Below are 125516 nucleotides of genomic sequence, written 5' to 3'. Positions count from 1 at the left end.
TAAAATTCATAAAAACAAAATACATGAAACTTAACATTAAATTGTGATACATATTTTTAATTTATGTTAGAGCCTTGAAATATAGTCCATATATGTACAATAACAATTAAAAGTATATTGATTAATTTTGTTTACATAATAAATAAAAACTATAAATTAAAATATTATCCATATGACAAATAAACATTAGCTCGTGGGCACAAGCGCCTATGTCTCACTTCCTCTACTTTCCTATAAAAGTAGAGGAAACACACATCTTCCTCTATACAAGAGGACACCCAACATCGTTGCCACAATAGAGAGGATGTCCTTTTAAAGAAGAGATGGGTTACACTGCCTTCAAGCTCTATTATCCGTATATAATTACAATTTTTAAACCCAACTATATGCCTCAACATTTTCATAGTACATTTTATAATTGATGGTGCTTAAATGGTTACAACGTAGAAAAACCCGGAAATAAAAGAACTCACCAATATGGCTTGGAACTTTACCGTCCCACTTCCAACCCGAACTCATGGCGTCGTCTCACAAATTCCTGAAAAGCAATAACTAAGAAATGATGATTCAAAATTCATAACCCTAATAAACAATCAACTTAAAACCCTTATTCAATTCTATAATAAAGTCAAAATTTAAACCCTAATTAAAAACAATCATAAAAGGACTAATATTATTGCGTAGGGTTTTGGTGGTTCTTATGAGCAATGTTATCATGGATAGTTATTTTCTCCGCTTTTTTTAAAACGGGCCAATAAAATAATATTGAACGACTGTTGTAACGAAAGCGTCCTATTACGCAATAATAAAACGAAGGACAAACGGTCTTGAGGCCGACCAAATCTGAGCAAACTCCTTGATCTTCAAAGAGAAGAAAGTCAATAACAAGAGCCTCAACAAACTGAGTTTCTTCGTCGGAATGAAAAGGTCACAAATAAAGCCTCTTTATTGAATAAGTTTGGGTCTATATATAATTTTATTGCATCCAAAATAAAATAAAATAAAATATCTAAACTAATAAAGAAATAAGTTAATATAAAATTAATTTCCTAATCACAACAACAGTCACATAAACTTTACTTTAGTTTCCTAAAATAGGAAAGTGGAGCGACCCGCTTAGTTTCCTATTGAGCTTAGTTTCCTTGCTATGACTTGACTTGCCATGTTGTCCAGCCAACAATGGTACACTGTCCATTACAATATATATCGCAGTTGGTCTTGCTTATGACGGGTACTATCCGTCACAAGCTGAAAATGGATAGTGTTCCTCTCACAATAATGCAAGTCGGAGGGCGGGTGGAAGGAAATGAAGCATCTTATGGATAGTGCCACTTGTATATTATGAGAGGGACACTATCTTCAGTTCGAATAATGTCCGTCTTCAATGAGATTTTGTGTCGAACGTCATATTGTGTTTCCTAATATGAGTAAACTACTCGTACTTTCCTATTATCACTATCCACACATTTTGTTTATGTCTTCTCTAAAAAAGTGGTAGGTATTTCAATTTGAGCTATTTGGGAGGTTATACCGGACAACATTTCTTTTTCTCCTGGTTTTACTGTCACGTGTTCGAGGTCATTTAAGCTGTTAACTTATTGTTGTGCGGATACGATATGATGTCATAAAATCTTTCTTTCAAACTTGTAAAAGAGCATATATTTTTAAAATAAAAACTTGATTCTAACAATTAATTTAAAAGGAAAATAAAATATAAATTCAAACCAAGATCAAAATTATTCTTAAAACATAAAATAAAAATAAGTCGTAAAATTGTAAAAGAAAAGTATTAAGCCATATTACGTAGAGTAGAGGTGAATAAATTGATGATTGTGAGTTTGTATATGAAATATTTATACAACATATATAATAATACCACGTTTTAATCAAATTTTTATATTAATTTTGGGCGTTATATATTCGCTACCGCATCCGCGAAAAAATTGATTCCCCCTTGCTCTTGCTCGGGATAGGTAAAACAGGCCAACTGCAAAAGAAACATAAAAATAAATAAATAAATTAGATAAGAATAAAAGAAAAAACAAAAACTTGAATAAATATACTTGTAATATTTATGAATAGTAATTACACCAAAAATTTCATACTTGTTAGGAATAGGTGGGGTGAACCTTTGAACATGTAACACTCTAGCTTTTGCACTTCCATCTTGCACATTGTTTACGATGAGCTAAATCCAAAAAAAAAAAAAAACAATTGTCAAACATCGATAAAAAAAATGTCATTTATGACGGCACTATTCTATAACCTTTCAGAAGAAATAAGTGAGAGGGGTTGTAAGCATGTGATCGTTACAAGCAAGACGATCTGCTCTAACTAACCAACAAACAAAATTTTAACACACCTCAACTTCTAGAGCCTCTCTCCTTTCAGCAGTAATCAAATTTCCTTGCTTATCTTCGACTAATTTGAATAGCACCCCTGCAAACTGTAATAAAATAATAAAATCAACACATGTAATTTGTGGTGACATTAAATAATTAAAAATAAGTGTAGAACGTATATAATTACAAAATGTCGGTTACCAAAAACAATTTGAATTGTATTTAAATCACATCAATCACATTATATTAAGTGTTATAGTGTCACGTATGCTTATACGAATTTGGTAGGTAAAAAGTATAGACGTACTCGTATATAAGTACACAGAGCCAGTTGTAATTACTAGAAAACCAATTATTCTTAATTGCATTTTAAATGATCAAGCAAATTCGGAAATTAAAAGTATTAACTCATCATAAAAGATAGTCACCTCAGCTGGTGAATTGATAGAAATCTTATTGCATGATGTTATAACATTACCAACGCAAATTCCCGCCATATCTGTAGGAGATCCTTTAATCACCTGAAAACAACGAAATTTAACAAGAGCCTCCAATCCGTAGCAAGAGAAAAAAAAAACGAGTTGTAGCTAAAAAATACCCATCCTGCTAAAAAATATACCAAGTGTGAGTTTGACATGACTTTTAAAAGTATTTTTGGACCTAAAAACACTTTTTCACCAAACACATTACTCCCTCCTATTCATTTTAACTCTCACCCTTTCCTTTTTCATCTATTCATATAACTCTCCCCCTTTCCTTATTTAGTAAAATTTTATACTTATTTTAATCACCTTACCCCACAACAATACCCCACAATACTCATACTTTATCTTATTTTAATCATTTTACCCCACAACAAAAATTTTATTTTAATCATTTTACCCCACAATAAAAAATAAACGAATTGTAGCTAAAAAATACCCATCCCGCTAAAAAATATACTAAGTGTGTGTTTGTGTCCTTGACTTTTAAAACCACTTTTTGGACCTAAAACCACTTTTTGGCCAAACACAATATTATGTAAAAGCTCAACAAGAATTTCTCAAAAGTAAAAAATCATCTTTTTGCCAATAAAAATAGAAGCAGCAATTTGGTGCTTCTCTTTTAGAAAAACACATTTAAAAAATTAATGTTGAAAAACAAAAACTCATTTTCAACAAGTTAGGTCAAACATGCTCTAATTCTCAAACCTCTTTGACGACAATTCCATCAAAAGATTGGAATTTTCGATAAATGGCTTCCGTCTCTTGAATGTCGACTTCATCAATACTTCTTGTTCTGAGGCCAAGCCATGGACGGCTTACATCTCTATAAAATAATTTTACAACATATGTGATATTATTAATTCATATATATTTGATTTTAAATTACATAAGACAAGTTAAAACTTACCCAGTTTCTATCAAATGTTTCACACATTTTATAAGAATGTTACTCGGCATAAATGGTGTGTAGCCTTTCGTACAAAAAAAATTCATCCCAATAACAGTTCCCGTTGATCTCTCAACCAAGGCTCCGCCAATGCCCCACTGAAATAATCAAAATGTGACTCACACGTAGTTAAATACAAAACATACAAAAGAAAAAGGGATAAAAATACATGGTAACCTCGTATTTTTTTATTTTCTACATGGTAATTTTTTTTCACCAAAAATGCTTTTGATTGGCCATAACTCCCAGCCACGAGTTCCGAAGCGATGATTTCAAAGATATCATTAACGCTGTCAATTTAAATTAAAAAAATGTCGCATTCAGAACACGTTACAAAGAGATACGGTCAGTCAAAGTTTAAAGTTTGACTGGCCGTAATTCTTCCCACGAGTTCAGAGACTCAAAAAAAAAAATTCCAGATTAAAGATCTCGTAAGGTCGGTCAATTTGGAAAAAAAAAATCATTGGTTTCAGAAGTTTTGATCCTGAATTATTGCCAGTCAAATGTGTTTTTTTTTTGTAAAACGAGATTACCATGTAGAAAATAAAAAAAACACAAGGTTATCACGTAGAATATCCCAAAGAAAAAATATAGGAAGAGAAGAGACAATATTACCTCAGAAATGTTGCTAGTCGATGACATAAGGTCATCGGACTCGAGATGATCTCCTCGATTATTGATTGTACCAGATGAAGCCATGAGTTTACCGTGATAGTGACGACCAACGGCCATCACTAAAGTCCCTGACTCCGGGAGATCAGTAGAGAATCGTGCACTAGTAGTCTCATCATCTAGTTCTTGTTGAGCACGGAGAAGTACGATATTATGATCGACATTAGTGTACACAATGTAAGCATTTACTTCTTTTTTGTTATATAAAATAATAGTAACCTACAATTAAAGCAAGTAGAAGCATTTAGACATGATTGTGTAACACCTATGAACCATAAGACAGGTCAAGTATACGTGAATATGAATTTGGATTAACGTCCATGCATATCATAGCGTTGTTAGTGAAAAACTCTTAACATTTATTTTTTATTATTTCATAACTTCTACTTTTATTGGAATAATCTTAAAAAAAATGTTTTAAATCTTAAGAAATCTTGTTATATTAGGATAAGTTCTTTTATTTAAAATCATACGTTCATATATACTCTTTAGAACAATTACAAACAAATATCTCTTTAGAACAATTCTCATTTATACTCTTTCAGATAAAGGCTCGAAAGTAACATATCGCGATTAAAAAATATGAGAAATCATACAAAATATAAGTACGGAAATGAGAGATAACCTTTGGAGTTTTTGAACCGTCTCCGAGGATGTAACCAGAAGTAAGGATTAGTTTTACATTATTATGCTCCACAATAATCCCGGAGCTATGGTATGGTCTAAATCCTGAAAATAGTAGAACAATTTTTCTAACGATTAATAAGCCTAACAAGAAAAGATTTATAAGAAAATCTCCTTGATTATGCTAAAATTATGTTTATACTTGCATTTTTTATGAAAATAATGATGAAAGTTACTTGCTAACCTAAGCCAAAAGAAGAAACGCCAACAACGGACGACGAAACCGTGGAAACAGCTATCTTTTTCAACTCTGAGTTTGAGGAGTCGTCAGTGTCACATGTATATTCATACAAGCCATAATATTCAGCGCCTGAAAAAAAGAAACACAACACTACCTAACATAAGTTTTTTTTTTTTTGCAAATAGTAAATGTACAATAAACGAAAATAGAGGGCGTAGAACGTACGAAAATATGCAGCATCGTCCTCACGTGTAGGTATTTCATACGGTTCCATTTTCTCGACTGCAAATAAATGTTAGAATTAATTAATGAGAATGGAAAATAACAAATAATCGGATAACAAACTAAATAGATGGAGAAATTGAGGGTTTTGCTATGTTATTATTTTCTAAATCCATAGATCGTAACCTTGTAATTTTAAATACAATAAGTTACAATCTCATTTGTGACCAACACTATCCGTCACTTTGGAGTGACGGATACCATTTTACCTCACAAAGTACCCACTTTTTCTCTCTCTGCAACATTATTTATGTGGTCCCCTTTCTCCACTAACCCATTTTGTTACCATTTTAACTCACAAAATATCCGCCACCCGTCACAAGGGAGACCAATTGATACAATAATCGTAGGCCACAATTGTACAATTAGTAACAAGCATGAGTGCATGACCCTAAAATTCTCACAAATTATGGTGTGAAACGGTCTCACACTATGGAACGATTCACTTTTCCAAAAAGGTTGTTCATTTCTTACTAATAGATGGGTTAGCTTTTTTTTTTTTTTTTTTTTTTTAATCATGGGACCGTCTTACAATGTGAGATCGTCTTACACAATAACTACCGTAAAATTTCATTCGGCCATTAATATCATTAACTCATTATCTATCTTTTTCTTGTTCCGCCCTCCACCAACAACCACAAAGATACCGTTAACACTGCCTTCAAGCTCTATTTATCCGTATATAATTACAATTTTTAAACCTAACTATATGCCTCGACATTTTCATAGTTTTCCCAGAACTTCAAGACATAATAAACACATTTCATAATTGACGGTGCTTAAATGCTTAAATGGTTACAACGTAGAAAAACCTGGAAATAAAAGAACTCACTAATATGGCTTGGAACTTTAAAGTCCCACTCCCAACCCGAACTCATGGCGTCTGACAGAATTCCTGAAAATGAATAACTAAACAATAATGTTTTAAATTTCATAACCCTAATAAACAATCAAAACCCGGATGACTCGTCTCACAGAATTCTTGAAAAGCAATAACTATGAAATAATGACTCAAAATTCATAACCCTAATAAACAATCAACTTGAAACCCTGTACAATATAGTCCAAAATTGAAACCCTAAATAACAACAATCAACTCCACACCAAAAAAAAAAAATAACAACAATCAACTTAAAACCCTTATTCAATTCTATAATATAGTCAAAATTGAAACCCTAATTAAAAACAATCATAAAAGGGCGAGAGACTAATCATATTGCGTAGGGTTTTGGTGGACCTTTATGAGCAATGTTATCTTGGATAAAAGGGCGAGAGACTAATATTATTGTAACGGAGGCGTTCTATTACGCAATAATTAATTGACAAACGGTGATAAGAACAATAAATAACGAATGTAAATAAAGTTACACAAATATTAACGTGGTACATATGCGCTCAATATGAACCAATTCTACCAACAAAATATAGTAGATTAAAGGGACAAAAGTGACTACCAAAATTGAATTCAATCCGCAAAGAACTCACCAATAAGACGAAAAACAAACGATCTTGAGGCCGACCAAGAAACTACCCTGATCGATCTTCAAAGAAGCCAATAATAAGAATCCGAACCAACTGAGTTTTCTTCGTCGAATGAAAATGTCTCTTGAGTTGGGTCTTTATATAATTTTTTTCCATCCAAAATAAAGTAAAATAAAATAAACTAATAAAGAAATAAGTTAATAAAAAATTAATTTCCTAATCACAACAAAACACACGTAAGAAACAAGGAAGGATCCTCTCTCACATACTATGTCCCACCCCATACATATTGGCGCTGTTTGGTAAACAGCATATTGGCCAATTTTTAGCATATTCAAGAGTTTTAGCATGTTTGACCAATCAATATGCTAATTTTAGTGTTTGGTAAACAACATATTGAAACAGCATATTTGGGGTCAATATGTTGTTTTACAATATGCTGCTTACCCTAGCATATTGGTTAGCATATTGTAAAATAGGAAATTTTTCCCCATTTTACAAAGAAAAGTAAAAGTCTACTAAACGTAATCTGCCAATTACCAAACACTCAAATTAATTCTGCTAATTATAATATGCTAGTCAAACCTTCTGATAAAATCTGTCATTTATAATCTGCTTTTGCAATCTGCTTATGCTGAAATTAATCCGCTGTTTACCAAACACGGCCATTCTGACACATCAACTACCAACTAATTATACTATATATTGCATATTTTATTCTTGCATCAAGTAATGTGTCAGAAGATAAATGGGGTGGGATATAAAATGGGACACAAAACAGATGATCCTTACTGATAAGAAACTAACGTATTACAAAGTCTCTAAAATAGGAAAGTGTATCGTGGAGCGACCCGCTTTCCTATTGAAACTATGGTACAGAACAATGGTACTATATATCGTCATATTGTGTTTCCTAATACGAAGTATGAGTAAACTTTGAATATATAACAAAATTCGAAAATAGTGTAGCATTGTTTTTGTTTTTGTTTTTCTATATCACAACTTCGAAAATATAACAAAATTCTTTGTTTTTGTTTTTCTTGCGTAAGCTTAGGAGATTGATTCTATTTGGAATTTATTTAGTTGAAAAAAATATTGTAGCATTGTTGCAACGAAGAAAGTACTTCCTCTGTTTAGATATTTGTTATCTATCCATTTTGGCACCAGGCCTAAAAAGGGACAAAAAGGCTGGGGGGGTTTTACAAATATTACACATGCAACGTAGACACTCTAATTTGGCGAGTTCACTGAGGGAAAACGGACATGGATATCAAGACCGCGATAGTTACATAATGTCATATGGTTAGGAGTCTTAGGACTTAGGAGTGATAATAAAGGTATCGTCATAGAGGTAAAGAGGATGATTATAGATGATTTTTTTTCCTTCCGTTATTTTTAATAAGGATCCAAAGTTATATGTAAATATATTTGACAAATCAGTGTGATATTAGATATCTGTGATACAAATATATAATTATGATAGAATATTTTTAGACTATATGAGCAATATTTTATCTAATCACACAATTTCGAGCCGTTTACGAGCTTTTCGAGTCGAGCTAGCATTTGTTCGGCTTGACTCGTTAAGCTCTCTCGAGTCAAGCCCGAGCCGAGCTTTGACCGAGCCGATCTCGAGTTGCTCGCAAATTGTCTCGTCTCATTAACAGCCCTAGCGGATATGATATGATATCATTAAAAAAATCTTTCAAATTTGTAAAAGAGCATATATTTTTATAACAAAAACTTGATTCTAACAATTATATATTTTAAAAAATTCAAGGCAAGAGTCAAAATTACTCTTAAAATATAAAATAAAAATAAGTCACGGAATTGTATATTCGCTACCGCATCCACGAAACACCCCCCTAGATAGGTAAAATAGGCCAACTGCAAAAGAAACATAAAAATAAATAAATTAGATAAGATTAAAACAAAAAACAAAAACTTGAATGAGTAACAAGTAATACTCACCCAAGATGTGTGAGTCTAGTGGAATTTCAGGGTAACCTCAAAGCCTCCTAAGGAGGAATTGCGAGGTCCTGGGTTCGATTCCCTAGATGAACACTTTCCTGGGGACCTGACGCCCGGAGAGGGAATAATTCCCGCGGGAAAGAACTCACATGGTACATGCGCCTTCATCAAAAAAAAAAAAAAAAAAAAATACTCCCTAGTCCCTCCTATCCAATACAAACTACCCACTTCCTTTTTTGAAGTCAAACTTTGAAAAGTTTGACCGTTAATCCACAAAAAAATATAAAATTTTGAACGATAAAATTTACATATTTTTTATATTTTTCATAAATTATATTTTTTATAAAAAAGAAATTATATACAAAGAAAGAAAAATACGGTCAAAGTGTCATCTCGAAGTCCACCCAAAAACAAGTGGTTAGTTTGAAATGGATTGGAAGGAGTAATAATTACACCAAAATTTTCATACTTATTAGGGAGCAAGGATCCTCTCCATTTCCTTCTCTCCATTTCTTGTCCATTTCCTCTCACAATCCTATATTATATTAGTATTCCACATTTATCTCATCATTCACTTGCACCGTTTGATCGTTTTAAAATCTAATCCGGACCTTTAAAAAGAAATGGAAGGAAATGGAGAGGAGAAGAAATGGAGAGAATCTAAATTGCTTATTAGGAATAGGTGGAGTGAAACTTTGAACATGTAACACTCTAGCTTATGTACTTCCATCTCGCATACTGTTTACGACGAGCTGAATCCAAAAAAATAATTGTTAAACATTGATAAACACCAACAAGTAGATAAGTTGACATTTCTAACTACACAAATTATCATTTGTGACAGCATTATTCCGTAACCTTTCACAAAGAGCAAGTGAGAGGGGGCTCTGAAAAGTCAGAAGCTTGTGACCATCACAAGCAAACTAAACAATAAACCAAATCTTAACGAACCTCAACTTCTAGAGCCTCTCTCTTTTCAGCAGTAATCAAATTTCCTCGCTCATCTTCGACTGATTTTAGCATTATTTTACCCATACTTACATCTTATATTTGACTCGATTTTGTGTGCTTTAAATGTTAAAAATCTCATTTTGTTATTTAATTAGAAGTAATTAGTTTTATTACATTTATCTCGAATAATTGGTGTATCTCGAGTATTTGGTACTTCTTGGTTTTATTTCGTCATGTAGATGTTGAAAAGTCAATACGTAAAGCAAAACGGGTCAAAGACGAAGTCAAATGGTAAAGAAATAGAAGTAATTAGTTTCCTTCACTTCCAACATTATCAACCACCATTGATATAAGCTTCACACCGTATTCGATTTCGGAATTGCAAATTCGAATTTTGTGAGATCACCATGGCTCAGCTCAAGCACCCGATTACGTTTCCGCCTCAATTCAAAGCTTTGGGTACCGTGTGATTTATAGTGGTGGCGTGTGAAGGAAGATTGACTTTGGTCCTTATGTTGACCATTTTTTGTCACGTGAATTTCTGAGGCTTCGTGCCTTTGTCTTGTTTCATTTGCTTTGTCTTATGTTTATTTTAAGACCCATAATTACCATATTGCCATTACTTGTTCTCTCATATAAATAGAGAGAAAACCCTAAATTAAAAGGAGGACCCCCATTTTTCAGACTTAATTAGGGTTCTTACTTCTTAGGACTAGTTTTCTCCCAAATTTACTTTCTTTAAATTAGTTAGTAATAGTTTAATTACATTTCAAGCTCAAATCTTTTGGTATTGTGAGACTAGATCCACATTATTTATTCTATTTCCATCCAAAGTTTGGTATTGATTTCTCTCCTTTCTCTTAATTAATGTCATTTTCAATTATTGTTATGTTCATATATTTTAGTCATTAAATTAGATTAAAGTTTTAGTCTTTGTTATTCTATTATGCTTAATATCATGTCTAGTGTAGTTTTTAATGTATTTTGTATTAGAGAGTAGTTAACCTTGTTTAGGGGTAGATTGAAACCTAGAATGTGTTGACCCATTATTGATTTCCCTAGAATTAGTTATGGTTACGTGTTTAATTATGGGTAATTAGAAGCAGGGGGCCCACATATGAAAGAATTAATCATTGGTTACTTGTTTAATTATTGGTGGTAATTACCGGTAATTAGAGACTGGAAGGCAGAAGCCAATCTCTTGTAAATCTCGTAATTTGGCTTGATAATAAATTAATAATAATATATTATGAGAGACCGTCAATAAGAAAAAAAGAAATTTAGTGGGCCTCTCACCCTATTATATTATATGAGAGGTATTTCAATTTAGAGCTAGGTTGCACCAAAACGGCACGAACACCGACACGATACGGACACGTGACACGGCATCCCATGAAATTTAGGACACGGGACACGTCGTTTATATTTAATAAAATATACTCTCTCCTATTCACCATTTTCTTCCCTATTTCCTTATTCGGATTATTCGGGTTTTCTTCCCTATTTCCCTTTTTGGGTTGATTTGTGTGGTCCAAATTAAATTACATGTGGAGTAGTGTGTTTTGTGTGGTCCAAAATTGGTTTCTTATTCCTTGTGCAAAAAGGAAAGGGGAAGAATATAGTGAATAGGAGGGAGTATATTTTATAGTTATATATGTGTGATTTTATTTTTGAAAAAGTATTGAATATTAAATTTAAATAAGTGAAAGTAAAACTTACGTTAATTATAACTCATTCTCATTTCCAAAACAAAAAACCAACTTATAATCAATCTATTTCCACATCTCATTACTAGTCTAAAGAACATCATTTGTCTCCAATTCAGCTTATTTCCCCACCAAATTCAACCATATAACAATTCTCGTCATTTACCCCTTGATTCCGTTTGGAGATGTGTCCAAATACCATGGACACGGCTCAAAATACCATGGACACGTGTCGTACACGTGCCCAAATAAAAGATGAAAGTTAGACACGGTTTTACAAGTGTCCGACACATTTTGACGTGTGTCCGACGAGTGTCGTGTCTGACACGGGTATCCCACACGGGAACGCTGATTAGGAGGAGTATCCGTGCTACCTAGATTTAGAAACCGTCTCCCTCTGGAATTCTTTTCATCCCCGTAATGTACTGCTATCTCATTTCTGCAATCCCCCCTTGCATCTGTGTAAGTCTATTAATTACAGAATTAACTTTTGGCTTCCTTTTCCTTTTTTTTTTGTTTAATCTAGTAGACAATGGACGGCGTACGAAAGGCAGTAGTAGTGTTAATATGGACCAACAAAAATAAGCCAACCTCCGGCTATAGCCAAACTACTGGATTCATTTACAAAAAAAATGATGAAGGTTTATTTATTCTTAGCACTTCTCACCAATTTATGAATAATATATTCGAGAATCTCCTCGAAATGCCAAAATCTCAACTAGGGGTGAGAGTGGAATTCTTTGATCGGACAACAATTATGGATGCGGATGTATTACACTTCGACATGGTTAAAGATTTGACACTTATAACTGTCAAATCTTGCGACGAATTGAAAACCCATCCAATTGATTGTATTGAGCCAATTCCCTTTTCAATGGATCCTCCAAATTGTAGTCAAGATGTTTATACATTCCACCACCCAGTATGGTTTAACATCGCTACCTGTAAACAAGAAGTGGCCTATTTTCAATACACTGAAGGCTTTATAGTGTAAGTCTCCTTGTTTTATCAGTTTCATTTTCTTAATTGTAACCCACAATTATTTAATTTTCTTTAAGCTATTTAAATGGGATATTCTATGCTGTACCCTTCAGTTTTTCGGTTTTATATGGTGTACCCCTCAACTCTATACTATAACCGTATTTGTTGTCTATGATGGGTTAATTTCTTACTTGGTCTATTAAATTGTTTATTTAACATTTCAATTACTCGATAACTCACTCATTTACTTATTAATTCGTCGAATTACCCATTAACCCACCAAATAGTATAAGAATCTAACTAAAAATTCATCAAATCTCCATTATTATTTCCTGAATCATAAATGAGGTTTTTAATATCCCTTTGTCCCGGTCATTTGTTGTCCTTTTCCATATTATGGTTTCTCAGTCATTTATTGTCCTTTCTATTTTAAGAATGAACTTGATGAGTAATTTGATCATTTTCATTCAATTTGTTCCACTTGGCCTTTTCCTCATTCAATGGTCTTTGTGCCAAAACCAAAGGACAACAATTGACCGGAAAGGACGAGTATTAATTTGTGCTTACTAAAAGTGATTTATAATGCTTTTCACATAGAATGGTGATACAACATTAATGAGTGAGAATAAATGTCAAAATACGGATTATTGATAGTGATAAAGTTAATGGAGGTCATGATAGAGAAATAAGTAAGAAGTTTAGGGGTATAATGTAGAATATAGAAAAGGTAAGGGTACAACGTAGAAATTCGAAAAACTTGAGGGTACACCGTAGAATATGCCAAATTAATTTCAGATTTTTGTTGGTCAGCAGGCCAAGTGATATGTTATGTTTAATTTTTTGCAGGTATAATTTTACTCAAAATTCTGGAGTGGTGAGTTATTATATGCCTCTTATCTTTCCGGGGTCGTCAGGGGCGCCTGTGGTTAATAAAAACTCCAAGAGGCTTGTGTCTATGTTCGAATATCAGGATTCATTGCGTAATGTACATGCTGGAACCAATGCTGGAACCATGTCGGTTAAGGTGTATAGGGGACCTACGGTGTCCGTAATCCAGCAGTTTTTGAACGAGGCTGAAACTCCTAATCCATCTACAACAGAATCAGGTATAAGTCGTCGAAACTTGTGTTTGAATGCCTTGATTGACACTGAATTACAATCAGATAAGAGTAAATTGACATAATTTAATTGAATTATTTTTATGACAAGGTTGTTCTATTTTTTCCGCATTTTTGAGCTGTGCGTTCACCCATGAACAGTTTCTAAAGGATGATTAATGTCAGCCGACCCAAATCATTTTGGGATTAAGGCTTTGATGTTGTTGTTGTTATAGTGCATTTGTTTGTATTTTTATTTCAGGCCAGTCGGGAGACGCAGAGACTGACACGAACGACGTGGTTATTGGTTGTTGATGCATGGACAGGAGAAAAAGGGTAAATCTGTTTTGCAACTGTTATGCAATTTCTGTATTTTGTGAAAATGGAAATGAGGAGCTAGACATTGACATACATACTTTGTCTTTACATGTATAATTCAGGGAGATCATATGGTGGACTGTTGATGTTGCTGAGGGTAGACCAGAGTGTTCGTAAGCATTTGGAACTCGACCAAATCTGTTTCTGTTAAATGTTAATGAAGAAAACTATGTAGGCTTCTAATGAAACAATGTGTATGTAGAGTAGACATGTCGTAGTGGATTTGTGTTTAAACAATATTACTACCAGCATAATCGTATCATGACTTTTATTTTCAGTTTTTTTCGGTGTAGATTTATTGTTGGTTTTCATGTGTGATGATACAGTTTAGATTACCTGCTTAAATAGAGAACTCAGGAACATATTCATCTGGTAACAGAAATGATAGGATTCGACAGTGATCGATGTTTGGAGAACATTTCAAGGTTCTCTCTTATCACATCTTTTCTGTATAACTAGATGTTAGGTTTAAATTCTGCAAAACAGTGAAAATTCTGAAAACTGAATAAAAGACGGCAAGGTGTGTCGAAGAAGACAGCATTTCTGTAGGAATCATGGCTACTGTTTTTCTACCGATAGGGACAGACAGTTGGATCGTAGTATTTGATCACGAGTGTTACAGATTCTGATGCATTTGTTCACCCGACACGATTTCAAAATTTGGCAGGCCGATCAGAAGGTTTGAATTTTAGAAATTTAGAAGTAATTTTTCAACATTTTGCGCATTTATTGCCAGGGTTGTGTTCCTGAATGCTACATTCTAGCAGAATGGTCTGTTACATCCAGAAAAGATAACCGACTAACAAGAAGGGGCCTTCGTCTGGAACTCGGGCAAGACCACGCACTATTTTCCCGTCTTCTAAAGTTGAGAAGAGCACAGGACTGACTGTTGTTCTCGCTGACTGAATTAAATCAGCTGAAGCACAATTTTACTGGTCTCTTACTCAATTTCCGACCAACCTCGTGTAGCTTCTTTTCCAATAAAAGACATAAGAAACGCCCACGAGTAGACAACATCAAGCTTACATAAAATGGAACTTATCCAAGTCGAAAGAATGTGACTTTGCAATGACAATGAAATTAAAATAAGGATACACTTCTATGATGGTGAAGACTATGTCCACTTCAAAAGACGAGCAGTAGCCTATCAGAAGACGATGAGCAGCAGTCCTAATTATCCCCAGGGCGATGACAAATTCGGTTAATTCAAGATTCACCCCAGACTCACAAATCCCCTATCTAGTAAAAGACTAGAAGAAATCACAAATTTTCCCTTTAAAAAGCATCTTTTTAAATAGGGTTATTTCATAACAATAATCCATCTTATTGGTGGTCTGCAATAATCACTTCATCCTATCAATAATCCCAATTAAATCCAACCTAAACAACATACCTTCTAATAACGACCTAGCTCATATTTTGTGATGTTTATGTGTATCAAATAAACCAAGTTCTTGATTCATCACTTAAAAATAGTACACATAAACTTCACATATACCAGCTAGGTTGTCCAAAAACTATCAAATATTCCAACATAAACTTCACAAAAACATCAGCCGGTTCGTTATTAGAAGGTATGATGCTTAGGTTGAATTTAATTAGGATTATTGATAGGATAAAGTGATTATTGCAGATCACCAATAGGATGGATTATTGTTATGAAATAGCCCTTTTAAATAAGGAAGTTATTGATAATTTAATTGTATTAACTAAATAAGAAAAATAATAATTATAATGTATTTCATCATATAATTCTTTTCATTAAAATTAATCTTTTCATCAAAATATATAATTTTCACCAAATACTAAACTACTAGTATTGGTGCCCGGCTTCACCCGGGCTGCCTCTACTTACTATTATTATTTTTTTTTCATTAAATAAAATTACTTAAAGTTGCATAATCCATAAATTTATTATTAATATATTTTTCTATGACATATCCTAGAATTACGATGAAATAAATTTTGAGACAAATTCACTACTCCCGCTATAAATATTTTACTCTTATTAATGAAACAATAGTAATAACATTTCACTACTTGCCCGTAATCATTGTTACTTTCACTACTTCCGCCGTAATTATTGTTACTGTCACTCCTGTCGCATTAATGTTAATAATTTCATTACTCCCGCCGTAATTATTGTTACTTTCAATATTGCCGCATTAATATTGATTATTTCACTACTCCCGTTGTTGTTTCTACCACTGTCACTAATCTCGCTAATAAACCGTTACTTTTACTATTCAAATGAATGATTACTATCATATAACTATATCAATGTTACTACAATTCTTTTCTTTACTAACGAAATTACTTTTACTACTTAAGCATGCAATTTTAAGAGGATTATATATTTATATAAATATATTACATATATGCATTAAATCAAATCGAAAGAATTATGCTATATTATATATTATGGAATCTAACTTGAATTATTTATAACCCACTTATATTATATTTTTTGTATGTTAAATAATTAACATCTCTATATATATCTAATAAACTATAAAGTTTAATAAAATTGCATAGATTTTAAATTTAATATATAATTTTATGATGATAATAATTAATACCATAAGTGTGCATATTTATACTAATTAATTATTTTATTTTAAGGAAATTGATCATCTTCTAGTCTTCTATAAATATTTAGGAAAATTACCAGACATCTTCTTTGTTTTAGTCTCCTTGAAATTGACCATCTTAATTAATTATTTTATTTTAAGGAAATTGACCATCTTAATTAATTATTTTATTTTAAGGAAATTGATCATAATTATTTTCTTTTAAGAAAATTGACATCTTAATTAATTATTTTATTTTAAGGAAATTAACCATATTTTAGTCTCTTACAAATGTTTAGGAAAAATACCAAGCTTCTATATAATTTAATTTTAACCCAAAATATATAATATTTGCATTTAGATTCCTTAATCAGGTCCATCACACGGTGCTAGTAATTTTAAACTATATAGTATAATTAATTTGTATAACTTTCTTTAATTACATTAAAGTCCCTTGGTTTCTGGATTTAATATATAACTAGTATTGATGCCCGGCTTCGCCCGGGCTACCTCTACTTACCATTAATTATTTTTTTTCATTAAATAAAATTACTTAACTTGCATAATCCATAAGTTTATCATTAATATATTTTTTTATAACATATCCTAAAATTACGATGAAATAATTTTTGAGACAAATTCACTACTCTCGCTTTAATCTTATTAACGAAATAATAGTAATAACATTTCACTACTTGCCCGTAATCATTGTTACTTTCACTACTCCCGCCGTAATTATTCTTACTGTCACTACTGCCGCATTAATATTGATAACTTCACTACTCCCGCCGTAATTATTGTTACTTTCATTATTGCCACATTAATATTGATTATTTCACTACTCCCGTTGTTGTTTCTATCACTCTCACTAATCTCGTTGATAATATTGTTACTTTTACTATTCAAATAAGTGATTACTATCATATATAGCTATATCCAATGTTACTACAATTATTTTCTTTACTGACGAAATTACTTTTACTACTTAGGCATGCATTAAATCAAATCGAAAGAATTATGCAATATTATATATTATGGAATCTAACTTGAATTATTTATAACCTACTTACTATTTTTTTGTATGTTAAATAATTAACATCTCTATACATTTAATAAACTATAAGTTTAATAAAATTGCATAGATTTTAAATTTAATATACTCCCCCCAATTTCCTAATATTTTCCCCTTTCTTTTGGGCACAAAAAATAAGAAAGGCGAAAAAAGAGGAATAAAGTATTGGTAAATATTGTAAATTGTAAAATTTATAAGAAAGAGAAAATAATAAAAAATGAAAAATGAATAAAAGAATGAATAAAGTAGTGATAGTTGTTGATTTTTAGGAGAGAGAAAATAATAAAAAAAAAATGAATGAAACTTACCAAAAAAGGAAAGGGGGGGAGATAATCAAACTTGTGTGAAAAAGGAAATAAGGAAGATAATAGAAAATTGGAGGGAGTATAATTTTTATGATAATAATTAATACCATAAAGTGTGCATGTTTATACTAATTAATTATTTTATTTTAAGGAAATTGACCATCTTCTAGTCTTCTATAAATATTTAGGAAAATTAACAGGCATCCTTCTTTCTTTTAGTCTCCTTGAAATTGACCATCTTAATTAATTATTTTATTTTAAGGAAATTGATCATCTTAGTTAATTATTTTATTTTAAGGAAATTGACCATGTTTAGGAAAATTACCAAGCTTCTATATAATTTATTTTTAACTCAAACTATATAATATTTGCATTGAGATCCCTTAATCGGGTCCATCACACGGTGTTATTGATTTAAAATTATATAGTATAATTAATTTGTATAACTTTCTTTAATTACATTGAAGTCCCTTGGTTTCTGGATTTAATATATAATATTGATTGATATTGATAATATTTTAATCAAAGTATACATAATATAAAACTATAAACTATTAAATCTTTTGTTGATGTTATTATTTGAGAATGACTTGACTCATACTATTCATACTGTGTATAAACAAAACTATAAATCGCTTTGATGACTTTCATAACAAAAAAAATGAGAGAATTTATAAATTAAAATCATTAGATTTGTGATATAAAAAATACTTTTAAAAAACAAAAAAAAAAAATATTTCAGCACATTACACAATTTTCTTGGATTAATTTTGAGTTTTAATTTTTTTTTTTGCTCGCAACAAAATACAATAACGAGAAAAATGATCAATTAACGAGATACCACTATTATTTTATACTGTTGTTCAATTTTACTCAGTTTTCTTGAATAATTTTATAGTTTTTTTTTTTCCTTATATCAAAATATAATGACGTGAAATATGAAAAAAAATTAATGAGGAGGTTTTAATTTTGCATGATTAGGTAATATAAAAATAAAAGCTCTATAAATACCGCGCATTCATTGCGCGGGATCTAAACTAGTATTAATATTAATCATAAATATTAATATTAATCACACTAGGTAAGCAATTGCTCGTAAGATGTAGGAAATAATGAGAAATTTGATGGAGAAAAGTGCGGGTTAGCTGCGATGGCATGCCACATGGGCCATAAAGGAAGGTACGCTAGCTTACGAGCCCAGCCCAGTCGAACTCACTCTAGGCTCGATCCACGCCCCTCAAACCTAACTTCGGCCCATCAAAAAGTCAAAATTTGTCTGTTTAGTCCGAGTTGTGGCTAGATTTGTGTGAAATTATGAACTCATGTAGATGAGGAAATTGTATTATTCATTCATATGAAAAACGTCTGATACAAGGCTATGATATATAGTACATATGGTTAACTCAATCTTTGACTCTCCTATATACAAGGTAACTAAATATACAATATTACCTAAATTGCAAGATATTATCTAACAAAATGATTCTCGTATATCTTGTGTATCTTTATATTCTGTTTTCTCAATTTAACACTCCCCCTCAAGTTGGAGCAATCGGCAATTCGAGTCCCAACTTGTCCTGTAGATGGTCGAAGCTTTCTCCTCCAAGTGCTTTGGTGAAAAAGTCTGCTATCTGCTCCTTGCTGCGTACGTGAGACATTCTTATGTTATTCGAAATCAAGTGTTGTCTCACGAAATGACAATCCACCTCAATGTGTTTTGTTCGGTCATGAAAAACCGGATTTTTCGCAATGTGCATTGCCGCTTGATTATCACAATATATTTCCATTGGTTTCTCATGAAAAACTCCCAGTGAAGCAAGGAATGATTTAATCCATATAAGTTCACTTGTTACACCTCTCATAGCTCTATATTCAGCTTCTGCCGTTGACTTTGCCACCGTTACTTGTTTCTTTGCTCTCCACGATATTGGTGACTTTCCTATCGACACAAAATATACACTCACGGACCTCCTTGTGATCGGACAAGACGCATAATCCGAATCGCAATATCCTCTTAGTTGGTAATCGGTTGACTTTTTGAAAATAATCCCTTTGCTTGGATTTCTTTTAATGTATCTTACCACTCGCAATGCCGCTTCCCAATGTTCCTTCCTCGGTTCATTTACAAATTGCGAAAAAATGTGAACCGCATAAACTAGGTCCGGTCTTGTAATAGTTAAATACACCAACCTTCCAACGAGTCTTCTATATTTCATAATGTCCTTTAGCACATATCCTCTCGCCAAGGACAAATTGTGTCTTGGTTGTATCGGTGTATAAGCCGTCTTTGCACCTGCCATACCACTTTCTTCAATTATGCTCATTGCATATTTTCTTTGGTTTAGAAATAGTCTATTTTTACCTTGGTCCACTTCTATACCCAGGAAGAACTTCAATTGTCCCAAGTCCTTGATGCCAAATCGCTCGTCCAAGAATTGCTTGAACCTAGCACATGTCTTCTTGTCATTGCTCACTACAATCATGTCGTCTACATACACAAGCACTCCTATGAATAAACCATTTCGGTTGAGAGTGAATAATGAATAATCCGCCAATGATTGTAAGAAACCGTATTCCTTCATTGCAACCGTCAACTTGGCGAACCAATTACGGGAAGCTTGCTTTAGCCCATAGATCGACTTCGTAAGTTTGCACACTTGATTTCGATCCTTTCTTTCAAACCCTTGTGGGATTTTCATGTAGACTTCCTCTTCAAGATCTCCGTGTAAAAACGCATTGTTCACATCGAGTTGTTCAATTATCCATCCCTTCATTATTGCCACTGCTAGCATACACCGTACACTCGTCATCTTTGCGACAGGTGCGTAAGTCTCATGGAAATCTATCCCTTCAATTTGAGTAAATCCTTGTACAACAAGTCTCGCCTTGTACCGTTCGATTTCTCCATCTGCCCTATATTTGATTTTGTACACCCATTTGCACCCTATCGGTTTCTTGCCTTCGGGTAAACTCAGAACTTTCCAAGTACCATTTCTTTCTAACGCATCAACCTCCTTCCTCATTGCCTCACGCCACTCCCTGCTCTTCGCTGCTTCGTAGTAATGATCAGGCTCCTTGTGCTTGTTGATTTTTGCTAGAAAACTTTTGTGAGAATGCGAAAAACAATTAGTGGTCATATAATTAGCTAACGGGTAACGCGTAGCTGACGATGAGGATTTCTTTTCTTCGGGCTGAGCATGTGACGTAGAGTGTATTATTCTTGTTGATTTGCAATAGTAATCTTTCTTCCATGATGGTTCCCGTTTCTCCCTTGCTCCACGTCCCATTCTCTCCTCCAATTGCTCATTTGTATCTCCTGTCACTCGTGATTCTATTTCTGCATTGTCATCAGTATGCTCATTGTCACGGTTCTCCATAGCTTCATCCACATTATCATCGAATGGCAATGAAGAAGCAGGTTCCAGTGTTTCTGCATTTTTCCTTGTCCATGCATCAAATCTCCCCCTCACAACATGGGGTCCTTCAATTTCTACATCATCCATGAATGGGTCGATATTCGGTTCATCCCGAAGTCCGAGTTTAGCTCCCCCTTGTTGTGGACATTCATTTTTATTGGACTCTAAATAGGGAAAAATGTGCTCGTAGAAGATAATATCTCGTGACACAAAGACCCGCTTTTCCTCTAAATCATACACCTTTCATCCCTTTTTACTGTGTGGATACCCAATGAATATGCAACGTTTACCCCGCTCACCAAATTTGTCTCGCGTCCTGTGTAACACCCCCTCATACCAAGGTACCTTACCAAGGACTACCCTAGCATGAAAGGCTGTTACCATCTCGGTTTCCCGAGGTTAGTATATCAAAAGCAACAATCCAAAACAACTTTATTAAAGTATAAAGAGTTTAACGATTACATTATCTCAGGCCAACTCAAAATAAAAGTGTAAGGACCTCAATACAACTAAAATCAAAGACAGCTAAACTCGTAACAGCGGAAGCTAGAATCGAAATGATGACTCCCCATTACTGTCCCATAGCTAAACATCTGCATTACCTGTCATAATCTGCTCACCATCCCCGAATGGATCACCGCAGGTTTTACAAAACAACAACACGGGGTCAGTACCATTCAATCAATATAAGACAAACAAACAATGTAACCGGCTGATCATCCTCCACAGTAACCGACTACACACCGAAGTGTGTAGCCCTGCCAGATTACCCATCGCAACAGGTAATCCACTCCGCCAGTGGGTGACCGCAGCCCATCCCCACCAAGTCCAGCTCATCAACGAGCGACTAACAATCCATGTCCCTTAATGTGCACATCCACTCCCGTGACGGGTTTCACGGAGGGCGAACTAGGGTGTGAAGCCACTCCCGCAAGTGACTCCACCACAATCACACACACCACAGCATCACAGCTGTCTCAACACCACAACCGTCACAACACAACCACAACACCACCGTCACCACAACACCCATACTCCGATGATCAGCAGATAACAACAATCACAATACCAACACAATCTTAAATCAATTAACAGTAACTGAGTAGGGAAACCCTACCTTTTCGCAATCCAAGCACACACAAGCAATCAATCATGATCCTTCACATATCCATCACAAACAGGAAAATCGAATTAGGTTGAAAAAGATGAGAAATCTACAATCCAATGAAAAGCTCGACACTCTTCTTCCTCTCCCTCTCTCTAGGTTTAGAAAATGGTTTTTAGAGATGTTATCATGAACTAGAAATGATATAAGCATTATAACGATATCCTTGGTCAAAACATAAAAGAAACCGTCAACTTGCTGAACCGATTTACTCGGTCAAGTGCACTCGATCGAGTAACACACACTCGACCGAGTACCAACTAAGTACTCGACCGAGTACTCCAACTAAAATACAGAGTATTACATCCTGTCTTTATTGTGAACATACCATAAACACCCAAAAATTCTAACATTGTCATAGCTCGGTTTCTTACGATACAAAATTTCATATGGGGTCTTTCCATCTAACAATGGTGTTGGTGTACGATTTATAAGGTAAGCTGCTGTTAATGTACATTCTCCCCAGAATTGTAAAGGTAACCCCCCTTCAAAACGTAAGGCCCTAGCTTTTTCAAGTATATGACGGTGTTTTCTCTCTACTCTACCATTCTGTTGAGGTGTATCGGTATTGCTAGTTTGAAATAATATACCATTTTCTTCATAATATCTCTGCATTGACCCGGATAACAATTCCGTCCCATTATCGCTTTGGATGATTTTGACACTAGTCTCAAACTGGGTCTTGACCATTTGACAAAAGATTTTTAGAAAATCACCTGCTTCACTTTTATCTTTCATAAGGTAAACCCAAACTCCCCGACTGTGGTCATCTACTATGGTCAGGAAATAGTGTGCTCGGGTTAGACTAGCTATACGATATTGGCCCCATATGTCACAGTGAATAAGACCAAATAAAACACCACAACGCTTATTATTCGAGTGAAAAACATTACGGGTTTGTTTTGCCCTACAACAAGAATTGCAAACCATGTCCGAGTCCCAATTCAAATTACGTCCAACTAAAGCAGAAAAACGGGAAAAAATACTTTTAGAGGGGTGTCCAAGTCGGTTGTGCCACAACCGTCCTTCCTTGGTCACGGTTACTTGGCCCGTTTGCTCCATATTCTCCGGCTTGTAATAATACACTCCTTGTCGATGCTCACCCCGTCCAATCGTCATCCTCGTAGTCCGGTCCTGCATTTCACACGCATTAGCATGAAAATTGACCACGCAATTATTTTCACTTATTAATTGTTGGACCGAAATGAGATCGCAAGTTAGTGTTGGTACAAAAAGGACGTCTTTCAAAATAAAATTTTTGCTCAGTTCGACTTGTCCATGAATTTGGGCGTTCATTTTTCTTCCGTCTGGCAAACTAACAGTTGACAATTCCCCGTATCTGATATTCCGTAATAATTCTTTCTTTCCTGTCATATGATGAGAGCAACCGCTATCTATTAACCAATCAACATCCAAAGTCATTTGCATACCTTTGAGCCTGTCATTACCGTCGGCACTGCCACTTAACAGGGAACGAATCTTGTCGATCTCCTCGGAGGTAAAGGGGATGTTCTGACTTGAAGTTTCTCCACTCTTCGATCCAAATGCAGCACCCATGGTGTTGGCCTGGTACCCTCGACCACGGCCTCTGCCTCGACTGTTTCCTCCTCGGTGACTACCTCTTATGCCACGTCCCATTTCTCTTGCCTTTACTTCTTCATCCCCGTGCTTGTCATAGCAGTTTTCTTCGGTATGATAGTATTTCTTGCAATACGAACAATACGGAGGTAAATCCTCCTCATCAGCGTCTTGTTTTTTGTATTCTGTCCGTCCTTTTCCAGCACTTGAAGTTCTCGCTGCCATGGCAGCTGCTTCTATTTTCTCCTCCTTAACTTTGGTTATGGAGGCATGTCTCTCTTCCCTAAACACAATAGCATATACACGATTCATATTAGCAATAGGATCTTCCATTAAGAGGTTGGTTCTTACATTACCGTATAACTTGGAATCCAATCCCAATAGAAATTGGTGAACTTTCTCTTCTTCCTTTTCCTTTGCTATTGAAGCCGCGGCTCCACACGTGCATGCTTTCGCGGTGCTGTAATTTCCCAATTCGTCCCATATTGTCTTGAGTCGCGTGTAATACTCGACTACGGAATCCGTCCCTTGCTTGCATTCGTTGACTTCCCCTTTTAATTGGTGAACCCTTGGCGCATTTCCTGCCGCATATCTCCCACGCAATTCCTCCCATATCTCATGTACGGGTTGATTAAAGGTAATGCTTGAATGTAACTTCGGGTCGATGACATTCCGAAGCCACGCTCGAATCATGGCATTACACTGCCTTCATGCTACTGGCTCCACCGTCTCTTCATCTCCATCATTCGAAGGTTTCTTGACCCTGCCTTCGATGAACGCTAATTTATTCTTTGCGTACAATCCGTTTTTGACGGCATCTGCCCACAAATCGTAGTTATTTCCATCAAATATAATCTGCGTAACATTCAAGTTCGGGCTTTCCGAGGGATGCAAAAATAATGGCGATGTAACAGGAATAGTCTTTGGACCATTCATGTCTCCTTTGCTATCACCTGCTATGGTGAAATCGATACTCCTTTGTATTTTCGTTTTGACTGTTTTTTTTTTTTTTTTGTTGAATTGTTTCTGGCTCACGATACCATGTGAAATTATGAACTCATGTAGATGAGGAAATTGTATTATTCATTCATATGAAAAACGTCTGATACAAGGCTATGATATATAGTACATATGGTTAACTCAATCTTTGACTCTTCTATATACAAGGTAACTAAATATACAATATTACCTAAATTGCAAGATATTATCTAACAGAATGATTCTCGTATATCTCGTGTATCTTTATATTCTGTTTTCTCAATTTAACAATTTGAGTGAGCCGAACCTATCTTACCTGACCTGCCTCCTCACCTGTGCCGTCAATGGGTCGAGACAAGCCTCACTTGGAGTTCGTCGTCCTAACCTCTACGTACAATAATTTCACAAGATAAATTATCATGATATTTTGTATATGACACAAATAGTTAGAAAAACAAGCTAACGAGAAAAGTTGGTACAAAATTAAGAGCATAATAGGTATTATGTGAGTAATTGAGTCGTTAAGATATATGTAAAATTTAGTAGTAAAATATGATTACTATCATTTTTCTTCTAACTAAATTATGCTATGCAATAAGAAATAGAGTTAGATGTCCATTCTTTTATTTCTTTGCCAGATAAAATAGGGCCAAGTTGAGTTGAGCTGGGGGTGGAAGAATGTCTGCAGAGTTAAGGAGAAGTTGAGTTCAGGTTATTGTCAGGGTCAATGGCTTTTGGACCCAAGAGGTTATACTGTGAGTGGTGGTTACGAGTTACTGAGGAAGAAGTTCCCACCTGTACAGTGGCACAAATATATCTGGCACTCGTGGTTTGTGCCTAAACATAGATTCATTGGGTGACTTATTACCAGGGAGGCTTTGCAGGTGAAAGATAGGCTGTATGCATTGGGGATCAGTCCAGATGGCAACTGTCTGCTCTGTGGGAGAGATGTAGAAACTCATCATCATCTTTTCCATCAGTGTGTATATAGTAGGGGCATTCTTGAAGGGATGGCAAGATTATGTAATGTTAATCTTCCAACTCATGACATTCTTTAGTGGATATGGCATCAGAATTGGTCCAAGATCAAGAAGGGTGTTCTGATGTGTTCCTTTCTGGCCTGCTATTATCAAATATGGATGTAAAGGAATCAAGTCCGTCATGATTGTCATCTGCTGCGGCCTGCTGTGTTGCTGGAGCAGATTAGAAGGGTTGTTAAAATGCGTATTGGTGCTCATTGTAACCAAATTCTAGGCAATGATAAGATATGGTTACAGAGTATTGATTTATGTAAGTAGAGCTTAGGCTCGTCTGAAATAGGTTGTATTCAAAATGGATAGGTTGTATTAACCTTGTTTGTGCTTAATGGAATCTTACATTTCACCAAAAAAAAAAAATAGGGCCAAGTATTTTCAAACGCACAAAAACGACAATATATATATAAACAATATGAATAAATCCGTAATTTGCACTGGTCACAAACCTAGTTTGTATATCTGAAATCAAAGCAAAAAATTTCACGATCATAACAATTCAAGAAGTCACTACAAGAAAAAGCGTCAATTCCTACGGACAATTTCCGTCGGAAAGAGCGAGTATTTTGTCGGAAACTTGATTTTCCTACGGAAAATCTGTCGGAACATGGGCGTCGGAATTTTTTGTCGGAAAAAAAAATATTCCTACGGATTTTCGTAGGAAACTTCACACATTCCTACAAAATATTTCGTAGCAAAACACTTGTTTCCGTTAGAGAGGTAGCCTAGAAAAAGTAGTTTACGCAATGTTTTTCTCCTACGAAATTCCGTCGGAACATAACTAATATCAAGCATATCTTGCCCATTTACGAGCATCCCCCATAAGCCATATCCCTATGCATAATTATGGGCGAAAATGTATCATTACACAACCGCAAAGTGAGAGGGCACAATACCACACATTAACTTGTAATATAAAGCAAAAGAGGTAGCTTTTCAGTAAAATAAATAAATAATCCCAAGTATGTATTACAAGCATAAAATTAACCAAAGTACAAATGTTGTGATGTCAACTTTAAAACAATCTAAACTACATTACATGATGCTCATGAGCCACTACTTCCATCTTCATGACGGTCTCGGCGAAAGATGTGTCCAAGTATAATGAATAAGTAGGCCCCTTCTATGTTGTTGAATCACCTCTTGTGAAAGCCACTTACAACTTCAGTGATATGATCGCCTTCATTGGAATCATGTCCCTTTTGTGCCTTAAATTTCTACTTAAGCAAAAAAAAAAAGTACATACACAACAATCCAGTAAAATACACAAAAGAAGGGAGATATTTCATAGGCAATATAAATAGTCAAAAACACAGGGAATCATAACAATACAAGCACACATAGCTACAACAAATAAGCATAGCGATCAAGATTTCACGTATGACCTCGATTCATAGACTTATTACGTGAAATTGCATGCTATAAAAGCACTAATGTGTAAGCCTAGGATTTAAGATATCATGTAAAAACTAATAGCTAAAAAAATGTTGGGACAGTTTGCAACCATAGTTTGAGACAGTTGCACCTCATTTAATGCACAACGCCATAATGACCGATTTCAAGGAGAGGTCACAACCCACAGCCTGAAATCGTGCTCTCGAGCCAATAGCTAATAGAGAAGTCGTATGTCTTTGCTGAGCATTTTAAACTAATTTTCTTAATTTTTCGTACCTATTTGAACAACCGGAGTATCTCGTTCCTTTTTAGCGCACACAAAATCAGAAAGGAGCAAATAGGCCAAAATAAAAGAAGAAGGCCGGCCAGTGACGAACCGTTTCCCACCATTTCCCAGTGGCAGAGTAGAAAAGCAAGTTTGAGTGCTTCTAAACCTCAGGAATAGGTACTCCATTATGCTACAACAAGTTGGGAAAAAACCATAAATAAGAAGTACGCTCGCAAATTGATCGACCTAAAAAAGAGCTAACTACAATTGGGAAACCAAAACAACTCAAATTAATTAAGAAATAAATGAATGAGAAGCAATCAGTATGAAATGCATACCTGCATTATACTCAAAGTATTCTTTCAAATCCTCTTTTCCTTGTTCTGCACAAAGACAAATCAAAGAGACGAGCACAATATTAACTTCCCTTTCAATTTTACAATATTCAAGTAGTTCATCCTACAAGATTACATAATGTAGTGAAATTTAGAAGTCGGCAAATATATGCTCTACACCTAGAAACAAGCAGAATATTTCAATTAGGCCCTAGCAACCAAACATTTTCTAAATTTGACTCCATTCAACTAAACTAACATGAATAGATGAGGTTGATTGGTTACAATCTATGCCTCTTTGCAATCTGTCTATGATTGCTCTAATATAAAGTATGAAAAGGGAGAAGTACAATTAAGGGAGGGAGTAGATATAAGACTATAAGTAAGGAGCGAGAGGAAAATCACCAAATCATTATAAATTATACTTTAAACTTAGCAGTAGAACATTGTTAAAGAAATACATGTATCACCAACTTTAGAGAAATTGTAGGCAGAATATTAACAATTGAACAAGTTTTGTTCATATGAATGCTGGTATGGTAAATATAAAGAAGGATTTACAAGATTACATAATGTATTGAACAAGTTATTACCACAAAAATGTGAAATCTACAACAACGACAACAAAAGCAGGAAAATATAAAGAAGCACTAATTTAATTAATACACACATTAGAACATCAAATTTGTGACATAATCAAACAAACCCATGAGAATTGAAGGATTTACGCAAAATCTTGTTGAGAAGTGAAGGATTTACGCATCCCTACCACCAGCTGTTCACAAATGGTAGCATAAACAACAATTTGTATCCTTGATATTTTCAATTGTTCACCTGTCATTACTTTCACATAAAATACTTCATTCGACTAATTATTATTAGTAGTAATATTATTAGTATTAGTATTAGTATTATTGTTATTGTCTTATAATACTAGTTCAACAAGGGATCACGAACTCATAAAATTAGACATAATCAGCATTAGAACCGCCAAAATCAATCAATTTCATATAAATTCAACAATAACCAATTAAGATTTAAGATTTAGATTTGAAAAAATAAAAGCCTTTTACCTGTCATTTATATATCCGACGAGCTTGGCTGGCGCGGATGAAAGGTCGACGGTAGACACGACGGTTGAGTGGAAGCAACAGGCGGAGAAAGGGAAAAAGAAAGAGGAAGAAGGGTTGCAGGCGTAATCAACGAACAACAGCGTACGACGGCAATGGGCGGCAGATCGCGGTGTCAGTGTCGGTGTCTGCGTCGGCGTCGGCGCCAATTAATTGGAATATGTGCCTTATGGCGTTCTTATGAAAGGATTAGAGAACTATGAGGACTTGTGATTGAAAATAAGGGTTAGAGACTTAAAGGGACTAGTGCGCTAATTTTGTCGAGCTTGTCTTAACTGATCCGACGGTAAATCCGTAGGCATCAAAATTTTTGACAGTTACGACGACAAATCTGTAGGAAAATTTTAAATTCCGTCAGAATTTTTAATGTTCATCCGACCAAGTCTTAATCCGTCGGTCTAGTCCGTCGGACAGACGTAATTCCGACGCTTTTTACAATCCGTCGGACGAATTCCGTCGGAACAAAGACCTTTTCTTGTAGTGAGTTGAATGTGGGTTGAATACATTATTTCATGAACAAACTAATAATGTCAAGTCCAATGCTATATATTCTGCCACAATTAGTTTAATCAAATCACCTTACAACTAGTTGGAAAGCCCCATTAGGATTATTTGTGAAAGTATATTCTTAAGTTGAAAAAAAAAAATCAATTATATTAAATCATTGGTGAAAAAAATTTCGAGGTTGGTATTAGTAATTGTCTAGTCTATCACCGATGAATTATTTAATTTGTATTTTTAGCATAAAAGTTTTACCCTTCATTACTATTATATAGAAATTTCTATTTCGAAAAAATTCTTTTAGGTCGAATTAATTAGGTACTTAAAAATAAATCTAAGACAATAATAATAATAATAATAATATCTACACCCCCAGCTTTGTTTGCTTCTAAGATTCAGAGTACACTGAAGATTAGACTTCCTGATAGTAGTGACTAGTTTTCATGCCCGTGCATTGCACGGATATTAAAATAATGTGTGATAAATTTCACAATATAATGGAATATAGTACATGATTCTTAAGCAATTATGTACTCCGCATGACCAAAAACAATTCCCGTTAACGTATTCAAATGAGAATAAATGAGTGTTTGATTAATAAATATTTTTTGTTAGAAAAATAAAATCAAGATTAAGATTATACATATGATACTCCAAATCCCAAAGTTTTTGGATTTTGTTCATGATACCCGTTTATTTTTTTGTTAGAAAAATAAAATCAATCACATTTTTGGATTTTGTTCATGATACCCGTTTGTTGAGGGTTATTAAGTATGTAAGGGTATAGAGTATAGACATATATAACTACACAGTTTCTTAGCAAACTAAAACCAACTAGTTTTAAACCCGTGCAAAATTGCACGGGTATGTATTTGGGCCGGTAATAATGTTTTTGGATGCATTTTTTTTTTTGCATTTCTATTGTAATGATCTAGTTGGTCTAAATCAGCGATCTACATAATTAATGTTTACACTTGTTTCAAATACGTCTTCACATGAAATGGTTTAAGAGGAAATAACGTAATATACTATTGTAAATAAAATTTGCATACATAAAAAACTTTACATCCCGAAAAAAGAAATATAATTTAATAATCAACTTTAACATAGGCAAATTATTCTAAAAATTGAAAATTTTCATGATAGTGGTTCTCGGGGATTTGACATTGATTGTTACGTATTTTTCGTAATCACCAAGTTTCTTGGAGGTATGAACACCTATATTCGTCAAGCATAAAGGCAAAGACGAATTATTTCATTAATTTCTGTAAAATATTCACATTATTTGTTATTCAATCTCGTAAGTAAATGTAATTTATTCATGTAATTATGTAATTTTATTAGTAACTATGTAATTCAGTCCGATTATATGTAATTACTTTCATTTATTTCGATTTGTAATTCATTCCGTTTATATGCAATTTCTTTTAGTTCTGCCGATTATCTATTTATTTCATTAACTATGTAATTCACTCCGATTATATGTAATTACTTTCATTTATTCCGATTTTTAATTCATTCCGTTTATATGCAATTACTTTTACTTCTGCCGATTATCTATTTATTTCATAAAATATTTTCTATGACATAATTTGTCGCATGTTTGTCAGAGACGATTTAAAGAAATAAACTCTTTCCACGTAAACGGGACCTACCATTACCTGAATTTCCCAAAAAAAAAAAAGAAAAAGAAAAATTGGGTGAATGACGTGGCACATCCTGTGTTGAGCATTGTCTTTTGCATTAATATAGATAATATTCTTTTAAATTGCATTTTAAATGAAACAAATTCGAAAATTAAAAATATTAAGCCGTTATAAAAAGTAGTCACCTGAGCTGGTGATTTGATAGAAGTCTTATTGCATGATATTATAAGATCATCAACGCAGATTCCCGCCATATCTGCGGAAGTTCCTTTAGTCACCTGAAAATCAAATGAATTTAACATAAACAAATTACACGATCAAATTGAAAACCAAGATAGATGAATAGGAACATTCCCTCCTAACTCTCAAGGCACAACAAGAAATACAAAATATTCTAAGGCATATATATGAAAGTTCACTCATCCAAATACTAGTAAAAAAGTTGCACTACATATAATAGTTGTTTTTTCACTAAACAAACAGATTAAAGTTTGCTCCCAATAACTCATACAAAATTAATAACGACATTTAACAATAACCACCACCTATGAAAAGAGAAAAAATATTATCATCTTGAAAAAAAAAAAATACAATATAATTCCCAAACCTCTTTGACGGCAATTCCTTCGGGCTCTTGAATTCTTATTCTAAGGCCAAGCCATGGACGGTTTACACATCTGTAAAACAATTTTACCACATACATCACATATGTTATATATTATTCATATATTTGATTTTAAATTACATAAGACAAGTTAAAAATTACCCTGTTTCGAACAAATGGATCACACATTTGCTTAGAATGTTACTCGGCATAAATGGCGTGTAACCTTTCTTGGAAAAGAAATTCATGCCAAGAACATTTCCCGATCTGTCAACAAAGGGTCCACCAATACCCCACTGAAATTAACGTGTAACTCGCATTGAATACGAAAGCACAAAAATACGAGTAATAATTTTAGCTCTTAAAACTTAAAAGTTATGCACTAAACACACAAATTTAAGGGAATGAAAACCTTTCGTTCCCTTTTCCTTTTCTGAATATCCTCACTTAAACATAAACCATATAAAAAATAATAGTTATAAATCTTGCAAATTATACACAAAACAAATAAAACTAATTTAACTTCTTACCACTCTTTTTCTCGCTAGTGTACAACAACAACAACAACAACAAAAAACGCACAAAACAACAAGAGATGATAATACCTCAGAAATGTTGGACGTTGATGACATAAGGTCATCAGACTCGAGATGATCTTCTCGATTATTTATTGTCCCCGAAGAAGCCATAAGTCTCCCTTGATAATGACGATTCACAGCCGTCACTGAAGTCCCCGACTTCCGGAGATCGGTAGAGAATCGGACAACAATAGTCTCATCATCAAATAGTGTAGAGAGAATTACAACATTGTGGTGACGATCAGCGAATATAACGTCAGCACTTACTTCTTTTTTGTTACACAAAATAACAGTAATCTACAATTAAAACAAGTAGAAGCATGTTTCTCGCCCTTTTTTATTCTTGGAGTGACTCTTTACTTCTTGATAATTGGAAATTTTTTGATTTTTTTTTTTTACCGTTCTCATTCGGATGTTTTTAACCTAGTTTTTTTTTCCTTATAAAAAAAAAGGTGGCTGGTAGTAGTTACTTAGCGTAGGGTGCTTATCCTTTTGTTAGATTTGTTTGTAGGTTCTATCTTTGTAATAGATTTTCTCATTTTTCATCCCTACATTGATGAATACAAGTGAGTATAACTTTCTTGCAAAAAAAACCATTAATTGTGATAAAATACAAATAAATCGTGGCAAAATACTAATAATCCGTGAAAAAAGTTTAGTAAATTGTGGAAAGTATACTTTAACGATATATTATGGCAATATAGGTATTGATTAATAACTTTTTCTTACAAGTCTCTTTTGTTATCAGGGTTCGGGCTCAGTGCGACCGCAAATACGACTTTGCACAACACCAACAACGTAACAACATAGTTAATCATATACATTTCAAGGGTAATAGAACTAGTTTAAAGTTATAATGATACCACCGTACCCCAAAAAAAAAGTTAAAATGGTACGAAAAATAATAAATGTGTATATGTAATATAAATTGGTGTGGTGTATCCGTATATATATATTGTTACATTGCTATATTTGTTGCGCCACTTTCATGTATAACAATCTAATTTTATTTTTGTTCTTTGAAATCTCATTAGATTATGGAGTAAGAAAAGTTTGTAGTAACATTATTATGTATAATAAAAAGAATACATTTTTTAACATCTAAGTACTGGATTCATCATCAAGAAAGACCAAAATGAGATTTTTATTTTATCAGTTAGTGAATTTATTCCTGAACTCTCCAAAGATGCACTACAGACTCCAATCCCCAAATCTGAAATAGGTGTTAAGGTGTGCTTTTTTGATCGACTGATCGAAATGAATGAACGTGTGTAGCATTATGACTTGGCTATAAACATGATCATCAAACTTTACAACGAATTCGGTAATCATCCAATCTCTTGTATGCAAACAACTTCCATGTCGACCGATCCTACCTATCATGGGCAATCCGTCAAGTCAATTCACAACGCACTATTTTTTGACAATTATGGTAAACCAAAGGGACCTTTCAATCAACTCACAAGGGGTTTCGTGGCGTAAGTTTCATTTGTTGTTTATACATTGATGTTATTATTAGAGAATATATCTTAGATGGATAATTGGGAGCACCTGTGTTTGATAAGCACTCAAAAAAGGTAGTTTCCATGATCCAAGGATAGGAAAGTGGTCAAAGAAAGTCTCCTGATAAACCATTTGAGGTTAGCTTTTGGAGTGATGTGCAAAACCGATATTTGGGTTTGTCTGTTGACAGGTGATAAGACGGATTTTGTACGGTATATGAATGTCGATTTGAGCGACTAATGGTGAAATAAGTGGAGTTTTAGAGGAATAATTAGACAAAATATTGGGCTTAGATAAATATTAAAGGAAAGAATAAGAAGAAGTTGAAGCCCATGATGTGCAAATTTGTGAATCAGGCCGAAGAGGTGTTTAATGGCCAACATATACACATGGGTTGTCCCATTATGGCCCAACATAATGAAGCAATACGTAAGAAGCAAGATTTAGCGTTTCTGGACCAGAAAGTGGCGCGGGTCGCGTGTCCAGGCGCGGGTCGCGTGTCTCAGCTGTACTCGTGTTTTATTTCCTTTGTTTCCAACTTTCAGCTACTTACTTTATTATTTTTATTATTATTAGGTTAAGTATCAAGTTCTAATTCAATATACTATTCATTCAATAAGTGTAATTTGGGAAAAACTCTCTTGAACCCTAATTGCTTTTGCTTAGAAATTATGAGGAACTAATCCTCCCTTTCTTGGATCAACAATTGAAGCTATCGACTAATTAATTGTGAGATTGTGCCTTTCTTTCTTTTATTTCTCAAGTATTGTTTATGTCTCTTGCTCGTATTTTATGATTATTGTTTCTTTTTACTAATCTGATCAATTGGTAATTGTTCACTTTAATCTATTGCATGTTTAGAAATTGAATCCGTAATTGTTCAATTAATCTAGACTAAAGTAGCAAACTTTACCCTAATAATTTGTATGCGTTTCATCGTTATTAGGACGAAGTAGAGACTAGACATATAATTCGAATCGTTAACCGCGTGTGTTAAAGATCGTTATCTTTATTGCTTCCTTGGATTGTTAATGCTGTTGTTGGATTAAATCTATACGCTTGGCTTAGATTATTCAATAATTAGGGTCTTCTAATATCGCGTTTCGAGTTAGTTGACTAAACTTAAGAGGAAGGAGAAACTTGTATTTCCACAATAAAGTACTTGAGAGTAATTGAATTAAAGACAATCGAAGACCAATTAGTTTGTTGATAGTGGATGTTTGTTGACCCAAGACCTTTAATCATCTGAATTAATCATCTTTATTACTTTGTCTTATTAGTCATTAACTTATTCAATCAACAAAAGCCCCCCTATTATTGTTACTTGTACTCTTTACTTTCTACACATTAATTACATCGTCTTCCCTGTGGACTCGACACCCGACTTACCTCTACTATATAGTTAAGGTAATAGGACTTTATTACTTATTTTTGGGAGCATACGACTTCGGCTCACCAAATTTTGGCGTCGTTGCCGGGGAAGGCAATAGTTATTTTTTGTGTTTTGTAGTATAGAGTCTTAGTTTTGTTTTAGTTTTGTTTATGCATAATACTCGTTCTACTAACCATCCACTCGAGCCTTACAACTCAGAGATTGAACGGACACTTTTCAGGTTGAGACATATCAGTGGGAGCCAGTTAGTTGTTTTTGAGCACCCAGATTCCGAGAAGGATATACACTCTGATTCAGATACGTCGGAAATTTCTATTACCACTGAGAATATGGCCCGAGAGACCCGTACATTAAAGGAGCTCACAACTCCAAATCTTGCTGTTCAGCCATTATGTATTACTTTTCCAGCGTTGGATGATGGAGTTACCTTTGAACTGAAATCTGGGCTGATACATCAATTACCAAGTTTCAGTGGGACGAGTATTGAGGATCCGAATAAGCATCTTTCGGACTTTCATATTGTGTGCACCGGTATGAAGCCAGTTGATGTCACAGATGAGCAATTAAAATTGAGAGCCTTTCCTTTCTCCTTGAAAGGCAATGCGAGAGACTGGTTAATAAACTATCTACCACCGGCGAGTATCACTACTTGGATAGGTATGAAGAAAGCATTCTTGGAGAAGTATTTTCCGCCTTCTCGATCAGCTCAACTGAAAAGAGCCATAAGTAATATTGAGCAGCAAGACGGAGAAACTTTGTACGAGTACCTTGAAAAGTTTAAGCAGTTATGTGCCAGTTGCCCCTACCATGGTTACTCCGAACATGATCTCATAATGTACTTTTGTGGTGGACTGAACCAAGATGACCGCCGTATGATTCATTCTGCTTGTGGAGGAAATATAGCCAACAAGAATCCAGATGAAGCTTGGGAGGTTATCACAGAGCTAGCTGAGACCTCTAGACAGTTTGAGAGAAGACCTTCACGGAGAGGGGTGAGTGCTATGGGTGTTAATCTTGGCTTAGAGGAAAAGGTTGATAATATTGCTTCCACACTCCGTGATATGTTATCTGGCAGACAAATGGCTGTTATTTGTGGTATATGATCTACTAAGGGTCATCCTAGCGATTTGTGCCCTCAAATGCAAGAGGGTGATTCTCAGACGGTGAATGGTGTATGGGAGAGTATTCCAAACAAGAAATGGGATCCATACTCTAATACTTATAATGAAGGATGGAAAGCTCATCCCAACTTCCGTTGGGGAAATTCTCAAGCTAACCCATCATCTGGCCCTCCTAGAGGTCAGTTTATTATGCGACCACAAGAGCAACCCTCCGTACCTCAGGCACCACCACAAGCTACACCGAGCTCATCAATGTCTACTGAGGACATGATTCGGGCTCTTACCATTAGTGTCACTCAAGATAGAGCAGAAAATAAGCAGAATTTCAAGAATCTTGAGAATCAAGTTAGTCAATTGCTCTGCGGTCAATCGGTTGGAAGCTAAACAATCGGTGCTTTACCATCTCGCATACTTCAATCCTAGAGAGAATGTGAGTGCTGTGTCATTGAGAAATGGTAGACAATTGGTGGAGATTGAAAAGCCAAAAGCTAAGCCTAAGGTGGTGACTATTCAAGAAGAAGAGGAGTTAGTGGTGGAAGAAGATAAGCTACTGAAAGATGGAGGAGAAGAAGATGCATCTAATTCAAAGGAGGTGACACCATCCATGCCTTCATATGAGCCACTGCCACCTTTTCCCGAGGCTTTGAAGGACACAAGGAAGAAGGAGCCTGACACTGATATTTACGAAACCTTTCGTAAATGCGAGGTAAATATTCCTTTACTTGATTTGATTAAGAGTGTTCCTAGGTATGCAAAGTTTTTAAAAGAACGCTGTACAATTAAAAGAAATCAAAAGGAACGTAGTTTGAAAAGGCCAAAGGGTAAAGCTAGTGAATTTGTGTCAGCTTTGTTTAATAGTAAGACTCCTCCTAAGTGTAGTGATCCGGGTGTCTTTACTATACCTTGCACTATAGGTGATACACGGTTTGAAAGAGCCATGTTAGATCTAGGAGCGTCGATAAATGTCATTCCCTTCCATGTTTATGAGTCTCTTAAGCTTGGTCCTTTAAAGAGTACTAGGGTGGTAGTCCAACTTGCTAATAGGTCTAGTGTTCACCCTAGGGGAGTAGTAGAGAATGTAATGGTTAAGGTAGATCAGCTGGTTTTTCCTGCTGATTTCTATGTTTTGGATATGGCACAGGAGGTCGATGGAGTCCCAATTTTATTGGGTCGACCATTCTTAAAGACCGCAGGAACCCGAATTGATGTTCCTAATGGTTCCTTGACTATGGAGTTTAATGGGAGGGTGGTTAAATTTGAAATTAATCCACCTAATTTGACTAGCTCTGCGGTTTATTCTCTTTGTGCTATTGCTACTAACCATACTACTATGAGAAGCCGGAAGCCACCACTTCCGAGCAAAGATTGTGAGATTTTGCAGGACTCCCCACCTAGAGAGAAGAAAAGGTGTATCCTTCTATGGGAGAATCTTAAAGATGCTGAGGTTGGTAAAAGGAAGGGTAAGACTTGGTTTGATAAACTAATTCGCCGGAAGGGCTCCGGTAAAGCAACACAAGTCATATATATCAAATCAAGTAGTGCTCACCCCGTTCCATTGGTAAGGTAAATGTCTAGACTCTTACTTAAGTCGGGTGGTTTACCACTCCGCGAGATGTCGAGCCAACGACGTAAAACAACAGCGCTTCTGGGAGGCAACCCATAGATTTGTGTGTGCATTTTTTGCAAAAAAAAATTGGAAAAAAAAAAAAATTGAAAAAAAAAACGAAAATCCAAAAAAAAGGAAAAAACAATCGGAACTGCCTTGATTTCTGGTGTTGGCGACATAAGAAGGGAGACATAGAAGGTTGGTTGGGTAGGATAGTGGTTAAGGTGAGATCGAAGTAATAAGGGGCGCTAGTCTTCTTTGGTTACTTTTGTCTTTGTTGGCCTTGTGTGATTGTGTTTTATGGAATATGCTAATGGCCAAGTGTGGGGAAGAGGTGTGGTGCGTGGATTGCTCTATTACATGCGATGTTGAGGCTTGATATATCTATTTGGTCGTCTGGAGTTTTCTCTGCTGAGGTTTGTTTCTTTTCCTCTTTATTGTGTCCTTGCAACATTGAGGACAATGTTTCATTCAAGTGTGGGGAGGGAAAATCGTTCCGATTTGTAGTCATTTATCCTTGTATTGTGTGCTTTTATTTCAAAAAAAAAAAAGCAAAAAAAAAAAATTGAAAAAAAGAAAGAAAAAAATGAAAGAATTGAAAAAATAAAAGAAAAAGAATGAATCCCGGCTAGGTGAAAACCCGACAGGGCGCCTAGGCAAGATTGGGATGTGGCCGAGGACGAAGTGAAAACCCGAAAGGGCGCTCCGGATAAAATGAAGAATCGAGTTGCGTGCCACTGAGAGTAGAGTGAGGTGAAAAAAATGATAAGCTAGAGTGAAAACCCGCAAGGGCGGGCGCTCTAGGCAAAATGACAGATTTAGGTAAACAAAAAAATTCTTCCGATGTTAATTACTCTCTCTTTACGGAATCCGAGTTTCATGGTAAATCTTATTAGTTTCCTTGTGCTTCTGTGGATCGGTGTTGGTATGAGCTACCATTGAGTCCTTTGAGTTTACTCGAGGACGAGTAAAGATCTAAGTGTGGGGAAGTTTGATAAGACGGATTTTGTACGGTATATGAATGTCGATTTGAGCGACTAATGGTGAAATAAGTGGAGTTTTAGAGGAATAATTAGACAAAATATTGGGCTTAGATAAATATTAAAGGAAAGAATAAGAAGAAGTTGAAGCCCATGATGTGCAAATTTGTGAATCAGGCCGAAGAGGTGTTTAATGGCCAACATATACACATGGGTTGTCCCATTATGGCCCAACATAATGAAGCAATACGTAAGAAGCAAGATTTAGCGTTTCTGGACCAGAAAGTGGCGCGGGTCGCGTGTCCAGGCGCGGGTCGCGTGTCTCAGCTGTACTCGTGTTTTATTTCCTTTGTTTCCAACTTTCAGCTACTTACTTTATTATTTTTATTATTATTAGGTTAAGTATCAAGTTCTAATTCAATATACTATTCATTCAATAAGTGTAATTTGGGAAAAACTCTCTTGAACCCTAATTGCTTTTGCTTAGAAATTATGAGGAACTAATCCTCCCTTTCTTGGATCAACAATTGAAGCTATCGACTAATTAATTGTGAGATTGTGCCTTTCTTTCTTTTATTTCTCAAGTATTGTTTATGTCTCTTGCTCGTATTTTATGATTATTGTTTCTTTTTACTAATCTGATCAATTGGTAATTGTTCACTTTAATCTATTGCATGTTTAGAAATTGAATCCGTAATTGTTCAATTAATCTAGACTAAAGTAGCAAACTTTACCCTAATAATTTGTATGCGTTTCATCGTTATTAGGACGAAGTAGAGACTAGACATATAATTCGAATCGTTAACCGCGTGTGTTAAAGATCGTTATCTTTATTGCTTCCTTGGATTGTTAATGCTGTTGTTGGATTAAATCTAGACGCTTGGCTTAGATTATTCAATAATTAGGGTCTTCTAATATCGCGTTTCGAGTTAGTTGACTAAACTTAAGAGGAAGGAGAAACTTGTATTTCCACAATAAAGTACTTGAGAGTAATTGAATTAAAGACAATCGAAGACCAATTAGTTTGTTGATAGTGGATGTTTGTTGACCCAAGACCTTTAATCATCTGAATTAATCATCTTTATTACTTTGTCTTATTAGTCATTAACTTATTCAATCAACAAAAGCCCCCTATTATTGTTACTTGTACTCTTTACTTTCTACACATTAATTACATCGTCTTCCCTGTGGACTCGACACCCGACTTACCTCTACTATATAGTTAAGGTAATAGGACTTTATTACTTATTTTTGGGAGCATACGACTTCGGCTCACCAACAGGCGAAAGTCGTATCCCTCAAATTAACAATTTATTATCACTTAAATTCAAACACTAAACAGTTGCAGGTTGGAATTTATGTAAATAATAATGTAGGAAAAGTCGATCTCTAATGTAATTAAAGACCGTAATATCTAAAAGGTGGGTTAGAATTAATTTTCTAATGAACTAAAATGAATAACTAATGCAAATTAAGTGATAAAGTTAATGTCTTTCGGTTTATCAAATGATTTAAAAGGTCTTAGTGCCAAACATATATATCCACACTCAATAACAATTGATCATTGTAAGACAGTTTCAATTACTAATCTTGATTAATTTACCGTGAATATGAAATTTCAATTCTCCTTACGAATTAGTCAATTAAAACAAATATCGTTCTTAAATTAAGAGAAGAAAAAATGTTTTTCCTCCAAACTCCAACTACTTATATAAGGAAGGAAATAAAATTTTCCATTAACTATTTTTTTTTAAAGCATGATTTTTTTCATTACATTCTAAATTATAATTATAATCTTTTAATCAAAATAAAATAAAAGGGGTACAAAATTTATAATTACAAAATTGCTATTTTTTCTTAGAAAATGACTTGATGCATACTTGCAAAGTTACAAGGCACAAAAACAATAAAATAAACTAATATTATTAGCTAATTTAATATGGTGGCAATATATACGGAGTATAACATAAAAATAACTTACGACCTTGCGATTTTGTTTGTTTAACCCTGAATAAAAAAATCATAATATGATTCTACGACTTTTTTTTTGTTGTTGTTCTTGATGTTCTTGTTGGAGCATTTATACGATCTTGTAATGTGTGCTTTCTAGCTAGTTTCAATGGGTATAGATAATAATAGTTGTTTGGTTGTATACAAAATAGTTTAGGTACGAGTTACGAACTTTAACAATAACACCAATGCGAAAGTAATGTAGTTGGTGGCTTACTCAGAACAGACCATATATATTACTTCCTCCATTCTCCTTTAGTGTTCCCATTTTCCTTTTTGGGTCATCCCACTATAATGTTCCCATTTCATTTGTTTCTCTTTTTGGGCCTAAAAAATGACCAAATGGTCTTTGATTCATCAACATATTTACACTAAATACCATTGTTTAACTCATCTAATCTACATTCCCTATTTACTAAATGAATAGGCCAATCTACTTTTTTTCCCGCATAAAATTTTATCTTTTAATTGGGCTTTATTTTTTTTGCATTCTATTATGGGCTTAGACTAATATAAAAAATGACTCCCAAAAAATATTGTTATTAACCATCTATTCCACCAAGTGCTGAATAGCGTAAAAAAAATATTGCCAGATTATTGAAAATATTTGATTTCATATATTATTTGATTGCATATATTATTATCTTTGGCAAGATAATAAGTTATTATTTGATATAACGTAAAAAAACTTATTATTATTTGATTGCATATATTATTTAATTGCATATATTATTATCTTTGGCAAGATAATAAGTTATTATTTGATAGAACGTGAAAATATTATAGAACGTAAAAAACTTATTATCTTGCCAAGGATGATTATTTAATTGCATATATTATTTTGCCCCAAAAAGAATATATACCGTCAGTCAGATCATTTCCAAAAATTTGTGTTCATATATTACAAATATCGAAATATATCTTTCACTAATCGAAATATATAAAATCATTGCCAAAAAAATATAGCGTCAATCATACCAAATATTGCATGTCAGATAATATATCTACAAAAAATATCTTCAAATCCCCTATCTACTAATTAAAAGAATAGGTGAAACTCTAAATTTTCCCACCTAAAATATTAGAATCTAAAATTGGGTTATTATTATAGTCTATTCTATAGGTGTAATCTTGAACTATAAATGGATATAATCTTTTAATTGAATATATTTATAAATTGAAATGCTCACAATCTGCAAGATTTGCCTCCACGGGTTTTATAATAAAAAAATTCATTGATTTTCTATGAAAATATAAGAAATTGCGGATCAAAATTACAAAATAAATAAAATGTTTTAAAATAAAATGATTATGAAAAATGATCACATTAACATAGACATTTCTAACCCTACTTAATTCTTCTCTTGATTACTTTTTCAATATTGAGTTTTTTTTTCAAATCAAAATATACAGATGACGAACGCATAAAAAATTAATGAATTATCAAAAATTAATGAATTTTCAAGTTATAAACTAAAAAGTAAAATTCATATATATTGTGCATAAATTGCACGAGGTCTATACTAATAATACATTAAAATGTGAAACCTCTATAAATACCGCGCATTGCGCGGGATCTAAACTAGTTACACACTAACTTATCTGGTCTAATTACCCCCTCCATTTTCTTTATTTCCCACCAAATTTCCCACCAATACTCCTATGTTCTTCATTTACTCCCTCATTTATCTTCAACCGTCTCTATTTCTAGAGTTTTCCAAAAGAAAACCCTAGATCTAACATCTCCTTCTCCGTCGTTCCTTTCCCCCTTCTTCTGTCTACCACTCTCTAGATCAACGATCTCCTTTTCTTCATTATTCATCATCTAATCCATCAAAACATCAACCTTTGTCTCCTTATTTTGCGATTATGTCATTAAATAAGCCTCATATTCACCGTGAATCTCAATCCTCTTCGATGAAACCACGCTCTTACCATGAATCTCTTGATCATCTGTTATTTATACCCGGTTTTGGGCATGTTGCACCTGATACCTACTCCGATTATGGCTCATTTCTTGAATCTGATGTTGACGATGATACTGAGGCTACTTCTGCGTTTTGTGTTGAGTCAAATACCATTGTTCCTGATTCTGTTATTGACGATGTCTCTGATTATAGGGAGAAAGTTGGTAAATATGTTGATGATTTTAATCCATGTTTTGATAAAGGGATAATTTTCCTAAAAACTGGTAGATCTGGTGATTTGTCACCAAGTACTAAGAAGTTCAATGCGTTTTGTCGGAAAGTCGTAGAAAGGCAGCGAAAAAAAGGATAAAAATAAAGGTTAATTCTTAAACTCGTCTTTTAATTTTGTGTTGCTGTTTGTACTTGTAAAATTAGTGTTTTATTCTGTATTGTTTTCTCTGAATCCATTTTCCTGATTTTGTACTTGTAAAAAAATTTCATCTTATCTTAACCGAATTGTTTTCTCTTTTGCTTTTGAAGGTACTGATGAATTTCTCCCAAGGGAAGTCGTTGATAATGTTGACTTGTCACCAAAATCAAAGAAGTAAAGGGCCATATACCCAGCTTCCCATCAAACAAAACTTCTCCATTCTCTTTGTATGTTGGCCTTGAAACAACAACTAAGAACATAATTTTTGTTATGTACCTCTTGCTTTTACAACTTCTGTAAGGAAGAGCTTCATTGCTGCCAATGTAGTATCGACATTTTGGTTTGGTCATATAAAACCACTTTTCATCAATATGAATGATATGGCTCATATCCTTGAACATGGCACACCTCAATATCCTATCAAACACTAATTTACCAATGACAAAGTGCAACCTGATGATTTTATGCTCTTGACTCAATGCTGGATGTATTGAATTTGTATGAGACTTAATAAGACCTTCTTTTACCCATCTATGACATGTTGATGGTGCATGTCCTATTGCCTTACCTAATCTCTTCAATGTTGTTCTCTTTGACACATCAAGTGCCATGATAGCCTCAATTGGACAAGGTATTCTTTATTTTCCCTTCTTTCCTCTTATTTTACTCCTCACATTAATAGGCACATTGTCTTGCCTCTGGTTTTTAGCCGCTGTCCAGATTTTGTTGATACATCTCCTTGACACATTGAACATGGCAGAAACTTCATTCATCTTACCGTGTTCTGGTTTATTGTTTTTGCAGCTCTCAAACAGAAGGCACGCGATTCTATGCCTCTCATCGTCTGTCAAATTTGGTTTCTTCATTGTAACAATAGTTTTGAATTGTGTAATTTCAGTTTTTTGTTTATTGTTTTTGAGTTGTGTAAAATGTTTCGGGTGTAATTTGGTTTATGTTTTGAGAAATGTAATGGTAATCAGTTTGATGTAAGCTTATTCCCTACTTGTAATCTAATTTTTGTGATGGGATGTAATTTGGTGGGAAATTTGAAGTTTTATGTGAAAATCCCCCCCCCCCCCCCTTTTTGTAAAAATTCGGGAAGAGTAGTGTACTTGCTCTCCATTTTTTTATACATTTCTTACTTCCAATGCAAATTAGTGGGAAGTTTAATTCTTACCCCACTTGTTTACAAATCTGATTTTTTGGCTAATTAAACAGCCCATGTTGATGCTAATCAACTCACCTTGGTTGTTGAGCCATTTGCAAATGGGAACATCAAATAAAAATGGAGGAAGTAACTTTAATTAATCAGCAGTGAGAAAGTAAAAAGAGAGAGAAAGTGGGAGGAGAAGGCATGTAAATTATGTCCTGCTCAGTGCTCCGTAGGGAGCAAGATACTCCCATAAGAGTTATAGGAAAATAAAAAAATAAAAAATAAAAGATAAAAATTAACTACCTAATACATGATTAACTACCAGACACATGCACGTTTCGATTTATCAACTTTAAATTCCTATTAAATTTTTCAAATTTATAGTATTCATCTAGTCGTACTCAAATTTATAGAGTTTTTAAATAAAATAAAAATTAAGTATTATGGTTCACCGTTCATAGTCTCTTCAAATTAAACCACCTTATTCACTAACTCAAAGTGAATATAATAGGGTCATAGAGTGAACATGGCATTAAATAACCCATATTCATCAAATTACACTATGATATTCACTGAACTCAAAATAAATATAATAGTGTCATACGACACTTTATAATACATAGTCATCAAATTACATTATCATATTCACTAAACTCAAATGAATATATTATTGTCATATATATGGTGAATACGATACTACATAATACATATTCATCAAATTACATTATCATATTCACTAAACTCAAAATTAATATATAATAGTATAATATAGTGAATATCATAATAAATAACACATATTCGTTAAATTAAGCTATCATATTCACTAAACTCAGAGTGAATATAATAGTGACATATGATAAATACAGACTAGATAACACATATGCATCAAACTAAATTTACCATATTCACTAAATTATCATATTCATTAAAATTGAAAGTGAATACGATAGTTTCATATGATGAATCACACTCCCAAATTCACAAAACAATGAATAATGAGAGATAAAATATAAAAATTCAAATCAATTAATACACTTACCTGATAAGTTAGAAGATAATCAGTTAAAAACTAATAGGTTGAATGGAAAAATTAAATTACTAGGCATTGGGCCGCGCCCTAACGGGCACGGTGTTTTATTGGGTTATGTTATCGTTCATATTATGTTGTATTAATGTTAGTGTCTAATTTGTGAAAATGAGTGAAATATAACACCTATTTATTTCCGTTGAATGTACTATATGACACATTATGTTTATCACAAATTCTCATTATAGACGGATAGTAATCACAAATTCTCATTATAGACGGACACTATCCGTCTATACGTATAGACGGATACCATTTTCCCTCACAAAATACCCATTTGCCATAAAGTGGGAAGCACATGGGGGTGCCCCACCTTGTCCCCCCTACCCATTTTATTAGAGGTCTTTACCCGTCTGTTCGCCCCACCCGTCTATACCAAGACCTATTGTATGTTTATATGTTTGCTTATTGGGATTATTTGTGTGTATTTACCCCAATTTGGTTCCTTGTTCCATAGCTTCACTTATTCTAATATGAGCATCTATGATGTTATATTTATGTAAAGGTTTAACTGTGTGATAGCGGTGGTAGTGAGCCAATGATTAGTTGAGTTTTCATGTCCTGAATATGAATTTAGGATAATGTTACTCCGTAATCCCCTATATACTAAAAGATTAATAAAGCTAAAATTTTCTCGCCTAAGTTTCCCGCCTAAGACACATTCTACTATCAATAGGTCTTGGTATAGACGGGTGGGACAAACAGACGGGCAAAGACATCTAATAAAATGGGTAGGGGGGACAAGGTGGGACACCCCCATGTGCTCCCCACTTTATGGCAAATGGGTATTTTGTGAGGGGAAATGGTATCCGTCTATACGTATAGACGGATAGTGTCCGTCTATAATGAGAATTTGTGTTCTACTATCTATCTTTAATCATATTCTTTCCCATATATAAGAAATCTCAAAAGGGTTTCCTCCAAATTCCATTTACTTAAATAAGGAAAAAAATTCACACTAATCTTTTTTTACTTAAATAAAAAAACAAATGAACATTAAACTATTAATTTTTCATTAAAATATCACTTTTCATCAAATTAAAACAATTTTTAATCAAAATAAAATACAGGTCCAAATACAAATTGTTAAACTTTGTTAGAGTTATTTGATTCATATTACTTGCTCTCTATAAAACAAAAATTTAAACTGAGATTATTAGATTCGTGGAAAGATAAAATCATTAAAACAAGTTGAGAAGTTGATAAAATTAAAAATTTAATCAATTTTTTTTTTCACATATCAAAATAATATAATGATGTGAAATATAAAAAAATAATGAGATGTTAATTAAGCATGGATAAGTAATACAAAAAAAAAATTCTATAAATACCGCGCATTCATTGCGAGATCTTTTTTTTTGATTAAAAAGAGGGTATAAAACCCGAGACCTACAGAGAGTAGGGTCCCAAACAAGCAAAACAACCCAACACAATAAGACACAAAAACACCAACTACAAGCATTCTCATCTCACCCTTAATCCACTTTGTAAATGTCAAAAGCCTATTCTTTTCCTTCCAAGTTCTAAAAGGTTTTCAGTGTTGTAGTCATTCTTCCATAGCGTATGGCAACCGTTCTTTCCAATCTTTGCACCCCATTCCAACTCGTAAAAGCACCTCTTTTCAAGCCTCTCGAAATTATCTTCCTTTCATTGCTCCCATAAATGACCACCCACAAAAAGAAAGTCACACCATTCCAAGACAGCCTCCTCGAACTCACCCGGGTAGTAACGAGTCATCTATCAATCACCACACAAACTTGACCAAAGGTTCCAGAACATAAATGGGGTGCCTTATTGCTGTGATAATTTTCGTAATAAATGTCGTCAAGACTCCTCCATACTCGACTTCCATGCTGCTGTAGTAATTTTCGAGAGGACTCGGAATTTCCTTAAAATCCCCAAAAAAATAGAATAAGCCATTACACTATGATCTTACCCAATCAACTCGACAAGAACTCTCCTCCTATTTCATAACTGTAAAGACAAAAACCAAGGATAATTGAAACAAGATTCTCCAAATCACCTTACCTACCAGATATCAAACTCCATTTGTCCCCCCATACACCACGTACTCGTCTAAGATTATTAGCCACCCACAAAAGAACCAGAAGCTATTTCTTAGTAGGTGTAGATTTACCCCGACTCCTAATGCTCCTTATATTCCAAGCAACACATCTCATCTAGTACACTTCTAGTTTAATAGCTCCTCAATACTAAGCTTTTTACCCCCGCCGAATCCCAACAATACTCCAAATTCTCTTGACTTTCGACTTTCCACTTCAGGATCAGAATCATAATCATCCTCAGACCATGGCTCAATGCTATCAGTTGATCCCAACTCCACTCCTTCAGTAATCTCATTTAATAAAAGCTGGTTTCTTGCCTTTGATTTCACCATCTTTTTCCTAACACCGTAATTCTTCGTTTTTTAACAATTGATGGCTGACTCCTCGTTTCTTCCCCTTATTTCTAACAACTCTTTGGAATCCAGGAGGGCAGTCCTCCTCACTACTCAAGGGTACGAAAGAGTTGTCAAAACTTTTTTTAACAATTCATTGCGAGATCTATACTAGTTATTTATTATAACATAATCAAACCTACAAATCAAAGCAACACTTACGATTTTTTTTGTTAGTGTTGCTTTGATTTGTAGGTTCTAATTGCTCACCGCTAATATTTGTTAAAGAAATATTAAGGGCCGTTCATGGCATGAAACCATCAAATGAAATCGTCTCATTTCTCCTGAATATATCAACCAGCGCCACCTCCCATTTCTGCTCATTTTTCTATTTCACTTTTTCGGTGCCTTTATTCTTACTCCCTACCGTCTTAACCCCCTCCCCTTTCTCCAACTCTCTTCGCATACTCCCCAACCTCCTTCAATTTATCCTTCCCCGCCTCCTCATTCCCCTCTTTCAAATTCTTTATCGTTCTCCCCTTCATGTTTGTTGTTGCCTCCTCACCCTTTGGCCCCTTCTTTATTCCTTACCCTCCTCTCTCATTTCTCTCCCTGTTATCCACCCCCCGTTTTCCGTTCATCCCCCTTCTTTCTCTTATTCCTTAACGTGCCTCCGCCTCATCTTCCTATTATCTTTCTTATCCTTTCTTACACTATTATCTCACTACCATTTCGATGTACTAATTAATTGCAGTTAAATAGACTTTTGATTTTGTTCTACATAACCTTAAAATGTAAGTTAAAATTGGATACATTATGAGTTTTGAAGACAAAACCAAAGGAAAAAAGAGTTATGCTAACGAGCAAAGCAAGGCGTTGGTTACGAAGTATTGTTATATTATGGCATTTATGAATTTCATTTATCTTTTAAAGGCCAAGGTCAACATGTTTGTGACTCCATAAGAATCTCCAAACCATACAAACAAAACCAAGGAAAAATGTAACGTAGAAATTTAAGTATAAATACATCACATTGATTAAAAAGGCGCCTTATAATAGCGGGCCAAACTCAATTACAAATCAGAACACAACAATATATAAAACCAAAACCGCCCTGAACCATCTGTCAATTATCTATACCTCTTTATGCCTCAGTCTCACTAATCATCTTGCTCATCTCCCTTATTACAAGTAAATAGTCCTCTTATTAACCATTTCAACCCTTCATTTGTCATACGTGAAAATCACTTTGTTTTTTCTTTTTTACCATGAACTTCAAACACTCATACCCAACTTCATAACATCCTCCATTGACTCTCACACTCGCTCAAATATATCCTTTAAAAGCACATGAAATCCTCACAAAGGAAATACCTTATTCCTCAACCCTTTTGTTTGCCCCCTTCAACTTCCCCATTTCCTTCCCCTTTCTCCCATTTTTCTTGTTCTTCGCTTCCTTGCTTCTCCTCCCCTTCGCCGCCTACTCCTCCTTGTTATTGTCCTACTTCTTAATTTTTTTTTTCCACTTGTTGCCTCCTCTTTCTACTGCCTCTTTTCCCCTCCACTTCCTTCCCTTTTCTCCGCCGTCCTTACTCTCTCTATCATTCCTCCTGCTCATCACCCTACTCCCCCCCCTTCAATTCCCCCTCTCCCTCATATGTCTCCTTCCATCTCCTCATAGTAACCATGTTAGTCCTCCATATGCCATAAGTTAAATTGTTTTTTTTTTCATTCTCGGATAGCCTAACAACCCGCCATGAATTTTGAGAAAATATTTTGCTTAAGCGGATTAGTAAAGACAAAAGTTAGTCTTTTTGTTTAGACATTTAAGGTTTAGTAGCATGACATTCCACGCTTATGGTATTTCTTACGTATATGTTGTGAGGAATTTTTCCCGTAATTTCTGTAAACGTCAATCATTGTTCATTCCTAGTTGCGGAAATATTAACATCAAGTGGTAAATAGGAGAAATAATAACGTAAGTAAATAAAATATTACTTTATGTTAATATCCTTATAGTCAGAAAATAAGGGAACAATAGTTTTATATAACACGAGCAGGGTTGTTTTGTTGTATTGATTGCAATGGCTAAGCAAAAGAGTTGTGTTGAGTCCTCCGCAGCGGGCTTATAGAATTAGGTGCATGAGACTGGCCCACAAGCAAGTGAGGTTCCATCCTAAAACCAATTGGTGATAGGAGGAGTAGCCCACTAACTTATAAGCTAGCCTCTTCACTATTATTCTACCGATGTGGGATAATGCCCCTCACACACATATGGGAAGAGACCTCAACAATCTCCCCCTTTCACATGTGTGTGTGCCGAAACTCCCCCTCACTTGGCGCTACTCCGCACCCGACACAACCCCGTGTCGAGCCGACCAGGCTACTCCGCACGATGCTACTCCGCATCTCTGGTCAACCAAGGGAGAGAGTCCAACGGTGGTGCTACTCCGCAACCACGACGCTACTCCGCGCCATCTCGAGCACCATCACCACATCGCACCTTGCGGTCCCAAGCCGAACCATCGGCTCTGATACCACTTGTTGAGTCCTCCGCAGCGGGCTTATAGAATTAGGTGCATGAGACTGGCCCACAAGCAAGTGAGGTTCCATCCTAAAACCAATTGGTGATAGGAGGAGTAGCCCACTAACTTATAAGCTAGCCTCTTCACTATTATTCTACCGATGTGGGATAATGCCCCTCACACACATATGGGAAGAGACCTCAACAAGTTGTATGAGATTTTTTGGTTTAAAGCCAAGAACACATAGGTTATGTGATGCTTCACCACCTTTGGCGTGAGACTGGTATTTGTGTGCGACTCTGACTATTTCACTTACATCACTTGCACAGTTGCACTACCTGATGAAATTGTTTTGCTCAATTTTAGATGTGGCTGTCAGTGACTTATTTTTACAACTATTTTCAAAGGAGTTCTTAACTCCCGTGTCTATGAATGGTTCTTCTATACTTCGCTTGTTCATGTCATCACTCTTATTTCACTCTCCATTTGACAACATCGTCTTAATCACTACCATACTTTTCAAATTAATTCACTTATGTGATCTCATTACATGAGTTGTAATTTTTTAGATATTAGTAATAATTATCACAGATAACCTTTCTCTATTTATTCTCTTGTAATTTCCTCTTTTAAAAACCTTTTTTTTTTGAGAAGTTTGGAACACATATCCATTGTACTGAAGCGATAATTTCAAGTCTGATGTGATTTTTGCCAACCATATTATCAAATGTACATTAATTTTCGTCATTTTCTTAGTTTTGTTTTATAAGGTAAGAAAACTATATTGATCCTCTGGGATATGACCAACTTATCTCATCCTTTCGAATGAGAGAGGTAAGTTGAAACCACCGGCTTTCAAACCACTTCGAAAGAGTTGGACATGAATACCCAATAGAAGCCATAAAGTCAGCAATTTCGTTAGCTTCGTCATTTTCTTAGTTATGTTAGTTGAGATAAAAGCAGTCAATGACATTATAAAAGTTCGTTTTTTCTAGTTTCGCCATTGTAAATTATTAGAATAGAATATTCGTAAATATCCTCTTGCACATATTTGTTATGATATTATTTGATTAGTATTAGGTGTAATATCCTTTCCTGTATTAGGGCCTTGTATTTAGGTAACAAATAATCATAGCTTTGTATATATAGGTCGTTTGATTAATGAGAATAGTCAACCATTCAATCTCTAATATGGTATCAGCTTCTACGATCCTCTAAATCTCCATCTTCTTCTTTCTTTCCTACAATCTCCTCTTCTCTTCTTTCACCATGCCTGGCGAAACCGATGCTCCCAAAGCTGCGCCCTTTCATCCGGCTTTCTCTGTATCCAATATCAAAAATCATGTCCCAATCACTCTTGAAATTGAAAATGTCCATTATGCTTCTTGGGCCGAATTGTTCTTGAACGCTGCACAGGCCTACGACGTTGCCGATCACATCGTCCCTCCCAAAAACGCTGCTATTACTAAGGATGCAACATGGACCCGTCTTGATGCGATTGTGAAACAATGGATTTACAGTACTATTTCCGTTGATCTGCTTCACACAATTCTCAAGCCGGGTGCTACTGCTAAGGAAGCATGGGAACGACTGCAAGACATCTTCAATGACAACAAATCATCACGGGCCGTCTATCTTGAACAACAGTTCTCGAGTATCCAGTTGGACAACTATCCGAATGCATCGGCCTATTGCCAAGCACTCAAGATGTTGGCTGATCAATTGGCCAACGTCGGGGCTCCCGTCACGGAGGAACGACTTGTGCTCCGTCTTGTCGCTGGTCTCTCCTCAAGTTATGATAACTTGGGTACGGTGATTCAACAAAGGGATCCGTTACCCGAATTCTATAAGGCTCGCTCCATGTTAACTCTTGAAGAAGCCCGACAAAACAAGAGCGCTGCCACGACCGCACCAGACACCGGACTTCTCGCCTCTCACAGTGACAACGCCACCCGTAATTCCGACAATACCTCTCGCAACAATCAGGGTTACAAACATCACAAAGGAGGTAAGGGTAAGAATTATAAGGGTAAAAATTATAATGGAAACAGTGGAAACAATGGCGGCGGGAACTCTGGGAATTCTTCTCGGTCTGACTCCTCGCGTGGTTCAGCCGGCGGTCAGCAACAGTCACAGGGCAGCCGCCAGTTCTGGACATGGGTTCCTCTTCAACAATCTCCTTGGCAGCAGCAGCAAGGATGGGGAGCACCACCGTGCCCTTACCCCACTACGGGTTGGGCTCCTCCTGTCAATAACCGCGGACCTGGCGTGCTCAGTCCTCGTCCGCAGGCTTTTCTTACTCAGTCTCCGACGATAGGGGCTCCTCAAGGTGCTCTGGTTCCCACCGACATCGCTGCCGCCATGCAGACGGTGTCTCTCCAAGCACCTGACGACAATTGGTATTTGGATACGGGCGCATCCTCCCACATGACGTCGAACGAAGGTACCCTTTCGTCTTATTTTAATTTGAGTAATAATCGAAAAATCGTAGTCGGTAATGGCTCTGAAATCCCTATTCGTGGTTATGGTGCTACTGTTTTACCCTCTCCCCTTCCCCCTCTTGTCTTAAACAATGTCCTTCATGCCCCAAAGCTTATTAAAAATCTCGTATCGGTTCGCAAACTTACCACTGACAATAATGTTTCTGTTGAGTTTGACCCTCTTGGTTTCACTGTGAAGGATTTGCAGACGGGGATCCCAATAATGAGACGCAGTAGTACGGGTGACCTCTACCCTTTACTACCATCACCCTCCTCCAAAACCGCATCACCACGAGCTCTCACTGCCGTCACCGCTTCAACCTGGCATGATCGCTTAGGTCATCCCGGTCCAGCCATTTTTTCTGTTATTCGCACTTATAAAACAATTGCTTGTAGTCCTTTAAAAGACAAATTTTGTGAGTCTTGTCAACTCGGTAAGCACATTAAGTTGCCATTTTCTTTGTCGCACTCTAATACCTGTTTTCCGTTTGATATAATTCATAGCGATTTATGGACCTCGCCCGTATTAAGTTCTATGGGTCACCGTTTTTACATACTTTTGCTTGACGATTACACAAACTTCCTTTGGACTTTCCCTCTCAAACACAAATCAGAGGTGTTCAATATCTTTAAAAATTTCCATACCTTAATTAAAACACAATTTAATCGTCAAATAAAGACTCTACAATGTGACAACGGGCGGGAATACGAGAATTCTAAATTTCATGAATTGTTCAAACAACAAGGTATGCTTTTTCGACAATCATGCCCACATACGTCTCCACAAAATGGTAAGGCGGAGAGGAAAATACGAACCCTTAATAACATCATCCGAACCATCCTTCTTCACGCTCACTTACCACCCCCCATGTGGCACTATGCTTTGTCTATGGCAACTTATTTACACAATATACTTCCGAGTAAAGCTAATGGTCTCACCTCACCCACTTCTAGTCTTTATCTTAGGACACCATCTTATGCCAACTTACGCACGTTTGGCTGTCTTTGCTACCCTCACTTCCCCTCCTCCAGCATCCATAAACTCAATGCTCGTACTACACCGTGTGTCTTTATTGGGTACCCGTCTAATCATCGTGGATTTTTGTGTCTTGACATGTCCTCTCGGAAGGTTATTACTGCTCGCCATGTCACCTTCAACGAACATGTCTTCCCTTTTGCTAAAAACTCACCTCTGTCCACTTCCTCCTATTCCTTTTTAGACTCGGACCCATCCCCTACCATGCTACACTACTTTCATACCTCCCCTGTCCAACCACCAGCTACGGACCCCACACCTACGGTGTCAAACCCTCCCTCACCCACGGTTTCCCCTATGGTGTCTGACCCTGCCTCACCCTTGGCCTCGACGCCTGTCACGGCCTCTCCCCTGCCTTCTCCCGAAGCCTCCCCTGCGGCCCCTCCCACACCTCCTGCTGAACCATCCCCACAAATGACCACCCGAGCCCAACACGGAATATTCAAGCCAAAACATATACTTGACCTTTCCGTTACCACCACTCCTTCACCCGTTCCCAAAAACCCGATTGACGCACTTCATGACCCGAATTGGAAACAAGCCATGGCCGATGAATTCGATGCTCTTATTAAAAATAAGACTTGGGTCTTGGTTCCACGGCCACCTAAAGTTAATGTCACTCGGTGTATTTGGTTGTTTAAACATAAGTTTAAATCTAATGGTGATTTAGAGCGGTACAAGGCTCGTCTTGTTGTTAATGGCAGGTCACAGCAAGTGGGAATCGACTGTGATGAGACATTCAGCCCCGTAGACAAGCCGGCTACTATACGATCCGTTCTTAGCATCGCGGTCTCAAACAAATGGCCCATTCATCAGCTCGACGTGAAAAATGCTTTTCTCCACGGACATCTAGCTGAGACCGTCTATATGCACCAACCTCCCGGATTTCGTGACAAGAGCAGACCGGATCACGTTTGCCTTCTTAAGAAATCATTGTATGGGCTCAAACAAGCCCCCCGTGCTTGGTACCAACGGTTTGCCACTTTTGTCTCATCCATTGGGTTTCGTCATAGTACTTCGGATAATTCTCTTTTCATATTCCGGCAGGGCTCTGAAATTGCTTATATTTTGTTGTACGTTGACGATATTATCCTTGCAGCTTCATCAACCACTCTCCGTGACATGATTATTAACACTCTTCGCAGCGAGTTTGCTATGACCGATTTGGGTCCCTTGAATTATTTCCTCGGCATCTCTGCTATACGACATCGAAATGGTTTATTTCTTCATCAGAAAAAATATGCAGAGGAAATTATCACTCGTGCAAAAATGAATAATTGCAAACCTGCTCAAACTCCGGTCGACACTAAGGCAAAATTAAGCTCGGAATCCGGACAGAAAATTGACGACCCTACTCTATACCACTCTCTTGCCGGCGCCCTTCAATACTTAACATTTACTCGGCCTGATTTATCATATGCGGTTCAACAAGTGTGCCTTTATATGCATGATCCCCGAACTGCTCATCTCGCTGCACTAAAACGCATCATACGGTATGTACAAGGCACCAAGCATTTCGGTCTTCATTTAACTTGTTCATCTGTCACCAAGCTCACCGCATACACTGACGCGGATTGGGGTGGCTGCCCCGACACACGCCGATCCACATCCGGTTATTGCGTCTATTTAGGCGACAACCTTGTCTCATGGTCCTCAAAACGGCAACCCACCATGTCCAAATCCAGTGCCGAGGCCGAGTATCGCGGTGTTGCCAATGTGGTAGCCGAGTCTTGCTGGCTGCGAAATCTCCTTCTCGAGCTCCAATGTCCAATCTCCAAAGCCACACTCGTCTACTGTGACAATGTCAGCGCCATTTATCTAGCTAGCAATCCCGTCAATCATCAGCGCACGAAACATATTGAAATGGACATACATTTCGTACGGGAACGAGTCGCGCTTGGCCAAGTCAAAGTTCTCCACGTGCCCTCTCGCTACCAATACGCTGATATTTTTACAAAGGGCCTACCCAAACCTCTTTTTGACGACTTCCGCTCCAGTCTCAGCATTCGACCTCCTCCCGCTTCGACTGTGGGGGTGTATTAGAATAGAATATTCGTAAATATTCTCTTGCACATATTTGTTATGATATTATTTGATTAGTATTAGGTGTAATATCCTTTCCTGTATTAGGGCCTTGTATTTAGGTAACAAATAATCATAGCTTTGTATATATAGGTCGTTTGATTAATGAGAATAGTCAACCATTCAATCTCTAATATAAATTATTTTGTTCTATTAGTGCCACTCAAGAACATGTATTACTATACCTATTGCCATTTTCAAACTTTTGACCTGCTAATGTAGGTATTTTCTATCTTTATTTTTTTTCTTTGAGTTAAAAGACAAATTAACAAATAATATTTTCTGTCTTTTTTATTTTTGTCAATTTTTTTAGATATTAAATCGCCTACATTGCTACACTTTTAAATAAAACGAGAATGGAGAACACAAAGTGAGCTCTCTTGAGAGACGGTATCTAAATCAATTTATTGAAAAACTAATTGAGGTTTAAAATAAAAATGATATAAAAGTAATAAACTGAGTACATATAATATATAATGGGCTACCGATGAAAATTACTAGTCCATACGATTTATGAAAAAAAAAGGTAAGCTATTATGTAAACAAGTACCAAATAAAATAGTCATTTTTAATCACAGTCAATAATAAAATGGTTACAAAAAAATACATAAAGGTGTACGGAAAAATGGTCTCTCAACATTAGTGTGAGATCGTCTCCACTAAGAGTTATATACGCTCTACACGTATTTTTAATTATTCATTTGTCACGTTAATTGTTTTCATGTCAAACTTATTACACGTGTTTGTTTATGTTATTGCAGTTTGCAGAGGTGCTAATTGGATTAACCGAGGTGCTAATTGGATTAACCGGAAATAGGCGAGGGGATGTTTTTACTTCTGCAATAGGCGGTGTTTTGGAAGTTCAGGTGTGTTAAAATTTGGTTGGTTAGAGATGTGAACTTATGTTACTTGTCCTCTTCATTTTTTATTTATTTGTCGATCTTTGACAATTATTTTTTTTTGGCTGTGTAAAAAAAGTTGAGGATTGAAGTATAAGAGCTATAGTCTTACCCGTTGAAAGGTTCTCTCCTCCTGTACCTAACAGGTATGAAGTTTTTGGTGTAATTATTGTTGATTATTACTTATTCAAGTTTTTGTTTTTTTTTTATTTCAATCTTATTTAATGTGAGTATTTATTTATTTTGCAGTTGGCCTGTTTTACCTATCCCGAACATATCCGGAGAAGCTAACTTAGCCTGTTTTCCCTATCCCGACCATATCTGGAGAAGCTAACTTGGCAAGCAGTTCGAGGTGGAGTGGGAAATGAGGCTGAGGCTGATAAGCTGATATGTGTTGTTTCTGTAAGGTAGAGTGAACATGGACTTAGGATCTGTGTGTGTGTAATATGCTGATGTGCGTATGGCACAAATGCACAATAACCAACTAACTCTGGGAATTGCCTTAACATTATTATACATTTTCAACTAGCTTGTTTTTAAGTATTGAGTGATTGGATATGTAATGACTAATGAGAGTAACAAAGCTCGAAACAGTTGTGCTCAACTCGTTACTGTACTTGTCAAGAAAATATTAGATCTGCAAATCGTTCTTGCAGTTTGAATTTCAAATCTAGCAATAATATGATTGCACCCGAGATCGCAAAAAAGTTGTCAACTGAAGTGGACTCCTGACCTTATCAGACTGAGTTTGGGAGGTTCTCGACAGACCTGTGTCAATTTTTCTCTAATATAAATCAGAGGCACCAACTTTCACTACTGTACGTTTTTCTTGTGATATGATACATGAACTAGTTTTATTACCCGTGAAATTCACGGGCTAGCTATGTTGTCACGGTGGTGCTATTATACAAGGTCGGATTTGCGATAACACTGGGCCCTACGGACAAAATGGACTCGTAAGAAAAAAATTATTAACCAATATGTATATTGTCATAATATATCATCAAAATATATTTATTGTTATGCATATGGTCACAATTAACTAAACATTTGCCACAATTTATTCTTATTTTATTACGAATATTGCTACATTTGTTAGTGTTTTGCAGCGATTATTGTTATTATTGTTTTCTATTTTTTTTCCATTTTTTATACTTGCTTGCGAATTTGTAGTTATACTTCCATCCTCAACTTTTTTTACACGGAGCTGAATCCAAAAAAAATAATTGTCAAAGATCGACAAATAAATAAAAAATGAAGAGGACAAGTAACATCATAAGTTCACATCTCTAACCAACCAAATTTTAACACACCTGAACTTTCAAAACACCGTCTATTGCAGAAGTAAAAACATCCTCTCGCCTATTTCCGGTTAATCCAATTAGCACCTCGGTTAATCCAATTAGCACCTCTGCAAACTGCAATAACATAAACAAACACGTGTAATAAGTTTGACATGAAAATAATTAACGTGACAAATGAATAATTAAAAATACGTGTAGAGCGTATATAACTACAAAATGTCGGTTACCAAAAACAATTTCTATGTATTAATCACATCAATCACATTATATTAAGAGTTATATAGTCACGTATAGTTATACAAATTCGGTTGAGGGTTATTAAGTATGTAAGGGTATAGACGTATATAACTACACAGTGTCTTAGCAAACTAAAACCAATTCTTTTAAATTGCATTTTAAATGAAACAAATTCGAAAATTAAAAGTATTAAGCCGTTATAAAAGGTAGTCACCTGAGCTGGTGATTTGATAGAAGTCTTATTGCATGATATTATAAGATCATCAACGCAGATTCCCGCCATATCTGCGGGAGTTCATTTAGTCACCTGAAAATCAAATAAATTTAACATAAACAAATTACACGATCAAATTGAAAACCAAGATAGATGAATAAGAACATTCCCTCATACCTCCCAAGGCACAACAAGAAATACAAAATATTCTAAGGCATATATATGAAAGTTCACTCATCTAAATACTAGTAAAAAAGTTACACTACATATAATAGTTGTTTTTTCACTAAACAAACAGATTAAAGTTTGCTCCCAATAACTCATACAAAATTAATAACGACATTTAACAATAACCACCACCTATGAAAAGAGAAAAAATATTATCATCTTGAAAAAAAAAATACAATACAATTCCCAAACCTCTTTGACGGCAATTCCTTCGGGCTCTTGAATTCTTGTTCTAAGGCCAAGCCATGGACGGTTTACACATCTGTAAAACAATTTTACCACATACATCACATATGTTATATATTATTCATATATTTGATTTTAAATTACATAAGACAAGTTAAAACTTACCCTGTTTCAAACAAATGGATCACACATTTGCTTAGAATGTTACTCGGCATAAATGGCGTGTAACCTTTCTTGGAAAAGAAACTCATGCCAAGAACATTTCCCGATCTGTCAACCAAGGGTCCACCGATGCCCCACTGAAATTAACGTGTAACTCGCATTAAATACGAAAGTACAAAAAATAATAATTTTAGCTGTTAAAACTTGAAAGTTATGCACTAAACACACAAATTTAAGGGACGTTCGTTTTTAGTAAGGGAAAGGGAAATAAAAAACGCACAAAACAACAAGAGATGATAATACCTCAGAAATGTTGGACGTTGATGACATAAGGTCATCAGACTCGAGATGATCATCTCGATTATTGATTGTCCCCGAAGAAGCCATAAGTCTCCCTTAATAATGACGATCCACATCCGTCACTGAAGTCCCCGACTTCCGGAGATCGGTAGAGAATCGTGCAACAGTATGTAGTCTCATCATCAAGTTGTGCAGAGAGAATTACAACATTGTGGTGACGATCAGCGAATATAACATCAGTACTTACTTCTTTTTTGTTACATAAAATAACAGTAATCTACAATTAAAACAAGTAGAAAAAATTATTTATGTTGGGAAATGTGTCCTCAACAATAGTGCGATCACATGATTTAAATATCATTATTAAATCTCATTACAAGAATACGCTTGGGATGATTCTATTATATATAGTCAACTGACCAACATTTATCGGTAATGATTGGCTGACTAGAGTTTGACATTACTGTCGTTTGACGGTGGTGGTCAGTTGATCCATTGAGGTCACACCTAAAGGACGATTCCCATAATAGAAAAGATTAATTAATTGTATGACAATACGAGTTAATTAATTCCTTAAAATTGACTAAAAGGTAGTCGAACAAATTATTTAGAGAGAATTCGAGTTTTTGAACTCAAGGCACGGAAATTATTATTTTATTATGCGATAATTGAATAATGAATTATTTGAGACAGGAATTAATAATTAAGCGGTTAATTATTAAATTTGTACTAATCGATTAATGTGATTAATATTGGTACGTAAAATATATGTGCAGTTGTACACGTATATTTGCAGAGTGATGTTAGACGAAATTAATTAGGAATTATTTAAAACATGAGACGATGTTTAAAATAAAATTACACGTATTTGTGCGACAAATATAAGAACCAAAATGGACCCGTAAATAGGTCATTTTGGACCGTGTAAAATGTGCCTTGAATTGTGTGCACTAGACACAATTAGACACACATGAGACAAGCCATTGTTTTTGATTGACTTTTGTCTTTTCCATATTTTTCTCTAATCTATGTCAAAAGCTATTGGGCATAAATAACATCAAAATTGCACTCCCCATGCTCTCTCTTTTGAACCGTCCCACCCTCTCATTTGAGGAGTGTGGTGTTTTTCTTTTTCACATGTTTTTTGAAAAGAAAATACTCTAACTTCTCTCTAAATACATAAACTTGTTTTTATGGAAATTTGTTCTCAATATCTAATATATTCTCAAGATTACAATGTAGTAATCATAAAATATTAGAATAATTTTAAGGTTACTTGTATTATTATCTAGTTAATAATAGTGTAAGGATTATGGGATTAGTCTTGGGTGCAACTAATTGGAGGCATTCTACTTTGAGTGCTTGGAGGATCATCCTAACATATGGAGAGCTCAAGATCAAGTGGAGGAAGGAGTTCTCCACTTGTGCCCTTTATGATCCGTTTTTATGGTGAGAAAATGTTTTCTTATCTTCTTTTATTAAAGTTTGCATGCATAAAATCCATCTTTAATTTTATGACAAATTAATTTATAACATATATATGAATATGTTGAGTATATAGATCTATTTTTCCTTCAATCGGTATCAAGAGCCATGGTTGTTTGCATGCATCGGTTAAAAGTTTTTCCGAGTTATAAGAATAACATATAAAACTTGAAAATTTGTGTTATTATGATATATCACGAAATTAATTCATGCATGTTAATATTTCTGGTCCTAAAATGTTTTAGGATATTTTGGTTAATATTACGGTTTTTTATTGTTCATATTATACAATAATGGCATTTAAATATGATTTTATGAGTAAAAATGTCATTTTCGGTCTAAAATTAGCTATACTTCGAATTTTCCAGTGATTTTTGGATATGTTGTCACATATATTATTTTGAGATAACCTGTAAATGTTCATAATTTTTGGACTTGTTATGCTCGAAAAATGGATTTTTCATTATTAAATTCGGATTTAGGTGAAAAATAGATTAATATGAGTTAAATTTCGAATCTAGTCATAGAAATTTAATATGTTGTCACATGCAATTTTACAAGATGTGTGTAAAATAATTGGCTATAAAGAAGTCTTTTTGCATGATTTATGGATTTTTGAAGAAAAATAGCATAAATAGTGACATTATTAGTGTAAAATTAATAAAACATAATCTATGACTTAGAAAAAACGTCTAATGTTGCATTTTATTATCTTTTTCAGATCTAAAATTGAAAAGTTTATGAATATAATTTTTTCCATGTTTTTATGATTATTTTAGTTAAAATCGATAAACCGCAACATTGTTTTTCCGGAAAAATTTCGAAATTTTTAACCTAAGATTTTGAATATTATGAGTGTCATGGTATTTTTCCAGAATGTTCATGAATTTAAATTTCAAATTTTGAATTTATTTGAAATTTTGTGATTTATTTGAAGTTTATAGCTTATTTTTGTAATTTTTAGTCCATTAATGAACAATTTTATAAATACGGGTTAATTATGGTCAAATTATTAGTGAAGACTAAATTTTGAGTCCTAAGAGGTTAGGGTAATTAAATTATGCATAAATATGAATTTATGTAATTTTTGTGATTGTAAAATGTTGAAATCACGCAAATCCGTAAAAACCGAGTAATATACGATATTGGCTAATTAAAAGGCGATTTAGCATAAAATTGAGCATGTTCATACATATTATAATGCTGCATTTTTCTTTATGATTGTCATAATTTTAATTTATGTAATTTTGAATTATGTAATTTTACTTAGTATGGCCTTAGATTTTAATTGGTATTTCCCGAAATGTATGGGTATATCGATTCGGTTGTAATTTTTATTGTGATCTCGTATCACCGTTTTGTAATTTAATAGATTTATTTTATTTTAGTTACAAATGTATAATAGGAAATTATGTAATTTTATTCATTCCGGAGTTCCCAAAGACGGATTTCTTCAAGAATGGCGATACATAAAGACGGTGTTACCTCGAGATGCGTGCCACAACCGAAGTTCAAGGGACCAATGGAGTTGGTTTCCGAATATGTAATAGTTAAATAGTTTTTCTATTTTAGGAAAGGCCATACTAGGATTTATTTATTTTTATGCTTGCATTTTATTTTATGTCGCATGCATCGCTAAATCGCCATAACTAAAACATGCATCATCTTCTTTCATCGAGTTTATTGACCGTGTCAATTATAATTATAGTAGTTCACCGTTTTAGTTCACTTAAAACGTGATAGATAATAAATTGACATGACCTCTCGCTAAAACAATCAATTGAGACATAGCCTTACCAAATAGTAGAAACCATGAAAACCTATTTCGCGAGGGAGTGCGCTCGGCCCTACCGGGGTACAAACCTTGTTACGTAGGGGAAGTGGGTGATGAATGTTAATCCACCGAATTCATGTTGATAAGGGATGAATCGGCCCTACCGTGCCCAAGTTGATATGGATTTGGATCATGGACACATTTATTCGAAATTTGGATTGAACTCAACAAAAGTTTTTGATAAGGGATGAATCGGCCCTACCGTGCCCTTGTCGAATGTGTTTTGGGCTATAGATAAATATTAGAGTAATTTTATCGACCAAGAGTTCTAAAAGTAGAATCGATTAAAGAGTTAATCCACCGAGTTATATTGATAAGGGATGAATCGGCCCTACCGTGCCCAAGTTAATATGAATTTGGATCTTGGAATCATTTATCATAGTTGGGTAGAGGTCACTATGTAAATGCTTTACTTGTTATTTACAAGTATTATTAAAACGATAAATGTTAAGTTTTCCAATATTCCGTTATTATATTGTTCTATTTCTTTACCACAATTTATATACGATATCATTTCGATTTTTGATTCAAATCTCCTTAAAACATCGTAACTAAAGGCAAATATGAATTTGCTTCTAAAACCTCAAATGAACCATTGATAAGGATCTTTTGTAAAGAGTATAGATTAAAGTTATTCATTATCAAACAGGTTTTTTGATTCATGACTAACACTTCTACTTACAATGGATTATGTTTCATATACTTAATTGAATTAAGTACCTTGAAGCGATAAATTGTTTTGGTAATTAGTTTTGTCAGAATTCGTAATTGACCAAAATAACGCAACCACTTCAATGAAAGTTTTAAGACTAAAACGAACAAATGAAGAGTGATCTTCATGAATTCAATTTTGCTTCTCAAAGCAAAGACTCATTGAAATAAGTGGGAGCATTCTCTTAAACCGTTAAGATGAGGACGAGGTTCAAGAAGTAAAGATTATAAAGGAATTGATACAAGGTAATGTTAAAGGTAAAGTTGTTGAGAATGACGATACTAAACCTATCAATCCCGACCGATAAAGTTTCCATTGTCTTAAATGTTGGACACGAGAAAGGAAACTACCCCAAATTATTGAAGAATCAACAAGTTAGTTGTGGGACATCTAATAGGATCTTCTTCTTTAAATGTTTATTTGATTAAACACAAACTTTGCTAGTACCACTTCGTCAATATTAGAAATCAGTGGAGGTTTTCATCATTGTATTCGACACATAAGATGATTAGAATATGACGACTAGCAACAATAATGTCGAGAGATAGAATAATTGTGTACTCAATCTAGTTTTTGGATTTAAAGTTGTACTTAATTGTGACTATTAAGTGCATAAACTCTAAATAAGAATATAAACTTGTTAAGATACAAAAGAGGTTTCACTTTTGTGACCCTATACACCACGATTTGATGTATGGCTAGCTCATTATCAAGGTGATAATATTCTAAACCAAACTAGAATGATATATCATAAAGATGATGCAAGACTCAAATTGGTAACTCAAGATCAAACCTTAGATTTTGGAATGATAAACGCAAAGAGTTATCGAGTACTCTTGAAGCCATTAGATTGTTAATGGTTTATGCGTATCTTGTATTTAAAGCAAGATGTCTCGTGCCTTTTGGTTGAAAAGGAGATCGAGGTTATAAATTATTGATCCATAATAGGTTGATCATTCTCTTTTACCAACGATTTAAGTTGACGCTAATGTGTTAACTTAATAAGGTAAATAGAAAAATCTTTAAAGAAGTTTAAAGAGTTAAAGAAATCACGATTTAGACGTGATGGGATTATCAAAGTGAAGACTTTGATATAAACCAATGGAAATGTGATCTAATATCACAAGTTAATCTCTCTTAGCACGCATTATGAAATAATGTGTGATTGGATAAGAAATCAAACGCTATTCGATATGGTTTGAGTTACTTGATCCTTTTGGGGATTTTATCATTTTTGTCTAAATTATTTTTCCACTAAATCGAATCATATGAGATATGAAATGGTAAGGGTACCATGTTTGTAAGTTTTCACAAGAAACAAATGCTCTTTTTTCCCTTTTCAATTATCACGACAACGACGGGTTTGCGGCTCGTGAAGTTGTCTTTCTAAAATACAAGTTTATTTCTAGAAGACAGAGTGGGAGAAATTATTCAAGAGCCACAAAGAATGCCACAAAGATTTTATGTCGCAAGAAACTGGCCTTTCTTGGCTACATGAGACGTTTTGTGTAAGACATTGTTTCTTCAAAACCTAGGAGGTTAAATTCGTCACTTGTTAAAAATGATGAATTCATGCTACTTTTAAGAAAGTAAAGAGCTTATAACTTACAAAAGAAATTGTTTGATTCAAGTTGATTACTTCTAGAAAGTAATGAACATATGACTTACATAAGAGTGTTTAAGTCACAACTCAATACAAGGCTTAGAGCCATGAGAATCCGAAATAAAAGGCTTGATTAGTGACAAAGGGTGTTGCACTAATATTTCAAAGCAAGATTGGTTGCAAAGGGTTTTGCACTAATTGAAATGCTTAAGTCTATTTGGATCTTCTTAGGGATTGTGTTTCATTATGAGGTTATGAAATACATGGCGAGTGAATCTAAAACCCACTTCTTCAATAGAAGGAATGTATTCAATACATGTCATGAGTTTATTAGATTCTTGCAATCCTAAGATAATGTGAAACTTAAGAGAGGGTCTTAAGTAGGACATCAATGAGTAAGAATCAATATTTTGATCATGTGATAAAACGTTTCTCGATAAGTCGAGAAGTTGTGTTTATACATGAAGTTTAGTGGGAGTTACGGAAATTTTAATTAGTCCGATATGTGGATGACATATTGATCATTAAGAATGATTTAAGACTTTTGGAGTAAATATAATACATATTTAATATCTAGATTTATGTAGATAAATCCACGTGATATTAGCGTCATATAAGAAGTCTTGTGTTGATAAGATTCATGACTAAGTTCAATTAAGTTGAACATATTTGATTGATTTCATTTGCTTCCGCTGCCAAATCAATTAAATAGAAAATGATGTATAACACTTCATATACTTGGAGTATGATGAATTGTTTTCAAAATCGAATTTTAGTAATCTTTGCCAAGTAAGCCATAAAGATTACCCTTAAGTGCTTACAGAAGCATTGAGGCTATGATGCAGAGTGTTTATGATGCAATTTTGTGTAAGGGTGTTACACAAGTGACAATTGACAATTGAGATTGCGCATGGTTTCCGACAAAACCATAATCAAAACACATTAGGATGGTTAAGATACCATTGTGGCAATGTTAATTAAGAAGTAGATTTTCTAGAATCGTTCTAGGAAATAAAGAACAATGAGAGATATTTATAACGGAAATTGAGTACACTTGCGATCATGAGATGTGCAAGAAGGATGAGTCCCGCACACTGTGAAAACAGTGGGAGCTATTCTTGGGCTAGAGGGCCTATGTCTTGATTGGATCTCGACACGTACTCAGAAAGTTTTGTAATACAAATGTATACATTACAAAGGAAAACGAGTATGTAGTGAGGTTGAGTAAGGTACAAGAAATTGATAAAACCTACTAACCAAAGCCTTCTCAAAGGCTAAACATGATGAGTCATGTCATTTCAATTGAATTGAAATGAACAACTACGTACAAGATCAAATTAGATTATAGAACATGAAATAGTAATCAGGCATTGACTATTCATATGTGATAATCGCATTTGTCGTTCGAGTTTTACTTTAAAACTCTTTTATTATACTTTGTTACATCCAAACGGGTTGTAAAGACAATTGAACCCCGTTAAAGTGAACACGGATTATCATTGTATTCGCCCATAGTCACTTATATGAGGTGACGTCTCGAAGTGACTAGAGTGTGATGCAATTGATGGCAAGTTCAAGTGCCATAGAGTCATGTGAGATGACTAGTTGATCACATAGGCAGACTGTTGGGAACACTTTGTCGGGCAGTGACCGCTTATAGTGTAACGCCCCGTAAATTTCGGACCATTAATATATTTCGAAAATAATTAATTAATCAAGTAAAATTTGACATTAATGTATTTAAAGTAAAAATAATTCAAAGAAATATAATTTTATTATATTTTGAAGAAAAGTATTTAGTTTGATAGTTTCGAGATGTTTAAAAATAGTTTAAACCGTGTAAAACTTTTTATTTCGAAATAAGGGCGTATCGGGGAAAAATGACAATTCTTTTGAACGTTGGGTAAACGAAATTGGAAATGGGTCGTATGAATACTCAATTTTATTGTAATCTCGTGTTTAAAAACTTTGGTCTTGACGGAATTTGCATTTGACTTACGGATTTAATTATTATTGAAACGAGTCAAAACCGACTCGAAAAATCCCGACTCAAACCCGCTCTCCCTCATTTCTTCTCCCTTACACGGCTCCCCTTCCCCCTTTTCTTTCTTTTTCTGATTTTTCCTATCTTCATCTCCTCCATCTTCAAAAAAATAAGAACAAAACACCATTTTTATAAAAATCAAGCTAAAATCGCCCTAATTTCTTCGTTTCTTATCGGTTTTTCGCATAATTTACCTTTCCGGAATCCCCTCGCCGAGATCTACAACTTGGTATAATTTAATTTCAGTTTTCTTGAAGTTGTTTTAAGACCAATTTTCGGAAATTCGGTTTATATACTTAATTATTGTGTTTTAATTGTTTATTTAGGTGAAGGATTGGAAGACGAGTTTGGGGACTCGTATATTATCGAAGATAGCGGATAGTTGCTAGTTAGGGTTTGGATTTGAGGTGCTAATTGCTCTTTTTTCTAGCTTAAGGTAACATATTTCGAGTTACTCGACGAATTATCGTCACAATCTTTGTTGTTTTTGTATGTTTGATGATTTTTGGTTGAATAGTAGTTTTTCACATGTAAAATTTGTTGCATGCATGCTTAAATTATACCTTTTGTTAGTTTAAATTATCAAAGTTGAATTGGGGACGATTAATTAATTTTCAGACGGTCTTATACTGAGCAAAAATGGAAAAAAATAAGAGGGGTAAGGGTGGGGGCGGCAGGCCCACGCGAGCCACGGCCGGCCTTGGGGTTGGCCCGGGTTGGTCCGTGCTTGTTTCGCGGCTTTTCGTGCAATATTGGTCATTTTAGGTTGATTAATGTTATAATTAATATAAGTAACAAATGGGTAGTATTTTGAATTGAATCATACTAGTAACAAAAATTATGTTAATGGTAAAATTGTGCTTATATTAATAATTATCACATGTTAGGATAGTTTATAAGTTGAAATTGTAATGATTAGGCTCAAAGTAAATTTTATAGCAATAATTGCCATGCTTTGTTGATTGTCTTAAAATCGAGCCTTAATCCCTTTGACTGCTTCGATGTCAGTCAATTGAGTGATTGGTCAGCCGCAATTTGACCCGTACCTGTCGCAGGGCTGGGGTTGCGGGTAAAAATTCGGTTGGATGAAATTTTGAATGAATTAGATAATCGGCCTTTTTCTTGTTTTAGGCCATTTATCAAACTTTAGTTCACATGTATAGCCTATTGAATTTAATAGTGGCTTGTATTGTAGAAATGGCCCTAGTTTCCCCTAAAGCCTTTAGTATTGTTAAAATTGCTAGAATTGGAAATTAGTATTGAATTGGTATTGAGGATTCTGTTGGTTTATCTGCTGATTAGACATTTATATAGCCTTTCACATGATAGAATATTAGAATTCATGTTGGTAAGTAGGACTTTTTGCCCTCTTATGGTTAAGTGGGTGTCTTACCTGACTTGTGTGGTGAGTCTTGTGTGGTGTAGGCTAAAGTATTCAAGCTGGGACTAGCTGGGACTAGGTCCTAGGTGAGTACTTCGGCCTTCATCATAGATAGGTCTTTATAGTCTTTGACGAGTATATGTTCACTGCTTGATAGCCTTTGTGTTCCTGACTAGTGGATGTTTATCCAAGTTGGGGCATGACCTCAGTTACTTATTTTGATAGTAAGTGGTCAGCTTAAGTACTAGCCAACCCTTCGGTGGTGTCCTTAGGGTACTCACTTCACTTTGTTTTAAAAAAAAGTTGTGGGTCTTGGGTGCGGTGGTGTGTATCCGCATGTCTAGGTCTCAAGTGATTTTAGGCTAGGGTTGTGTTGTCTCTTGGCCATGTTTTATTAATATTAACCGCTGAGCCAAGATACCGGTTCGATTACCTTCCCTACCTCGTGGTATAGACTCGAGTTACAAAGTGACTATTGACGGTGCTAAGAACTTATGCCTGTCTTTGATATATTGCCCTTTCTTGTATGGTGATTTTATGAACTGTAATAGGTGAGATGTAAGCCGGTTACAGTTGATAAAGTTTGGATTACTATTTGTTATATGATTCACATGATAGTCTAGTTTGGTCAGTTTAGGGGTCATTTGCTAGAATACATGATAATAAATGGTTTATCAAATTGTTTACATGTTACATTACATGTTACATTAATATTGACGATTCGTGGCTGGGAGGACTCGAAGTTACTCCCCACTGAATTGTGGCTTTCGTGTTTGTATAAAATGCGATTGACAGGTTGTTGATGCTTAGTTGGGGTCACAGACGAGCTAGTGAGCAAGGAACCTTGGACTTAGTTTTTGGCTATTCTTATAGTAACCCTTTTATCTTTTGGTTTGTATATTATTTAAAGGGACATATGTCTCCCTTTTTCTATTTTGGGTTTGTATCTTTCTATTTAGCTATGGCATGTAAAGTAGTTCATCAGCTTTTGCAGGGTTTTGGCACCCGCTTCTGGGAATGTTGGACTTCTTGAGTTGGATTGGTTGTGAATGGTTTAGTTAGAATTTTTTTTGAAATTGCAGGTTTTATCTAGTTGAACCATTTACAAACATATCCTACCAGTTTTTCCGTAGGATTTACGCATCTAAGTAATTAGATAACGCTAAATTTTAAGGGTGTCATAGTTGGTATCAGAGCCTATTGCTCCCGACGCACGTTTGTGCACCCCACTTAAAAATCACTTGACCTCTAGATAATAAACTTGAGAGAAGGGTAGGATGGGTAGAGTTAGGATTTTATGTGGTAGTCTGTTTGTGATTGCTAATTGTTAGGTACTAATTGATTTTCTCTTTTGTAAGATGGCTCTCCAATAGAGGTAGATAATGCAATCTTACCTTAGTTTTCCAATCTCGTTGTTTATTCGTCTTTCAAATTCCTCTTCTCTCGCCTTGGTAACTACCTTTCAATTCTTTCTCCCGATTCATCTTAGGTTCGTTTTCTTCTTATAATAAAGTCCATGTGGACACCTTCCTTTTATTCCGCAGGATAGTTCGCCCTTGTTCAAAGAGAACCCGATTTTGAGAGAATGTAACTTTGGAGGGCGTGAATGAGTTGAGAAATTGATTGGTTAAGGTTTGAGTGGTATAGGAGAATATAACTTGGGATCCTTTGGTTAGACTTGTTAGTTGTGCATGATATGAGAGCCTAGTGAGTTTAGGAACACCTTTGGATTTATGTCTATTGAGAGCTTGTTTGTTATAGATGATTGAGCATGAGGTACTACCTTAGCACATAAGATGGTATGAACTTGAGCTACTTCATTAGAGAGTCTCGATGTTTCTTAAGGAGAATTAAAGGAATGATAGTCAGCCCTAATCCTTGTAGGCCTTGAAAGGAATACAATAGGACATTGACGTTGTTTAAAGGTTTGGTATCGTACTTTGGAATTAGTTAGTTTGTTAAACCTTTTGAGTTGACAAAATCTAGTATAGAGTAGCCCTTGTTGACCTTTTTAATCATATCTGAATTTGGGAATTTTGGTGGAAAGTTGTTCGATGTAGTTCGTGAGTTCAAGGATGTGATTTCAATTTATGGTATCGGAGACTAGAAGTATTAAGTGGTGAGATGATGGAGTAGACAAGCTATGGTACTTGGGGATGACATAGTAAGTGAAGTTCAATGACGAGAATTGTAAATGAGATACTTTGGGACAAGGGTGGTAACAAATGAATTTGTGTGGTGAATTGATTTTGGCTCTTAAAACCAATTGAGTTGAGGAATACCTACCATTGTGGAGTCCTTGTTAGTCTTATAATTTGGTAGACTTTTGGGGCTTTGTTGAGCACCTTAGTGGTGTAACCTTATCATATCAATCTTAAGCTTTGATGAGTGTTTGGTAAGCGGTAACCCTTTCATTGTGCCGCTTCTATTCTCCTTTCCTTTTCTTTAACGTTCGTTGAACCTTGTTTTTATGCCAAATCCTACGTATCTTCTTCTTGCCCGAGATATCTTCTTAACTCGAATACCTCTTATTTAGGTCAACCGTTATCTTTACGGACCGACTCCTTAGTTTCCTAACTTGTCAGATTCATGCACCCTTCGGAAATGTTTCACCGTTTCTCTATTCCTTTATCACTTTTTATCTCCTTAGTATAGTTGGTACCTTATTGACCATGTTTACAGAGTTAGTGAGATGTGACTTGAGGATATAGGTTTGACTAAGTAGTCGAGTTTGTGATTGGCTTCTATAATCACTTTGGAGATGAGAGTTTGATAATGTATATGTTACCGTGCGAGAAATGTTAAATGTAGGATTATTAGTTGATTTTAGTGAGTGATATTGATTACTACTTGAGGTATGGTATGAGAGTGAGAGTAAGCTACATTATTGGGAGGTTTTAGCACTTGTTTTGGTAACTAGAAAGGGTAATGGTATGGTTGACACCAATTGTTAGGCTAAGGAACATAATTTCAATTTATGGTTTTAGGAACTCTGAGGTGATAAAATGTTGTTACAATTATGACCTTGTTCCTTGAGAAATTGAGGGTAAGTAAGTTTAGGATATCAAATTTGAAAGAATACTCCTTGGGGATGTTGATGACCAGAATGGATTGGTGATGTAATTTGGTATTAGTTGGCTCTTGTGAGTTCTGGAGTTGTGAGAGACTTAGTCTTGAGAAGAATTTGTTAATCCTATAGTTTTATAGACCTTGAGGTCGCATTGAGTACTGGAGATGATGAGACGGTGTTGTAGCTGAGTGTAGTTCCGCTTTTGGCAATCCTTAATAAATAAAAGGATAGAGGAACGGGAGGTCCTATTAATTTTTCGGATTTTGGGGTTGGTATGTCACTACCTTGTTTTGAAATGAAAACCTTGTAGAATTTGAGGAACCCATAGTTGTCACTAGTTGGATACGAATATAACTTTGTTGGAAGCCTTGACCTTAGGCTTGTGAAAGTTGTTTTGGAATGTTATTGTAAATTTGGACTTTATATCTAATCCTTTGAGGAATCTTTCTATTGGAATTGGAATATTGTTGGGAAATAGGATTGTGAACCTTTCTCGATGTACCGATCTTCCTAATTCCGATCTCTGACAATTGTGTTCTTACTATTCTGGCTTGTTCCGTTGTGTTCGCCTTTATGGAACTCATTTGACCTCCTGAGTAAAGTGTCTTGTTCGTTGACATCTTTATTGACTTCATCCAAAAATTCCACCTTTAAAAGTTCAATTCCTTCTTGTCTGTTGGGTGTGAGTTCCCTATCGCGACTTGCACTTCTCGTTCCCGAGTTGTTTTCCATCTTGCATAGATTCTATATAGTTTGAGTAAACTTTTAGTTTATTTTTCCTTAATTTGGAGTGAAATCTACAAATTGACCTCTTTCTATAACATTTGAAAATGATTTCTCACTCTCTTTCAACCCTAATGTTCGATTGGATATCTAAGCTATTTCTCGTTTTGTGTAATGATTCCTTTTCTTACTCTTTTTTCCGAGTTACTAAGCCTTGTATAATCATAATTAGTAAGGATAGTATTCTTACTATAGAATTTTAAACTAAAAGTTTGAAAATGCTTTTATGATTTTCAATGGTTTTAACATTAATGAATGTTGAATCTCGTTGTTGGTGACGTCCCAATAATGGGTTTCTCATTTATTGGTGTAGAAATATTTTTATATCTTAATATGAATGTGGATGTTCTTGTCTGATCAACAAGAGTGTCACTGTTTCATTGAAAAGATACCTATACTTTCTTATAACTATAATTTCTCCTTCTAAGTTTCGAGGACGAAACTTTTTAAAAGGTGGGGTGATTGTAACGCCCCGTAAATTTCGGACCATTAATATATTTCGAAAATAATTAATTAATCAAGTAAAATTTGACATTAATGTATTTAAAGTAAAAATAATTCAAAGAAATATAATTTTATTATATTTTGAAGAAAAGTATTTAGTTTGATAGTTTCGAAATGTTTAAAAATAGTTTAAACCGTGTAAAACTTTTTATTTCGAAATAAGGGCGTATCGGGGAAAAATGACAATTCTTTTGAACGTTGGGTAAACGAAATTGGAAATGGGTCGTATGAATACTCAATTTTATTGTAATCTCGTGTTTAAAAACTTTGGTCTTGACGGAATTTGCATTTGACTTACGTTTAATTATTATTGAAACGAGTCAAAACCGACTAAAAAATCCCGACTCAAACCCGCTCTCCCTCCTTTCTTCTCCCTTACACGGCTCCCCTTCCCCCTTTTCTTTCTTTTTCTGATTTTTCCTATCTTCATCTCCTCCATCTTCAAAAAAATAAGAACAAAACACCATTTTTATAAAAATCAAGCTAAAATCGCCCTAATTTCTTCGTTTCTTATCGGTTTTTCGCATAATTTACCTTTCCGGAATCCCCTCGCCGAGATCTACAACTTGGTATAATTTAATTTCAGTTTTCTTGAAATTGTTTTAAGACCAATTTTCGGAAATTCGGTTTATATACTTAATTATTGTGTTTTAATTGTTTATTTAGGTGAAGGATTGGAAGACGAGTTTGGGGACTCGTATATTATCGAAGATAGCGGATAGTTGCTAGTTAGGGTTTGGATTTGAGGTGCTAATTGCTCTTTTTTCTAGCTTAAGGTAACATATTTCGAGTTACTCGACGAATTATCGTCACAATCTTTGTTGTTTTTGTATGTTTGATGATTTTTGGTTGAATAGTAGTTTTTCACATGTAAAATTTGTTGCATGCATGCTTAAATTATACCTTTTGTTAGTTTAAATTATCAAAGTTGAATTGGGGACGATTAATTAATTTTCAGACGGTCTTATACTGAGCAAAAATGGAAAAAAATAAGAGGGGTAAGGGTGGGGCGGCAGGCCCACGGCAGCCACGGCCGGCCTTGGGGTTGGCCCGGGTTGGTCCGTGCTTGTTTCGCGGCTTTTCGTGCAATATTGGTCATTTTAGGTTGATTAATGTTATAATTAATATAAGTAACAAATGGGTAGTATTTTGAATTGAATCATACTAGTAACAAAAATTATGTTAATGGTAAAATTGTGCTTATATTAATAATTATCACATGTTAGGATAGTTTATAAGTTGAAATTGTAATGATTAGGCTCAAAGTAAATTTTATAGCAATAATTGCCATGCTTTGTTGATTGTCTTTAAAAACGAGCCTTAATCCCTTTGATCGCTTCGATGTCGATCAATTGAGTGATTGGTCACCGCAATTTGACCCGCACTGTCCGCAGGTCAGGGTTGCGGGTAAAAATTCGGTTGGATGAAATTTTGAATGAATTAGATAATCGGCCTTTTTCTTGTTTTAGGCCATTTATCAAACTTTAGTTCACATGTATAGCCTATTGAATTTAATAGTGGCTTGTATTGTAGAAATGGCCCTAGTTTCCCCTAAAGCCTTTAGTATTGTTAAAATTGCTAGAATTGGAAATTAGTATTGAATTGGTATTGAGGATTCTGTTGGTTTATCTGCTGATTAGACATTTATATAGCCTTTCACATGATAGAATATTAGAATTCATGTTGGTAAGTAGGACTTTTTGCCCTCTTATGGTTAAGTGGGTGTCTTACCTGACTTGTGTGGTGAGTCTTGTGTGGTGTAGGCTAAAGTATTCAAGCCGGGACTAGGCGGGACTAGGTCCTAGGTGAGTACTTCGGCCTTCATCATAGATAGGTCTTTATAGTCTTTGACGAGTATATGTTCACCGCTTGATAGCCTTTGTGTTCCTGACTAGTGGATGTTTATCCAAGTTGGGGCATGACCTCGTTACTTATTTTGATAGTAAGTGGTCAACTTAAGTACTAGCCAACCCTTCGGTGGTGTCCTTAGGGTACTCACTTCACTTTGTTTTAAAAAAAGTTGTGGGTCTTGGGTGCGGTGGTGTGTATCCGCATGTCTAGGTCTCAAGCAGATTTTAGGCTAGGGTTGTGTTGTCTCTTGGCCATGTTTTATTAATATTAACCGCTGAGCCAAGATACCGGTTCGATTACCTTCCCTACCTCGTGGTATAGACTCGAGTTACAAAGTGACTATTGACGGTGCTAAGAACTTATGCCTGTCTTTGATATATTGCCCTTTCTTGTATGGTGATTTTATGAACTGTAATAGGTGAGATGTAAGCCGGTTCTGATTGATAAAGTTTGGATTACTATTTGTTATATGATTCACATGATAGTCTAGTTTGGTCAGTTTAGGGGTCATTTGCTAGAATACATGATAATAAATGGTTTATCAAATTGTTTACATGTTACATTACATGTTACATTAATATTGACGATTCGTGGCTGGGAGGACTCGAAGTTACTCCCCACTGAATTGTGGCTTTCGTGTTTGTATAAAATGCGATTGACAGGTTGTTGATGCTTAGTTGGGGTCACAGACGAGCTAGTGAGCAAGGAACCTTGGACTTAGTTTTTGGCTATTCTTATAGTAACCCTTTTATCTTTTGGTTTGTATATTATTTAAAGGGACATATGTCTCCCTTTTTCTATTTTGGGTTTGTATCTTTCTATTTAGCTATGGCATGTAAAGTAGTTCATCGGCTTTTGCGGGTTTTGCACCCGCTTCGGGAATGTTGGACTTCTTGAGTTGGATTGGTTGTGAATGGTTTAGTTAGAAATTTTTTTGAAATTGCAGGTTTTATCTAGTTGAACCATTTACAAACATATCCTACCAGTTTTTCCGTAGGATTTACGCATCTAAGTAATTAGATAACGCTAAATTTTAAGGGTGTCATAGTTGGTATCAGAGCCTATTGCTCCCGACGCACGTTTGTGCACCCCACTTAAAAATCACTTGACCTCTAGATAATAAACTTGAGAGAAGGGTAGGATGGGTAGAGTTAGGATTTTATGTGGTAGTCTGTTTGTGATTGCTAATTGTTAGGTACTAATTGATTTTCTCTTTTGTAAGATGGCTCTCCAATAGAGGTAGATAATGCAATCTTACCTTAGTTTTCCAATCTCGTTGTTTATTCGTCTTTCAAATTCCTCTTCTCTCGCCTTGGTAACTACCTTTCAATTCTTTCTCCCGATTCATCTTAGGTTCGTTTTCTTCTTATAATAAAGTCCATGTGGACACCTTCCTTTTATTCCGCAGGATAGTTCGCCCTTGTTCAAAGAGAACCCGATTTTGAGAGAATGTAACTTTGGAGGGCGTGAATGAGTTGAGAAATTGATTGGTTAAGGTTTGAGTGGTATAGGAGAATATAACTTGGGATCCTTTGGTTAGACTTGTTAGTTGTGCATGATATGAGAGCCTAGTGAGTTTAGGAACACCTTTGGATTTATGTCTATTGAGAGCTTGTTTGTTATAGATGATTGAGCATGAGGTACTACCTTAGCACATAAGATGGTATGAACTTGAGCTACTTCATTAGAGAGTCTCGATGTTTCTTAAGGAGAATTAAAGGAATGATAGTCAGCCCTAATCCTTGTAGGCCTTGAAAGGAATACAATAGGACATTGACGTTGTTTAAAGGTTTGGTATCGTACTTTGGAATTAGTTAGTTTGTTAAACCTTTTGAGTTGACCAAATCTAGTATAGAGTAGCCCTTGTTGACCTTTTTAATCATATCTGAATTTGGGAATTTTGGTGGAAAGTTGTTCGATGTAGTTCGTGAGTTCAAGGATGTGATTTCAATTTATGGTATCGGAGACTAGAAGTATTAAGTGGTGAGATGATGGAGTAGACAAGCTATGGTACTTGGGGATGACATAGTAAGTGAAGTTCAATGACGAGAATTGTAAAGGAGATACTTTGGGACAAGGGTGGTAACAAATGAATTTGTGTGGTGAATTGATTTTGGCTCTTAAAACCAATTGAGTTGAGGAATACCTACCATTGTGGAGTCCTTGTTAGTCTTATAATTTGGTAGACTTTTGGGGCTTTGTTGAGCACCTTAGTGGTGTAACCTTATCATATCAATCTTAAGCTTTGATGAGTGTTTGGTAAGCGGTAACCCTTTCATTGTGCCGCTTCTATTCTCCTTTCCTTTTCTTTAACGTTCGTTGAACCTTGTTTTTATGCCAAATCCTACGTATCTTCTTCTTGCCCGAGATATCTTCTTAACTCGAATACCTCTTATTTAGGTCAACCGTTATCTTTACTTTACCGACTCCTTAGTTTCCTAACTTGTCAGATTCATGCACCCTTCGGAAATGTTTCACCGTTTCTCTATTCCTTTATCACTTTTTATCTCCTTAGTATAGTTGGTACCTTATTGACCATGTTTACAGAGTTAGTGAGATGTGACTTGAGGATATAGGTTTGACTAAGTAGTCGAGTTTGTGATTGGCTTCTATAATCACTTTGGAGATGAGAGTTTGATAATGTATATGTTACCGTGCGAGAAATGTTAAATGTAGGATTATTAGTTGATTTTAGTGAGTGATATTGATTACTACTTGAGGTATGGTATGAGAGTGAGAGTAAGCTACATTATTGGGAGGTTTTAGCACTTGTTTTGGTAACTAGAAAGGGTAATGGTATGGTTGACACCAATTGTTAGGCTAAGGAACATAATTTCAATTTATGGTTTTAGGAACTCTGAGGTGATAAAATGTTGTTACAATTATGACCTTGTTCCTTGAGAAATTGAGGGTAAGTAAGTTTAGGATATCAAATTTGAAAGAATACTCCTTGGGGATGTTGATGACCAGAATGGATTGGTGATGTAATTTGGTATTAGTTGGCTCTTGTGAGTTCTGGAGTTGTGAGAGACTTAGTCTTGAGAAGAATTTGTTAATCCTATAGTTTTATAGACCTTGAGGTCGCATTGAGTCTTGGAGATGATGAGACGGTGTTGTAGCTGAGTGTAGTTCCGCTTTTGGCAATCCTTAATAAATAAAAGGATAGAGGAACGGGAGGTCCTATTAATTTTTCGGATTTTGGGGTTGGTATGTCACTACCTTGTTTTGAAATGAAAACCTTGTAGAATTTGAGGAACCCATAGTTGTCACTAGTTGGATACGAATATAACTTTGTTGGAAGCCTTGACCTTAGGCTTGTGAAAGTTGTTTTGGAATGTTATTGTAAATTTGGACTTTATATCTAATCCTTTGAGGAATCTTTCTATTGGAATTGGAATATTGTTGGGAAATAGGATTGTGAACCTTTCTCGATGTACCGATCTTCCTAATTCCGATCTCTGACAATTGTGTTCTTACTATTCTGGCTTGTTCCGTTGTGTTCGCCTTTATGGAACTCATTTGACCTCCTGAGTAAAGTGTCTTGTTCGTTGACATCTTTATTGACTTCATCCAAAAATTCCACCTTTAAAAGTTCAATTCCTTCTTGTCTGTTGGGTGTGAGTTCCCTATCGCGACTTGCACTTCTCGTTCCCGAGTTGTTTTCCATCTTGCATAGATTCTATATAGTTTGAGTAAACTTTTAGTTTATTTTTCCTTAATTTGGAGTGAAATCTACAAATTGACCTCTTTCTATAACATTTGAAAATGATTTCTCACTCTCTTTCAACCCTAATGTTCGATTGGATATCTAAGCTATTTCTCGTTTTGTGTAATGATTCCTTTTCTTACTCTTTTTTCCGAGTTACTAAGCCTTGTATAATCATAATTAGTAAGGATAGTATTCTTACTATAGAATTTTAAACTAAAAGTTTGAAAATGCTTTTATGATTTTCAATGGTTTTAACATTAATGAATGTTGAATCTCGTTGTTGGTGACGTCCCAATAATGGGTTTCTCATTTATTGGTGTAGAAATATTTTTATATCTTAATATGAATGTGGATGTTCTTGTCTGATCAACAAGAGTGTCACTGTTTCATTGAAAAGATACCTATACTTTCTTATAACTATAATTTCTCCTTCTAAGTTTCGAGGACGAAACTTTTTAAAAGGTGGGGTGATTGTAACGCCCCGTAAATTTCGGACCATTAATATATTTCGAAAATAATTAATTAATCAAGTAAAATTTGACATTAATGTATTTAAAGTAAAAATAATTCAAAGAAATATAATTTTATTATATTTTGAAGAAAAGTATTTAGTTTGATAGTTTCGAGATGTTTAAAAATAGTTTAAACCGTGTAAAACTTTTTATTTCGAAATAAGGGCGTATCGGGGAAAAATGACAATTCTTTTGAACGTTGGGTAAACGAAATTGGAAATGGGTCGTATGAATACTCAATTTTATTGTAATCTCGTGTTTAAAAACTTTGGTCTTGACGGAATTTGCATTTGACTTACGGATTTAATTATTATTGAAACGAGTCAAAACCGACTCGAAAAATCCCGACTCAAACCCGCTCTCCCTCCTTTCTTCTCCCTTACACGGCTCCCCTTCCCCCTTTTCTTTCTTTTTCTGATTTTTCCTATCTTCATCTCCTCCATCTTCAAAAAAATAAGAACAAAACACCATTTTTATAAAAATCAAGCTAAAATCGCCCTAATTTCTTCGTTTCTTATCGGTTTTTCGCATAATTTACCTTTCCGGAATCCCCTCGCCGAGATCTACAACTTGGTATAATTTAATTTCAGTTTTCTTGAAATTGTTTTAAGACCAATTTTCGGAAATTCGGTTTATATACTTAATTATTGTGTTTTAATTGTTTATTTAGGTGAAGGATTGGAAGACGAGTTTGGGGACTCGTATATTATCGAAGATAGCGGATAGTTGCTAGTTAGGGTTTGGATTTGAGGTGCTAATTGCTCTTTTTTCTAGCTTAAGGTAACATATTTCGAGTTACTCGACGAATTATCGTCACAATCTTTGTTGTTTTTGTATGTTTGATGATTTTTGGTTGAATAGTAGTTTTTCACATGTAAAATTTGTTGCATGCATGCTTAAATTATACCTTTTGTTAGTTTAAATTATCAAAGTTGAATTGGGGACGATTAATTAATTTTCAGACGGTCTTATACTGAGCAAAAATGGAAAAAAATAAGAGGGGTAAGGGTGGGGCGGCAGGCCCACGGCAGCCACGGCCGGCCTTGGGGTTGGCCCGGGTTGGTCCGTGCTTGTTTCGCGGCTTTTCGTGCAATATTGGTCATTTTAGGTTGATTAATGTTATAATTAATATAAGTAACAAATTGGTAGTATTTTGAATTGAATCATACTAGTAACAAAAATTATGTTAATGGTAAAATTGTGCTTATATTAATAATTATCACATGTTAGGATAGTTTATAAGTTGAAATTGTAATGATTAGGCTCAAAGTAAATTTTATAGCAATAATTGCCATGCTTTGTTGATTGTGCCGAAAACTGAGCCTTAATCCCTTTGACTGATTCGATGTCAGTCAATTGAGTGATTGGTCAGCCGCAATTTGACCCGTACCTGTCGCAGGGCTGGGGTTGCGGGTAAAAATTCGGTTGGATGAAATTTTGAATGAATTAGATAATCGGCCTTTTTCTTGTTTTAGGCCATTTATCAAACTTTAGTTCACATGTATAGCCTATTGAATTTAATAGTGGCTTGTATTGTAGAAATGGCCCTAGTTTCCCCTAAAGCCTTTAGTATTGTTAAAATTGCTAGAATTGGAAATTAGTATTGAATTGGTATTGAGGATTCGATGGTTTATCTCACGATTAGACATTTATATAGCCTTTCACATGATAGAATATTAGAATTCATGTTGGTAAGTAGGACTTTTTGCCCTCTTATGGTTAAGTGGGTGTCTTACCTGACTTGTGTGGTGAGTCTTGTGTGGTGTAGGCTAAAGTATTCAAGCTGGGACTAGCTGAGACTAGGTCCTAGGTGAGTACTTCGGCCTTCATCATAGATAGGTCTTTATAGTCTTTGACGAGTATATGTTCACTGCTTGATAGCCTTTGTGTTCCTGACTAGTGGATGTTTATCCAAGTTGGGGCATGACCTCAGTTACTTATTTTGATAGTAAGTGGTCAGCTTAAGTACTAGCCAACCCTTCGGTGGTGTCCTTAGGGTACTCACTTCACTTTGTTTTAAAAAAAAGTTGTGGGTCTTGGGTGCGGTGGTGTGTATCCGCATGTCTAGGTCTGCGCAGATTTTAGGCTAGGGTTGTGTTGTCTCTTGGCCATGTTTTATTAATATTAACCGCTGAGCCAAGATACCGGTTCGATTACCTTCCCTACCTCGTGGTATAGACTCGAGTTACAAAGTGACTATTGACGGTGCTAAGAACTTATGCCTGTCTTTGATATATTGCCCTTTCTTGTATGGTGATTTTATGAACTGTAATAGGTGAGATGTAAGCCGGTTACAGTTGATAAAGTTTGGATTACTATTTGTTATATGATTCACATGATAGTCTAGTTTGGTCAGTTTAGGGGTCATTTGCTAGAATACATGACAATAAATGGTTTATCAAATTGTTTACATGTTACATTAATATTGACGATTCGTGGCTGGGAGGACTCGAAGTTACTCCCCACTGAATTGTGGCTTTCGTGTTTGTATAAAATGCGATTGACAGGTTGTTGATGCTTAGTTGGGATCACAGACGAGCTAGTGAGCAAGGAACCTTGGACTTAGTTTTTGGCTATTCTTATAGTAACCCTTTTATCTTTTGGTTTGTATATTATTTAAAGGGACATATGTCTCCCTTTTTCTATTTTGGGTTTGTATCTTTCTATTTAGCTATGGCATGTAAAGTAGTTCATCAGCTTTTGCAGGGTTTTGGCACCCGCTTCTGGGAATGTTGGACTTCTTGAGTTGGATTGGTTGTGAATGGTTTAGTTAGAATTTTTTTTGAAATTGCAGGTTTTATCTAGTTGAACCATTTACAAACATATCCTACCAGTTTTTCCATAGGATTTACGCATCTAAGTAATTAGATAACGCTAAATTTTAAGGGTGTCATATATAGAGTTCTGGCAAATTTATAAAGCCTGGTCGTGGCAAGAGCTACTATAGTATTCTAATGAGTCGATTCTTTGACTAAAGACTGTTCACCTGAGATGGCACAGTTTCAGATTAACTTTGATTTGTGTTACTACGACCTTCGTAAATGGGGTCAAATGGGCATATTTTGGGTTATGATGGTTGTGGCTAGTCGAAGGGAATAAGTGCGATAGGAATTGTCCACCCCCTTGTCAGGGTTAAAACAATATCTCAGGGCCACTCGAGGAGTAATGAACTGGAAATGCGTGGCCACGCTCGGAAGGTATCCATGGTGGATAAATTCCGGTCAATCAGTTATTCTCCAGATCGAGGAAACCACTCTCGATATGATCACTTGCAAGTACGACCTGAAAGACACCTTGCATTGAGTGGGAGATAGTAATAGGACAAGAGAATTGGTGACGCACACTTGTCGAGGACAAGTGGGAGATTGTTGGGAAATGTGTCCTCAACAATAGTGCGATCACATGATTTAAATATCATTATTAAATCTCATTACAAGAATACGCTTGGGATGATTCTATTATATATAGTCAACTGACCAACATTTATCGGTAATGATTGGCTGACTAGAGTTTGACATTCTTGTCGTTTGACGGTGGTGGTCAGTTGATCCCTTGAGGTCACACCTAAAGGACGATTCCCATAATAGAAAAGATTAATTAATTGTATGACAATACGAGTTAATTAATTCCTTAAAATTGACTAAAAGGTAGTCGAACAAATTATTTAGAGAGAATTCGAGTTTTTGAACTCAAGGCACGGAAATTATTATTTTATTATGCGATAATTGAATAATGAATTATTTGAGACAGGAATTAATAATTAAGCGGTTAATTATTAAATTTGTACTAATCGATTAATGTGATTAATATTGGTACGTAAAATATATGTGCAGTTGTACACGTATATTTGCAGAGTGATGTTAGACGAAATTAATTAGGAATTATTTAAAACATGAGACGATGTTTAAAATAAAATTACACGTATTTGTGCGACAAATATAAGAACCAAAATGGACCCGTAAATAGGTCATTTTGGACCGTGTAAAATGTGCCTTGAATTGTGTGCACTAGACACAATTAGACACACATGAGACAAGCCATTGTTTTTGATTGGCTTTTGTCTTTTCCATATTTTTCTCTAATCTATGTCAAAAGCTATTGGGCATAAATAACATCAAAATTGCACTCCCCATGCTCTCTCTTTTGAACCGTCCCACCCTCTCATTTGAGGAGTGTGGTGTTTTTCTTTTTCACATGTTTTTTGAAAAGAAAATACTCTAACTTCTCTCTAAATACATAAAATTGTTTTTATGGAAATTTGTTCTCAATATCTAATATATTCTCAAGATTACAATGTAGTAATCATAAAATATTAGAATAATTTTAAGGTTACTTGTATTATTATCTAGTTAATAATAGTGTAAGGATTATTGGATTAGTCTTGGGTGCAACTAATTGGAGGCATTCTACTTTGAGTGCTTGGAGGATCATCCTAACATATGGAAAGCTCAAGATCAAGTGGAGGAAGGAGTTCTCCACTTGTGCCCTTTATGATCCGTTTTTATGGTGAGAAAATGTTTTCTTATCTTCTTTTATTAAAGTTTGCATGCATAAAATCCATCTTTAATTTTATGACAAATTAATTTATAACATATATATGAATATGTTGAGTATATAGATCTATTTTTCCTTCAATTTAGACATGATTCTGTAACACCTATATAAGAAGAATATAGGTTCTTTATACCTAGCAGGGTGGGGTCCTGTATCCGGGGAGGATCCAACCTCCTCGTCAAAAAAAAAAAAAAAAAAAAAAAAAAAAAAAAAACGCGAGAAGAATATAGTTTTCTATCTACAATCTCTACCAGTTCAAAAATTTAATTTTTAAAAGCTTATTTCAAAACTTAAGTATGTCCTATGAGAAATTATAGTTCAAAATAAATTTTATACTAAGAAGTTGACTTTGCATTTTTAGTTTCATCTGTGGATGTGCTATACACTATATGCTCAAGTATCTATGCGGTGATTAGTAGTTTATACTCGGATTGTAAAAAAAATGCTTCTATAGATCGAGACCAAATTAGAATTTGAGAACAAAAGTAAACAATATTTGTTTCAAACTTTAGCTTAACAAAATTTTAGATGATGTCATCGATCTTGATGTAAGCTATATCCTTGGGCATAATCTTAAATCTATAGGACTATTTGTTGATTGAGGCCCAAAAACAAAAGATTTTTTTTATTATTAATTTTGAAATAATGAATTGCAATAAGCCAATACATGCTATAAACTATAAACTATAAATTTGAAAATGTGTGATTTTATTCACTTCAAAAAAAAAAATGAAGTTTATTCGCAACTTTTTATGACAAAACTGACGAATAAAAAAAATAAAGTAGAAAAACTAAAATTTATGGAGTAGGATTTTTGTTGCTCCAACGGATCGAACTCGGGCCTTCAATCTAAAAAAATGACTTAAGCAAGTATGCAATAACCATTACGTCAAGAGATTTTTAGTTCAGCATATAATCAAATTATAAGAATCCAATTTCAAAAACAATTCTCATTTAAACTCTTTTAAATAAACAAGTTCAAATAATATACGGAGATTTGCAAAATATAAGGAATCATATATACAATATAAGTACGAAGATAAAGATAACCTTATTAGGACTTCGAGAACCATCTCCCAGAATGTACCAAGTTGTCAGTATTACTTTTAGTCCATTATACTCAACAATAATCCCTGAGCTATGGTGTGGTCTAAATCCTTAAAATAACAAGAAATTTTCTTTTGTTAAGTTAGTTATGTACATAATATGAGTTCTAAATGAACTACTTATACTAGATTTAAATGAAAAACAATAGTAGTGGTACATATTTGTAACAAATAATAAAATGATGATAGAAAGTTATTTACTAACCTAGGCCAAAAGAAGAAACGCCAACCACAGACGACGAAATTGTGCAGGCTAACCTTCTCAGCGCTGAGTTTGAAGGATCGTCGGTGTCACACGTATAATCATACAATCCATAATATTCAGCGACTGATTAAAAAAAAACATAACATCAAGATAACATAAGTTTTGAAAACAGTAATGTGGAAAATAAATGAAAATAGGAGTAGAATGTACGGTTGTCCTCGGGTGTAGGTATTTCACGAGGTATCATTTTCTCAACTGCAAATAAATGTTAATGAGCATGGAAAATAACAAATAATCGGACACCAAATCAAGTAGATGGAGAAATTAAGGGTTTTGCTACATATAACTATCCACTAATTTCATAATTGACGGTGCTTAAATGGTTAAAAAGTAGAAAAACCCGGAAATAAAACAACTGACCAATATCGATTGGAACATTATAGTCCCACTGCCAACCCGAACGACGCATGGCGTCTCAGAGAATTCCTGAAAATCAATAAATACAAAGTGATGATTCAAAATTGAAACCCGTAAATAACAACAATCAAGTTAAACCCTGATTGAATGGTACAATATATAGTTCAAAATTAGAACCCTAAATAACAACAATCAACTTAAAACCCTTGTTAAATCGTATAATATAGTCAAAATTAAAACCCTAATTATATAGTTCAAAATTGAAACGCTAACTAACAACAAACAACTTAAAACCTTTGTTAAATCGTACTACAAGATAGTCAAAATTAAAACCCTAATTATATAGTTCAAAATTGAAAACCTAACTAACAAAAATCAGCTTACAACCCTTGTTAAATCGTACTATAATATAGTCAAAATTAAAACCCTAATTATATAGTACAAAATTGGAACCCTAACTAACAGCAATCAACTTAAAACCCTTGTTAAATCGTATAATAAAGTCAAAATTAAAAATCTAATTAAGAACAAGCATAGAAGGGCGGAGAGTATTACCGTTTAATATTTTCGGCAAGGTTTTGGGTTGGGGTCGCTTGTATCCGAGGCTTGCAGGGAGAGACTAATGTTTGTATGGATAGTCTTTTTCGGATATTATTATTTGTGTATTTATTAGGTAGGATGTTATTAAATCTCGCGGACAATTTTACTAAAACGTGCACTTTTTTCGCATTATTGCAAATTTACCCCCCCTCATTTTTTATCCCACCTAGAGACGACAACAATAACAATATCAGAACCTTAATCCCAAAATAACTTTGGTCGGCTGACATAAATCATCCTTTGGAATCGTGTATGAGTGAACGCACACCTTAAAATGCGAACAAAATAGAAAAGGAAAAATGAAAAACAAATGGGAGTGTGAAACATAATACAAAAGTCAAAATACAAAAGTTAAGGTAAACCTATAAGTTTTACAAATCGAAGTCCATCTCCACTAAATTTATACTCCGTACTTGTTATCATGAAATTTCATATGGTACCGTCGAGTGGATGAATGTTCATTACTTGTCGGCTTTCTCATCAATTGAGTTAGTAAAAAATTATGAGTGTCAAGTTATGGTGTGTTTTACTTTTTTTTTTTTTCCCTTTTACAGAAATATAAAAAAAAAATTACTTTTAATTAAACTTTTTTTTACTTAACATCAGATTTTAAGTATTGATAAAAGTTTTTTTTTTCTATTTACAAAATATCATTATTTAACGAAAATGCAATTTAGTTGAGTAATGGGATATTTTTGTGACGAAAATACAAAGGTTGGATTATTATTGTTTAAGTTGAAAGGTTGGGTTATTTTTAGAAGAGGTGACAAATGTTGGGTTATTTTTGTTAAATTTGTCATTTCTTCATGTTGAACATCAAATAGTAGGCGTCTAAAAAGGAATGCTACTAATTACGGGTTGTCAAGATTGAGCCCAAACAATTTTGTGGTATTAGTTTAAACTTCGAGTCTGTCACCCTGCCTACCTAGATGATATTAAAAGCAAGAAAGAAAGAATAAGAAGACACTCTACATCCAGAATTATCGGACTCGTGTTTTCCTGGCAATTTTTGTGATCAAATTAGACATATACTTTTAAGTATCATCATTTACAGAAAGTAATGTCATGTGTGTTTGTTGTTGTTAGTATATACTCCCTTCATCCCAATCAATATACACTTATTTTATTTCTCCATCAAAAAATAAAGTAAATGTAAACTATTCAGAAAGAAAATAACTAATACTAAAAAAATGAAAATTCAAATCCGAGCAAGCATGGCCGTTGGCCCAAGCCAGGCCAAACAATCCAATTGGCTAACATCTTTAGGAGTTTGGGTCATGGCACCGGCCCACTAACACCAAATCAACATGTTCTTCAATTGACCTTATAGTTCCAACTTCCAACTAGACCTGTCAAATGGTTCATGCGGGTTAGGTTCGGATTGGGTCACTTCGGGTTATTTATTATTGGGTTGTTTATCGGGTCGGGTCTTTTAGGACTAGATTTTGCTTTGAATAGGTCATTTCGGCTCTATTGGGTTATTTCGGTTCGGCCAGTTTAGGTCAAGCATGTCAATTTCGGATCTCAGGTCAATTTTGTCTAGTCTAATTCCATTAGATGACGATTTAATTCCCGTCAGGATTAGGTTAACTTCAATATCAGCTAAATGGCATTCTTTATCTAAGTTATTGAACAAGTTGAACTCCTTTGTATTACAAAGTTACTGAGTTAGGGGTTGAGCTTCAAAATGTTGACTCATAGTTGCTGGCAAAGAAATCTACACCCTTGTGTATAGCATCTCATAGTAAAAATCAGCAAATTTCATTTTCTCTGCTTTTTCCGACTTAATGAGAGATATATTGTGCCTAAAAACTTTCAGGAATACGTTGAGCCTATCGACTTCTACCCACCAGAGGGCTGCAAATTAAAGCACTAGTTCCCTTTAAGGATCAGGCCTAAGTGGCTGCAAATTAAAGCACTGCTCATCTGTATAATTGATAAACATGGTAATTCGATACTGGAGAGAATACCCGCCATTCTATGAGAAGACCATGAGCAGCTTGCGGACAAATTCGTGTTCTTATGACCCAAACTTGAACCATTACAGGTTATGTTGATCAGTCTTGAATCAAGTCGAGACATCTTACCCACATTCCAATCCCAACTTCAATAAGACAGCTTAACCACTAGCATGTCATGTTACTCCGTTACATATCCAATCACTCCTTCCTTAAAACGAATCATTATGCATTACTGCATTAGTTGAAAGTGGATAATGTGAAGGGCATTATCGGAGGGTACCGGTAAATGAGTCTCTGTACCACCGTCTCATACAACTGAAAATGTGAACTTAGTAAACCTTCATATTACAAGTGAGAAGGTGGTACTTAGTCTCCAAGACCAACACCCAGTAATGATTTGTTTCAAGGAAGGAGAGGGCGCGGGTGGTATCCCATAATATTCTCATTTTTACGAATTACCAGAAAAAAAACATGGAGAGTACAATTTAATACCACAAGATTTATGCGATGCCAACTAATATTATAACTTGTTCTAAGAAATTCGAAAATAATGTTCAGCTAGATGACATCTAGTACTTTGCCTATCTAATATATACATAAGGCCGTTTCATCAATCAGATGAGGATCAAAAAGAAAGCTGAAGCTGCTGACTTGCTGTCTAGTAGGAAATGCATGCAAAATTATCTATTTGGGGTGGAGGTAGAACAGGCCAACTGCAAAAGCAAAAGAAACAAAAAATCAAAAAAAAAAAAAATCTTAAGAGGGGCTGGAAAGAAAAACCGAAAACTTGAATGAAATAATAATTAGGATTTAAAACAAAACTTCATACCTGTTACTAACCGGGGGAGTGAAGCTTTCAACGTGTAAGAGCCTATTTTCCTGTGTTCCATCAGCTACCCTTTTCACAAAGAGCTGCAAATTGACAATATTGTTAAGACATGGTTAGATATCAATGAATTGGACAAGCAGAATGTAGTATAACTTTACATCAACTAACTAACCAAAATTTTACTCACCTGGACTTTTACGGTCTCTCTCTTTTCAGCAGTAATCAGATTATCTCGATTAGATTCAACTGATCCAAATAACACTTCTGCAAACTATAATAAAATAATAAAATAAACGCATGAAACAAGTGTAACACGAAAACAACTAAGGTGACAAAAAAATATTAAAAAATTGTGTAAACGTATATAGCTACACACTGTCAGTTGCCAAAAACAATTTGTCAACATTAACCCGGTGCCACATGGGCTCCCAAAAGTAGCAAGATAAGGAAGTACGCAACCTTCGTAAGACTGTTGCTGGATGACCCAAAATGAAAATTGACCCTAAAATTACATCAAATTTCAAAATAAAAAAGAAGAGTAAAGTCAATTTGACTTATACCATCACAATCTTTGACCCTAAAATTAAACGTTGGTGTTATTGTGGAAAAAAAATTGTTTTGACTAACAAGAGTTGCAAACGGATGCAAATTATTGAAGATCCTTAGAGAAAAAAACCGATGCAAATTATTGAAAAACCTTAGAAAAATTATTGAATACTAAAGCGAGTATGCAAAAATCACCTGAGGTGGTGAACTAAGAGGAGTTCGATTACATGATGTTACAACATCACCAACACAGATTCCAGCCTTATATGCCGGAGAATCTTTAGTCACTTGAAATCCAGATGATTTTATCAAAAAACAAAATACACACGAACTCAAAATCATGATAGATGTATATGAACAGTTATTTATAACTGGAATAAAAAACAAAGTGTACATGTAAGTTGACTCGTTCAAATTAAAAATGTCATCAATTAGAATGAATATTTTTCACCAAACGAAAAGACCAAAGCTTGCTCAACGACTCAACTTCTATATAAAACAAATCACGACATAGAGAACAGCTAGAAAAAACGAGACTTTTTGCATGTTAAAACGGAGATTAAGAATAGATAAGTTGAACCTCTAGAAAATTACTGAAAATGCTAGGATATAAATCCAAGTTGTAGCTAAAAGATACTATCAATAGAAAAAAAAAATTATGCAAAATGATATTCAAACCTCTTTAACAACAAGACCATTGGTTGATTGAAACTTAAGATAGATAGCTTCAAACTCATCAATATCTAATTCTTCAAGACTTCTTGTTCTCAAGCCAAGCCATGGACGGCTTACATATCTATACAATAATTTTTCCAAATAAAACACATGTTATATATTATTTCATACAATTGATTTTGAATTATATGCGACAAGTTAAAAACTTACCCAATTTCTATCAAGTGTTTCACACATTTCATTATAATGTTACTCGGCATAAAAGGTGTATACCCTTTCTTGGAAAAGAAATTCATGCCAAGAACATTTCCTGATCTATCAACCAAGGGTCCACCGATACCCCACTGAAATTAACGTGTAACTCAAATTAAACACAAAGCACAAAAAATAATAATTTCAGTTGTTAAAACTTGAAAGTAAGGGGAAGGGAAACAAAAGGTAAGGAAAGAATTCCTTTTGAAGTAGTTCATTGTTTGGTTTATACTAGATTACTAGGTAAGGGAATTAAAAAATAAACCCAAATTATAACCACCACCACCACACGCTTGCTGCCGCCACTAACAACCACCTGTGTCCCTTTGCCGGCGTCCCACTTAGTCCCTTCGCTGGAGTCATTGGCCGACGATGCCATCCCTACATCACCATCAGTCCTCACTCATTTCGATATCCACCAATAATCAACCAACCCATAAAAAGCACAACAAAACAAATATAAAAACCTCCCCCACCCACGAAGGGTGGTGTTTTCGTGGGTTGGGGAGGTTGTTGCTGTGTTTTTATGGGGTTGGTTGGTGGATTTTGAATAAGGGGTGGGTGTGGTTGTGGACTAGTAGACTGAGGAAGTCAGAGCGACGGCCGGACAAGGATGGTTATGTGTGGTGATCAGAAAAGACACCTCACACACAACTGAAAATTAATGGAAAATTAAGAACATATTTAGAAGAAAAAAAGTGATCAGAAAAGACACCTCACACACAACGGTGTGTGACTTGAAAGAAATACCCCACATGTAATGGTATGGTTATGTGTGGTGGAACAATGACTTGAACAAGTGTAACACACAATACGTTACACGGAATAGACACGCCATTGAAAGTGGCGTGTTCTTGTTTGACTTGGTTTTTAATACTGTTGTACACACACGGAATATGCAATTACCCGTGTGTCCTTCAAAAGACATGCCACCGGCAATTGCGTGTTTATTTTATAATTGCTACATGAAATTTCCATTACTAGGATAAACACATCATTAACAAAGTCGTGTTTATTCATGTCTTCCACGAGATTACGTGGACATCAGTTTCATAAATACTTTCAAAATCGACCCAAAATAATAAATAATTTTTGTAAGCATTATTTCAAAAGAGATATTTCAAAACTATTGGTAACATGTAAATTATGCATTTGGTATTAAAAAACAATATGAAATTATTTGCTTTAGAAAAAAATAGGAAACACAAGAAATAATACTACCTCAGAGATGTTGCAACTAGATGACATAAGGTCATCACATTCTAAATGATCCCCTCTAACATTGGTCGTCCCGGAGGATGCCATGAGCCTATAGTGGTAGTCGCGACCCACAGACGACACTAGAGTACCTGACTTTCGGAGATCAGTAATGAAGCGTGCAGTAGTAGTCTCATCTAGTTCTTGCTGTTGTTTAGCACGGAGGAGTACAATGTTGTGGTCCACATTAATGTGCGTAATATCAGCATCTACACCTTGTTTGTTACAAAGAAAAATAGTAACCTGCAATAAAAGAAACTAAAACATTTAGACCTAATAAATTGATTTTTTTTTTTTTGAAAATCTAGCATACTTAACATTAATAAAAGCAGTCATAGTTTTTTACAAATCAAACACATTTCTTATCACACTAGTTTATCGATTTCATAGACTACAACACATAATTGAACTATAGAAATGAAATTATGAACAAATCTCTTTAAACATTTCTCACTTACTTCTTTAAATATCTTGTTTAAATTGGGAAAAATGGATAAAATTTTGCAAAAGACCAAATAAAGTGTGACGTTTTAAAGTAGAAGAATTAAGTAGTAAGGTTAGACCAAAAAACTTTCACATAAAGGCCTAAAAGTGACAGAGGGAGAGTTACAAAATTTGAGGACTTGTATGTATAAAATAAAAGAAAGAAAATGAAAGATAACCTTAGAAGGGGTTTTAGATCGATCTCCTAGGATATAACAGGAAGTTAAGATGAATTTCTCTCCATTATGCTCCAAAATGATCCCGGAGCTATGGTATGGTCTGAACCCTGCAAATAACAAGAGATTTTCTTTCTTTATGTGTAATATATGAGTTCTAAATAAAACTACTTATACTGTATCTGAATGTATGTAATTGTGTCAACAACATTAAAGCATTAAAGCAATACTAGATTACTAGCGGTATAAATCCGTTCCAAAGAATGTAAATAGTTAACAAACCTAAAGGTCCTAAACCATAACAAGAAATGCCAACAATAGAAGATGAAACTGAACAGGCTAGCTTTCTCAACTCCCAGCTTGACGGGTCATCTGCTTGTGGACAGCGGGCCGCCCACGGGGGCGCTTGGTGAGAAGCGAAAACAAGCGTTTGCATTTTGTATGGAGTCGCCACCAATTTTTATGGGAAATTGGAACCGTTCGAATACCTCATGTCATGTCAAGACATAAAGTAGTGACATGAACACTAAGCAATCGTTACCCTTAGCATTCTATGTCTAGAATGACTCTCGTGGATGCCAATGAACACGGGTGCTCACGGAGATCTGGAGTAAGGGGTGAGGGTACGTATTAGGAAGCTCTTTTGATCGAACACCTAATCCCGCCCGCCTCGATAGCGGCCTCTACTAATGATTAGGGAAGTTATTCGTACTCGATATATCGTCGATTGTATGCATGCAATGCAACATCCAAGTTTTGATCCTAGCATGTGAGAATTTAGCTAAGTGGGTTGACAAATAATTAGCATACAATTAAGTCGAAGTTGGAATTAATGCTCAATTACATGTGAAAGCATACAAGAAATAGGATAAATACAATAAAAGAAAATTACATTAATGAAAATTACAATAATTACATTTGGAAAGGCGATTTGTGTCGAAAATACCTTTAAAACGGATAATTTGATAAAAGAATAAAAGGATGAAATTAGCGAACAAGAATTAGCGTGATAATACAGATATTAGTTAGTTAATTACGTAAGCTAATTAAACTATGTCAAAGCAGAAACGGAGTTCAGGGACAGAACTCAGCCAGGAACAGGCGCAGCAGAGCTGCGTCCCTTTGAATAGGCGCAGCAGACGCTGCGTCTGTTCTTGGCTCAGTTCTGGCTGTGAAGCCGTAATTGCGAGCCGTTAATGTCGATTGATGATTTTAATGGTTGATTGATAATATTTACTCGGATGAAAGTGATTAGCAGGTTATTTAACATATGAATGAGTCATAAAAACAGTAAAACATGAATGAGACGGAAGTAGACGAATTAATTACATGATTAATGATCGATAAACGAATTAAACTAACTAAACAAATTAATTGGACTAAATATGATGAATTAGTGACGAATATATGAATAAACAGATGGAATGTATCAAAGACGAATTCCAGAAACCCAATATGGACGAATTGAATCTCTAAAACCCGGAATGAATTTAATGGCGAAAACCCGCAAATATTGGATTATTAGGGATTTAAGTCGGATTTAACAATGAATTAAACATGTGAATGAATGATGAATAATATACATATGAATTATTGATGATGATTATGTGAATGAATTAAAGAGAAACATACGAAAACAAATAAGAAAGACGAATTACAGAGGACGAGGGAAGAAGAAAAGAAGCAGGAACTACGGCAGCCTCACGAAGAGGCGCAGCAGGAACTGCGCTCCTTCGAAGAGGCGCAACAGTTACTGCGTCTTTTCTCGACTGTCTGTCTACTGAAAATCCGTAAAAAGAGGTTTTAAAGACGGTTTTAGAAATCGGTTTTAATGGTATTTTCGACGTAAACCTTACATGAGTGATACGATAAATAAATACAATAAATAAAAGAGAGATTATACACCCTCAGACTTACATGTTGACGAAACGAGAAGGACTAAGATATCGATTAGTGATGCTCGACGCGAATGCAAAGAAAGTGCCCTCGTAAGAGGAAAACGATTAAGTTGATTGATTAAATTGATTATTGGTGTAGTTGGTCAAATTGGTCGGTCATGCAACGGAGAGGCTGGTACCCGGAAGGATCCGAGCTTACGTGGTCGAATGTTCAAGCACGTAGGCGCCAATTAGTAAGAACAAAGTCTAGAATGCAAAGGGAGAAGAGAAGGGCGGACACTCGCGTGAGAAATATGAGGAGCGAAGGCTCCTATTTATACTAATCACACGACGGAATAGGGTTACGGAGACTCTTTGGAAGTGAATCTCGGAAAGATATGAAAAAGATACGTGGAACATGCAGAGAAGGGCCTGGGAAGAGGCGCAGCAGCCACTGCGTCTCTTGGAAGAGGCGCAAAGACTGCTTGCGTCTATTCCCGTGGAGGTTTCCTCTCGCCAAGAAAGATTTCCGTGTTTGAGTTATGGTAGGACGGAAATAATTCGATCTTCCTTAATATTTAACATGAATATTACGGGATATTATTTGCCAAAAGATAAAACTTGTAAAATATGGAATAGAAATATCCGGAACATTCCAGAACATTCCGACTCGGGATTTAACGATTATCGAAAAATGGAGACGGTTTTTGACCCGGACTCCGAATGTACTCTAATTACTGCCAAAACGACCGTATCAGGACGTAGATGACAACTATGAGGTCGACATTAATATTTGAGCAATCACTTGACGATAATCTTACGAACTGTCACAAATCGTTCCGCGAATCAAACATGCGGCCCAATCATCACCGGGTGGTTTGCGGGAGGTGCGAAACGAGGTGTCTCTGAGCCCCCACTTTGACTGAGGCTTGGACAAGGCGAAAGTCAAAGTATAGCCATCAGGTCAATCGAAGATTACAACCTGACGACTATGGCGACGCGAGGCGGCTCAAGGGGTCTGAACCAAGGACCTGTCGTCGGGAACATTTTAGAGTCTGTCGACTATCGGGGAGGGTCGTTTAAAGTCCATTAGACTACGTAAGGAAGCTCGCCAGCCATAAGAAGAAACCATACCTGAGACTTAATCGAACTTCGTGGGGAAACAAGAAATATTGAGAGCAGCAGGACGTCGGTAGAAACTGCTGGGGAATCCGCTTGCGTCGGTCTCAAGCGAACTCTGGCGAAATTTGAGGTTGAATCTGCTTGCGTCGGTCTCAAGCAAATTCTTGCTGGGGAGTATACTGACGACTAGGAACATCTAGATCGTCATGGGAGAAATCTCGAATGAGCAGTACCGCAAAATACTACTGCGCTGGATAAAAGGATATGAGCAGTACTGCAAAATACTACTGTGCTGGAAAATGATATGAGCAATACTGCAAAATACTGCTGCGCTGGAAAATGATATGAGCAATACTGCAAAATACTGCTGCGCTGGAAAATGATACGCAACGGTCTGCTGCTGGCTGATGAAATGCGGGCCGGAACGAAGAAAATTGTCGAAACGGACCCACAAGAATATAATAGCGTTGAAGAAGAGGCGCACCAAAGATGGGCCCACAAATAACGAACTCATAACGAATTTTTGAAAATTCGTATGGAGGGAACACAAGGAAGAGGCGCAGCAAGAGCTGCGTCTCTTGGAAGAGGCGCAGCACTTGCTGCGTCTTTTCCCCAAATTGGCTATTTCTGCGTAAAAACGCGAAATCAGAAGGATTTGTGTTCATTATTTCGAAACACAATTTTCGCAATTTCTCTCTCAAATCTTCACCATTTCCGTCGAGGTTTGATCCAAAAGCTTGCATTAAATATGACTAACCGAGGTATGTATTCCAATCTTGCATTAATCATTTGTATTTGTTGAATTTTGAGCCGCGAGATTTAGGGTTTTCGACCCTTTTGATCGAAAATTTGGGGCTTTTCCCCCAAATGGATTTGTCATGCCAATTTGATGTTAGAAATGGATAGTAGTCAATGTTAGGAACATAACCATGTATTTGCTTCGAATTTTTGTCGAGTTTTGAGCTCTTGAGTGAAATTTGAGACGGTTTTACAGCTAAACCGTAAATTGCTTCGAAAATAGCCTTAGGATTGCCCATTTGTGATGAAACTTGATATTTGGAATCCTTGAATGATGGGTAAATTTCCTACCATCTCGGAAATTTGGTTTGTAACAACTTTTTCGGGACACCTTTTTAGGGCATAATCGTCGTTATAGCGGAATGCTGCCGAATTTTCGATTTGAACCCGGAACTAGGCTTTGACTTGGACTTGACTTGACCCAATTTATCACATGAGTGAATTGGGTTGGCGGGAATATGGCCAAAGATGGCCGGAAAGGGGTGTTTTCAGGGCTTTGAAGGCTCGAAAATTCCTTAACAAAGGCTTGTCGTCATGTGACGCGGCCTGAATTTACTTTAATGTTGCAGGTGATGATGCTTCTACTTCTGGGAGGAGTCCCATGGAGATAGACGCCACTATTGTTGAGGAGGCTTTAGAGCAGGCCTTCACTGATGCGGTGATGGCTGCTGAGTTTCACGAGGAGGAGGCTGCCGAGGCGGAGGAGATCCCGAGGCGAGCCAACGTTGGGCGAGGAGGTCGTCAGCTGAGAGGAGCTCCTGCGTGGGCCGAGACCTGGGAGAGTAGGCACCTCGTGTGGGCTGCCGAGGGTCACCTGTCCTACAGGACGGTGAAGAGTCTGGTAAATAGGAATTCACTACTTACTTCGTGTCCTCTTTCATTCTTTTTGTTCACATTTATTTCACATTTCATTCAAAACTAAAGATAGCTTTGTTTCAAATCATAATAGGAGGTCGGAAACATCAGGTCGTTCTCGGGTTACACGACAGCGATGGAGCACTACGAGCGGCTGTCGGCGGAGGAGAGGGCCATGATCGAGCGTGGAGCGTTCGGTCCTCTGGTTCAGGTCTGGAGGGATATCCTGAAGAGGAAGTTGCGGGCTAACCTTAGCCTGGTCCGCGCTTTCTTGGACCGATTCTGGGATACGACTTCCACATTTCACCTGCCTTTCGGTGAGGTGGGAGTCACTTTGGAGGATTACGGCATGATTTCTGGTCTGCCGTGTGGGACCGAGGAGATGGTGTGGCCGGAGACTGCCATGAGGGCAGACTCGGCCGAGGCGAGGAGGTTGATCGGCTGGAACTTGTCGCCGAAGGCTGTTGCAGTGGGTGCCCAGCAGTAGTTTTGTGTAGTTTTGTAGATTTGTACATTTGGACATCTGATTTTGAACATTTTTTGGACTTTGTTTGGGGCGCAAGCCCCCAGTTTGCTTGTACATTTGCTTTATTTGGTGTATATACGCCGGCCTGAGTGCCTTTGCTGCTGGGTTGTGTTGCTTGTATCTGCAGGTTAGTTTTTTGAACAGGTTTGGTAGATAACGGTTTATGCCGTCATGCTGCCGAAATTTACATAGAAATCACGCAAAACACACATTTTATACACATGGCCTTAATTAGCGCAAAATGAGACTCGAAAGCATCACGAAAATGCGAAAATGCAAAAAATTTTGCCGGAAATGACCGGACGGTAGGGAGGGTTACCCCCTAAAAAAAAAAGAAAAGAGAAATCTATAAGTGTAGAAATGTAGAAATGAAATGTTGAAATGAAAAAAAAATAACAAAAGAAAATTAAAAGGAAATTATTTCCTAAAAAAAAAAAAAATATTTCCTAGAAAGAATGAAAAAAATGAAATTTAGTGTGATGAAATGGCGAAGGTGTCGACGTCGCCTCGAAATGCGTGCCCGCGAATTTAGGAAACTCGAAACATGGTAATCTTCCTGTATTTACCAAAATAAAACCTCGCAGGATTAGGAAATCGTGCGTTATAGAATTAGGAAAGATCCAACGCGGAAATCACAGAAGTGAGACTGGGGAAGAGGCGCAGCATGAGCTGCGTCCCTTTGAAGAGGCGCAGCAGGTGCTGCGCCTGTTCCCAAGCTGGTCCGTTCTGGCGGATTTTTGGAAACAGCAATTAGTATAAATAGAAGCGTCGATGGAGTTTTAATTCACATAAATCTTCCGTCTTTTCTTCGTCTATTCACATAAAATTCCCAAAATAAATTTTTAAGAGAAAATTATCGTCATGAATACTTTGGAGATCCGTTTGAAGGAGTGGACTAATGAATTTTCGAATATGGAGAAGCATGACATGGGTGCTTATAACCTTGGGTCTTTATTGAGTTTGAAACTCATTAAAATCGTAAAACCATTCTTGGATGCTTGCCTTGACTATTGGGACCCGAATTATCATGTTTTCGCGTTCCCAGGAGGTGACATTTGCCCATTTCCTGAAGAAATAGCTGCTATTGGTGGGTGGGATCCTGAACATTTACCTGCCATTCCTTCCACTTCACAAGGGTATAAGAGCAAATTCAGAGACTTGCTTGGACTGACCAGACTTGAGGTGGATCGTCTAGTTACCCCGAAAGGCGTGAGAATGTTGGACTTTATTGATCGATTCATCAACAGGGCCGACCCTACTGTCTCTCATGTTGCTAGGAGAAGAGCATTTGGCTTTTGTTTGTTGCACGTGTATGTCTTCCAAGGGCATGTTGATGAAGACTTGAGAGGTGATCCTCGTCTTTTGTGCCTTATCGAGCAAATGGAGCTGCGCAGGAGCCCAGCTTGCTTATGCTTAGGGGAGATTATTTTGGGTTTGGATAATAGGAAATCCAACCGCGATCTACCGTTTTTGGGGAGTCCCGTCATCTTGCAGGTAAAGACACCTTTTCTTTTCTTTTTTTTTTTTTTTTTTTTTTTTTTTTTTCTTTTTTTTTTTTTTTTTTTTTTTTTTTTTTTTTTTTTGATTTTTTTTTTTTTTTTTTGATTGGTGTCTAATACCTGCTTTTGGTAGGTTTGGCTTATGGAACGGCTCCGATTGATCGAGCCCCCAGTTCATGCACTTTCTTATCATTCCCGTATGATTGCGATGAGGACGCGATTGTACATGGTTGACTTCACCCGGGTCTGCGATTATTGGAAGAACAAGCTGAAAAGTGATGATGGCCCGTTGATTAGGTGGGTCGTACCGTGGTGGCACCTCAAGTCTGTCACTGGAGTGTTTTCTTTGGATCCTACTAGGTCCGTGCGCATTCCGGGATTGGAGTTCATGGTGTGCATCTTTCCGGAAAGATTGATGAGGCAAGTTGGGCTGAAGCAGACGATCCCGAGGCTTGACACCGTCCCTGATCGCTATGGCGCTTACTACCGAGAGCCGAAGAGAGTGGGCTATTAAATGGGCCCAAAGAAACATGTGGTTCTTGAACTTCTCCGCCAATGCTTTATGGGTGTCGGATTCCTATCTGAGGTGGAGAAAGGCTGCAACTCCGGAAGAGCGCGAGAGACTGAGGAAACGCGAACCCGTTGATTACAAGGTGCGCGAGGGAGAGAAAGAGAAAGAGAAGCATCTGACAGAGGGAGAAGAAGAAGCCGGGCTTCAGGTCATTCGTCCTTCAAAGAAATCAAAGACTACTCCTGTTGCAGAGATGGTGGTTGGCAAGAATGGAAGAGTCAGGCCTCGAGAAAGACCGTTGGTGATCAGGTCTGAAGTGGTGCAAGAGCGCTCGGCTCGAGGTCGTGACAAGAAGTATGTCAAGAATGACAAGGGCAAAGGGAAGATGGAAGAATAGCCCAAGTCTTTATTTATTATTTGATTATTATTGTTATTGTTGTAATAAAAAGGAGGGATTTTTAGAATCCTAGTGTTTTAGCAGGATTTTCCTTGAATGGGTCCGGCTTGATTAAAGAATAATGTGGGTATCTAGCTCTAGAGGTTTGGAGTATTGTAAATAAATAACAAGGAAAGACTATGTAAAAAGAATAATGCTTATGCTATTTGAATAAACTGAATACAAGTTTGGTAATTGGATGATCGTAAAATAATAAGTAGTGAAGTAATCTTATATTGATGAATCATGAATCAATTTACAAATGCTAGATCACAATATTTATAGTCATAATCATGAACGTTGTATTGATCTCCAACGTTCTTCTCTTTTGTCGGGGTTGTTGCCGGATTAATAGGGCACACTCCCTATTAATTCGGTTGACTGGTTCTTCTTCGATTGATTCTTAGCCTTTTCCCCTCTTGCACGTCTAGGTTTATGGATGATATAGTCTCATAATTAGACTGGGTCTTCCTTGAGAATAGGACACGGTTATTAACTTATACAACTGCATTTCTTGTTCATCTTCTTGATCTAGCCTGTTTTAATACTCTGCCAGGCTATTCTATACTGACCATCAGGCTTCTCTTCCAGGATTTAGTAGCCTGCTTGCTATAATATTCTTCAACAGCTAAATAGTAGTTAGATTTGTCCGGTCTCTGTTTGCCTCAATCAGCCTTATAAGGTCAGGCCAGGTTGTAGTCAGGCCAGGCTAATCTGGGCCTAACAATTGCCCCTTGACATTTTACCCGTGCTGGATCAGGCCAGGGGTGAGATGTCAACTTTACTGGGTTAAACAATAAAAAGAATCATATTTATTCAATGACTCTTAGACTCCTAGTTACCGTTGAACACTTATAACGGCTAATTTGCGTGATGTCATGCTGAGAGTTTTGTGTTTTCTAGGGTTTTTACACCGTTATACATCTTCTATAAATACGGTATTTGGGATGAGGTTTGTTTACCAAATTTCCTCCACTTTCTTTGCCAAATATTCTTCTGAAATTCTTCTGAGATTCTTCCCTATTTCTCAGCAACCTTGTTCTGCTAGTTTATATTTTCTTAACAATTTTTAATTTCATCACAATAAATCAAACATTCAGAGATATGGGAGCCAAGAAACGTCCTGTATCTCAAAAGACTGCTGCATCTCAGATAGTCATGTTGCTTTGAACCCGAGCCTATAGACGTCCGGGAGGAAGAGGTGATGGAGATTGATCCTCCCGCTCGTCTTTGTGGCTTTTAAGTACCAGGATTCTTTTTTCACCGCCCTTCAATCTTTGGATCCTTACTTTCCTGAAGAGAACTTGTTGAAAACAAATTATGACAAAGTCTTGAGGAGAAGAAAATAATTCTGAGTCGACCGAGGTATGGATTCCGAGTCTTGTCCATCGGGGCTAACTGGGTATCACCTGGCTGGTTCTGTATTTTCGAATGGGCATTCAAAGCAGGCTGTAAGTTACCTTTTACTCCCTTAATGATTGACACCATTCGTGCTATGGAAGTGTCACCTTTTCAGATTATGCCGATGGTTTGGAAACTTGTTCATTCCATAGAAAATTTATGTGTTAAACACAATCTTGTGATTACTCTTAATGATATTAAGGCAGTATATCATTTTAAAAATCCTGTTGTTGGTCGTTTTAATTTGAGAATTAAGTCAAAGATGTCTCCATTAATTACTAACCTGGACTCTGGAGATGACAAGAGTTGGGCAAAGACTTTCCTGTTTATCCGGACTGAGACTCTGGGATCAGGCTTTGATTATCTGAGATATCCTCCCTTGGAGAGTGGTAGGTTTCCTGTACTCTTAATTTGTAGTTATATTGAATGAGAGTGAGGTATATAAGTCTTACCTGTATATTTTGTTCTTGTAATGTTTGTAGCTCCTGATTGGAATCATGATCCTCTTGACGAGGAGGGTCATTGCAAGGATAGATGCTTTCCTCGCTATTCCTGAGGAAGAGAGGACCTGGCCAGCTTGTTTGGGCAGGGAATTGTTGCCCCGGTATATGAAGACCAAGTTGACTGGGGTCAAAGTACCCAAAGGCAAGCCTAGTTCTACTGCTCTTTCATGTACGTCTTCTATATGTTTTTATGTTATCCGTTATCTTCTTGTCGTTTTCTTGTTTGATACTCACATATATGTATTTTTATATATTCAGTATTTAGGTCTTCTGCTAGGCTGGCCAGTTTCTCTGCAAAGGATTTGAAGGCTGGGGTGGCTAGGATTGCTGAACAGTCCAAGAGCCAGGAGGCTAGTGGGAGTGACAAGACACTTGATATTCTGGTTTCCGATATCTAGCCTTCCCAAGATCTACCCAGGATAGTGTCGCCTGAGGTCGTCCAGGCTCAAAAAAGGAAGAGGGAAGATGTGATCCCGGAAGAGGAAGAGGGAGAGAAAGAGCCTATTCAAGCTCAGCCTCTCAGGAGTATAAGGCAGGTGCCCGCCAGGATTGATGATATGGATGCTGCCCGGGTGCAGATAGACGAGTTTTCTGCTAAAATGAGTGGTCAGCTCTTGTCTGCTAATACTCTTGAGTCATCTACCAGAGTGGTCTCTATTCTGACTTCTCTCGTAACAAAGGCTGCTGAACTTGCTTCTCAGGCTAAGGAGGTTGGTTGTAAGGGAATGTTTTTAATTGTTCATGTGTTTTTTGTTTTGTTTTGTATTTGGCTGATTGATTTCGTTCTGTTGTAGGGATTGGATGTTGGTTTGGCTGCCGCCTGTCAGTTCAATGATGCCCAGGCCAAGGTTGCTAATTTGGAGGAAAAGTTGGATAGGCTAAACCGTGATCTGCACACATCCAGGGGTAATGAAGTGGTACTTCAATCTCAGTTGGGGACAGCTAAGGAGGCGGTCAGGGCTGCTGTAGTTTGTGAGGTGGCTGCAAAAAACGCTGAGAAGGTTGTCAGGCAAGAGTTGGAGGCTGAGAAGCAGGCAATGCAAGATTAGTTAAGAAAAAACGAAGAGCTTGCTGCTGAAAAGGAGTTGGTGGAGGCACGGTTGGCTGATGTTGCTCAGTATTTCTTCGGGAAAGGCCGGGTCGATGCTATGAGGGATCCAGAATCTGACCGGGCCAATTGGAATCCGGACCGGGATGAGATAGCTTTGGACGCTCAGTATCCTGATTTGGCCAATATGGGTCAAGAAGAAGAAGTGGATTCTCCTCCTTCCAAGGCAAAGTCTGATGATCAGGAAATGGCGGATGGTTGTGAGTCGGTCACTGGCTCAAAAGTAGCTTAGTTTTGTTTTTCTTTTTGGTTTTGGTCTATCCAGGGGGAATGTCCCTAGAATGAATATTTAGAAACATTTTTTGACCCATTCAGGGGGGATGTTCCTGGAATGGGTGTTTTTTAGGTGTGTGGTAAGGCCATTTATTTTGGATGAATAAATATTTGGTTAAATTTTCTTCTTGTGTTCTGAAAAGGTGATGTTGAATGTCTACTGGATCTGGCCAGTTATTCGACGATCGAGCCGATTTTGTCTTTGGATCTCGCGATTTAATATGTTATGGGTGGGATAGTTGCACATGCGGAGGGCTTATGTCCCTTGCCTGTCTGGAGGGCTTATGACCCATTTATACAACCCAGGAATAGATTTTCCAGGTTTGTATGTTTAGTTGAGCTCGATATTATAAGGCTGTTTTGCAACCGAATTTTGGATATCGATTGGATATTAGTTAAATGTTGGTGGGGGTAGCCCCCAATCTTTAAGATTTGTTTTGAATAAAATGCAGTATGTAAAAACAAGTATTGAAGATTCTACTTGGTAAAGATATGGGAACATAGATCAGTACTTGAGCACGAAAAATCATATATTGCATTTATTCATGTAATGGCAAGTATCATACATGTAATTTCATATCAAGCTAGGCAGGAAATGTGAACATGAAAATTATACCTGAACCGGGAGATATATTTTATATGTGAAATAACTTTAGGTGTGCAATGTTCCAGGCTCTTGGGATCATTTCACCTTCCAGGGTTTGTAATCTGTAGGCTCCCTGGCCGACTATTGAGTCAATTAGGTAGGGACCTTCCCGGGTTGGGGCCAATTTGCCAAAGATTCTTTTCTTTTGTGTTTTGGAAGACTTTCCCGAGGACAAGGTCTCCTACCCCGAATACCCCGGCTTTGACAAGATCTTGTTATAGCTTTTTGCAACTCTTTCTTTGATATCTTTGCGCTAGTCCGATCTTTGCTGCATCTCTTAGCTCTTCTGTTAAGTCCAGGCTGTCCTCCATTAGAGGTATATTGCTTGTTATTGTATTCAGGCCGCATCCGGTGATGGAACGTCCACCTCACTGGGATTACTTGCTTCACATCCATAGACCAAGGAGTAGGGGTTTGGCCTGTGGATGTTTTAGGTGTGGTTACGTCGGCCCAGAGGACCAGGGGAGTTCTTGACCCATCCGCCTTTCCTTCTTTCCAGCTTTTTCTTTATGCGGTGATTACCACCTTATTCTTGGACTCGCTTGACCGTTAGCTTTTGGATATCCTGGTGTGGATGTCACCGATTGATGTTCCATTGAGCACGAAAAAATTTCTTTCTTCTTTTTCCCACAAATTGCGTGCCATTATCACATACTATTTCAGAGGGGATGCCATATCTACATATGATGTTGTGTTTGATGAATGCTATGACGTCCTTCTCCTTGACTTGCCTGTATGATTCAGCTTCTATCCATTTGGAGAAGTAATCAGTCATTGCTAGCAAGAAAACCTTTTGTCCGGGTGCTTGAGGTAGTTTTCCTACTATATCCATGCCCCACTTCATGAATGGCCAGGGTGCGGATATGAAATGTAGTTCTTCAGATGGCTGATGGATATATGGTCCGTGAATCTGACAAGCTTTGCATTTAGAGCTAAAATCCAGGCAATCTGCTCTCAAGGTAGGCCAATAATAACCTGTTCTGAGTACTTTGCTTGCCAGGCTTCTTCCACCTTTGTGATTTCCACAGTATCCCTCATGGATTTCTGATAATATCTGCTCAGCTTCTTGTGGTTCCAGGCATCTGAGATACGGCCCGGCCTGCGATTTCTTAAAAAGCACGTTGTCAATAATAGTATATGAAGCAGCTTTTATTTTGAGTGCTCTGGCATCTTGCTTATTTAAGGGAAGGATTCCCTGTTGTAGCCAGTCATAGTAAGGTTTCGTCCAAGAATTAGCAATGTAGATTGGGAAACTCTCATCTTGTTTATTTATTGCAGGTTCTAATAGATGCACGATAGGTATTTTGTCGAAGTCAAGGGGACTAAAGTTGGATCCTAGGCCGGCTAAGGCATCGGCCTGGGTATTCAAATCCCTGGGAATTTGGTCAATATTAAAATATCTAAATTTTTCTTTTAAAATTCGGACAACGTCCAGATAAAGTATCATTTTGGAGTCTTTTGCAGTATATATCCCATTTACTTGGTTGGAGATAAGAAGGGAATCAGTACGTACCTTTAGGTTTTGCACACCAAGGTCAATACATACCTTTAATCCGGCTATCAGGGCTTCATATTCTGCCTCATTGTTGGTGGCCTCAAATGCGCAGCTAATAGCCTGTGCTATCTTATCCCCCTGTGGCGATTTTAGTACTAACCCCAGTCCTGTGCCCCTCATGTTGGCTGCACCATCGATGAATAGGGTCCATTCTAGGTCTGTATGGTCATTGGTCAGTTTGTCCACTTCTTTTATTAGGTCGGGTTCTAGGGTCGGACTAAAATCAGCCACAAAATCTGCTAATGCTTGTGATTTAATTGCTGTCCTTGGTTCAAATGTTATATTGTATGTGCTTAGCTGGACTGACCATTTGCACATTCGTCCGGACAATTCAGGTTTGATAGGAAGATTGGTTCTGACTATTATTGGGTGACATTCAAAATATGGCCTTAATTTTGTGCAACTCATAATTAGAGCTAAAACATATTTTTCAAGTAAGCCATACCTGATCTCTGCATCCAGTAGACTTTTACTTACATAATAGACAGGGTGTTGTTGTCCGTCTGCTTCTTTGACCAGGATCGCACCGACAAGAAGTTTTTGATTCGACAGGTATATCTTGTCGGGGTTCATCTTTGACTGGTTTTGCTAGCAAGGGGGAGAGGATAGATATATTTTCGGTCTTCAAAGGCGATCGATGATCGGGGTCCATTGAAAGTCCTTGTTCTTCCTTAGCGGTTATAAAACGATTTGCATCTTTCTCGATGATCTTGAAATGAATCTGTTGTTGGCTGCTATTCTTCCGGTCGACTTTTGTATGTCTTTGACTGTTTTTGGTGGTTCTAGCTCCAGGATAGCTTTGATCTGTTCAGGGCTGGCTTCTATTCCTCTTTTTGTCACCATGTAGCCCAGAATTTGCTGCTTTGAGACTCAAGTGGCATTTTTGTGGCTTGAGCTTCATATTGAATTTTTCCAGTATTTGAAAGGCTACTTCCAGGTCTTTGACGTGGTCTTCTGCCTTTTTTGATTTGACTACCATGTCATCTATGTAGACTTCCATGGTGTCTCCTATCTGATCTTTGAACATCATGTTGACTAGCCTTTGGTAGGTTGCACCTGCATTTTTTAATCCAAAGGGCATAGCAGTATAACAATATATACCTCTTTCAGTGATGAAAGCTGTGCTTTCCTGGTCTGCTGGGTGCATTTTTATCTGATTGAATCCGCTGGAGGCATCCATGAATGTCAACATTTCGTGGCCTGCAGTGGCATCTACCATTGCATCGATGTGTGGTAGAGGAAATGGATCTTTTGGGCAGGCTTTGTTTAAGTCGGTGTAATCTACACAGACTCTCCATTCGCCATTTTTCTTTTGGACGACTACCACGTTTGCAAGCCAGTCAGGGTACATTACTTCCCTGATCATTCCCATGCCCAGTAGCTTGTCAACTTCTTGGTTGATGATTTCATGCCTTTCTGCAGCAAATCTTCTTCTCTTTTGCTGTACAGGCTTAAAGGATTTGTCAATGTTCAACTTATGAGTAATAACATCAGCATCTATACCAGTCATATCAAAATGTGACCAAGCAAAACAAGACATTTTAGTTTTGAGAAAGCTGACCAGATTTGGTCGATTGAGTCGGTGCATCGACCCTACAAGTACTTTCTGTCAGGGGAATTCTGGGTCTAATGTGACTTCTCCTGTTTCCATCTGTGTTTGTGCTATATATTCTTCCCTGACAGGTGACTTTAATTGCTATGCAAGGGACTTACCTGACTTTGAGGGTTTCAAAGCCCGAGTGTAACATTCCTGAGCCGTCCTTTGTTCTCCTCTGATGGTGGTTATCCCTCATTCTGTTGGAATTTTCACGCATTGATGGTATGTTGATGGGATTGCTTTGACATTGTGGATCCATGGTCTGCCCAGGATAACGTTATACGAGGATAGGCAATCCATTACTCCAAATCTCTCATATGAAGCCACGCCTTCCACGTAGGTAGGCAAGCTGATTTCTCCCAAGGTGTTCTTTGTTTCTCCACTGAATCCAACCAGGACGCTGGATTTCTTGATGATCTTCCCTTCGTCTATCTTCATAGCTTTAAGGACGTCAAGCATTACCAGGTTGATTGAGCTGCCTCCGTCTATCAGGATTCTTGATACCTTTGCTGTGCCGATTTGCATGGTGATTACTAGGCTGTCATGGTGTAGATCTGATATTCCTTGCAGATCCGAGTCATCAAAGGTAATAGCAGGCAATGACTTGGGCCTGGGAGGAGGTTGGAGTCTGGATTCCCTGGATATTCTTTTGGCGGCTGAGCTGGTCAGACCACAGATTTCTGATCCTCCATTTATGAATTTGACTTCATAGATGGGGGGAGGAGGAGGAGGGTCTCTGCTGCTTCCTGAGTCTCTCTTGTTTTGTCCTTCATCTTTGTTCTTTGGCTGCTGGATTATGTCTTTCAAGTAGCCTTTCTTTAGGAGATATGCCACCTGTTTCCTGAGTTGGATGCATTCTTCCGTTGTGTGTCCGATATCCTGATGGAAGTCACACCATCTCGTTGGATCTTTCCTGGGGTTATCAGATTTCTTTGGCCATCTGACTGTATATCCTAGGTTTTCCAGGCGTTTGATTAATCCTGCAGTATTAATAGAGAAGTTATATTCAGGAATAGTTGGGAGGCTAGAAAGGTTACCTTTATGTTCTTGTGCCATATTGACTTCAGATCGTTCAGGCCTGGAATAGGGTGCTGATCTGGGATTGCCTCCTTTCTGGTAGGAACTTTTCCTGTTGGTGTGTCCATAGCCTTGCTTTCCTCCGGATGAGTTCGTCCTGAAGTTGAGGTCTTCTTCTAATCTGACATGCTCTAAGGCGATGGATTGAACAGTGGCAAAGGTTGGACATGCTTTCTTGGTCAGATCTGCATAGATGTCACTGTCAAGCAGGACTCCTTGTCTGAATGCTTCTACCGCTGTTTCTTCATCGCATCTGGGAATGGCCACCTTTTCTTTGACAAATCTGGCCAGGAATTCTTTGAGGGATTCTTCAGGAAGTTGCTTTACCCTGAATAGGTTACTGGGTCTCTTGGCCATATCTCTGCTACTTGCGAATTGTTGATTGAAGGCATTGATCAATTCTGCAAAATTCTTGATACCTCCATTTGGGAGATTGATGAACCACTGTAATGCTGCTCCGGTCAGGGTTGTGCCAAAGCCTTTGCACATGCAGACTTGCCTGAGTTCACTGGGTATTGAGGCAGCCAACATTTTTTGTTTGAATATGGCAACATGATTTTGTGAATCGGAGGTTCCATCATAAGTTCTCATGGATGAGACAGTAAATTTCTTGGGGAGATCAATCTTTGCAATTTCATCTGCAAAGGGTGAATCTGCAAAGCTGTCAATTTCTACTTCAGCCACAGGGTCTGGCACTCCGGGTATATTTTCTATTTTATTGTGGAGTTTTTGGATTTCCTGAAGCATAGCCATCATTATTGCTGCTTCAGTTTTGTTTGTCTTATCATTGGGAATGGTTGGAGTGTCGGATAATGTATCCTTCTCCGGGGTTCCAAAATTAGAGAAGTCTATGTTTTTGATAATGGATGAGAATGGGGTTCCTGGTTCGAATCTGGTCTTGGAGCCCGAAGCCTGATTTTCCAATTTCTTCTTCAGGCTAGACTCAGATTCTTTCACCTATTGATTTACTTGCTTGGGCTGCCTTCTCCTGGATTGTCTCCAATTCTTTGATCTTGGCCAGGGCAGCCGCTAATTGTTGTTCTGCGGTAAGTTCCACCATTTTTGTGTGTGAATATTAAATAAGGGATGATAAGGGGAATTTTATTGGTTGAAGAACTAGATGCCCCACGGTGGGCGCCAATTATTTTAGCAGGATTTTCCTTGAATGGGTCCGGCTTGATTAAAGAATAATGTGGGTATCTAGCTCTAGAGGTTTGGAGTATTGTAAATAAATAACAAGGAAAGACTATGTAAAAAGAATAATGCTTATGCTATTTGAATAAACTGAATACAAGTTTTGTAATTGGATGATCGTAAAATAATAAGTAGTGAAGTAATCTTATATTGATGAATCATGAATCAATTTACAAATGCTAGATCACAATATTTATAGTCATAATCATGAACGTTGTATTGATCTCCAACGTTCTTCTCTTTTGTCGGGGTTGTTGTCGGATTAATAGGGCACACTCCCTATTAATTCGGTTGACTGGTTCTTCTTCGATTGATTCTTAGCCTTTTCCCCTCTTGCACGTCTAGGTTTATGGATGATATAGTCTCATAATTAGACTTGGTCTTCCTTGAGAATAGGACACGGTTATTGACTTATACAACTGCATTTCTTGTTCATCTTCTTGATCTAGCCTGTTTTAATACTCTGCCAGGCTATTCTATACTGACCATCAGGCTTCTCTTCCAGGATTTAGTAGCCTGCTTGCTATAATATTCTTCAACAGCTAAATAGTAGTTAGATTTGTCCGGTCTCTATTTGCCTCAATCAGCCTTATAAGGTCAGGCCAGGTTGTAGTCAGGCCAGGCTAATCTGGGCCTAACACCTAGCCTATTCTATTTTTATTATGTAACGTACTATTATTATTAGAAAGCGAATGGAATAAAAAAGGTTGAATGGTTATGAAACCGTTGTGATTTTCTTTTATTATTCTTGTCGAATTTCAAATGCAATGCAAATGTCCTTCTATTTACATTTTAGATATAATGGGTTGAATCCTGTGAAGGATTGCCTACGTATTCACTTAAAAAAGCGAAATCAAACCCTTGCGCGTAGTTCGAGTAAATGTAAAAGAATAATTGTTCGAAGCAAGAGCTTGTAATGAACATAGAAAATAAGCATGGGCTTTTGCTTGTTCTCAAGGTGCGAATTTAGTTTATTTGATGATATGAGGATGACAATCTTGTCAAGATGCAAGAGCACAGTGACACTTAGCTTATTTTAGCTTGGCCAGGGGCCGTTTATTTAGTGCCACAAGAGCGACACATGGGTTTACGCGAGGCGCGTGTGTGGTCCTATTCTAGGCATAGTATCGTTTCAATTGGTCAAGGTTTGTGGGGTTTGAAAACTCATTCCCATCTAGGTCTGTGATTCTAACCGCACCCCCTGGGAGTATGGATTTGACTAGATATGGTCCGGCCCAATTAGGTTTGAATTTTCCCCTTGGGTCGACAGGTAAAAGAGCTCTAACTGATTTGAGTACTAAGTCTCCTTCTTTGATGTTTCTTGGCCTAACCCTTTTGTTGAAAGCTCGTTTGATACGTGTTTGATATGTTTGGACATTATGTAAGGCGCGCAGCCTACGTTCATCCAGGAGGATGAGTTCTTCATATCTATCCCTCTTCCAATCGGCTTCAGGGATTTGACTTTCGAGTAGAATACGCAAGGATGGTATTTCTAGTTCGACGGGTTGTACGGCTTCCATGCCGTAGGTCAAATAGAAAGGAGTAGCCCAGTGGGCGTCCTAACTGATGTACGATACCCCCATAAAGCAAAGGGTATCTTGCTTGGCCAATCTCTGTAGTTGTCAGTCATTTTCTTGAGAATTGTGACAACATTCTTGTTTGCCGCCTCTACCGCGCCGTTAGTCTGTGGTCTATAGGGCGAAGAGTGGTGATGCTTAATCTTGTATTTGGCTAGCAATTGTTCGGTTTCAGCTTGGAAGTGTGACCCATTATCACTAATGATCTCATGTGGGCAACCATATCGACAGATAATGTTGTTTTGTATGAACTTTGCCACATTTTTAGCCGTAAGACCAGTGTAGGAAGCCGCTTCTACCCATTTGGTGAAGTAGTCAATTGCCACTAGGATGAAACAGTGACCTCCTGTTCCGGCTGGGGTTATCTTTCCGATTATGTCAATTCCCCATGCAGAAAATGGCCAAGGAGATGTCATCGTATAGAGCAACGAAGGAGGGACATGTTGTACATTCCCGAAGATTTGACAATTGTGGCAATGTCTTACGTATTTGATACAATCCGATTCCATTGTAGTTCAATAATATCCCAAACGTGTGATTTTCTTTGCCATCATAGGCCCACTCATGTGGGGACCGCATTCTCCATCATGGACTTCTTCCATCACCTTTCGTGCCTGTGAATGATCAAGGCAACGTAGGACCACACCAAGAGGTGTTCTTTTGTATAATTCTCCTTGCATCATAATGTATTGGGAAGCTAATAGGCGTATAGCACGTTGTCCCCTCTTGTCCATATCCGGTGGATAGGTACCATTGAGCTTAAAATTCAAGATTGCTTGGAACCAGGGTTCCTGCGCGATTTCCTCTTCATCGGTGATTTGGTGGACATAAGCCGGTTCTGACCGTCGTTCGATGCACAAAGGCATGTCCATCATGTGGTCTGGCATATTTATCAAAGATGCAAGTTTCGCAAGAGCGTCTGCAAATTGATTTTCCTCTCGAGGTAGGTGTAAGTAGGTTACGTGGTCAAAGAATTGAGCCACTTGGTCTATCCTAGCCTGATAAGGTGCAAGGCTTTCACTTCGGATTTTCCAAGATCCTGTAACTTGGTTGATGATCAGTGATGAATCCCCATGTACTCGGAGGTTTTTGATTCCTAAGCTTACTGCCGCCTGTAGTCCGATGAGACAAGCTTCATAATCTGCGGCGTTGTTTGTCACCTCGAAGTCGAGTTTGACAGCAATCGGTGTATGCTCACCTTCAGGAGAAATGAGCAACACTCCTATTCCGAATCCTCTTAAGTTTGATGCTCCGTCAAAGTATAGATCCCAAGAGTCTATATATGTTTGAAGTATATCCTCGTCGGGAAATGACCAAGTATCTATGGTTTGTGTGTCGTTGATAGGATTTTCTGCGAAGAATTCGGCGACGGCGCGACCTTTTATGACTTTCAGTGGCACATATTTGAGGTCGAATTCTGAGAGCATCAGAGTCCATCTTGCTAGACGTCCGTTGAGGACGGGTTTTTCGAAGAGGTATTTGACTGGATCCATTTTGGAGTATATCTTGATGGAGTAGTTAAGCATGTAGTGACGTAGCTTCTTCGTTGCCCACACAAGAGCGAGGCGTGTCTTTTTGAGCTGTGAGTATTTGCACTCATATTCCAAGAACTTCTTACTTAGATAGTAAATTGCTCTTTCTTCACTTCCTACAGTTTGAGCTAGCATAGCACCCATGGCAGTTTCGGTTACTGTGAGATATAAACCAAGAGGTTGATCTCGTTGTGGCGGCATGAGCACTGGTGGTTTAGCCAATATCTCCTTGATTCGGTCAAATGCCTTTTGACAATCATCATCCCACATGGTGTGGTCTGTTTTCTTGAGTTTCTTGAAGATAGGCTCACAAATCATTGTAAGTTTCGATATGAATCGACTTATATATTGTACCTTTCCTAGGAATCCTCTGACTTCTTTTTCTATTTGGGGTTGTGGCATTTCGATCAGGGCTTTGATTTTAGAAGGATCTATTTCTATTCCTCTTTGACTAACCACGTATCCCAGGAGTTTGCCAGATGTCACCCCAAATGTGCATTTCTGAGGATTGAGTCTCATGTTGTACTTTCGTAGCCTTGCGAAGAACTTGCGAAGGTTCGCAATATGTCCCTCTCTTTCTTTGGATTTGACGATCATGTCATCTACGTATACCTCAACTTCTTTGTGCATCATGTCATGTAAGAGTGTAGTTGCGGTGCGTTGGTATGTAGCTCCGGCGTTGATTAATCCAAACGGCATTACGGTATAGCAGTAGGTTCCCCATTGGGTGACAAATGCGGTCTTATGCATATCTTCCATGGCCATCTTGATTTGGTTATAACCCGCATATCCATCCATGAAGGATAGTAATGCGTGGTCTGCAGTATTGTCCACTAATATGTCGATGTGAGGTAGAGGAAAGTCATCTTTTGGACTTGCTTTGTTCAAGTCCCTAAAGTCAACACAAACACGGATTCTCCCATCCTTTTTGGGTACGGGTACTATGTTGGCTACCCAGTCAGAATACTCGGAAACTTTGATGAACCCGGCTTTGAATTGCTTATCAACTTCTTCTTTAATCTTTAGAGCCCATTCTGTTCTCATTCGTCGAAGCTTCTGTTTCACAGGTTTGAAACCTGGCTTAATCGGAATCCTATGTTCGGCAATATCCCTGTCGATCCCTGGCATGTCTTTGTAGGACCAAGCGAAAACGTCTTTGAATTCATTTAGGAGGTCTATGAAATCGGCCCTTTCGGTAGAGCTCAAGGTAGTCCCTATCCTAAGTTCTTGGGGTTCTAGTTCGGTTCCTACGTTGATGGGTTCGGTGTCCTCTATTACTGGTCCCCCTTCCCCTTCCTGTAGTATTTCTTTGGCTACGTAGGGAGGTATTTCGGTTAAGTCTGGGTCTTGGTCATCCTCAGTATCATCATAAACAGAATTGCACTCGAAAGAACACAGAGAGTAAGCAGAACCTGATTTATTCATATTAAAATTTGAGTAAAGTTGAAAGAAAGAAGCCAACTGATCCATGGTCAGTGGCGGCAAAGGGACAGTGGTTGGGGCATTTCCCGAACTACTGTGACTACTCGAGGCTAAGCTAGGAGAAACGAAGGGAGTGGGGATGACAACAGGAGTAGACTCTCTAATGACTTCTCTAGACTCCGACTCTGACTCCGACTCCGACTCGAACTCATCGTCTTCTGGTTCTCCTTTGAACATCTCTCCTTCTCCAGTGGTGAGCTTGAAGAGTCTTCCTTGGTTGTTGGTCCATTTGATTGATTTTCTCCATCCTTTCTGCTGCTTTGTGTCGGTTTCTGTGATCAATGCGGTAGGGTTGAAGCGATCGTCCTGAAGTATCATAGTAATGATCTCATCCTGCGCGGCCCTAATGAATCTGTCTTCTCCAAATAATAGGCTAGCAGCTTGTTCGTCTAAGCAAGGTGCTTGACGGGTTTTGACGGTAGGAACCGTTTCTGGAGGAATGAAGTAGCAATCGTGAAAGATCTCGATTCCGGCTAACTTCCTCTCAAGGTAATGCCAAGGTTCGGGAAATCCATGAAAGAGCTCCGAACTTCCTTCTTGAACAAAGTATCCATTTAAGGTAGGGAGATAGGGTCTCATTTGGACTCCTACGTGCTTGCGGTTTTGGACTTGGGCCAGCATTTCGAGGACTTCCTCTTTTGTGGGTTTGTACCCTAGTCCAAGTGGTATCCTCGTTGAGTTGCCTTTCTTGTGTGGTGCGAAGGTATTCTTCCGAATTGGGTTCAAAGGCATTCCAGGGAAGTATCCCTGGGACTTGAGTATGTGGTTGACCACTAAGTTGGAGTAGGGATTGTAGTATAGAGGTGCCAACTCACTTTCTATGACATTTACACTTTGGAAGCCCCCAAGTTCGTATACGGGATCCGCAAGGACTTGATTGTTTGATTGTTTCTCGATTATTGCCTTGATGGGTGACGAAGTGATCGTCACTACTTTGCCATTTAGTGGGATCTTGATCTTTTGGTGAAGGGTGGATGTTACCGCTTTGGAAGCGTGGATCCAAGGCCTTCCCAGAAGTATATTGAATGAAGCTTCGATGTCCACTATTTGGAAGTTAACTTTTCGTTCGATTGGTCCCGTGGCTATGGTTAGGCTAGCAAGTCCAACCACTTTTCGTCGTGTACCGTCATATGCACGTACACCTTGATTGGTGGGAGTCCAATCCGACTCTTTCATGCCTAGCTTGTATGCCGTTTTGAGGGGTATGACGTTGACCGCGGAGCCATCATCTACCAAGGTCATTGGCACATTATTCTTTAGACAAATGACAGTGATGTATAGAGCAAGGTTGTGACTAGCGCCAAAAGGTGGCAAGTCTTCGTCTGAGAAAGTAATAGGATTACTTAGCTTCGGTGATTCTTGGAAGACCAAGTTGACTACATCTACAGGAGTGGAGTTATGTGCTACACTTAGCTTGGCCAAAGCTTGCAGTAAAGCTTGGCGATGTGGGAATGAGCTTGCTATTAATTGCCGACCGAAAAGATCAGCCTTGGTCTTTTGTAATTGCTTGAGCAAATGATCAGTGGGGTCATCTTCGTTGTCATTTGGTGTGATGACGTTGGTTGGACCGTTTTGAGTAGTGTTTTGATATGGGCGACCCGAACGAGTTAGGTGATCCACATCTTGGTCTTTGCCATTTTGGACTATTTCCTTGACTACGGAGTTTTCAATGAGATACTCGTCTTCATCATTATCGGCCCAAACCCCATTGATTGCAGCTAGTTCCCTCATTCTCATGATGTCACTTTCTAGTCGTATGATTTGATCGACTAGTTTATCAACCACGGTGACTACTTCTTGCATAGTGGCATTTTGAGAGAAGATTAGTGGCGCGTGTTCTTCGGGTATTGCGTTGGGATTGCGTAAGATTGTTACCATGCTCTCTAGCTCCCAAACTTGCCTATCTACACTCCTCGCCCATGTGATGAAGTCGGAAATGGTGGGGGAGATAGTAGAGTAGAACCCCTCTTTCTCAATTGCATGAATTTCATTTTTGGTGGGAGAAATGAGGTGTGAGCAATATAAGGTAGATTCATCACTTGTAATCACTAGAACTCCAAGAGGATTCTGAGTGTTGTTGGGTTTACCTCCTGGTGGTATTGGTAGTCGACCATCTTCGATCATATCTTGAAGCACGTGTTTCAACTTGTAGCATTTTTCCGTGTCGTGCCCTTTGCCCCTATGGTATTCACAGTATGAATTTTCATCCCAGAACTTGGACTTCTTTTCGGGTTCGGGAGTAGGTCCAATGGGTTGGAGTTTACCTTGCTTCATTAGCCTCTTTAGAGCGTTGGAGTAAGTATCCCCAAGGTTTGTGAACTTCCTTGGTGGGTTAGTTTTCTTGGATGGCTCGAGAAGGTTAACCTCATCGGTCTTGCTAGTAGAGCCGTATGAACGACTTGTGGACCCTTGATATCCTCTACCTACCGTTTTGGACAAGAGTCCTTTACGGATGTCATCTTCAATTCGTGTCCCTAGTACAGTTAAGTCCTTGAAAGTCTTGATGTTTTGATATCTCAAATGGTTGGCATATATGGGCTTGAGATTATCCACAAACGTTTCCACAAGAGTAGCCTCATCCGGGCGTTCAACTAGTTGAGTACTAGTCTTCCTCCACCTACTTAGGAAGTCGGTGAATCCTTCTTTGTCATTTTGGGTAAGAACCTCTAGAGTACGCATGTTGACTTGGATCTCGGCATTATCCGCATATTGTTTCGAGAACTCGATTGCGGCGTCCTCCCAAGTAGCGACCTTCTTGTGATCTAAAGTGTAGAACCATTGCTTCGGGATGGTGTCAAGAGATGAAGGAAAGATCCTTAAGAACATCTCGGGTTTGATGCCTTTGATAGACATGTAATCCTTGAAGGCACGGATGTGGTTCAAAGGGTTCTCGTGTCCCTTGAACTTAGGGATATCCGTCATGCTAAAGTTGGTTGGCAATTTGGAATTGACGGCTTCATACTTGCGATTGTTTTCCCTATAAATGTCATCCCCCTTAAGGTACATCAATTGCTCCTCTAGGTATTGGAGTCTTTTCTCAGCTGCAGTCGTCCCTATGATAGGATTCTCATCTTTAGACTCGTCATCGGAGAAACGTAGTACTTCACCTTTAGGGGGAGGCAACCTTCCCTCTACATCAAAGATACGGCCTTCGATAAGTTCAAGGCGGTCATAGGTTTGTTCTTGAGTGATTTGCATTTGGGCTAGCGCGGCTAGGATTTGATCATTACTCTCTTGAATTTGCTGGAGATTTGTTTCATCACCTGATCCGGGCATCTTGGAAACTGGATAAGAGATCGGCGACGAATCAAAACACGATCGACCATTCTATCACACTTGCTAAAAGAGGAAAAGTTTTGACTCGTGAAGTGGGTGTGTGTGTAATACTCCGTATTTATGAGTCTTGGGGTACTCTATCGAGTAGGCCTTACTCTGTCGAGTAAGGGAGTTTTGCGAAATAAAATAGTTTCTGACCTGTTGGGTACTCGATCGAGTAACTAGGGTACTCGATCGAGTAAGGGGGTACTCGATCGAGTAGCCTTGGGTACTCGATCGAGTAGCCGGTTTACGGGGAGTTTTTCTCGGGTTTTGTTAATTATGCGATTAAGATATATAACCTTCCGTCATTGTTTCTAAATCACTTTTGCAAAACCTAATTTACTGTTTAAGAGAGAAGGCAAGTTTGTTCTTAATCCTAATCGCATTGTTGACAAATCCCGGAGCTAGAGGTGTCGGATTTCATTGTTCTTGGCATCATAGTGTTCCTTGCGTCAAGGGTAAGTCCTACATACCAATTTTATAGTATTTCGTTAGGTTTAATTAAACCCTAATTTTGGGATTGGGGGTTTTTATGATTTGTTAAGGTTAGATTGTGATTATGTGATTATGTGATAGGAGTAGGATTTGTAAAGGAGAGGTTTTGAGACAGCTGCTAGATCGTCTGATGATTAAGTTGCTTTCCAGGTAGGATTTCCTACTCAGTATTAGTCCCATAATGGGATGATTGTTGATGTGTTGAGATTGATTGTTTAATATCGTAATTGTGTTGTGACGGTGGTTGATTGTGATTATTGATTAATATCATAATTGTGTTGTGACGGTTGTGATTGTGATTGTTGTCTCTGGTTCTCGAGATGCGTTCTCGGCTGAGTGGAGTCACTTGCGGGAGTGGCTTCACGCCCTAGTTTCGCCCTTCGTGGAACCCGCCACGGAAGGGGATATGCACATTAATGGACAGGGTTATCGCTCGGTATGATGAGCGGGGCTTAGGTGGGAACGGCAGTGCGGTCCCCCACGGCGGGCTGGTCCAAAGGACGATCGATGATTGAGATGATTGGAGTTGGTTGGTTGTGTATGTGTGACAATTAAGTCATCTCTGTTTATCTTATTGTTGATATATTGAATTGTGTGATTAGTACGACCCGTTTAAATGTTTTAAAAATGTGGTGATCCATTCGGGGTGGTGAGCGCTTATTGAGCGGTATGAGCCGATGCGTATGGGATAATCGGGAGGAGTCACCACGATGCCGTTTAGAAGTCTTCCGCTGTGTTTGATAGTTTTATAGTCTTTTGATAGTAGATAGTTTTGGAGAACTTGTATCTCTTTATCAGTTTTGGTTTTTGGCATGTAATCACTTTAAACGTTAATTATTATTTAAATATGTTTCTTTATTGTCTTATGATAATCATTGCCTCGGGTAACCGAGATGGTAGCATTTCCATGCCTTAAGTGGTCCTGGTAAGGCACTTGGAGTATGGGGTTGTTACAAATGGTATCAGAGCGACGATCCTGAAACCTGTAACCAATGAACCTAATGAATCTAGGGAGTCAAATTAAAATGAACCCGGGGTAAAAGTTGTAGGAGCTAATGCAAAGGCTTGGGAGACGTCCTAAAGTCGCGAACTCGCCCTACAATTTTGAACCGGTCACCATGGGATATGAGTCGGGATCGCTATGTGTTTATCTTGTGAATTGTGTAACAATATGGTGGTGTGTGGCATGAATAAGGGTGATTTTGTATGATGTTGGTTGAAAGCATGTTGGATGATACTTGGTTTACCATGTTGATTGGAATAGTTGGAAAAGTATGTGAGAATGACGAATGATGTGGTGGAAAAAGGAAATAGTTTATATGTGATGAATAATGATGTGTAGGATGAATGATTTATAATGAGGCAATCCTAATAACATGTGGTTAGGGGGGGTGTGATAAGATTTGTTTTCATAGTTTTGTTTGCGTAAAGCTATATATTAAGTTCGTATAAATGTCTACTATCGTATCATATGCGCTTGTTAGATGAAGTATGTGATTGAACTAGATGAATTGATTGGAAAAGATGAAGTGGCAATTTCGTAAGGATATGAATTTCTTGATTATGGAAGTGTTTATGTGATGAAGTGGATTACTAATGTTGTTGTATTAGCAACATGGAAATAGGATTTGTAGTGTATGGCTGTGGTTTGTGTTATGAAAAGTTATGAAAATTTAAAACATGCGGGTAATACATGATTGAAAGTCGAATGTTATATGAGCATGATAGATGGTAATGTTTGGCTTTTGGTAAGTAGTAACATGAGGAATAAAGGTTCAATGATATGTGTTTTGTATAACAAATTGGATGAAAAGCATGATGGTTGTTTATAACGTGGCACTTGATAACACGAAGTAGATTATTTTGTTGATTGTATGAGGAGTCGCGCAGATTTGAATGCGTAGTTGTAATCATAATGTTGAAATAATAATGAATGCATAGTACGTTGGGGTATGTGAGATAACATGCGGGTAGTATTCACGAGTCTGCATGACTCGATCGAGTGGGTTTGATTCGATCGAGTGAGTATTTGTCGTTATTTTGACCAGAATCGTGTTTTTGGGCACTCGATCGAGTACCTCGGGCACTCGATCGAGTATGGGGTCACTCGATCGAGTAGCCTGGCTACTCGGTCGAGTAAGTCAGAGATCAGAAGGTCTGTTTGGGTTCTGGAGTCGGGGCACTCGATCGAGCATGTTGGGCACTCGATCGAGTAGCCTCAACTCGATCGAGTAGGTTCTGGTACTCGATCGAGTGGGGTCTGTGCAGGTCACATGTGTGTTTCGGGTCATATGTTTACCTTTTGACATTCGTTGCATATTATGTTTAATTCAAAGTCGTTATTTTACTTCTTTATGCATTGTTTTATATGTGTGTTGATCCTGATGCGTAAGTTACCCAATCTTATGGTGTAGTGAGTGGCACCTGTGGTGAGTAGGAGTTCGGTGGGAGGACATGAGTTCTATGTGTTGTGATAAATAGTGGAAAAAGAAAAGGGAGATTGGTATGGCTTAATTGAGGCATAGAGCGTGTTTTGTGAGACGAGATGAGTGACATGTTTGTATGTTGAGTAATGAAAATGTAAGTGAATGTGGGCAAGGGATGATGGAAGTTTAAGGAACGTGAGAATGAAAGTATTAAAAGAAAGGATGTGGATAGTAGCAACCTGAGATGTATAACGGATTATGGAGGGAGATGGTTAGAAATAGTGTTGAGTAAGAATATATGTAATGAAAGGTCGTTTTAGAGGAATTGAGAAGAGTGGTATATAGTGAACTTAATGGAGACATGTCGCGACGTGGATTTGCAGATAGTGAGTGAGTTTGGAAGATTTGGTTTATTAAAAGGTGAAACTAATGTGTGATTTCCTTGGGCAATTAACGGTATAAAAAGAGAATTTTGATTCCTAGAGATGTAAAAAGGGAGATGCAATTGTTTAAACAGTGAACGTGGATTTTATGGATAGATTAGTGGCAAGTGTGAGTGATAGCATAATAAGAGAAGATCCATGGTAAGAAGGAGTGAGGTGATATCGATATAAAATAATGGGATTTGGGTTTTAGAGCGATGAGAAGGTAACTGGTTTACTAAAGAGTTAGGTAGAAGAAATAAGGAGTTGAACTATTAATTGGTATTATTGAGTGTAAAGAGAAAGGAAGGATAAAAGTAAGCTAAGGAAAATGTTCCCCGGAGTTATGTGATATAAAGGTAAGGAATCATCGAAATGTGTGATAGTATCACGAGGATGTTAGCTAATGGTTATATAGAAGTTTCAGGACAACATGATTGATAATGAGTTTCGAGGAACTAAGGGAGTAAGAAGTTGGTGGAGTATTGGAACGATACGAGATATTTGGTGGAGAGTTGGATGACAATACAAATAAGATAGTATTGGGAATAATGTTGAGGTAATTTTGTTGATGGGTTTGATGTTCGTTGTTTGGGATGTTAACCAAAGATAAGAAAGAAATCGTGATGTTTAGAGATGAGTGAAGAGGATTGATGTCCGGACAGTGGTAGTGTTATGGTTTTTGACTAGTGGTTAAGAGTGACGGTATGTTAGAGAGATGGTAATTCTAAAGAGGCTGATTTTGTAGAGACTGAATTGATAAGTATGGTTGTGAGGAAGTATAAGACATAGTCTTGGGAGGCGGTTTCTCATAATGAGTGTTAGCTGTATGGTTATGTAGGGCAGAAGGTGTTGGGTATGCGAATGGAAGAATGTGATGAGGGGCATAAGAGTTAAGCTCGGGCGACAGGTAACCTTTATCGAGTGGTAACTTACGTGGTCAGGATTGACTAGTTGGTTGTGATTACGGGTCTATGATATGTGTAAATGTTTGTGTGAGGTTCTGACCTCACAAGAAGTGGTATGGAGTGATAATTATAAAGTTGTTTTATGAATGTTCTGTAATATATATGTTGGACACGGTAAGTTAATTGAATGATATCCAAAAAGGTAATAATTTGATTAATTTGACATGGCTAGTTATAATTTTATGTGTATTAATAACACATGTGTATTCCGTGAAATGGTAGAGATGATGTTCATGAGATGCTTATCTGTTTATTCATATAATATGTTGCGTTGTGATTGAGTAAAGTGGATTTGAGTAAGTTTTCTTGTCCGAAAGGTTATTTCCGAGTCAGTATTTATGGAATTGTATGTAGTTGTGATGTCTATCGATGTGGTTGTGGTGCCTCGGGTGGTGATCCGGGCACGATATTTAGTGTTGTGATGCGGGTATTTTCGCACTACGGTGTGGCTGTTGGTGGCGGTGTTGTGATGCCGTCACCGGTTGTGGAGGAGTAGGCGGGATGATTATGATTCGAGTTTCGAAAGTACATACCAGTTATACATAGTTTGTTGTTTTGTTTGATGTTGCTCCCTGCGAGTTTCGGTTTCGAGATAGACATTGTCTTGTTTATTGATGTTTTCTTTACCAGGTTAAGTTGGGAATGAGGGTATAGTATGATATGAAATAGAGTCGTATATGTTTTCGTTGTTGTCATGCTATAGTGATGTTCTATTGATGGGACACGGTTGTGAGAGGTTGTTACAGTAATTTTGATCTTGTTCTAAATAAGGCTTTAGTGGACATGATAATGGCAAGTGATTCGTAGAACATGTGTGGTAATGATCTGATATATGCAGGTGGTTCATAATCCTTTGTTGAGACAGTGAGTGTAGGGTGTTGAATAATAAGTGTCGTGTTAAGTTAGGTATGAGTCTTGCGGTAATGAATGAAAGAACTTGAGGATCTAGTGTGAGAGTACGTAACAAGTGTGGATCGTGAGTTATGCTTTTGATGATGGGAGTTTCATATAGTTTATATAGAGAGGTATGTCATGTTGCGGTAATGTGGAAAGTTGAAGTTTTGGGTTAAAATAAATATTTTGAGGTATAGGTTAGGTGGTGTGACGAGTGAATTGAAGTATGAGAATTGTTTAAGCAAGAGAGCCTTGGATACATGCATGACGAGTGTTTAGAGTATAGGTGGTTATCTATGACATGTGATGATGATGAGAATAATGAGAAGATATAACTAAGGATATAGTATTAGTAGGTTACGAGGACGTAACATTTATCTTAAGAGGAGTAGGATGCGATAAAAGAGATTTTGATGATTGTTCACATGGTAGTATATTTGAAAGTAGAGTGTTGGTGTAGCATAAGATATGGATTTGTATATGTTGTGGTTGATAGTGTCAAAAGGTCACGGACGTGCTTGTAGTAGTTTGATGTTAGGAATGCGAGAATACTTCGATAGTGTTGACAGTTGGATGATGAGGTTATGAGTGTGAGTAAACTTCGAGGACGAAGTTCCTTTTAAGGGTGGTAGAATGTAACATTCCGTTTGATGTCTATGAGTGTTTTGATTTTGGATTTGATAGTGGATGATATTATGGAGCTAGCAGCGTTAGAGGATGGTAGTTGGTTATGTATGGAGTGGGTGTCGTGAGAGATATATATGTGGTGGATACGATATCGTGAGTCATGTTAGGGAAGTAAACATAGTTGGTGGAGTGGGTGTTAAAAGTTCATGTTTTATGTTTGGTCGAGTTCTTGAGTTCTTAGTTATGTTGTTGTGTCTTGGTCGAGCTAGTATGGTTGTTTTTTATGTATGGGTTGAACTTCGGGGACGAAGTTCTTTTTAAGGAGGGAAGACTGTAATACTCCGTATTTATGAGTCTTGGGGTACTCTATCGAGTAGGCCTTACTCTGTCGAGTAAGGGAGTTTTGCGAAATAAAATAGTTTCGACTGTTGGGTACTCGATCGAGTAACTAGGGTACTCGATCGAGTAAGGGGGGTACTCGATCGAGTAGCCTTGGGTACTCGATCGAGTAGCCGGTTTACGGGGAGTTTTTCTCGGGTTTTGTTAATTATGCGATTAAGATATATAACCTTCCGTCATTGTTTCTAAATCACTTTTGCAAAACCTAATTTACTGTTTAAGAGAGAAGGCAAGTTTGTTCTTAATCCTAATCGCATTGTTGACAAATCCCGGAGCTAGAGGTGTCGAATTTCATTGTTCTTGGCATCATAGTGTTCCTTGCGTCAAGGGTAAGTCCTACATACCAATTTTATAGTATTTCGTTAGGTTTAATTAAACCCTAATTTTGGGATTGGGGGTTTTTATGATTTGTTAAGGTTAGATTGTGATTATGTGATTATGTGATAGGAGAAGGATTTGTAAAGGAGAGGTTTTGAGACAATTTTTAGATCGTCCTCGATGATTAAGTTGCTTTCCAGGTAGGATTTCCTACTCAGTATTAGTCCCATAATGGGATGATTGTTGATGTGTTGAGATTGATTGTTTAATATCGTAATTGTGTTGTGACGGTGGTTGATTGTGATTATTGATTAATAATATCGTAATTGTGTTGTGACGGTTGTGATTGTGATTGTTGTCTCTGGTTCTCGAGATGCGTTCTCGGCTGAGTGGAGTCACTTGCGGGAGTGGCTTCACGCCCTAGTTTCGCCCTTCGTGGAACCCGCCACGGAAGGGGATATGCACATTAATGGACAGGGTTATCGCTCGATATGATGAGCGGGGCTTAGGTGGGAACGGCAGTGCGGTCCCCCATCGCGCGGCTGGTCCAAAGTGGACGATCGATGATTGAGATGATTGGAGTTGGTTGGTTGTGTATGTGTGACAGTTAAGCTGTCTGTTTATCTTATTGTTGATATATTGAATTGTGTGATTAGTACTGACCCCGTTTAAATGTTTTAAAAACTGTGGTGATCCATTCGGGGGTGGTGAGCAGTTATTGAGCAGGTATGAGCTGATGCATATGGGATAACTGGGAGGAGTCACCACGATGCAGTTTAGAAGTCTTCCGCTGTGTTTGATAGTTTTATAGTCTTTTGATAGTAGATAGTTTTGGAGAACTTGTATCTCTTTATCAGTTTTGGTTTTTGGCATGTAATCACTTTAAACGTTAATTATTATTTAAATATGTTTCTTTATTGTCTTATGATAATCATTGCCTCGGGTAACCGAGATGGTAGCATTTCCATGCCTTAAGTGGTCCTGGTAAGGCACTTGGAGTATGGGGGTGTTACAGTGTGCCACTTGTGTTGAGTGAGTTTTGAAGAAAGACAAGGTCTTTGAAAATGTGTGTCCTAGTCAACTGTAGTGTAGTTGTAGGAGTGGACTCGAAGTGAGGTTTTGAAATGGGCTTGTGGCCCGAATTTTGACACGACAAACGGACAGAGTTTTGACCGGATTTGCGCTAATTGAAGGCCTTTTTCGAAATTCTTGTTTTGAAAGAAAGGATTTTGATTTTTGAAAATTCGTCATGGTTTTGTTTAGAAATGGTGATCACGTATGGTTTACACATTTATACAAGCATTATAACGGGATGCTGAGTGCATTTAGAAGGGTTTTGGTTTAAAGGGTGGGTTGCCATACCGAACCATCAAACTCGAAGTCTGTGGAGAGGCTCGTGCCAAACAAGAGTAAGGCCGATTCCTAGTCCATTTCCTCAAGTAGTGAAGGCCCTTGATACAAACAAGAGTAAGCATCATGGTATGGATGACGTCAATCGCTATCCATCCTTAGGCCCAAATAAGAATTAGGACCGTTTAGACGGGACGATTGGTCGAA

General features: G+C 36.7%; 3 protein-coding genes and 2 long non-coding RNA genes across 10 annotated transcripts; 1 reads left to right on the top strand and 4 right to left on the bottom strand.

The window, feature by feature from the left end:
• Window positions 1-1818: 1818 nt before the first annotated feature.
• On the bottom strand, window positions 1819-7183 carry LOC141619504 (uncharacterized). 3 transcript variants are annotated; one of them, XM_074436521.1, is made up of 13 exons: window positions 7078-7183; window positions 6559-6642; window positions 6425-6475; window positions 5536-5592; window positions 5314-5439; window positions 5071-5174; window positions 4389-4664; window positions 3735-3871; window positions 3533-3650; window positions 2771-2863; window positions 2363-2446; window positions 2106-2188; window positions 1819-1987 (listed from the first exon to the last, which is right to left on the bottom strand). In XM_074436521.1, the coding sequence occupies exons 3-13, from the start codon at window positions 6468-6470 to the stop codon at window positions 1924-1926; spliced, it is 1188 nt and encodes a 395-aa protein (XP_074292622.1). In that variant the 5' UTR covers window positions 6471-6475; window positions 6559-6642; window positions 7078-7183; the 3' UTR covers window positions 1819-1923. The 3 variants fall into 3 exon arrangements, with proteins under 3 accessions (XP_074292622.1, XP_074292623.1, XP_074292621.1); XM_074436522.1 differs by lacking the exon at window positions 7078-7183 and having other exon boundaries at window positions 6559-6779; XM_074436520.1 differs by lacking the exon at window positions 7078-7183 and having other exon boundaries at window positions 6425-6563.
• Window positions 7184-10648: 3465 nt separating this feature from the next.
• On the top strand, window positions 10649-14435 carry LOC141619501 (uncharacterized). Of its 4 annotated transcripts, XM_074436517.1 has the most exons (5): window positions 10649-10834; window positions 12229-12692; window positions 13530-13789; window positions 14043-14116; window positions 14221-14435. In XM_074436517.1, exons 2-4 carry the CDS (start codon window positions 12235-12237, stop codon window positions 14093-14095), a joined length of 771 nt encoding a protein of 256 aa, XP_074292618.1. In that variant the 5' UTR covers window positions 10649-10834; window positions 12229-12234; the 3' UTR covers window positions 14096-14116; window positions 14221-14435. The 4 variants fall into 4 exon arrangements, 3 of the variants coding, with proteins under 3 accessions (XP_074292618.1, XP_074292617.1, XP_074292616.1); XM_074436516.1 differs by having other exon boundaries at window positions 10655-10834; window positions 12232-12692; window positions 14043-14435; XM_074436515.1 differs by having other exon boundaries at window positions 10655-10834; window positions 14043-14435.
• A 17307-nt stretch (window positions 14436-31742) lies between these two features.
• On the bottom strand, window positions 31743-32447 carry LOC141622677 (uncharacterized). Its single transcript, XR_012533063.1, has 3 exons — window positions 32318-32447; window positions 32159-32228; window positions 31743-31829 (listed from the first exon to the last, which is right to left on the bottom strand). It is a non-coding gene; the product is annotated as an uncharacterized LOC141622677 (long non-coding RNA).
• Window positions 32448-32766: 319 nt separating this feature from the next.
• On the bottom strand, window positions 32767-85444 carry LOC141622676 (uncharacterized). Its single transcript, XR_012533062.1, has 3 exons — window positions 85328-85444; window positions 85067-85173; window positions 32767-33030 (listed from the first exon to the last, which is right to left on the bottom strand). It is a non-coding gene; the product is annotated as an uncharacterized LOC141622676 (long non-coding RNA).
• Window positions 85445-90352: 4908 nt separating this feature from the next.
• LOC141621065 (putative protease Do-like 14) lies at window positions 90353-92959 on the bottom strand. The gene is made up of 5 exons (XM_074437781.1): window positions 92817-92959; window positions 92527-92635; window positions 91829-92107; window positions 90566-90699; window positions 90353-90476 (listed from the first exon to the last, which is right to left on the bottom strand). Exons 1-5 carry the CDS (start codon window positions 92957-92959, stop codon window positions 90353-90355), a joined length of 789 nt encoding a protein of 262 aa, XP_074293882.1.
• Between the last annotated feature and the right edge of the window lie 32557 nt (window positions 92960-125516).

The sequence above is a fragment of the Silene latifolia genome, chromosome X, assembly GCF_048544455.1.
Source record: "Silene latifolia isolate original U9 population chromosome X, ASM4854445v1, whole genome shotgun sequence".
Lineage (NCBI taxonomy): Eukaryota > Viridiplantae > Streptophyta > Magnoliopsida > Caryophyllales > Caryophyllaceae > Silene > Silene latifolia.
The sequence above is the reverse complement of the archived record's forward strand: the minus strand, read 5'-3'. Positions and strand labels throughout refer to the sequence as shown.

Bases quoted from the DNA above. Each gene is read 5' to 3' on its own strand.
- LOC141621065 (XM_074437781.1), bottom strand. From the start codon at position 92,959: ATGCAAACGCTTGTTTTCGCTTCTCACCAAGCGCCCCCGTGGGCGGCC. The intron at 92,108-92,526 runs GTTATCTTTCAT...CTTTTATTGCAG, and splicing joins GATCTAAAACCCCTTCTAAG to GTTACTATTTTTCTTTGTAA. The intron at 90,477-90,565 runs GTAAGTTTTTAA...ATTATTGTATAG, and splicing joins AAACACTTGATAGAAATTGG to ATATGTAAGCCGTCCATGGC.
- LOC141619504 (XM_074436520.1), bottom strand. From the start codon at position 6,527: ATGAAATTTAAAACATTATTGTTTAGTTATTCATTTTCAGGAATTCTG. The intron at 5,440-5,535 runs GTACGTTCTACG...TCTTTTTTTCAG, and splicing joins GGACGATGCTGCATATTTTC to GCGCTGAATATTATGGCTTG. The intron at 2,864-3,532 runs GTTTGAGAATTA...CGTTGTTTTCAG, and splicing joins ATGGAATTGTCGTCAAAGAG to GTGATTAAAGGATCTCCTAC.
- LOC141619501 (XM_074436517.1), top strand. From the start codon at position 12,235: ATGGACGGCGTACGAAAGGCAGTAGTAGTGTTAATATGGACCAACAAA. The intron at 12,693-13,529 runs GTAAGTCTCCTT...AATTTTTTGCAG, and splicing joins TACACTGAAGGCTTTATAGT to GTATAATTTTACTCAAAATT. The intron at 13,790-14,042 runs GTATAAGTCGTC...TTTTTATTTCAG, and splicing joins TCCATCTACAACAGAATCAG to GCCAGTCGGGAGACGCAGAG.